Source organism: Diadema antillarum, unplaced genomic scaffold (assembly GCF_040938485.1).
Source record: "Diadema antillarum isolate AM-2024a unplaced genomic scaffold, OU_Dant_1.0 scf00000008, whole genome shotgun sequence".
Classification (NCBI taxonomy): Eukaryota; Metazoa; Echinodermata; class Echinoidea; order Diadematoida; family Diadematidae; genus Diadema; species Diadema antillarum.
Genome location: NW_027270897.1, coordinates 3873874 through 4018052, shown reverse-complemented (window position 1 = coordinate 4018052; position 144179 = coordinate 3873874). Strand labels below are relative to the sequence as shown.

The window sequence follows — 144179 nt, the reverse complement described above, 5'->3', positions numbered from 1 at the left end:
GAGCATAGCGCTAGCGCAAGCTGTACTACTGTAGCTGTGCGGGCAGCAGGATTAGGCCCTAGGCCTACCCTAAATTAGGCCCTACCTTAAGCCTACTACAGTACTAACGTTAGGCCTATAGACCTACCTGAAGTTTCTATGAGGTACTAAGTAAACGTAGATATCGGGGTAGGGCCTACTCAACGAGGTTCTACTGCACATCTGGCCATTTTCGGGTCGTTGATCCAGAGTCCTGCCGCGATTTCATACGGGCACAGGTCCAGTCCGGCTGCCTTCAACTTGGCAAAATACCGGGATCCGACCGATCGATCGACAGGATCCAGATTTTTAGAATATTGCTGGCAAGACATGATGCATGTATCTCATGAATAAATGACAAAATGAATACTAGTACATGAAAAACGGTCCCCATGTCTGCGTAGAGTTGCACATAAAACGCGTCGCACATGCAGGCACAGCATGCAGTATGCGCATTATGCAGGCTTAGCGCGTGCAAGCTGTTTGTTTTCACTCCAGTCAACCGGAAGTGACGTGTAGCCGACCGCAAGAATACTAACACTCGTATTACTGGCTGATTCCCATCACTGCTTACAATAGCCCGCATCTGCCAGATCGCACGTGGAGAGACGTCTCCTTGCTCTCCACCGAAGTGAGACATCCTACCTGTTTTTCATCAAATTTTGCGTGCTAACCACTGGACATTCCCGTTGTTGAAATGAAAAATTTCTTACTCTACTTAAGAGTGATTTCTTGTAGATTTATACCACTCCTTCACAATTGTTGTCTTTCTCCCATGAATATGAAAATGATACTTAAAAGGGAACGTCCCAGATAAGCAAAAGCTCAAGCTCATTTTACAGAGCTTGGAAAATCGTAAGCAATTGCTAGCAGGAACTAGCAAAAGGTATGTTTTATGCATACGTTTTTAAGCAAATGCTTGGTCTCTAAGCAATTGCTTGCGGACAGCAAGCAATTGCTTGTATACTAATGATGCACAGGATAGAGTGTGTTAGTGAGCCGCACCTTCACTAACGCCACGAAATAATCCTGTGCATCATTAGTTTTATAAAATGGGTCGAAAACTAACAGCATTATTCACGTACCTTTGTGGGTCAATACCAGTCAGCTACATGTAGCACTCGCTCAAAAGTCAAGATGTCCGAAGATATTCGTCCCATACCCAAACATTTACGCACGTCGCACTCGGAAATCCCGCACACTGATAAGTACTGTACGTACGCATAAGAGTATACGTACGCCACGTACTGTTATGCACAAGAAAGGCCGCCGGCTGTTGTGGCAGCCCGCGGCCCGAACTAGAAGTTGTTTACAGGATTGACAGCGCGTATAGTAGCGCGTGACGCACTTGTAACAACTGATTGAGTGCGCACTGCTAGTGTAAAACATTGTGACGTACGTCAGGCCAGGGAGGTGGAAGAGAGACTCTTCTTAGTGCTTACCTGAAGAAAATAATGCACGCACACGTGACTCATTTCAGCGCTTCCAATTGGCTACATTCTTGAACCCATTTTATAATACTTGCTAGCAAGAGCTTCTGCTCGCAAGCAATTGCTTGTTTTTATGCATACGGATTCGAGTAAAAGGCTAGCACAAGCAATTGCTAGCGTTTATGCATCCGGCCCAATATTAGTAGAACACATCAGTGAAAGTTTGAGGAAAATCGGACAATCGATGCAAAAGTTATGAATTTTTAAAATTTTGGTGTTGGAAACGCTGGACGAGGAGACTACTAGAGGTTATGACGTATGAGTAGACAACAATACAAAGAAAGTATAAAGAAAAATCAACAAAGCTCCACTTTTCTGGCATTATGAAAGAGTACTTGACTAACCGCTTTCAGAAAGCAGGGGAATAATTGCTACCCTTAACATATGTCAGTATCAAGTTGATGGAATTTGTAATTTTCATGAAAAATGAATTTTTGTGGAATTTTCTTTATATTTTCTTTATATTGTAGTCCACTCATACATCATAACCTCTAGTAGTCTCCCCATCCAGCGGTTTCAACACCAAAACTTTAAAAATGCATAACTTGCGAACGGATTGTCCGATTTTCCTCAAACTTTCACTGATATGTTCTACTAATAATGTTGCTTCCACTCAACCCACATTGTTCTTTGGGTTTACGTTCCCTTTAATAGCTCACAAGCAAAGAGATTCTTTCTACTAGAACCTCTTTGCTCACAAGAGACCTCGTGAGGGATTGGGGCAACAGATGGCGCGCTGTGGAGCTGAAGATTCATAGAGCTGCATTTGTGAAGATTCTGCTGAAGATGTGATTGCACAGAGTGTTTGTTCACGTTTGGAGAGCATCATAAGATTTTCTGAGGTCCTACGGTATACGTTTTAGAAAGCTATGCAACTAGAAAGCATCGGTTAGTATAGCACATAGATATTTTACTACCATGAAACCAATTATTGATACCTTTTAAGTTTTTTTTTTACAGTTTATATTCTAAGCAATCATACCGAAACTTGGGGCCGTCTATCATAATTGTTCTGTTGCCTAAATTAGTTATTTTCTTATCAAGGTAGCTATTTTCGTAGGTTTACTCGCCTTGTTGAGTAATCATAACGTTACTACCTTCTTCTAAGACATTGCTTTGCATACAGCAGGTGTGGCGTTTATATCTACATGAACATAAAACAACCCATTCGAAGTAAACATGAGTAGTTTGTTTTCAATTGTAAATATTGTATAAACTTTATAAGACTTGACTTCCTAACTGGCAGCATTGTCAAATATCACTTTAATCAGGAAGATGAATTATCAAGTTACTTATAATATACAATTAGGTTGTATTCTGGATTTTTTTTATTTGGGGGGGGGGGGAGGGGGTATCCCCCTCTCACACGAGGAAGATTTTGCATTTTCAGACCTTGAATTCAGCGATTTGGTGCGCACTTTTGGTGAAATTCTGGATTTTTTTCCTATCAAAAAAAACAAGTAAGAGAAGGAAATATTCATTGATAATAGAATGACTTGTAGTGGCTCGATTAGCCGCTCATTACTTTGTGTGTAGCTATACCCTGTGTTTTGGCTAGTTTAATTTGTCACTGTTTCATTATTGAATATTCCCCAGCCTTAGCGTTACATAGCTAGTGGAAATTTCCATGCATAGTTGTTTGACCTTATTACTCTCTAAAAAAATCGAGTGAAAATTTTCACTCTAAAAAGAATGAATACAAAAAAGAGTGAATTTCGAGTGAAATTGGAGTGAATTTTGAGTGAAAATGCTCATTTTCACTCATTTTGGAGTGACGTCAGGGATCACTCCAAAATCTTCGAGTGATCCCTGACGTCACTCCAAAATGAGTGAAAATGAGCATTTTCACTCAAAATTCACTCCAATCTCACTCGAAATTCACTCTTTTTTTGTATTCACTCTTTTTAGAGTGAAAATTTTCACTCGATTTTTTTTAGAGAGTCAATCTGGTTCAGACCGGTTCACTGTCATGTCGTGTCGCAATAATGTAGCACACGTTAGAACTTTTTGCATTTCGATGTTGTAAATACTGCAATTTGATGCATGTTTTTGGGCGTTTTATCGGCTTGAAACAGTCCCACTTGTTTAGCAACATATTTTGATGTCGATTATAATTGAACAATTTGGTTATAAAACAGTATCAATTAAATACACTTCTTGTAGGCCCTATATTAATTCTTACACTTAATGTCATGAACGTGACCGAACCCGAGCGAGCGAGGAGTGGGGGTGGGGGGGGGGGGGGGGTGGGTAGGGTTTCTCCCCTCCCACTGTCATCGACTGTGAGAACTTTTTGCACTTAGATGTTGGAAATGGTGCAATATTATGCATGTTTTTGCGTGTTTTATCGAGTTGAAACAGTCCCACTTGTTTATGGTGGCAGTATTATTTTGATGTCGATTCTTATCGAACATAATTATGCCTAAAATGGTATCATTTAAATAAACTTCTTGTATTAATTCTAACACTTCATGTCATGAACGCGACCGAACCCGAGCGAGTGGAGCGAGCGAGGGGGTGGGGGTGGGGGGGGGGGGGGTGGGGGTGGGAGGTGTCCCCTCCCCGTGAAAACTTTTTGCATTTTGATGTTGTTAATGGTGCAATTTTATGCATGTTTTTGCTTGTTTTATCGATTTGAAACAGTCCCACTGTTAAAGGTAGCGATATATTTTGATGTAGATTACATTGAACAATTTGTTTATAAAATGGTATCATTTAAATAAACTTATTCTATCAATTCTTACAATGAATATCATGAACGCTGTCTGTTAAGCAATCAAACAGAAAAAGCAAGCACACGAGAGTGTAGATAAGGGGCATTTCTCCTCCCACACAAGGTGATTTTGCATTTTCAGACCTGAAATTCAGCGATCTGGTGCAAACTTCTGGTGCAAAAAAAAAATAATGGAATGAATAGGGCTTTTCAGGAAAGTGTTAAAATCACGGAATTTATCTCTTATTCCGAGTGTGCATCATCTCTGTGTATGTTCAAAGTCTATAGTGAGGTAGAGCTTAGGGGAAGGATGCGTGGGGGGGGGGGATTCCCCTTCCCGCTCAACAGAGCTTTTTATAAGAATTGAAATAAAGTGATCTGAAGCACATTGTTTTTTGTTTTTTTTATGCCTCCGCAACGAAGTGGCCGGAGGCATTATGTTTTCGGGTCGTCCGTCCGTCCGTCCGTCCGTCCGTCCGTCCGTCCGTCCGTCCGTCCGTACGTCCGTACGTCTGTACGTCCGTCCGTACGTCCGTCCGTCCCGTTTTGTTTTTGTCGATATCTCAAGAACCGTGTGGTGGTTTTACATCAAACTTGGTATGAGGGTATATCCTTGGGGGATGATACTTTGTGTGGATTTTAAGGTCACAGGGTCAAAGGTCAAAGGTCACAGGTTATTTTGTGAAAAAAAATTTGAAATTTCATGTTTTTCTCCATATCTCGCAAATGGTTCAAGGTATCTTCATGGAACTTAGTATATATGCTTGTACCGATGGGCAGTGATTATCTAGGGAAGTTGGGGTCATGGGTCAAAGGTCAGGGGGTCAAAGGTCAAGGTCAACTCCTCAAAATATCACTACTTTCCTTAAAATGCAATATGCCTGAAGGGTTTTTTTTTTCAAACTTGATGTATGGCATGTATTACCCAATATATATTTTTGGGGAAGTTTCTTGCCAATAGGTCAAAGGTCAAAAGGTAAAAGGTCAAGTGAAAGTGCTAAATTGCACTTTTTCCTCCATATCTCGAAAGTAACTCAAGGTATCGTCATGAAACTTACATATTTATGCATGTTCAACCTAACAGTGATTCTCTTTGGAACTGTGAGATCAAAGGTCAAAGGCCAGGTTTAGATAATGCTATTTTCCCATTTGATACTGAAATTATGCTTTTTCTCAATACCTTGAAAATTACTCAATGCATAGACTTATAAAAGGGTCAAAAGTCAAGTAAAAATCATCAGTTCCCCAAATACCTGCACTCTGACATTTTAATCATTCATCCAATTGAACCTAGTTCTAGAAAAAGTGAACATTCAGCACATTTGTGTCAAACCTGTCATTTTAATATTTTGCCAATTGTGTGAAACTGTCATCACACATTTTCAAGACATTGTACTATAGACCTATTAGGAGAACCATGCATTATGGCGGAGGCATATCAGTAGCCGTAGCGATATATCTAGTTTAAATTCAGAAATTATCATTCCCCAAAGTGTACTAAGTCTATAGAGGGGACCAAGCAATGGGAGGGTAACAAGATACCTTTCCCACATTCGAGGGAGCTTTATTTCAGTTTTAGAACTGAAATTCAACAATCTGGTGTACACTTTTGTTGGAATATCTGTCCATTTGTCAATCAGAGAAGGTGGGAGAGGATAAACCCTATTCCCCTCTCCCATACAAGAGGGGATTATTTCTGAGTGCATTTAAACGTTTTGGTGCACACATTTTGTGGCATATTTGGAAAACTATCTATGTTCAAAGTGTACGTAGCAACAGTTTATACTTGTATGCATGGGGGGGGGGGGGGCGAGGGGCGGACGAGTCGCCAGGGAGAAGGCTATAACCACCTTTCCCCTACGAGGGAGCTTTTGCCGAGATATCTCGTGATACGCATATTTGGAGTATTTGGGAAAAAACAACAACAACTGAAGGGGGAACTGAGCGAGGACAGGGTTGATTAAAAGGGGATATTCCCCTTGTACATGAAGGAACTTTCGGGTTTTCGGAATTTAAGTGATAAGTCTTGCGCACTTAGAATTATTCAGATCAGTGGCGTAACTACGGGGGGGGGGGCACGTGCCCCCCCCCCCCCCCCCCAATCCGCTGGTTAAAAAAACAACAAAACAAAAACAAAAAATACCACAATTGTAATTCAAGGGTTAGTAAAGTGCTTTAGAAATCGACATGAGAGGGTGATCAAAAAATAAGATACTTTTCTAAGATTTCTAATAATCAAAGAGGTATATGGTGTGAAACATTGTTCAACAAGCCCGGAGCCGACAAAAGATTGTGATTCAGCGTGATTCCTGGTTGGAATTCTGAATATAAGCAGGATATGCGCAGTGTACTCAGAACATCCGAACGGCAAAAAGAGTCGCTGCAATGTTGCGCAATGTGATGGAATGTACATGCACCTTTGTACCTTACGCTTCACAAAGCTAGATCATTGATTTTGCAGTGTTGCTTTACATGCTAGTCTATATCAAAATGCCTTGCATTGCCATAATAAGACTTGACCTGGGCTATTTCCTAACTTTTCCATGTATATATAAAACACACACACACACACAAACACAAACACAAACTGTACAATATTAGGGGATGCTCTATAAAGTGCAGATTTTGGACTTCCTTCCCCCGCCTGCATGGTCACTTCGCTGGCGATACTTCCCCCAATCATGAACATAAACCGACACCCTTGACTACTAGTATGCCAGTGGCGGATGGGGGGGGGGGGGGGGAGGCACCGGGCGCCCCCCCCCCCCCCCCTCTTAATTTCCAAAGCGAAAAAATATAGCTATACAAACGGCAGTTTATGGACTGTAAAATGTCAAAATTTTCAAGCTCGCTCGCTCGCATTTAATCGTTATGCCATTCTCCTGATATGTTGCTGCCAGTAATTACCAACAGTTGCGCCCGGTGCGCCCCTCCCCCCCCCCCCAAATTCCAAAGCGAAAAAGTAAATTAAGCTATATACAAACGGCAGTTTTTGGACTGTAAAATGTCAAAATTATCATTCAAGCTCGCTCGCATTTAATCGTTATGCCATTCTCCGGATGTTACTGCCAGTAACTGCCAGTAGTTGCGCCCGGTTCCCCCCCCCCCTTTAATTTCCAAAGCGAAAAAATATAGCTACAAACGGCAGTTTCTGAACTGTAAAATGTCAAATTTTTCAAGCTCGCTCGCTTCGCTCGCTCGCATTTAATCGTTATGCAATTCTCCTGATGTTGCTGCCATTAATTGCTAGCAGTTGCGCCCGGTGCGCCCCCCTTAATTTCCAAAGCGAAAAAAAAAATGTAGCAACAAACGGCAGTTTGGGGACTGTAAATTTCAAAAGTTTCAAGCTCGCTCGCTTCTCTCGCTCGCATTTAATCGTTATGCTATTCTCCTGATGTTGCTGCCAGTAATTGCCAGCAGTTGCGCCCGGTTCCCCCCCCCCCCCCTTAATTTCCAAAGCGAAAAAATATAGCTACAAACGGCAGTTTTTGGACTGATAGTCACAATTTTCAAGCTCGCTCGCTTCTCTCGCTCGTATTTAATCGTTATGCAATTCTCCTGATGTTGCTGCCAGTAATTGCCAGCAGTTGCGCCCGGTGCCCCCCCCCCCCCCCTTTAAAGGGTGTGTACAGTTCTGGTTGAGGTGAGGATTTAGCTTTTAACATTTTGCAAGATATTCAGAAACCAATCTAAGAGCTGTCAAAGAGCATGCAATTCTAAGGGGTATCAAAAGTTTATTTGATGAAAATCGGTTTTGAAATGGCTGACATATCCGAAAACAAGGCGAAAAAAGGAGATCCTAATAAAAGGCGTGGCCTGTCGCCTTTCATTATTATCACTTTTTTGGATATCTCAGCAATTTGAAAACCAATTTTCATCAAATAAACGTTGAATCCTTCTGAAAATTACATGCTCTTTCATATTTCATAAGAGGTTTCTCATTATCTCACTTAGGAATGTTCAAAACATGAAATCCCCACCTCAACCAGTACTGTACAGTAGTCCCTTTAATTTCCAAAGCGAAAAAATATAGCTACAAACGGCAGTTTTGGAGATGTAAAATGTCAAAATTTTCAAGCTCGCTCGCATTTTGTTGTTATGCGATTCTCTTGATGTTGCTGCCACAGTAATTTGTCGTTTCACACCGTCATTCCATAATCCATGTAAGGAAAATTTACAATGTTGCTCAATGACTTATGTATTGTAGTCCCCATTAAGTTTGCAGACTGACAGCGCACGCACACACGCGCACACACACACATACACACGCACGCACACACAAGCACACCCTCAAAATTACTTTTCCACGAGATGCCCCCCCCCCCCCCATGTCTTGACCCACGGATATACGCCACTGATTCAGATTTTTTTTGTAAATCTGAAAAGTGTACTTGGGCTATAGGGAAAGGGGCACAGGGGGGAGGATTTGGGAGGGGCTATCCCCCTCCCAAGCACCAGAGATTTTGCATTTTCTTAATTGAAATTCAACGATCTGGTGCACACTTTGAGTGAAATATTGAAAAAAAAAATATGATCTTGCTTGAGGAAAGGTTGAAAGGGAGACCCGCTTCGTATTCATGCTTTTTATACATATGCGCGCATTTTTTTTCCGTCTTCCAAATCCCCGGTCCAAATCTTGGGATGGGGGGGGGGGGGGGGGGGGGGGGCGATGGGGGCGGTCGCTACGCCAGTGGGGCCTAGACATGGAAGTTATGGGGGAGGGTGTGGCTACCCCCTCCACACGACGGAGCTTTTGCATATTTAGGATTGACATAATAATGATCTGATGTGAACATTTGTGGAATATTCAAAAGATTATCAATCCACAAAGTGTGCAGAGTCTAAATCAATGGATAGGAACCGAGAGGACGGGAGCAAATTAAGAGAATGAGGGAATTGTTTAATCTTTTAGAATTGAAATGAAACATGTACATCTGATGCTCACTATTTTATATTGCTAAAACATTTGGAAATCTGTCAATCTGAATCTGTACTAAGTCTACAAGAAAAGGACCGAACGGGGGAGGGGGTAATTCCCCCCTTTTTTTTTCAGGATTGGAATTCTGCAATCTGGTGCACACTTTGGATAAGATATTTGGACAGTTTTCTGTAAAAAACGCAAGAAAATTTTCCTCATTTCGGGAGTCATCGGGGATCAAAATGATGTCCCCCCCCCCCCCGTCCTCCAGGATCGACGCCCCTGCATACGAGGATACTTTCGCATTTTTATAATTCAGATGAAAATATCTCGTAAACACATTTATGATGTAATCTAGGATAATATTGCAATCCCAGAAGTGTACCATTTTTTTTTTTTGGGGGGGGGGGACCCTCCGTTAATTGAAAGTACCTAGATATCTCCTCCCACCCACGGAACTTCTGCTTTTTTCTAAACTGAAGTAATAGATCTGGTGCACACTTTAGATGAAACATTCGGAAATCTGTCAACTAAAAGCGTATTAAGTAGAAAGGACTGAATTGGGAGGGTATGGAAGGGGTATAGGCCTATCCCCCTCAAACGCGAGGGGGATTTTATATTTTCAGAATAGAAATTCGGCCATCTTTGGGTGAAATATTTAGACAGTTTTCTATCAAAAAAGTAGGAAAATTTTCACACCTCGGGAGTTACGAGGAGGAGCAAAATGATATGTTAGTCCTCAATACTTTTATGGGGGAACCATCCCCCCCCCCCTCCCACGCCTCTGCATATGAGGGAACTTTTGTAAGTGAAAGCTCTGCTCCACATGCACTCTTTGATAAAATATTAGGAAATATATGTCAATCTCAAAAGTGTACGAAGTCTATCGAAAGGGACCCAGTAGTGGAGGTTCTGCATGTTTATGATTGCAATTCAACGATCTGGTTCATAGTTCTGGTGGTATTTGGACAAATTTCCATCGAGAAAGTTAGATTTGTCCTCATCTCTGGAATTGCTTGGGGGACAAAATGTCTGCCCCAACATTTCCGTATAGGGGCGGGGCAAATGCCCCTTTGTCCCCCCCCCCCCCCCCCCCGAGAATCGACGCCCCTGATCATCCTTGTGTATGCCCATAGATGTATCCTGACTGAGTCATCAGAGTCGTCATCGTTTCAGGAATGATTCAGGAAATGGAGGGGGGTTCAATTGTGTTGTCTAGTCTTTTTGTTATAGAACAAGTGCGCTTGTTCTATAACATACACATACACACACACACACACACACACACACAGATCAAGTGGGCGGAGCTTGCTTATTTGTGCATGACCGGCTGGCTGTATAGTTTGGGTACCGGGGGTCTCGGAGGAGAGTGTTTTGTTTCAGGGTCGGCAGGGATGAAAGCACACAGCTGAGAGAATGTCTGCCAGCAGTGGCTATCTATGTTGCACTATAGACACAGCACATGTATGCACACACTCACACACACACACACACACATGCATGCATGCAAATATACTATACATGTACATAACTGTGAGTCCAAAGAAAAAAAAAATCGACTCTCGCGAAAGTCGCATTTTCTTTTTTCTTTTTCAGTCCCTAGAGCTTCGGCTCGTGCGAGGTTTGCTGTACCCAGGTATATGCAACATTTGCCATAGCCTGTAGCTTGTCACTACAATGTATTTTCATACTCATTGTTGCCTCTCTGTACTACCCCTTTGAGGAATATTTCATTTCAATGTTGTCATGGGAACTATTATCATGTTTTCGTTGTTTGTTTGTTTTTTGTGTTTGTGTTTGTGATGTAATGTATTTTTGTAAGGCAGCTCACCACAAGCTTTGCTTTTTTGAGGTTCTGCCTTCCTGTACAATAATTTCATGCATGTGATTTCATACATGAAAAAAAGATGGAAAATAAATGTTATACAAACTTGAACTTGAACTTGAAGTGCGCTTACGATAAACGCCAGTATGAAGCGCCATATAAATGTAACTATTATTATTATTATTATTATTATGGCGGTATAGTTTTTTGTTATTGTTTGCTTGTTTGTATTCGTACATGTATAATGATTTGCAGATGGTCCCGAGTTCCTCGCGTCATAGCATATTTACATGTAAGCCTATACTATCTGACGTTGTCAACGTCTGGACCACACCTTATGTCGATATTACTTTCTTTGCGAGCGAGCGCTTGCGAAAATTATGTGTACATTTATTCTTACAAGATACTATAGAATACTAGTATACTGTTCAGCTCTGTTACCTGTCTGAAGGTGGGCGTACGAACGTCATGCATGCAATATGCCAAAATTGATATAATCACATTTCTGTTTCCTTCATTTTTTTTTCAAATTTCAAGGGGGGGGGGTGAATGTACAGGCCATCCCCCCTCCTCCATTTCAAGGGAAGATGCATACCCCCATCCCCCCCCCCCCCCCCCCCCGGGATTTACGCCCATGGACAGCCCATGAGGTCGACACTAGGTAAAAAAACAGCCCACTAAATAGTTGAACATTACAAGAGGCCATCTGTATGTGTCGGTCCCGTGGGCCTTGCTTGTATAGTGTCGAACTCATGGCTGTATGACTCTGGCTCATCTGGGTGTTGAACTCGTGTACGTGCACCCATCGTATACTGTATACGCCGTTATTTTCGCGAGGGTTTAATTTTCGTGAATTTCGCGAATTGCAGTTGGATCGCGAATTTAACAACTCGCGAAATTGTCTCCATGCGCTTTGTTGATAGAGCATTAACTTAAGCGTCGGTGTCAATTCGCGAAAACAACACCTCGCGAAAATGTCTATGACCTCGTCATTCGCGAAAATATCTGTACGCGAAAATAACGGCGTATACAGTACTTGAACAGATAGATTATAAAGTTCAATATGAGAAACAATAAAGGATCTGTTATAGAATGTATATAATGTGCTTGATAGGGACATACAATAAAGGATCTGTTATAGAATGTATATAATGAATGTTTGATAAGGACATACAATAAAGGATCTGTTATATAGAATGTATATAATGTATTTGATAAGGACATTGTCGACATCATAACCAGGTATTTATTTGTTTGTTTGTTTGTTTGTTTTATTTTGAGCTGCAGTACAATTTGATTTTGATTGTTAATCCGAAAATGAAATGAGGTTCGTAATTTCGAAAGTTTGATAGCACGAACCGTCTTCACAGGTTCGGATCAACGAATCTCATTTCATTTTCGGAATTAGGAACCTTCAGAATAACGAACCTTCGGAATAACGCCACAGAATGCTTGCTTTAAGGGATCCATTTTTTTTTTTAATTTTCGGATTAACAAACATCTAGGTATACGGAATTCTTTGTTTCCAGGAATGACGATCCGAACCTATTTCATTTTCAGATTAACGAACCTTCGGAATTACGAACATCACCGGTGGAAATGATGTTTGCAGAGAGATTGAACGTTACTTTGTATACATTTCTCTGTATTTCGTATCCTACCCGGCTCCACAGGGAGTTCAATTTCATTTTTAGGTGATCAACTTCCTACTTTGTGCAATCAATTTAGTGGACAAGATTGTGATAGATTTTTGAAGGAAGGGTTTTATGGGTGGGACGCGCGGGGGAAGTGGACGAACGTTTCTCATAAAACAAGCCCGGATGATAGGCTATAAAACTCAACCGCACACCCCTGAACACACACGCGAAAATGATTTCGTATGATATTATAATAGGCTTCTCTAAATATGAATGCACATGTTTATTTTCTGAGATTCTATATTTTCTGTGTTAATGTATTCTTGGTTTTTCATTTCAAGAAATGTTTGAATTTATGGTCCAGTCAGCCAAACAACACAGCGACAATTGGTAACACCACATGCACATGCATCAGAGGACAACGTCAAACACTACCACACAGTGCATCAATAGTCAAAGAACACTATAATCTTATATGCATATTATAGCATCGCGAGTGAAAACTAGTAAGATATCAATAAACAACAAACAAGATGTATGTAATGTTTATATGATCATTTTGAATGTATAATCAAAATTGTTGTTCTCGAAGGCATCAATAACCTACCCCCCCCCCCCCATCCTTGTTTGTACTATCATGTAGGCCTATACATAATGCGCCTATGTATCCCTCCCGCCCTCCTCCACTCAGGCGGGTGAGATCAACCAAATTTTATGCTTATTCCAGTTTCTGAGAGATCTTGCTCGAGACAGCTTTGAAAACAACCCCAAATTGATTATAAATATATATTTTATCCAGAAACAACACTAACAGAGCCCTAATTCAACGATATTCCGGGATTTTCTCCCCGAATTGAGCCCCTATGATACCGCTTATGCTCCTTTTCCCCAAAACAAATCGGGTATGCGTATGCGGTTGATCACGGAGGGGATGGGGGGTTGCATTTTCACGAATTTGAATGAACGACGAGATCCCAGCAAACACATAACGTTTTCCGAACGTTTCTGTCAGGAGAGAAATTTATCTTTGATTTTGCCAGTGAAGTGAAATTGAACGTGTCCTAGAAAGCCACTAGGTCAAACTACAAGAAAGTGACTGTCTGGAAATTCATATTAAATGAGACAAAGTAAAAGTAAAAGAATAAACTGGCATAGCAACAGCGTGTCTAGATCAGTTAAATTTAGACAAGGCAGTCACATGAAATGAGACAAAGCAAAAGTTAAAGAAATAGCATGGCAACAGTATCCCCGGTTTGCAATATTATGTATTAACTCAGACTATAGAAATTGAGTGAATAGAGGTGTTATGTAATAGCTCCCATCCAGGTGGTGGCTAGGAATGTTCTCTAGCTCAGTCGAGACTCAGCTATGTCAGTGTCACTAGGGTGGGTTGTAGTTTATTGTTCACAAGTTCATGAGTGAAGATGTTATGTAATAGTAGTCTAGACGATGGCTAGACATATTGTGTAGAGTTTCAATAGGGCTATATTTAAGCATGATGATTGGATGATCCTTTTTGTGTAGAAAAGGCATGAAAAAGCAAGTGTATGGGAGTGTAAGGGATTTTAGTGTTAATCTCTATGGTTAGGGAAGCTAATAAAAAGCTCAGTAATGTAGAGGATCGAGGAGAAATACTTTGATCAGACATCCAGCATAGATCTCCGCTTAGGCAGCAGTCGTTCTTCTGGGGGTTTTCTACGTCGGTGAGATGCGAGCTCCAGCTGCCGATAAAACTGAACTCGGACAGTCATGATCCGAACTTTGGAACGGAGCTCAATCTCCATTTGCCTGCTCGCCGTCGTTTGAGCTCGGGCATCGCAGATCAAGGCATGAGTCTGCGTGGTAGCAGGGACTAGTGAAGGCCGAGGAGCTGAGAGGACCGCCGATAGGGTAGCGTCTAGCTGAGTGGCCAAGTCAAGGGGTGCTTCCGAGAGACAAGCCAAGCGACTGTGCCGAGGTCGACGACGAGTGTATCCGGCATCGATGGCGACTGAGCCAAACTGAGGGGATCACCAGTTCAGGTCATCCAAGATAACTTAAGTTATGTATTTGTGATTTGTTTCATATTATGTTTTATGCTCAATGTATTGTTATGAACGAGAAAGCTGCAAAGATTTGAAAGATTAAACTCGAACATAACTGTATACGAACAGTTTGAATTTCCATTATTTCGATGTCAGAGTAGCAGAGAGAAAAAAAAAAAAAGTCACTCACGTGACAATTTGGAGGTCCCACCGAGACACTGCTACCTGATTAGAAAACGTTATTCAGATACTCTTTTAACATGCTTTAGGCTTAAATGCGATGTTTGTGTTTGATTCATGATTGAAGTTTCATTGCTCAATCGTACGCATTACCGTCATATATTGCATGTTATTATTGTCGATATGATAACCGTTTCGTATGTTTGATCGGAAACATTACCCCAGTGTGAATCGTACGAGTATGTCGCCTTACGTGACAGTCTGATTGAAGTTTTTCTCCCCAAGGTTATGCCCTTGGTGTTGCCTATTAGAGGCACATGTGTGATGTAGATTCGGATGTTAAATCTGCGTGGAGTGTTGCTCCGTATTACAAGGTTACGCCCTTGGTGTTGCATGTTATATGCATGGTTGACAGATTCGGGTTTGTGTGCATGAGTCTATGTGGAGTGTTACTCCTTTCCCAAGGTTATGCCCTTGTATTGCCGGTTAGAGGCAGTTTGATAGATTCGGGGTTTGCATGCATGAATGAATCTGTGTGGAGTGTTGCTCCGTATTTCAAGGTTACGCCCTTGGTGTTGCATGTTATATGCATGTTCGATTGATTCGGGTTTGTGTGCATGAGTCTATGTGGAGTGTTACTCCTTTTTCAAGGTTACGCCCTTGGTATTGCCGGTTAGAGGCAGTGTGATAGATTCGGGGTTTGCATGCATGAATGAATCTGTGCGGAGAGTTATTTTATACAAGGTTACGCCCTTGGTGTTGCCTGGTATAGGCATGTTTGGTGGATTGTAGTGTGGGGTTTGTACAGTCCCAAATCAATTGTATGCTCATTGGGAGATACAGCTCTAGTATGCTTATTGACAAGGCATGCTTGGTATGTGGAATGTTTGTTGAGTGAACTCGTGTCATTTCACATTGCCTGCATTCCAGTACGCTTTTGACAAGGTACTAGCGGTTTGGTATGTGGAATACTTGTTGAGTGAATTTCAGCTGTTTGTTATTCGCAATTGTATGCTCGCTCGGAGATACGAATTGCTGTTAAGTACGCCGGCTACAAGGTAGTACTTTTGTTGGACTTTGATAGCTAGGTGTTAGTCAGCTGTTTTGTACAATTACACGTCTGCTTAGTCTGGAATTCACATAGCCAGTATGGCTAGTGTTGAGCAAATCAGAGAGTTCTCTTCATTAGGCAGAGAAATGGGCCTTAGTGGTGGTGAATTGAGTAGCTTTGTTTCAGAGCGATGCCAGGCAATTGAAGCAGAGCTTAAAGCTGCCCGTGAAGCTGCCCGTGAAGCTGATCGTGAGAAACGCGAAGCTGAGCGTGAACGCGAAGCTCTAGAAAAGGCGCGCGAACATGAAATAAGATTAGCACAGTTGCGTATAGAGGAAGGAACAGCGAATGTTGGTAGGCCCCAGTTAGCTGGCTTAAAGCTGAAAGTAGGTCGATTTGATGACGCACATGATAGGTTTGATGCTTATGTCACAAAGTTCGAAATGTTGATGAAAAGTCAGAATATCCCGGTAGACATGTGGGTGTTGTATTTGATTTCCAATCTAACAGGCAAAGCGTTAGATGTTGTGAATCGGATGAGTGCTGATGATCGCCAGAGTTATGCTACAGTGAAGCATGAGTTGATGTCATATCATCTCACTGAAGAGGGGTATAGGCGGAGTTTTAGATCAGCAAAGCCAATGAAGTTTGAGCGCCCAAAACAGTTTGCTACTCGAGTGAAGGGGTATTTTGATCATTGGGTGGAAGAGGCTGAGATTGGGGATACTAGGAAGGATCTAGAAGATTTGATTTTGCAAGAGCAATTTCTGATAGATTGTCCCAGAGAAGTAGTTAGGTTTGTCAAGGAACGAAAATGTAAAGATTTCAACGAGGTAGTTGATTGTGCAGAAATCTATGTAGAAGCTCACGGTCCTCATGCATTTTCGGGTGTACAGAAATCGGAAAGAAACCGATCAGATTTAAAGCCGGAAAGCAAACCGCCCCAACAAAATCAGGTCAAAAGGACTAGTACGTATCAGAAACCGGCTGATGCTCAGTCAAAGGCGGGAAAGGCTATGGGAAATAGGACTTTTCAGGGCAGGGGTTGCTATATGTGTGGAAACCCAAATCACATGAAAAGAGATTGCCCCAAGTTGTCTAGGCCTGTATCAGCTCAAGGTTTGATGGGTGCTGGGGAAGGTACGGCCCCAAAAGTAGACATGAATGTGGCGAATGAGGTGTCGCGGGGTGAGCCCGAGCCGGGAGTTGTTGGTTCGACGGCAGGTTGTTTCCTCCTTGAGAGAGTGGTCAACGACTTTGAGTGTGTAAAGAATGAAGTGGTTGAAAAAGGTGGAATGACATACAATGATGTCGCTGCGAAGGCGAATCGTATGCCGGTTGTGTCTGGAAGACTGATGCCAGATAATACACCCGTGTCTGTTTTGCGTGATACAGGTTGTAGTACGTGCGTGGTGAAAGAGAAATTGGTTAGAAATGACCAATTAACAGGTCAACATCAGGCAGTGAGGTTAATTGACGGTACGGTTAGGCGTTTTCCCGTGGCTAAGGTAGCTGTTGACTCGCCATATTTTGAAGGGGAAGTTGAAGCCGTGTGCATGCCTGATTGTTTGAGTGAGGTAGTTATCGGGAATGTAGAAGGGGCTCGTGAACCGAGTGACCCCAATCTACATTGGGTCCCAAAGAGTGTTGTGTCTGACCCGGATGTAGAGGTCATAACCCCGGATATGGGTCTAGAAAGTTCAAATGATGGTGTAGAACAGGACGTCGAGGTCGCAATCCCAGGTGAGCTGGACGATACAGGGATGGCTGTTCAAACTCTTGCACAAAAGGTGAAGGATTCGAGGCCTAGTAAAGGTTTGACTGTTGCAGATCCTGTTGATAATGTGCGGTCGAGTGAATTTCTAAAGGAACAGAAAGATGATGAGTCGTTGCGCCCTCTATGGCAGAAAAGAGGACATGTTGATAATTTCAAGTACGAGTTTGACTATGACTATGTGGTCGACGTTGATGGTGTTGCCAAAACGTATCACATCAATTTGTTGAAGAGGTACTATAGTCGAGGTGAAGAGGTACCAGTGGCCAGTTGCTTTGAGGTTGAGGGGGTCGAAGGTAATGAGGAAGTTGTCGAGGTCATGGCTGACGAGGAAGATATGGCAGAGGCTGGTTCTGATTGGAATGGGGAGATGTCCAGTATGCCTAGTGTAGTGCAGATGGAGTTTGTTGACATGGTAACAGTAGATCCAGTCCAATGGGGAATCTCGTTGACGACTGAACGACCAGTGCAATCTCCGCCTCATAGGGTACCTCAGGCTATGGAAGAGGAGATTAGCAAGGAAGTTGATTCCATGTTGAAATTAGGAATAATCGAGCCTTCTAACTCTCCGTCCATTGTGATAGTCAAAAAGCCGAACGGCTGACCTCATGAGTAGATTGCTGTAACTGTTTATGTTGTTGTTGTAATGGTCCTTGCTTTTCCATTACATGTTGACGAGGTCAAGCTCAAAGAAAGAGAGGAACCTAAATGATGAAACACATATTAATTTTGTTGAATTGTCATGAACAAAATAATGCTCATGTAAGTGCAAATGCTACAAAAGCCTTTCTCTCTCTCTCTTATTTCTCTTACAGGATCAGCGAATCGCGATTACAATATAGATGTAAAGGGATTAAGAGTAGGGAATAATGCTTAAGGCTTGGTTAAATCTTACAGTGTACGTATTCAAGTATATATGAGGTATTAGAACACTAGGCGTACTAAGAGGTAGCAGGTGTTAACCAGGTAGCAAGATTACATTTCAGTAGATTTTCATCCAGATAAACATGTAAATAGCAACAATATTATTTTGTTGTAAGGTTTGTGCAACATGGAAGTATAGGGAAATGAAAGCCAAAGTACGCACAAACATATTAGGATATCTGAGCAAGAATGTGTGATAGTAGAGATGTTATTGCTAAAAGGTATCATTATAGGCAATGAAGATTTTATGTATACATGCTTGATGGTTCTATTTTAGTTTTAGAAGACTTAAAGCTTATGCATTTGAAGATGATGTATTAAGTAAGCTATAAGGCCTTTATTAGGAATACCAACAAAGCAAAAGTTGGTTGTTAAAAGGCTTGGGAGATGATTATGAAGTTGTTTCTTTTCAGAACAAGGATGGCAGAAGAGAAAAGGATAGTGTAATGCATGATGTATATATGCTGTTGATATTGATGTCTATCAGTCTCTCTTTTGAACATATGCATATTGACATACACTGTGAATAGTATGTTGGTTGATTGAATAGCGTGTACCATAAATTTCTTGTAGGATATAATTTTGATATCCCAATTATATCTTAAGGTGGGGGATATTGTCAGGAGAGAAATTTATCTTTGATTTTGCCAGTGAAGTGAAATTGAACGTGTCCTAGAAAGCCACTAGGTCAAACTACAAGAAAGTGACTGTCTGGAAATTCATATTAAATGAGACAAAGTAAAAGTAAAAGAATAAACTGGCATAGCAACAGCGTGTCTAGATCAGTTAAATTTAGACAAGGCAGTCACATGAAATGAGACAAAGCAAAAGTTAAAGAAATAGCATGGCAACAGTATCCCCGGTTTGCAATATTATGTATTAACTCAGACTATAGAAATTGAGTGAATAGAGGTGTTATGTAATAGCTCCCATCCAGGTGGTGGCTAGGAATGTTCTCTAGCTCAGTCGAGACTCAGCTATGTCAGTGTCACTAGGGTGGGTTGTAGTTTATTGTTCACAAGTTCATGAGTGAAGATGTTATGTAATAGTAGTCTAGACGATGGCTAGACATATTGTGTAGAGTTTCAATAGGGCTATATTTAAGCATGATGATTGGATGATCCTTTTTGTGTAGAAAAGGCATGAAAAAGCAAGTGTATGGGAGTGTAAGGGATTTTAGTGTTAATCTCTATGGTTAGGGAAGCTAATAAAAAGCTCAGTAATGTAGAGGATCGAGGAGAAATACTTTGATCAGACATCCAGCATAGATCTCCGCTTAGGCAGCAGTCGTTCTTCTGGGGGTTTTCTACGTCGGTGAGATGCGAGCTCCAGCTGCCGATAAAACTGAACTCGGACAGTCATGATCCGAACTTTGGAACGGAGCTCAATCTCCATTTGCCTGCTCGCCGTCGTTTGAGCTCGGGCATCGCAGATCAAGGCATGAGTCTGCGTGGTAGCAGGGACTAGTGAAGGCCGAGGAGCTGAGAGGACCGCCGATAGGGTAGCGTCTAGCTGAGTGGCCAAGTCAAGGGGTGCTTCCGAGAGACAAGCCAAGCGACTGTGCCGAGGTCGACGACGAGTGTATCCGGCATCGATGGCGACTGAGCCAAACTGAGGGGATCACCAGTTCAGGTCATCCAAGATAACTTAAGTTATGTATTTGTGATTTGTTTCATATTATGTTTTATGCTCAATGTATTGTTATGAACGAGAAAGCTGCAAAGATTTGAAAGATTAAACTCGAACATAACTGTATACGAACAGTTTGAATTTCCATTATTTCGATGTCAGAGTAGCAGAGAGAAAAAAAAAAAGTCACTCACGTGACAGTTTCCTAAACTTTTTTTTTTTTTAAGGTTCCGTACGTCTTCGTATAAAATGGACGTTTTTAAAACGTGCATACAACGTCAAAGTTCGGACTTAGCATTTACCGCAAAGCACACAACGGTTTTGTTTTTGTTTTGTTTTTTGTAAAAAGTTTTAAAAATGTCAATGGACGTTACAAAATGTTTTTATTATATCTGCTCCGTCTTCGTCCTTTATGAACGTCCACAAAACGTTTTCATTAGGTCTGCAACGTCGATTTCGTCTTTAATGAACGTTTAAAAAACGTTTCTATTTGGTCCGCTACGTGTTCTTCATTGGTTTCTTTATCATGAATATTCATGCCTATTTATGAATATTGAAATAAGAAAATATAACATTTGAAAACTAGTAGAAATAGATAAAAGACATTGAAATCTAAAGATTTATGCTGGGTTCAAACTTTATGTGTTAAAAATAAACTTGCCTACCGTACGTTATTGTTCAATTATTCACAATTTCATATTGTGTTATGAAGAGGTATTTTCATATGTTGATAGGCCTAATTGAGGTGTGTGTGTGATCTAATTTTAGAAACCATTTCCTCATGCATTACAACATTTTGCTGGTACATAAAAGAATGTGATATAGATTCACCAATTGGGAATAGGATGTAGTATAGGTATAGGTGGTAGGACATTAGGAACAGGTTAGGATAGGATTAAATGTGATTAAGATTAGGGTACATTAATCCCATATTGTGCCTGTATAATCTCATAACTGTAATTTTTTTTTTTAAAATACCCAATAAAAAATGAACATTAGACGTTCTTAAAAGGTTTTCTGGACGTTCTAGACGGACACTGAAGGTTCTATAAACGTTCTGGAAGGGGTCATAAGACTTTTTAGACATTCTTAAAACGTTTTTTGAACGTTTTACGGTTTTCAAAGGTTTTCTAGACGTCCGCAGAACGTCCACAGAACGTTTTGAATATTCTTAAAAGGTTTTACTGACGTCTGTAACGTCCAAAAGGTTTTCTGCAGGTCCCTAAAAATTCCGAAAGGTTTTTTATTGTTTTTTTAGACGTTTAAAAAACGTTTTTATAACGTCCACTTGAAACGTTTTAAATACAGTACGTCGAAAACCTTCCACAAAAAGACGTTCAAAAAAAGTTTTGACAAAACGTCCAAATAACGAACTTGGAAGGTTTCAAGAACGTTCAGAAAACGTCCAATTAATGTTAGCTGGGATTCCATCCCTGGCGGCTTGAAATAACACAATGCTGAAATATATACATGCTCCTATTTTAAATCTATATAGCACAAGGATGATGAACAATGATAGGCCCTATTGTTTGGATCGTGAATTTGAATAACCGGTGCATTGCATAATAATGCACCTCCTCGCCGCGTATTATACAGATGCTCGCGTCACTTGACAAAACTGGAGACATTGACATGCATCGTTTGAGCTGAACTGAAATGGACCCGTGATAAAGTATAGACTAGTGAATGACTGAAATATAAAATTGGCACAGAAAGCTTTTATATTACCTTCGATCATCATATTTATCTTGGTTGATTCTTCATTAGTATTTAATCTAGGTTGTCTTTATTTTTATGAGAAGTGTAATGTTGTGTGAAAGCCATCTCAACCATCTCAATTAATCATACACGTATAAATTATGTGCATATCAAAGCCATTACACTAAAGTAAATGCAGAGGAATTAGAGAGGAAGATAAACTAGTGCGTAAATGTTCAAGCGTTCACAATAATCATTCATCACATCATGATGTATAGTTGCGATTGTGTCTGATATCCGGCTTCGATAGTTGACATTATGTCAAAGCATGGGGACTCTAAATTCAAGAGATTTCTTATTTTGCTTGTCTGTTGTGTTGTCCTGTGACTTGCCTATGATCGAATATGATAAAAAAAAAACAAGAAAAAAGTTGGTGAAGCTGAGCTAATAGCCTTTGTCTATGGGAATATAACATGGGCTGATACTGCACACTTTCTTATGGAGACATTGGAGACTCAACCCATCCACTTCACTTGCTTACAAGATATTATGCAATACATCGCATAATGGTGGCAACTGCCTGTGAAAAATGAGGGAAATGATCTGTGAGCTTTCCCAGGCTTTAGTTGCCATATCAATACTCGGATGTAACATGAAGAGAAAACTCGTATCCTTCCCATCAAATTTTAGCTGTGTTGCACTTACCTATAACAACGATGACTTTTAGAGAGTGAGGAAAGGGTTGTCGCTAAATCGACCCCACCCCCCCAAAAAAAAAGTGAGTTCAAAGATATCTTTGCATATTTAACAAAAGGGAAAATTAACTGATGATATCATCTCCTCAGTTTATGCATTTTTATGCATATGTTTCAGAGAAATTTTGTGGTCCATGCTTACTCGACAAGATAAACAGATTCGTTTCACCTTCCAAGTACTCGCACGCTCTTAGCTATTAAAAACAAAAAACAAAACAAGTACAAAAAAAAATAAAAAAAAAAATCACCGGACCCAAATTCTGGAATGATCTTCCCGGAGATTTAATCAGATGATCTTCTCTGTTCATTTTCAAACAAAAACTCAAATTAATGCTACTTAATGGTTATAATTTGCCTGACTAGAACCCTTTAAAACTGTTGATCAATTTAAGTGTATGCTTGATTTACCTCTGGTTTCAGTGTTTATGCTCAAGTTATCATTACACTAGCTCTCATACCTGAATTCGTTATGAACTTGAGGGTAGATATGCTCGTATACTTGAGTACTTGTTTCTGGTTTCTGGTGTCTGGTTTCCTAAACGCTTAGTTCTTTTTATTTTTCTTGTTTTTTCTGTTACTTCTTTTGCCATTTGTAACTTGCTATTTTAGCTTTCATAAATCATGCCATCACTACTTTGTGTCCTATCTTTATTGCAAAACGTATTCTCACTGGTACTTGTGAATGAAACTCGGAGTTACTAGCTTTGCTTTTGCGGTTATTTCATATTTCACATTTCATTGAGAAATGTGGTTGCGACTGATATCACTTTTCGGTGCGAGACTTTAGAAATCTGGATCTTTTTTCTTTTACGGCCAAGGACAAGTTAAAAGGGAAATTCCGGACCAGTTAAAGGCTAGTCTTTAAAAAAAAAGAGTAAACTTCTACGATCGTAAAAGTGAAAATAATTAGATCAAAGTCCGATAGAGATTAGGGAGGTAGAAAATTTGTGAATTTTCGCTAATTTCGCAAAATACGAAACCATGCAGGTGCCCCACCAACTGTATGATATACAAACCTTTATAAAATCAGACCAGTATCTTTCATGACTAAACAATTGAATTCTAAATGTTAATGATTTGATATGTCATACTGCTGCAGCAACGTCCATTGGCAAGCGTTTATTTCAACGCTTTCTGGTACAATGTACTGTACCACTATAGTACTACTACCCGGGGAGTGATCGCTGCCATTTCACCTCAATTCACAAGGAAATTGATTTGTACAGTCATCTACCGCATCATCGTGATGTTTTCGACACAATAATGACAATACAGTATTCAACTGTAACATTCACCGTACATATACTCAGCCCACACTTATGATAATTATATTTTTGAATGTCCGTCGTGTTTAATTTGATAATCTGTTTAATGTTGCGTAGATTTTGTTTGCCACGCAACATTGCGAAATACATCCTACCATTTCTCCTTTTCTCTTGACCTCTCTCGACTCTTATTTCACTCTCCCGGCTTCATATTATCCTATATTTTCTTCTTTCTCCCTTCTCTTTGTCTTCTTCCACATTTCGTCCGTTTACCCGTCCCTGTCTTCCTCTCCCGTACCCTCCATTTCATATTCCTGTTTGTACCCTCCCACTCTATAAAACGTGTAATTGAATTTGTTTGACTGGACTTACCTGTGAAAACCATGGAGAGAACAGTTTCGTGACTCGCCCGTGATTTTCACCAGTACATCAAGTTGAACAGATTTAATTACAGACTGTACATGCTTTTATCATACTACCTGAATGAAGAAGAATCCACATCGATATACCTCCCACTCTATCTTTCCCATTACTCCTTCTCCTTCCTCTCTCACTTCACTTCTTCCTCCTTATCATTACACTCTGACTTCTTCGCTTTCCAAGCTCCATTCCGGGCCCACTTTCATCCCTCCCTCCTACTTTACGATCAATGATAAACAAATGCATGTGCAGCTCGAGTCAAATCACTCACTACACGTGTATTACGTGCATGTGCGCGCATGAGCATGTGGAAAGAGCAATGGAGAGCGAAGAGCGATTAAGTGTGTGTGCGTGTGTGTGTGCGTGTGTGTGTGTGTGCGTGTGTGTGTGTCTGTATGTGTAACTTACATTTCCTTAGATATCAATACTTGTTTTGTAAAACCACTATTGTCTATTGTAATTCTCTGTGGAATTCAGTCTCGAGACACAATTTTCTTGTTAAAAATACCATTTATCTATCTATCTATCTAGACAGTATGAATATGCAAATACTAGTAGTGAGTTGATGTCATCACCTCACAACATGCCATACTATAGTTTGTACATAAAATCTTACAATTTCTGTTTCTATTTGTTCAAACACAATTATTCCCTGGACTAAAATCTTGGTTAACGTATTTGACTGATCATTAATTTGAAATCGTTCAGTCAGAAATAACATATTACACTTTTGTGGCAGATTTTAATTTTCATCATTTTTGCACACAATGGAAAATTGCAAAGGTGATGACATCATAAGCTCACTTTTTGAAGAATTGTTTTGCAAAACTCAGCAAATCTTTAAAATACCATAACTTTCTTACTTTAAATCAAATTTTGATCAACTGTATATGCCATATACAGTATTTAGCAAGTCTAAATTTCTGTGAATATGGACTCCCGACAATTTTGCCAGTGGTTAAATTCGTGGTTGGGATGTACAGTGATGAATGGAAAAATTATTGTATGCATGCACATCCCATTCATGTCAGGATCTGAGTCAATATTTTTGTGTGTTGTTAATTTTGCGACTAGAACCAAACTTACGAAATTCGCGAAAATAAAAACCTTGCAAAATATACAGCGTGTACAGAAATTTTCACTGTTGTGCATGTAAAATTTTATGGTGTTTTCTTTTCAGACAAACTTTGAAGTGGTAAACCACTCTGCTTGATTTTTACCTCTTCTGAAAGTAAACTTGAGCATGGTATGGATTTTAATCATTGATAATACACATGCTCACAACTGACTTGAAGATATACTTAAATTGAAACAAGTGTTTTAATACATAAGGATAATTGAATAGAAGTTCCTCTCTCCCTAGAGAGCACCCTTAGATAGAAAAAAAAGTGTCAATTTGAACTTTCTCCCACCTTTGTGTCGGTGGTGACACATTACAAGAGTAATGCATTCTTAGGAACATTTGACTGTATGTTTTCTGCAGCAGCTCCATTGTGTAATCTCACCTTTATCCTTCATTTTCATCACAAGATGAAGTCAGTGCTTTTTATCAACATTCCACTCAGTCACAAATCATCTCCTTGTTACACAAATCAAATTAAGTCAGAAAACAAGTCCATCGCATGTATGGCTAGACGAATAACTTACTTTATTCTACAAATCACGTGGAAAAGTATATATATATAAATCATCTGTCTTTTTTTCTGTTTTCCTCAAGTGAAAGAACAAGTCATGACCATTTTTTTTTCTGACAGATTAAAAACAAAATTAAACCAGCAGGGATTGACAAAGGGAAGCAACCCTCCTCTTCACTACCGCACAAGAGATGACTCATAAAGATCCATCTTTTTGTGCTGTCATGCATTTTCTTCCTCATTTTAATGCAAAGTTGATCTCAAGATATTTAATGGATGAATATCAATTCTAAGGGACTGAATCAGGGCAAGTAGGCAACATGAAAGATGCATTGAAAAGTTACATCTCCTCTTCCTCTTTCGTATTCAGTCTTTCCCAGTTTCTTCCCAGAAGTGACCATAGAATTTTTTCCCATCACAATAGATGTAATAGACATAATAAAAACCTCCTCTCCATACTCTTCTTTAGATTTGTCTCCAATAATAATACACATATGACACAGACACAAAATAATGACTCAATATTTACACTTTGTATATTCACAATTTACAATACTCATAGTCATAATATTAATACAGTAAGGTGCAGTTCCAGCTTCATGGTTTACAAAATTCACGATTAAATACATTTTGGCTTTCCTTTTCTTTCCATTAAAAAAACAACAACAAATTAATAACTTCTTACCATTCTGAGATCTAAAAATGCCAAAATGAAAGCAAAATATATTACTCATAAATCTGCTCTACAAATAATGTGTGTTAAGTTGAAGTTTGAAATATTCTTCAGTGTACAATATAATACAATCACATTATTTTTCTCTTATAATTATGTTCTCTCTTAATTCAGGTGTCAAAAATAGTCTATTTCTGTGTTAAACACATCTACTATACCAATTAGAATGCTGAGTGAGAGAAAGTCTATAAAACCTCCTTAAGCAGTCCCCTTCTGGTATAGCTCTTCCCTTTGTCTCTCTTTTTTCTCAGACACAGACAGACAGACACACATGCACAGAGACACATACACACACACACACACACACACACACACACACACACTCTCTCTCTCTCTCTCTTCATATTATTATCTGGACACATTGTTCATGTCCACACACCCCTCAAAACAGCGTAAGTCAAATCCACTTTGGACAGACAACCATTGACGACCACATTTTGAGGTACGATGTCGAGTTAGAAATGCTGCATAATGCAGATTTCAATGCCGAGACTGTCTGAGTTTACATTGTGACATTTACTTGCAATAGCCTTGAAGAAATGCTCCTTGCAGACATTCCACCTCGACATCAAGCCATGCTATGCTGTTATTGTCCCTGATAATCATGTAAGTTTACAAGAGTGACAGAAATTTGTTTCCTTTTACATCCTTGTCTGAAACAGATAAAGAACACATTCCTCAGAGAGACAAAGTGCACTTAATATATACATATATCTGTATACAACATACTTCATAACATTTGTATATTAGCATATTTCAATGTGCATTACCACTCATTTTGGTTTAACTGTGGTATCCTTTATTGATGCTATGCAGTCATCATTAGTGCTGCTCCATTTGTGATTCAAACGTACTTCTTCCACCATTTTGCTTTCCTGTTTGCAAATATTTGAAGGTGAATTTTTCATGACAGCACAAGCGGAAGAGAAAAAACACAAGGGTTGATTGGAAAACAGATATTGTTATGAAAACTGGATACAAGTAAGACGAACTGACTGAAATTAAAAAGAAAAACAATGTGCTTTGGCACAGAAATGAGTGTAAATGTTACCCAGTGGCAACTACACAGCAATGCAAAAAAGGTAGGGAATGAGTGACTTTATTCGTTGATGGATACAATCAGATTATTTATGGCACCAAACAATGCCATGATACAGCCTTATACTGCACTCACATCCACCAAGGGGATTTTCCGATGCCTGAACAGGATGAGGATATATATGATAGGTGGCAATGTTGGAACAGGAAATATAGGATATATAAACACATACACACATTCACGCATTCACTCTCTCTCTCTCTCTCTCTCACACACACACATAAACAGATAAGCAGATAGTGGTATGGGATAATAAGGTGTCAATTCAAATAAAATTTGGGTACCTGGGTACCAAATACTTGTACATCTGAGTGTGTTTCTGACGACCTAGTAACTGTTTCCTATTTTCAAGTTGCTTGAACAGTTCTGACGGCAGGTTAGAGCAAACAAAAATGCAATGCTACCAGGGCTTTTTCTAAGGGTTTTGGCAAGACAAAGTCAGAATGAAATCTGATGTAGACATATTACACACTCAATCTGAAACCTTGTCAAAACCTTAATGTGGCACACTGACCCTTACATCTTTAGGCAACTTGAAAATAATTTCACGTTATGACCAAAGTCAATGAAAAAACATGCATTTAACTCATGACTGGTACATTGATGCATACTTTAGGCTGACACATGCTTTCTGAAATTAGATAAATGTATCTGGTGTGACATGACTCACACTATCCAAATTCTCTAGATTGGCATTTACACCCCAGGCAAGGTTATCGGAATTGTGAGATGGAAAACAACTTTATCTGTAAGCTCATGATAAAAGGACTATTATCATTAATTCTACAGGTCCATGTCCTAGTGTGAAGCACACTTCACTAATTAATTTGTACTGGTATACCATACTTCAAATAACTGAAATATATTCATTGAAAAGTTGGCAAAGTATCTGTAATTCAGGAGCAAGATTGTTACAAGTCAATAATGATGAAAGCAACTATCACAAATTACGCCTCATGGAGAAGAATAGGGAGAAATCATCTTATGCTCATCTTCAACTTGTCTCAATTTCAGGAAACAATTTCAATTTCAATCTCAAAAATATTCGGTTTGGGTGTGACAACACACCTTTATCAAAGTTCTGCTAAAATTACCATTGCCTCCAGCATATATATTTTTTAGACTGCTGATGGCATTCCCAAAGTTACCTTCAGAGAAAATGTTTCTCCATATCAATTGCATTATGACTGTAATATTTCTACTACATAATGTGATTACAAGCCACATGAAGTCCATTTCAAGTCTGATCTTAAACACTGCTTCCATATAAGAGTTAATTCTTTCAGAGGACCATATTCAAGAAGATATTTGTCATCAAATGTTTGATACTCATCATCTACACACTCATTACAGAATGAACAAACATATACAGCTAACAGCATAAAACTCAATTTCAGTAAATTACCACACTTATAAAGAGTTGAGAAAATGAAAACAAAATATATAACGATCTCAGCATCACATCAAAGCACACTGTCTTGACATTGCTGTAGCATTTTCAAACAGTTAGGAATTGCAATTAGAGATTTGAATTCATAATGAATCATGTTTCAGAAGTCATAACATTACCATTCATAATGGATCAAAACAGAGGTGATCATACACATTCATAATTCATTTTACTGCACCAGATTGGTTTGTGTGCATCAGAGGACACTGCTCATCAACTTATCACCTTAACAATGAATTAAAATGTGACTGTGCTTGCTAAATAATGAAGCACTTAACTTTCCAGTGGACAGATATCCAACTGTAACACTTCCAATGTGCCTGCATGATGGCTCAAAACCAGAGGCATGAAAAACAGCAGTAGTATAATATTACACAATATTTGATAACCCAGTGTGCCAACAAAAAGATTTACCATTTTGTTTAATCATTGTTATTATATTTTTCAAAGTGCTATACCTTGGGTTACCCATAAATTGGTAAAAGTAATTTTTAGTGCTTTGTCCAAGAGGAATTTGTTGTTATTGATCTGAACAGAGCATACTTAAGTTAGATCCAATAAATCTTGTGATACTCCTCTATGTGATAATGGTACCAAACAATGAACTGCTACTGCCCTGCTACTATAGTAGCAGTAAAGGCAGTGCATGCAGGTGCAGCTCAGCAGCAGCAGCGCTTAGCAGCATCACCTTCAGGACCAGTGCACTATGCATTATCAGTCAACCTAAGCAAGGACACAATCATGGGACGAGTTTGTGAATTAAAATGGTCTCTATCTGAATAACTGTCCAAACCTAAGATTTTCAACAAAAAAAAAAAAAATCAAAAATTATTACTATTGTAATTATGTTAAACACATCATAACAGGGATGAATTGGCATCACGATCATTATCACCAATATTGCTAAAATTTAGCTGCCATGATAGCACAGTGTAAGTGCATATCTTTACCCAAAAAAGACAAAAAAACCCCAAAACAAGGTTGTGCAGTATGACACCGTAACACTGGATACAGAGTGCCGAATCAAATACTCCAACTTTCACATGATTCTGAAACAAATTATATGTCAGGATTTGTGTGTTTAGAAGTATCAGTTACCTTACCTGACCTGTATATCTCCAATTTTCCAAGAAGAAAGCAAGTACAATAGAAAAGCAAATGAGTTGTTAAGTTTATATACTGTAAAAGTGGATATTTTCGCGCGACTAATTTTTCGCGATTGGCCGGGTCAGAAGAGTTTCGCGTGTTTTTAATTCCGCGGAATCAAGACAGCACGCACAGGAACATATGGCAAGCAAAAATATTCGCGGGCTTTTATTTTCGCGCTAGTTTCTGGTTGCGCGAAATGCGCGAAAATTTCAACACCGCGAAAATTTCCACTTTTACAGTAGTTGATCCAGTTTTAGAATGTAGCCTCAGATGGCCTGCAATACCATAGGCATGACTTCACCTTACACCTCATATTAACCTTTCTAATGATGCAATGAATCATATAAATAAACACATATGGCACAAATTGCAGCAACATCACTTGCATACAGAGTCCAACCTCTTTCTTTGCCAGACTTGAGATCATGGCCAGTGCAAGAAATATTTCAATCTATAAAAGATGGAAAGAACTTTCCTGACACCTTTCTCTTACTGGACAGGCTAGACAAGTACTCTGAAATATTTTGCCTTGACTATCTTTGTGCAATCTATATCCCATTTTTTTTTTTTTTTTTTTTTTTTTTTTTTTTTTTTTTTTTTTTAACAGTTGGTGAGTTGTTCCACTCTTTCTCCCTCATGTCACTGATCGTATCTGTCAACTGCCACTGACCCTGGCTATCAATACCTAATGACACATTTGTTTGTTCTTCTGACTTTGAACTTTCACCTCTGAGTGAACCAAGCTTAAAATTACCACAATGACTTCCGTGTTCAATGGCTTATTTGTAAGCAGACACACCTTCAAATATGGCTGATTTCAGAGTGTTCCCCTACCCTTGACCTAGGGCTACTCTGCCTAAAATGCAGTTGAATGTCTTGTCAGTTTCTGGATAAGTTTTGAGTGAGTTTCATTCCAATATCTCCCAAATACACTTAATAATCACATGATTTTGAAATGTCATTTTCATTTTTTATATTAATGGCATATTCCCCAAGATCACACTGGTTAAGTGTCATACAGCTAGTCTTTTCATCTCTCTTCGAGATGCCTTCATGTATTTCATAACTTGTGAATTTGATTGTCCCAAATCTCATCAAAGGCATCTTTTTAAAGACTTGCACAAATAATCCACATTTTCCTGGGATTGCGTAAGTTGTCTCAGATCGTTATGGTAAAAAAAAACAACAACCTACATGCATGTCATCCCAAACTATGCCTCTGGCAACATCATTACTCAAAATGGAATATGAAAACAGTGCACATCATATCACAGTGTAAATAGTTTTGAGAGCAGACTGCTATGACTAGATGCTTCAAATAATGCATACAAGAAACAGCAGATTATTTCAGACATGTTCAAAAAAGCGAGAGAAAAAATAAATTATTGCAAGCCACTAATGCCCATTGAAATTGAAATTATTTGCATATTTGCAGTGCATGCAGCTGATTGTGCTATGGATGCAAATATCTCAAAACAACGGATACATGTATGAGGGGTTCACATCCTTTCTTTTTTTTTATTATTGGTGGTAATGTTTTTATGTAGGTATATGTGTGGTCTTGAACTACCTGCAATGAATGAGTGTCAATGCCCTTGGTTTACTGGGCATTGTTCAACTACTAATATTATAAAATATTATAAAATATCTGCCTCTCACCAATGAGACAACTGCTTTACTGTAAAGTCAAACTACCCTCAAGCCACATCTTCCATCCTTGTATGTTGTCAAATGGAATTATCACACAATTAAATATATCACTGATACAGGAATAAGAACTACAATACAGTTAATTCCCCCAATGATACAAGCACAAATACCATGAAAAGCAATGGTCATTCTATTCTAAGAATTAGCACAAATTTTGATCCCTGAATAGTAAATGACAGAGATTGTAGATTGTTGCAATAAACAGTGGACAAAAATGACCATCAAGCAAGAGTCAGGGAGACTGCTGGTCACAGACCATTTGTAAGTTTGTAACATAGAATACAAGATCATTGAATCTCTTTTGTGGTCAGACTTTCTGCAGCTGCCATCTCAATCTTGTCTTGCAAGGAGGGCCAAGATATCTTAAACAACGGTTGAAAGGAGATACGTATAAAGGGGTTGAAATAACAGGAACATATAAACAGGCTTTATTCCAAATGTTGTGTGTCAAACCTTGCTTCTTTCCACTACAGTGACCAATTACAGGGCATCTTGACCTAGCCTGTCCAACATGTTACTGCCAAGTACAAATAGCTTTCTCAATATCTCAGAACCATCAAACTCTACTGTACCCTTAACAGTAGCTACCTCCTGCTGCATCTAGCAACAACATGGCAAGCTTTTAGCAATGTGTGCAAATACAGCTCATCTTCTGGCTTCATTAACAGTCATCCTTCAGTCTTCACTACCTCCACATGGTCCAATCACATGGATATCAACGGAAGAATCCATCATGACTTATAGCCTTCAGGGTTAGTTATCCCAATCTGTTCACAAACTGGCTAATGACTTTCAGCTATACCATCGTTCTGCTAAGTTGTACGGAGACATATATTCCTCACTGACATGTTGTGAACTGAGATACCAGCTCAATCACAAGATACAGACGAGTGTAGACAGCCAGTCAAAGGATGGACAGCACAGGGAAAAAGAGATGAAGGGCAACTGCAGGTGAAGACTTCACTGCAGAGAAGCTATGGTATTGTAGAGTTGCATCAACACAACCATGTGGACGGGCAGGCAGGAGCGACGGTCCCCACTGGCTGGGTCCACAGTAAGCCAGGACAAGCTGTTGTATGTCTCCAGCACATACCTGGACAACAATATAGGAGGCAATCACATTCAAATGGACATGTGCATACTGTCTTTGTATGTATTTTGTCTTTTATTACCCCCCATAAATTATCATCATTACTGTATTTACATTAAACACTTTACTAACAGGATGAATTGGCACGGGGATTGCTACTGCCAATCGCTAAAATTTGGCCACCAAAATATCAATGTGTAATTGTACATCGTAAGAAAATGAGATGGCGATACACAATGCTGTAATTTTTGTTCTGATCAAAACTTCATTACTTTTTAACACTATTTTTTATACAAAACTTTATTTTCTCATGTTTCCACGAGTTTCCTTACATAATTTATGTTTTTTTACCTTCAGTTTTTCCAGTTGATGCAAACTGCATGTCAGGATTTTAAATGATATTCTGTGTATAGGACAAATATATGAAGAATGGCTGAGCGTGTGTACACTCACACTATTCAACAGCCGAGTACCGGTGTGTCTTCATTCACACACACTGTACTATTCAATAACAAGTATGAGATAATGCTATTGTGTAATGTGTCTAGGATTGCAATCGCCGCTATGGCTATGCACACCAACTTGCAATTGCGCTGTGCTTTCTGTTTTTTAGACTTTTTTTTAATGTCCCCAGAATTGTGCTCATATTAAAGAAAATACAAAAGACTGCATTACTTTCTTTGAAAATGCTGACACACCAGCTATCTATCTTAGGCTTATTTGTTCAATTAATTCTGAAATGTAGTAGTGTAAATTTTCAAGTTCAGCCCAAGAGGATGAGTGAGAAGCAGCTGACCTGAGAACTTCTGCAGTGAAGCCAGCATCAAGAGGATGGGAGTGCTTGGTCTGAAGGATCTCATCTGTTGGCTGTTCTGATGGATTGTGGACATGTAATGCAGCCTGGACAAGAACAATGATGGCAAAGATGACTTTAATATGAAGGAGCATACAAATAAAACAGTGTACAGATTTCATACTATGCAGAGCTTTAAAGCTTTTCCCTTGTTGCACATATAAAGAGTTCTGTGAAGAGTCAATTATCATGTACAATAGTAGTTGTGCAGTGAACACATATGCAGGAAAGATGAATGTCAACCTGATACTTGAGTTCACAAGATGAAGAAGCCGATTTCCCCTTCCCCAATTCAGTCCTGATGATCAAGATTTTCCCATGCTAATTTCAACATACTCATGGAAACACACTGTATGCTAGGAATTTGAAAAAGTAAATAGTGGTGGGAAATTGCTAACATGGTCTCACAGTAAAATATATTTTGAACAAATAGCCATTTGTGACAACTGAGGTTGTCGCAAGTTTGGCTATTAACTTAGGTGATTAGGTATCAAAAATCCTTTGAATTTAACCAAGCTGAGTGACTCATTACCTTCACCTGATTGTGAACCAAAATGGATGAGTAGAAGCACCCACTTCTGAAATCTTCAACGTGTAAAATGCTTATAACTGGATTTATGTTTTTATTTTTGTATTATTATTATTTTTTTTTGGTAACACGTCAGAATATGACCACTGGGGGATTTTACATTGAAGTACTCTAATAGGATTGAAGTATTCTAAAATTCATAGTCATCAAACATCTAACCTACGTGGGTCATCAATATCAATGTTTATCTATAGCCACTACTCATTCTTTGTCAGACACTTTGTCAGACAGGAGGCAATTGTTGTGACTTCACAAGAGAGACTGGAATGTGTAAGACATGAGCTGGCAGGTAGGCCAAGTAATGGTGAAACTGAGCTTTAAGTAATGCTATTCTGACATTTCATTGCACTATCAACTATTTGGTTGATGTTAACAAGACATTTACTGGCCTTGCTAAAAAGCTTCAAAAAATGTGAAATAGCTGACCTTACTTTATGAAGCCAAACGGTTACAAAAACAAAAATTAGAAAGTAGAGGAAAGCAAAGATTTTACTCACCTTCAGGAAGACAGGGCAATTAGTTTCAGCCTCAGGGCATGCAGACCAGAACCACTTAGGTAAGGGGCCAGTCTTGGCAGTAGAGACAAAGTAGCCCAGGGCCAGCGGCTGCTGCAAAATGACCAGGTCTTCTGGTTCTGCAGGCAACACTGCTTCCCGTATTGTAGGTTGCTGGTAGGATTAAAATAATAAGGATGTAAATATGCTACCCAATGGCATTGAATAGGAAGGTGCATTGTGTAGTCAAAGGGCAATTCTGAACCTGGTAAAAGTCTGAAAAGAAAGAGTAAAATCTTATGAGCACACTAGTGATCAAAATCCTATAAGAAATTGGAAAATTATGAAATTGTGTGAAACTTTGCTAATTTCTGCTGAACAGTTCTCAAACAGTTGATATGAATCTGCAAATGAGTAAGCTGATGTCATCGCTTCACATATTTCTATCAATCATGCACAAAAAAGTGACAAAAATTCAGTTTTCCTGCAACAAAAGTGCAAAGCACAATGTTATTTCTGGTTGGGTAACTTCAAAATAGTAATCAGTCAGGTACACTAGGATCATAGGATGTGAGACTGGGGCATTATTAAGTTTGAACAAATAAAACTGGAAATTTAAAGTTTCTCAATGGGTACTTGAATAAACTCTGATCTACCTGGACTGAGGTGCTAGCTCCCTGATGGACAGCAGGAGCAGCAACCATTGGTTCCTGGTCCAGCTCCAGCTGCATGGAGCTAGGATCAGTTATCATGTTCACTGAGGTGTCTGGCATCATGAAGATGTTTAAGAGGTCATCATCAAAAAATGATGACTCTTCACCTTCTAGATCGAGGTCCTGGTTGAATGTCAGATCACCCTGCAGAGTAGTAGAAATAAGAAAGGCTTTGTCATATTATAAATGTCACAAGCACAGTATACTTTGCATCTTATGATCTGTCTGAAAGATTGTTGTCCTCTCTTCAGGTCTTCATAATTTCTATGAAAATCATACCCCTTGAGAAGTAACAAGGGCAAAATGTTTCAACAAAGGTTTAGGTAGCCACAATGTGGTATCTGTTGCTCCCATATCAATGGGTGTGGTCAAATACTAGTAGCTAGCCCCGGAGACCGCGCCGCAAGGCGCGGTCCTGGCGGCTACCTCGCAGCTGAGCGGGAGCAAAAATCACTGCCACATTCACGGCGACTTCACAAATAAAGCACGGCTAAATTTCTATCATAAACACAGTGACAATTAATACATTACCTTTTCGACTTGGTTTTTCTCACCCATTTATCTAGAAACTGCAAAATTTCCTACATTTTTTTAGGAGTAATAAGCGGCCTGCCCTAGTGCAACAGTGGAGAGACTTTCTGCTATATCCATTAGTACGCATTACGCATGCTGTCAATGCACTGCACTGCATGCATGCTGTACGCCTGTGCAAGTGATTGTGAGTTTCAGTGAGCATCAGTGAGCTGAAGATATTCGCGTTATAAGACAACATTTTCTGCATCATAAGCAATGAAATGCATCAAACAGTCGCCGAAATTAATCATTTAGGTTTAATCGACCCATGTAAGTATTCCTAGTAGTTTTTGTTGAAAAATTAAGGAAATATAGCGCCGAAACGGCACCCGTTTTGTACAACTCCTCGATTTGAATGCGAAAACGGCACAGCCCCAACGCTGCACGTTGGGGCTGGTCGCAGTTAGTACGTAGCTAGCCCGCGCTCGTAATTCGATTTTGGGTCGGGTTGACCCGGTTTGAAAATTGATTTTAAAACGATGATTTTCTCTCTTTTATCGAATGGTATAGACAAAGAGCAACAGGTGAGGTATGTTACTGTTATAACTTGTACTTGAAGTCATATTGGACCTGTTTTATGCAGTTTTGATTTTCGTGGGTTTGCAAATGTGGGCTAGTACCTTTAAACTGATCTGTACTTCATGTGTATCCTACACAACATCAAACAATGTACACAGATCTGTGAGAGGATAGGATATTCAGGGGCATCTAGTGGTCCTATCTGACCAATTAAACACCTGGGAGTAATGCAATTCTGATGTATTGGAATATGCAGAATATTTCCGGTGGTTCAAGAAGGCTTTATTTCCTACAAACCTACCTATTTTAGACCTACTTAACTGTGCCCAAAAGAGGCATCCACCAGGATGGACATGTCAAACATCTAATTCTTCATACTTGGATGCACACAAATCCCTATTTCCATAATAAAAACTGGATTTCCTTTCCCATCTTGATTACATCAATGTCACAAAGAGAATGCAGCTGTCACTGAGAGTAAGGACATACCTGGTCCTGGTGTTGGTTGATGGAAGCTGCCCGCTTAGTGGCGCTGGTGGGGAAGACCATGATGTGGGTGCAACTGGCATCATCTGGTGTGTGCAACTGGCAGCTGGGCTGGTCCCTCTGGCTGTTTTTGCTGCACTTGTCTGCTGCAACCATATCTGGCAATGGAATAGTCAGGATTTATATTTAACTTGGGTTTTATGGTCCTTATATTGTCAGACTGATAGACACTACATTCCATGACCTTTCTGAATGCCACAGTTCCTGAAAACTTGAATCTGCACACAAAACTTTTTCTGACTTTTCTTACAGCTGTGAATTCATTAGCACACATCTTTTCTATACTCCACAGGGTTGGCAGAACATTTCTACCACAATGATTATTCTGGACATTATGCCTGCTGTAGACATTGCTTGTAAAATGGAAACACCCACCTGCCATAATTCGTAGACCTGGTTCTGGCTCAAGTGAGACAAGGCAGGCGCTCAGAATACAAGGGAAGTCACACGTTCCTGGCACGCTGCACATGGAGCATTGGTCCTTCAGTAGACGACTGTAATTTGTGAGGTTCTTTCTACTCAGAAGTGTACTCCAATCTGAGTGAGGAAAAACATGTTGGATATGACATGTGTGCAAACTGAGAACACACACTGTCTTCGATCTTTTCTCTCAATTTAATCTTCTCATAACAGACATATGAATGTTTGGGGTAATAGCATTCCTACTGCCTGAATAAGGAGGCACATCACAAGTTCTTTTGTAATGCTAGAAAAATGAATTATATGTTGAATTCTCTCAATATCATTCCCTACTGTGACATCACTTATTTTTCTTGCCTTCTTGTCCAGCATTGGGCACATTTCTTTTTGTTTCCATTTCATTTTACTACAATTTCTACAAGTTACATTTGTATCATCACACCTACCGATCAAACAATAGTATATCAAACAAAAGTTTGAAAATCCTGTGTATACAGAATGAACGTTGAATGATAATCAGTTACAGAATGCACACAAATCAGTCTAGAGTACGTTGTATTCATACGTGAAATTACAATGTGTGGGGGTAGGTCCCTAGAAAAGAAGTTCACAAACACACTTCACAGCATAAATCCTAAAATGGTGGGGGTGGGGTTCTGCCTTGACTTTTCAAGAATTTTGACCCTAGAGTCTTGTGTATTATCTGATACCAATATGTACAAATTTGAACAAACAATTATTGTGCCGCTGGGCATTTTACAGTCATTGCACACGCTGAATATGAAATTTCCCATATTTATAACACATGAATTAGCATGGAATGAGAGGACTACTTTATACATCATAAGCACTCGTTTTATATTTGTAACTTTGTTACTTAACTATGCAATCATGTATTCCCTATGATTGAATATTTGTGCAATTCTCCAGGTCAAGGTCAGCTGGTCAAGGTCAGTGTGTTGTATACTTTTGTTTGCTTTTCATTTTTTTTTCAAAAGAAAGAGATGCATATGATAGCCGTTACTCATGTTGAACAATGTTAGACCTTGTTGTAGTAAAGTTTTTCCACCAAAAAAAAAATCTTTCCAACAGCTTACCAATTTTGTGCATAAACTTGCGTCATCAATGAATAATTACAAGGCAAGTGCCAAAATGTGTCTCGCCCATCTGTGTAGAAGAAATTAATGTTTGTCTAAATCCTGGAAGTTCATTGACCCAAACTATGACCTTTGACCTTGTGGTGACCTTCAACTCCCTAAGGAACATTTACCAGCCAAGTTTGGTCACAAACGGACATATGGATCAAAAGTTATGAGCCATAATCGAAACACGCCATAAAAACTTAACATTGGGCCCTAAAAGTTCGTTGACCCCTGTCTGTGACATTTGACCTTCTGATGACCTTCAACTCCCCAAGGGACATCTACCATCCAAGTTTGGTCACAAACAGACATATGGATCAAAAGTTTTGAGCCATAATCAAAACGCACCGTAAAAACTTAACATTGGGCCCTAAAAGTTTGTTGACCCCTGTCTGTGACCTTTGACCTTGTGGTGACCTTTAACTCCTCAAGGGACATCTACCATCCAAGTTTAGTCACAAACGGACATATACACCAAAAGTTATGAGCCATAATCAAAACGCGACGTAAAAACTTAACATTGGGCCCTAAAGTTCTTTGACCTTGAGGTAACCTTCATGTTTGGTAAATTGTGTAACTTTGTATAACCACTCTTCCCTCCAAGTTTGTTTGATTCTCATCAGTAGAGAGTTGATGTGAGGGACCCTGAATACAGCTATCCTTCGAACATGCACACATTTGCTCTGAGCATGGATCAGCCAATTTTCAATTCACCATAGTATTTGTGTATTATCTTTTGTAAGCCTGAGCTACATTTCAACAAGTGCATCATCCCTGTTCCTGCTTATGTGCACAGTGTGACGACTGTCCATTATTGCAGTTATTGTGAAGCATGCTTTTGATATTCCCCATCAAATATAATGGAACATTCTCACCTCCCCCCACCCCCCCCCCCCCCCCCCCAGCCCGCCCCATAATGAAATAAACAAACACAAATTCTGCTTTATGCTTTATATCTATTCAAATTGTGTATGGGCTGGCTCTGTCATCAACATAGTGGGTTACAGTAAGAGTCCATTTTGAAATGGTTACAAGTTGAATGCTTCACTACTAGGTACATTTAACCTCAAATGTTCAAAGAACCTACACTTTGAGGACATTCTGCAATCATCCATTGTCAAGTAGTTTTGAAGAATGCTTACCCTTGAGTTCACCGTGGCCCAGTCTGCCCAGCCGCCCAATGATAAGTCGCCAAGGGATGGAAGCCTTAGACATGATACCAATAAGGAAGTCCCACAGGCTGATGAGAGCAATGTTCCGTACAGATACCTTCTTCCGCCGCTTGCTGCATGAAGATTGCAAAATAAACAGAGGAAAAGAAGATCAATGGTCATTCAGAGTGACAATTTGTCTCTATGGGAAGTTATAATGTAGCAAGCTTAAATGTAATACCCCCTTTTACCGGCAGTTGAACACAACATTTATTGTAACAGCTCCATGAGCTCTCAAGTCTACCTGAGAAGAAATGAGTACAAGAAATTCATGCTCCATTTATACACATTCTAGTTTTGAAAATAGTACCTGCCCAGATTTTAGAAAATCTGACCTTGAGAAGATCAAAGTGTGAAGACCGGCCCCCAATTTTGGTCCGGCCCCAAGGGGGCCACTCCTAGATCTGCCACACACAAACTTGGCAAGTACACTTAGTATTGTATTTACTCAGAGCATTTCTGGTTTTGTAGATTTAAAACAAAAAAGAACAATTTAATTTGGGGGCCTTCAGGTGGGGGGGGGGGGGGGGGATGGTGCCCATCAGTAAAAATACCTATCACCCTAGTGATCATACCTGCTGAGTTTGGTTAAGACTCTCTGATTTTTTTATTTTTATTTTTTTTTATTTTTATTTTTTTATTTTATTTTATTTATTTATTATTATTATTATTATTTTTTTTTTGGGGGGGGGGGGGGGTTCTGAACCCCTTGTAGGCCCCCAAATAGGGCATGGTGCCCATTTGTATAAATATATACTCTATAACATGTAGTGATAGTATCTGCCCAGTTTCGTGACAAATTTGATTTGTTGTCAAGGAAAAGATGAAAATGTGAAAATTGGCCACCACTTTAGTCCCCACTTTGGTACCCTGTGGGGCCAAAAGAGGGCATCTCTCGATCAATAGAACTAGAAATGTCGCTACAGCGACTGGTTATACCCCCGCCAAACAACATTTCATAAGCTTTGGTCAAAACAACATTTCATAAGCTTTGGTCAAAAAACTGAGGAAGTAGTTAAATCCGCAAGATCTTTCCTTGATCTTCTGCCATTAATATGCCGTTACCATGGCAACGTACTTTCGGGTACTGTCAAAAAATGCGTCTTGCACATCTACAACCAAAGGCACACATCTGTACCAAGTTTCATGGAAATTGGGCAAAAACTGAGAAAGTAATTTGCAACACAAAATTTTCCATCATTTTGGCTCATAATATGTGAGCTGTTACCATGGCAACATACTTTTTGTCACTGTCAAGAAATGTGTCATGCTGACCTATATCCTAAGACAAACATTCAATATGAATTCCATGAGAATTGGAAGAACACTGATGAAGCAGTTTTGCCATGAAGCATTTTGCCCTATATTTTACCAATAACATGCCGTTACCATGGCAACGCACTTTTTGCCACTGCGGAAATATGTGTCTTGCACATTAACATATTCAGATGAACATCTGTACCTAATTTCATAAAAATTGATCAAAAACTGTGGGAGGAGTTCGCGACGCAAGATTTGTACCCATTTTTGCCCATAATATGCCGTTACCATGGCAACGTACTTTTGGGTACTGTCAAAAAATACGTCTTGCACATCTACAACCCAAGGCACACATCTGTGCCAAGTTTTATGGGAATCGGTTGAAAACTGAGGAAGTAGTTCGCGACACAAGATTTGCAACGGACCGACCGCCCGACCGACCGCCCGCCCGACCGACCGCCCGACTGTCCGCTGATTCCTATATACCCCCTTCAAACTTCGTTTGGCGGGGGGTATAATAAATTCTACAATAGTGTGAAATATTCTTGAGGCTTGTTAATATATATGGCTCAATTCATTTGTAGATTTATTTTTCTGTAAGATTAATTGCATACAAATCTTTTAATTTGTATAGATATCCAATGAAAACTGTGTCAAATTTAGTAAAGGTTTCTTCCTGCATAAGCAAATAAGACCAAAAAAGAAATGTTTGTGCCTTGAAAATGTTCCCATGATACTGTCTTGTAGAAGTGAAGATCCTGTTAATCTTACCCCAAATCAAACAATAGCATTTGTATATGGGTGTAATACAGTTTAAACATCTAGAGTATCAACACAATGTATGATGTATAATGTCAAGGAACTTTGGAATATGCTTGCTAGAGAGTAAAAAGAGCATCTCTACCTGTTATGAACATCAATGTTGATGACCTGAGTCTCCATCAGTTCACCCTTAGAATCTGTACAGGAGACAAGGAGCCAGCGTTGGTCATGTGAAAGGCAGTAACTGCAAAAGAGTTCCCCACAGGCTTGCCGCAGTCCACCAAAGGACTCTCCAAGCTCTGTCTGCTTGTCCTTGATGGGAGCGAGGATAAAGGGTGGCGAATACAGACGCGCTTCATTGTGCTCCGGCTAAACATGGGAGAAGAAAAGAAGGTCATGGAGTACACTCAAGCACTGGCAATCTCCAGAAGCAATGCCTTTACCACAGAGAAATAACAGAATTCTTCTGCATGACGAATCTGCATGCCTGATTGATAGATGGTCATCATTCGAATGGCCACACAGGTGCATCAATAATTCTGGGAAGTTTGCAATCATAAGAATATGGTACTGATTAAGGCTTTCCTTTTACCTTTAGGTTTTATCTGTAAGTATCTGAAAATAATATACACATTATATTCAAAGCCTGCAAAGTCTTCCCTTTAACTTGCATCACTGCACCAGACACACAATATGTAAAAGATTATGTGACATCTTGTCACACATTAATGAAACCACCATGTGAACTCTTAAAGAATGTGACATATTTGCAAACAGGTTTATCTGTTATCAATATCATACATAATTCTTTGTTTTAATTTATAAACTAGAAACATTTCTATGGCATTGGCAACAAGTATGCCTAAACTACATCGCATTATTCTCCCAATAGGTATAAAGTATATCTAGCCAATGTGGGCAACATTTTCACATGATTAGCACATAATCATTATTTAGAAGTGACGCACCAATTCTTATGAGCCACTCTAAAACTATGGAAAATATAGGGAAATGTTAGCATTTTCACACCACATTTGAACCAAATCTTTCTCTGCAGAATTATTGTGCATTAATGCACTTATAAACCAAATTTGTGGATGTCATTTACAAAGTACAGAGAAAAATGTGCAAATTCAGCATTATATAACCCCAAACTTCCAAACTGAATCATTGTCTGGAAATAACATGTATATGTACTAAGTTTCATCAAGAAACCTCGGATCATTCCCAAGAACTGGAGGAAAAATATAAAAATTTTAGCATTTTCACTTGACCTTTGACCCCATGGTATAAAACTTTCCAAAAAGAATCTTTAACTGGTAATACATGTATACACTAAGTTTCACAAAAATACCTTTTCAGGCATTGCAGAGATATGGGGTAAACAGTAAAATCTAAAATTTGACCTTGACCTTGAATATGTGCATCCACAAGTTGCTAGGCAGAGCTTTGTCCAATCATACATACATACTGTAAAAGTGGTTTCTTTCGCGGTGGTTTTATTTTCGCGCTTTTCGCGCTTTGAGGTTGAACCGCGAATTTAACATCACGTGAAAATGTTTTGAACTCGTCGCTTGTACAACGCTATCATTACCGACCGCGAATTTAAGCACACGCGAAAAAGTCTGCACCGATGGAAACCGCAAAAGTTTCTGTACGCGAAAGAAACCACTTTTACAGTAAGCCCATTTTTGTTTGAATATCTAAAATGGTTATTAACCCTAAAAGGGCCGGGGGGGGGGGGGGGGGGGGGGCTATAATTCTGTAACGCGAGAAGACCTCGTCGCGAGGCTTCTTGACTTTCTTCGTTCAAGTCTCCCGCAACTTTTGAGACCAAATTTGCAACGTCCGCGCATACTTTTGCGAAGCCACACCCATTTTTGTAACGGAATGTCACCCCAAAATGGGCACAGTTTTGTGATTTTGTGTACATTTCCTATGGAAAACAGTGCTCTGTCATGAAAGTCATAAAAACCTGATTATTTTTACAATTAATCACTTTCATTGATTAATTTTGTGCTATTTGTGGAGAAAAGTGGTCAGTGACAATTTCCAATGAAAAAACAAAGAAAAAAAAGTTGAAAAACAAAGACATACATAAGAAATTCAGAAAAACAATAAAATACATAAGAATTGAAATGAGTTTTGGAACTTTTTGTGATGTACAATTGTTGAATATGCTAAAACAGATTTACACATCAAAAATTACACTCTCAATGCTTTTAATTAGGCTAAAATATCATCTTGAACTTAATTTGCATAATGAATTAATTAAAATTAGAAATTGATTGTTTCAAAAAATCTTATGACATAATCTTGTAGATTATGACGCAGGTCTCACGCATGCAAAATTTCATCGCGATCGCACCACCGATGGCCGGAAATTCATCCCCCCCCCCCCCCCCCCCCCCCCCCCCCCCGGTCTGAGCATAGCCAAAAAAGCCCGGCCCCTTTAGGGTTAAGTTATGTCATTGGAAAGACTAATGTACATTGTAAGGACAGACGGACAACCCAAAAATATGATACCTCTGGTGATACTCTGCGGCAGAGGCATAAAAATAATCAAACACTTACAGGACTAGCCAAAACAAAAGTTTCTAGCGACAAAATTTGTGGAGAGGAACACCAAGTAGTCTCTTTACTCCTGCAGTCATTGGTGCCCCTTACCTTCTTGCTTATGATCATGCGGTCGAGGTCAGCAGCAGGACCAAAACCGGTGAGACTGCGACCAGGAATGGTGGGGCTCTGGTACCGGCGGCACTGAGAGAAGACAGAGAAGGCTACAGACTTAAGCTGGCTGAGGAAACGTGATGACACCTCGCTGTTGGCCACCTGTAGGACCTGGTGTAATGGAATGATCTGATAGGGGTAAAAGCAGAGAAAGAGACAACATTATGTGATGACCTCAGTTATTGCTTGATGTTTGCATGAAACTAAAGGGGAAAATATCATTTAAAGAAGGAACGTATTGTTCTTCATAAGATACAAGCATCAAACTTTTTAGAATATTAGGTGTTTCAGTGACATTGTAATGTAAGAATCTCATCTCCACTTCTGAACCCCAACCTTCACACATCAGCTACATACCATCTCCATGAAACTTCTTGTTATATCATATACAAGTAGAAATGTTTTTACGGCGACCAGTATGCCTCCGCTTCGTCACATTATTCTCCCAATGGGTCTACAGTAAATCTTGATAAGGTAAGAAAATCAAGAAATTGAAATGACATGTTTATAAGTTTGATGGCACAATCACAAAATGTGTCAAGTTGTTATAAATGAAAAATTGAGCAAAGAAAGAGGATTCCATCAAGATTCAATGCGAGACTTCCGGATGCTAGCTCGGTGCTCTACCCACCGAGTTATAGAAGTCCTAGTACAGTGTTCATCCTAGAAACCCTTAATTCTTAATGCTTGTGTGGTCAGAAGCTAAAGTAGTGTATGTGTGTGTACATACAAACACATTAACCTGGCATAAACCCAGAGAATGTAAATCACCTTGGGGATAAATGTGAGGGATCACCAAAGTGATGCAGCTTTTTGAATACGTAATAAATGCAAAAGAAAAAAAAAAAAAGAAAACTGACCAGAAATGCATGTAATTCATAAGTGAACTAAAAATGTCGCTATGGTGACTGGCATGCCTCCTCCATAATGCATGATTCTCCCAATAGGTCTAGAGTACATATTGACAATGTGAGACAATAGTTTCACATAATTGGTAGAGAATAAAAATGATATGTTTGTCACAAATGTGTTAAGTGTTTACTTTCCTTGAACTAGGTTTTAATTGGACGGATGGATGTTTCATTGTTTAAGAAATCAGGTCAGGTGATATTTAAATATTTTCCCTTGACCTTTGACCCCATGGCCAAAATCTTTCCCTACAGAGTCACTGTGCAGTAATGCATGTATATACATTTTACCTAGTTGTAAGTGTATACATTGAGAAATCTCAAAGGTATGAAGAAAAAGTTTAATTTCAGTATTAAGCAACAAACGCAAAAAGAAAAACTGACCAGAAATGAATATCGTTTATTTGTGGAAAATTGAGCAAAGAAAATGGGATTCCATCGGGATTTGAACCCGAGACCTCCGGATGCTAGCCCAGTGCTCTACAGACTGAGCTATAGAAAGCCCTACTTCAGTGTTCATCCCAGAAACCCTAAATTCTCAATGCTCGAAGTATTAAGTATTCAGTATTAAGTAGAAGAATTATAGCATTTTAACCTGGCCTTTAACCCATGACCTTTGTTTTAAAAAAACAAAAAACCAAGAGAATCACTATTAGGCAATACATGGATATGTACTACATTTTTGGTAGATAAGCTATTTCCAAGATATGCAGAAAAAGTGAAATTTTAGCATTTTCACTTGACCTTTGACCCCATGACCCAAAAAATTCCCAAGAGAATCACTGTCAGGCAGTACAAATAGGAGTTTTGAGCAGTGTTTTGTTTTAACCATAGCTCAAAATGAAAAATCTTGCCAATGGACAAACCCAACTATAATCCCTGCATTAACACATTGCAGAAGCTAGAAGAAAGGAAAGCAATTTCTAAAAGAGAGAAGACCCAGCCATGGAGAAAGCAAATATAACTGCAATGTACAACAATGATAAAAAAATACATTGAAACTGAGCTTTACATGGAAGGCAATGTTCCGCTGCAGCGATGCCTGTAGTTTGTCAAAGATCTCTGCAAAGCAGTGCATAAGACCAAGTGTTGCCACAGAGACCTCTCCTTCTTCCTCAGCCTCTTCTCGCCGGCTGAATGGGTCAACAATGTAAACAACAACAGCTGGAGGTTGCTCGCTTTCCCGTGGTGTTACTGTCTCCAGGCCATTGCCAACAGGAATGTTCTCCTTGTTGTCTGATGAAAGTGATGAGTTGTCTTTGGAGTCTTGGCGATTTGCTGAAGACAAGAGATGTAATCAAAGTTTCTTTACTTATTTATTAGATCATTGAAAACAATCTTATAGTAATAGTATGCACAAAACAAGTCTCTATATACATAGGCTTTTGTAAAAATTCCAAACTAACTGGCCAGTATTTGAAACTCACATGAGTCCTCTTTATCTGTGAATTGGTAGAAGCAGCATGATCAAACAAATGGGCCAACATTTTTCATTAGCTGTCACTACCAGTGTCTTTGCTTGAGCATACCTGGTCTACTTGGGGTGGAGCTTGGTGCTGGCATGCTGGCACTGCTAGAGTTGGTATCTTGGCCCTGAGAAGACTGCTCATGTAGGGACCCTCCGCCATGGCCCTGGCTTGACATCCCTGCCCCTGAGCTTGGGATGTTTGCGGCAGAGGAAGAGGAATGGTGACGATTGGATTGAAAAATGCTGGCATCCAGCTGCTCTTGGTTCAAGAACGGAGCTGCAAAGAAATGAAAGTGAAAGTAATTATCAATGCCTTGTTTTCATTCAACATTAGTTGTAGTTGAAGGTATGACTCATCATACACGGACCCATGATTGTCAAATTCCCTTTGACGTTGAACACACTGCTGAAGATGAAATCCTACATGAGTATAGATGGGAACACAGTTATGTTTGGAAATTCATCAATGACTTTAGAGCATCTTAAAGTAATATGACATAGTACAAAGTGCAATTAATTGAAGAAGATCACACAAATCATTCAACTTTGGGGCAATATATGCTTCAATTTATACAATACATTAACTTATGCAAATAAGCTCTACTGAAAAACAGCATATGAGCCACATAAATCATTCTTCAGATATTTGATGACTGACATATACTAGACTAAACCTTTCAACATTCAAACTTGAAATGTTGCTATACAATGCATATGTAACCCTACTACCAACAGGAGTTTTTAAGTGTAGCTTACAATATCTTATTATGGAGATAAAACATCAGGGGTATTACTCAAATTAGATCTACAGAGCAGCCAATCTTTGCAAGCACACATTAGTGCTCATAACCTTCAACCAGCAATCTTTGCAAACATTTAGAAATGTAATTAAATCTTATAGCATCTCTTCCAATGATTGGTTTTGTGTTCAATCCTGCTCATGCGGAAGCAGTACAGAGGAGAGCTGACTTCAACGGTTCCCTTATCAACACAGCCACATCATGAGGGGATATTTACTACAACAGCTCTGGTATATGTCAACTATCATGCCAGCGCAGAAAATCATCACATTTTTCGCAGGCAGAAAATAAAACATTACAAGTTCCAGAAGATATTTAACTATAAATTCTGATGTCATGTCATATGTAAAATCAGAGGATGGATGATATATGATACATCAAATAAAAAAAAAGGTGAATTGTCAAGTAATGCCTGAAATAAATCAAAAATCCAATGATCGGACTGCTGTTCTTTTTTGTTTGTTTGAGAGGGAGCAATGCAGGTGATCTCGTTTCAACTGTTATCCCATCAAACTTACCATACACCCTAGTTGTGATATTTACAAAGTTTTGCTGAAAGTTACTCACGACATGTAATGGCTTGTGGGTGCGTGCTGTAGTGTACATCGCAAAGGTACAGGTGTGGATCCATACAGTTACAAATCAATTTAAGGTGGGGAGCCCATGTTCATGCACAGTGTGTATAGGTGGGATATCATGCTTTGATCTTAATTGATTTATTGATCCCCCCCCCCCCCCCTTTGAATTCATACTTTTTGGCTGCGCTTTGTATTCCCTTCAGACTATCGTGACAAATACAATGTTTAGTAACGGCTGGCAGTTCTTGGTCTAGGAATTGAAACAATCAGAAGCTAGATACAGTATTTCCACTATCTCATTTAAATGAAAATTGGCAAAAATGTGGCTGACCCCAGGAAGGAATTAACCTCTGTTGACTGTTCAAGACAATCAAAGAGGGAAATGCCACCAAAATCTATAACTGTCCTTTCAAACCAATAGAACACCTCTTCAAACACCTCTTCACAAAATTTGATTGAAACACGTTTCAGTGTCACTAAAACATGTTCAATGATGTCACTTGTACAGCACATACAGGCAAACCTTCGAAAATCAATGTTAACTGTATTTTTCCATGATTCAACATATTGCCATTTTTCCAGCAACTTCACTTACCTCTTTTAGAATAACAAGAAGAACACATGTATACTTTTCATTAACAAATGGATTTAGTGTAATCTGTATATTTTCTTTTATTGTTGCCCTACTCAGATTACATCACAAATTGTTGTCACCTCCTTATCCAGTGATGACAGCACATGGATTTCACCAAAACTGTAAAAAAATTCCTATGTTTTGAAGGGATTGTCCAATTTTCCACAAACTTCACCAATGTGCACTACTAATATCACAACACTCACAGCATCTACACATATATTTGAAATAAATTACCCTTTAATCAAATTTGACATTCCCTAACAGATGAAAAAAAAAAAAACATGAAAGCTTGGCAAACAAACAAGGTATTCTCAGCATACTGATTCATTTCTTTTTCTTATCCATCCTCTGCAATATTTCTATTTTACATTGGTGTACTATTCTTTCTATTTCAGAGTATCTATGCAGGGACACACAAGGCTGATCTACATTTCATCATGACAATCTGTATCATCACAACACTCACCAACATACGCTCTGCAGACCTGTGCATAGATCTTCAGCTTGTCAACCTCAGGCAAGTGGGCAATGTCAGAGAACCAGCTATCAACAGGCTCATTGCTTAGCTTCTGGGCATACTTCTTGCCTATCCTGAAGATGCCATCTTGTACTTTCTTGGCAATGGGGGCATGTCGACCCAACCGACAACCCTGTAACAAAGAGAGAATGTGATTATTTGATAGATGAATGGATAGACAGATACATTGATAGATGAATGGATAGCAAGAGAAAGACAGAAACAAAGTATTTGAAGCCACATTTTTGTTTGAGTTTTTCATTTGCCTCTTGTTGCATTTTGGGTCTTGGGTAAAGGAATGGTTTCATCACAATATAAAAGCCTTTGTAAAGTCAATCTTCGATAAACGATATCATCTTGATATAAGAAACTATAGAAGCATTACCACAGAAGAAAAGTTTGTGGTAGGACTACAGAATTCAAAACCATCTGCTGTTCAAATATATTCTCCCTATTCTTCCTTTTTGAAGAGCCCTCTACATGTGCTGTACACAAGTACAGTTGAACCTCTCTTATCCGGCCTCCCTTTATCCGGATCTCTCTACTATACGGACGCAATCTCGCCGTGATTTTTTTAAAAATAATTATGGGAGGAAAGGGGGATTCCCAACTCCTTGAGAACTCCTACACAAACACACATGAATTACATATTACTTCCAACATGATACATTACATCAAATTTCCTTCCAAATTGCTTACCTTCAGACATTTTAACATCCCCAAACATCCCCAAATCATTGCAAGAACATGGACAGATTATGCGCTCGAGTCCTCTCATATCGCATTGCCACATATAGGTCCATACACAGCCGTCGATATGACTAGATAGACAAGCATTGTTTCGAGTCATTGGCTGAGCAACGAATGATATTGAACACTCAAAATTTTGAAGCGTAGTTTCGTCGACTCGTACTGTTTATTTTCAAGATCTACTTGATACATTTCTTAATAATTATTTAGGTAAATCATCCCATGAATTTAGAAAAAGAAAATGATTTCATTCTTGCAAACACGAACCTCTATTTTGGGGTCTGTTACTGAGTGTAACAATGAAAAGTATGCAGTATACACATTACTACATGTGGTACAGTATTCATCGCATAATCGGGACAGGTTGGGAGTAGCAAACACGGCCCCTTTAAGCGAGGTGCCCGATTTCGCGATGAGTACTCACCATACACTAACGGCATACGACATGTACATGTAGTGCACACACACACACACACATGCATACTGACGTACTGTACACGTTCATGAATACACAACACGCTACCCCTCGGCGCGACCCTCCAGCTCTCCCTGCATTCTCGCAATGATGTAGAGTACTAAGTAATCGCAACCGGGTTCGATTCTTCTGTCAAACACGCGTGTACACGTAATCAATGTCAGCTCATAGTCTAGATTCATAAAACGTTACGTATTCGCACACCCTTCTCATCTTTCACGCTCTCCCTCCCACTCTCTCCCCCATTTCACTGAATACGTAACTGTTCATAGCCCATTTCAATCACGTAACTTTTGCCCAGTCACAACTGAGGAAGATTGTGACGTACACACAGATCACAGTGTACAGCTGTATTGAAAGTTGAAACCAAAGACAGTAGATAACAAGATACGAAGGCGCGCGATAACAATGGACTTTGCCCTCAGAGTGTATGACTGAGATTAAACAACGCACACAGCCTGGGCTGTATGAGCGAGGCATGTTTTTTTATTGGATGTGAGTCGAGTAGGAATTGCAAGCGAGCACATGGCTTTGCTTATGTAGGGGAGAAGAATGTTCGCGAAGGCATGTGCTTTGCAATGGCATGGATACCTGTACACGGCGCTTTCGTGGCTATGCATGTACATGTACTGGATGGACGGAGGTCAAAACACACCAATCCGAAGCTTGCTTTGTAAGTTTGTTGTAAACGACAACTGATACGGAATCTTTGAAATATTGTTGTGGTATTTTGGTAGATTTTTTGTGTAAAATATTAACAAAATCAAAGATCGCTTGAAAAAATTTGTCCCGTTTATCAGAGGTCCCCGCCCGATTATCCAGTGAAAATAACGTGCGTTGGAAATGTTTCTGGGAAGCGTATATCATTTAAGAGAGGATCCCGATTATCAGATGCCCGATTATGCGATGAATACTGTACTACAATGGGCTACATCAGTACATGTGTATGTATATGTACATGTATAAAGCATTGGGTCTCCCGTATCCAGCCAAATTCCTTATCCCGATGAGCCCCGGTCCCGACTTGTCCTGATACGAGAGGTTCAACTGTAATTCTTGTCAGAGTTAACAATATGCTTACACCTCAGGCATATTCCAGCAAAGCTATACATTTGAAGACAAATTTACATGTAATATGCAAAAGCTACTTAGTCACATAATATGATCAAGTTTTAAAAGGATAAAGAAACTTTTACATTTCTTCTTCAGTATACCTGTGCCTAAGCAGTTTTATGTTACCCAATCATGACACCATCGAGACAGAATTGCATACTCATCCATACATCCAAAATGTGGCATGTTATGACAATCGACTGGTTGCAAGTAGTTACCTCATAGACAGCAGTGAGCTCCTTGAAGTACATGAGGGCACAGTGATGGATATACCTATTCTCAGGTACTAGGGCAATGTAGGCCACATCTCTGGGAGAGGAATATGGTTCCAACATCAATTTCTCCTGTATCAGAAAAGACCAAACACACTCATTTACAAAAGAACTACATAACTATATGTTCATTGAAATTTCTGCTTTTTAAAGACAAAAACACAACAACAAACGACAACAAGGAAAAGTAGAAATTACGCGGTGCGTAATATATGTCCCCGCCGAAAGTACATGTAGCATTTTATAGCAAAATGTACAATACAGGTCAAAAATCAAGGTCAAAGCTCAAAGAAGTCAAAGGTCAAAATTCTGTGTAGAAGTTTTGAAGCCCTCACCTAGTGCCAATACATAAAGCAAACGGAATCGAAATCGGGTTGGAAATGGCGAAGGAGTAGCATTTTGTAGCAAAATGTACAATACAGGTCAAAAATCAAGGTCAAAGGTCAAAAATCAAGGTCAAAGGTCAAAGAAGTCAAAGGTCAAAAATTCTGTGTAGATATTTTGAAGCCCTCACCTAGTGCCATCACATAAAGCAAACAGAATGGAAATCGGGTTAGAAATGGCGAAAAAGTAGCATTTTGTAGCAAAATGTACAATATAGGTCAAAAGTCAAGGTCAAAGGTCAAAGTTGTAAGATGGAGAAATAGGGAGTTTATACCTTAAAACAGAACAAACCTCATGTAATTTATAAGTGTCTTTTGATTGACCAAGTTAAGAATTTATCCCCATTTCCTGCCCCAATTATACTGTCTAAATATACGACCAGTCCAATCCAAAACCCTATGTACACTTCCCAGCTTTATAGTCTCATATCCTTTTATTAACAAGACCATCAAACCTCCTATGAAACTTCCATTCAGAACCCAACCATCTTTGTTATTACTTTGGTTAATCTCTACTCAATAGTTAATCCTTCCCTTTGTCCTCAATCAAGTTTAAGTAAATTCAGACTAACTGTGTTTACAATTCCCACCACCAGTCCCTTACACAGTACTGTTCAATGAACCTATAATCCCCACATCATAGACCCTCTCCTACTAATCTCGTAACTTCTATCCATGTCCCTATATATCTTATGCTTCTGGAGTTGAGGAATGGATCTTACTCCGGCCCCGACTCTGTTCGGTCATGTGCCAAGAAGGAGTGGAACAGTATTCTTTACATATACTACCGACAATATTCCCTCGTCAGTATTATGCACCATTCTGGAATTCCTGATCATTATATCTAATAAACTAAAGTGTATGTCTTGGAACCACCACCTTGTCTCCTGCATTAACTAATGTTCGACTGTGGCTTGACATCGTATACTATAGTTGAGAGTGCACACCACGCTACCGACACATAAAACCAGCACTCTTACAGTGGTAGCAGCGGTTTAAACTGGTGGCCATCGCAACCGCTCGGACTTTCAATTTCACTTCGCCGATAATTTGTTCCTGGCTGTCTTGGCTTGCAGCATCACCACATGACTTGATGTCGCCTCGTCCTGAGATGTCTTCATCTTCTTGACCTGTGCTTCGTTTAGCCAATGTGTATGTTTCTGCATGGAAGACTCTACAACTGAATCCTTATAGTGTGTTCCTACTGTCCTCAGACTGGATACAAGTTTCTATATTGCTTTGTGGATGCCTGCACGCGCTTTGTGGTTGCCTGCACGCTTCCTTTACCAGTTCCTCTGACATTTTTCATACATGCACTACCTCGGCCCTCTTCTTTTCCTTGGAACGTCCATCGCTGGTGGCCTGCCCAGTCATATCTGCTTTGTCATCGTATCCTGTGCTGGTGTGTGCTACCTCATCCTATCTGATGATCCTACCCTATTTCATCTTCTTCTGTCTCGCTGACGGCCTGTCTTCAGCTCATTGGCGGATCTACCTGGTCGGGATCTCCGCTATAACCTCCATATCTTTTAGCAGACGGCGTCCATGCTGGTTCCTTCTACACATGTCCTCCGGATTCTCCACATCCTTGCATAATAATTCCAGTTATTGGTGGTCGCAGCTAAGTTCACTGATTGAGTTAATTTTTTTTAAATTTGGGACTCTGAACACTATCATTCCCACCCCCCTCGTTTGCATTCAAATTGCATTGGAATTTTCTTGAACCATATCATGTTGATCCCTGAATCAATTTATTTACACAACACACTGTGTTGTAGATACACTTAATAATTGTAATTTTTTTTTCTCTTGAATTCCTCGAGGTAACGTGGCCTTATTGACATTTTTGTGTTACCATTGTGTAAATAACATTTAGATATTTTTTTTGCCATCTTATGTGTAGTTGGTGTTCTTATCTTTAGTTGGCTGTTTTTCCCCTCATTGTTACTCTAGACATTTGGTTATATTGATTCTGTACATTGATATTCCTTCTTTTCCACACACTTTTTTTCAACACAATGTATTCTTCCCGGGATCATAATTACTCTCGCGATCGATCTCACAGTTTTCGACCCCATTCACCCTCCTATCATTCCTATCGCTCCCCCTATCACTCCCGTTCTCCCTCCCCGGAGCGCCATTCATCCTACTCCCATTCTCGTTCACACTATCGCCCTTGTTCTCCTTCTCATGATTATAGTTCTTCCTATTCCCGACATCATCGCTATCACTCGCGTTCTCCTTCCCCTGATCATTACTCTAACTACTCTAACCACTCCATCTCTTCAACCAGTCGGTATGGTCACGATCATCGTTATGATGATTCAAGTCATTATCGATATGGCCCTAATACACTCTCTCCTGGGGTTTTATCTGGAACCACGGGCTCTCAGTCTCATGCATATCCCCGAGATCGTGAGCATTCCCATCGCCCTCGTACCCCATCATTTCATGACACATCATATTCTCGGGATGATTCCTTCCCTCCTCGGTCACCCCAACCAACCTCCACCAGACTTCATTCTCCACCCCCACCTCCACATGATACCCCCGGTGTGAGAAAGCTTTCTTCTCCACCCCCGCCTCCTTCTCCTGGTGGTCATTACAAAGGTGGCCATGACGATTTACCTGTATCTTCATCTTTCCCTTCAACAATAGACAGAGGTCATAATCCATCCCCTCCCTCATCTCCATCACCGGCTATACCGATTGAAGTAGCTTCACTTCCGTCATCGGCATCAGCATATGCCAATTCATCGCCAATATCATCTCCTCCCTCTCCTCCCGCACCTCCTACTAACCTGTCCTCCTTTTTTAGTGTTCTCTTAGAACATGGTGTACGCCTTCATCAGGCTCAGCACCAGAATCTAATCATCCGGCAGGTCACTGCCTGGATCCGTTCTGGACATGTACCCCCAAAATCGACCATCCCTCATTATGAGGAATGCTTGTTCAAGTTCCGGCATCAGTTTGAGCGTTTCATAATTCGTGATGGATTGTTGTATCGGCGGAAGAGACATCCGTCCGGGATAATGATAGAACAGGTTGTCATTCCCTATTCTGTGATCCCTACTGTCCTGTCTGTCATGCATGCTTCCATGTCAGCTCTTCACTTCGGTACAGCCAAGACAATTGAGCTTATCGAAGGGCTCTGCTACTGGCATGGGATGCGCAAAGACATTGCAGACCTCTGCTCTCACTGTGAGGCCTGTAATTCGTATCGCACCTCAGTTTTCCCGCCTCCCTCACTGCCACAAACATGTGCAGTGATTTCCCACCCCTCATCCCCATCTTCCCCGACTCCAATCCGATCTCTGAAAAGCACTCATCCAACCTCTAGCCCACTTTCCCCTCTTACTATTGACTGCGACATTCTTCCCCTTAACTCTGACTCAGACGCCCCTACATCATCTCCCACTGGGACTGATTCGGACAGCTCCACCCCTTTCTCTACCTCTTCTCCTCCTGATTTGCCCGACTACCAACCCCCTCTCCAAGCTCACTGTACTGTTTCCTCGCAAACCCACACATTTCAGCCCCTTCCCCCATCTCTGCCCCATACTCACTATCCTCAGCCGTCGCCCAGCCACTTCACGAATTGGGACTCTGTGGTCCCCTCTCACATGTCCATTGCCTCATCACACCTCTTTTACGATCCACACGCTGTGATCCATGCCGATAGTGTTCGGACACACGGCAGTCAGCTTCCTAATGATTATGATCCGTCATAATTTATGATCTCATTTTTTTGTGACAGGATGTAACGAAGCCCTTTTTTTCCTTTACTTCCAAATTTCAAATTTCAGAATTCTCATTAATTATTTACGCATAATCAAGCATTTATGGCAAGTCTCCTTATCCCTTCCGCTTCCTTGGCACTTAAATTCCTATTTCATATTAGTGAAACTTTGTTTTTAATGTCATCTCTATTTTATACATTCTTTTTGTACCTTCAATGATATTTTGCTCACTCCTCCCCGTCCCACATGGCTGTTCATTCATTTTTCTGCATTGTCCATACTTTCCCCCTTTTCCTTCTCACTCTCTGTCACGTTCAATTGCCCCTTTCTTGACCGTTTTATATCCCGATTTCTGCTTCTTGCTCAACAATAATGTCGGTTTAACTTCTGATGTAAATTTGTAGCATTATTTGGTATTTAGGTTTTCATTGTTAGCATGTGTATTGTGTTTTATTTCTGAAAGAATTTTTTTAACATGATTGATAAGTGTTTTTACTTTCTAGCATAAATTTCTTAGTTTAAGTATGGTTGTAACTTTTGATTTTTTTGTGAGAAATGTTGTTTTTCTGATCAACTGCTTTTGTATGAAAAAAAAAATTGTACCATTAGTAAATTTGTTGCAGTCTAGATATATATGCGCATTTTCACCACAAATAAATGTCCTGTTGTTGACCCAACTTTTTTTTCTTATACATAATATTATCGACACAATTTGAATTACTCTTGATGCCAGATATCTTTTTACATGTTGTTCATCAACATCATTATTTACAAGTTTCTTGCATGGTGCATTTCAAAGACACCAACTCTGTATAATTTAGGTCATTTAATCTAATTGCTTCATTCTCCTTTCTCCTCTGTCTGTTCCTCTTCTTAAGTTTTTTTTAATGATTATACTATTCATTTTTCAACATATTTGCTGAGCACAAGACTAGATGTATGCAGTCAGTGTATTCTTCTAGTTTGTAGTTTTGTCATTTATGTTAAGTGTTTTTTTTAACGTATGGTAATATAATTTTTGTCAATTCTTGGACCTCTGATTGTTCTTTGAGTTCTACATACAGTTTGTGGATTACTATGATATCTCTTATTTCCTATCCCTTCTATTTCCATTCTAAATTTAATGTATGTTGTTACCTCGGTATGTATTGATTACTATGCTATGTGCAGGCCATGCTGTTTTTCCTACACCTCTCAAGACAATGATATGTCCCCTGGAAAATAGGTTTCTTTGGTGATTTTTTTTTAATATACCTCATCTGCAAGATTTATGTACACATCAATCTTCTTTTTAATTATTTCACTAATTTGTTAATTATGAATATGCTACTCAATTTGATTATGTTTTGTGTAGCAATCATTTCTATTATGTTTACATGTCAACAGTGTTTTCTTATAATTTTTTTTCTCTCCGTAAATGTATTAGAATTTCTTCATTTGTCAATCGTTTGAACTCTTTAGATATTGCAGTATATGATTATGAAACGAGGACGTTTCTTTTTGAAAGATTGGACGAATGTAAGATGGAGAAATAGGGAGTTTATACCTTAAAACAGAACAAACCTCATGTAATTTATAAGTGTCTTTTGATTGACCAAGTTAAGAATTTATCCCCATTTCCTGCCCTAATTATACTGTCTAAATATACGACCAGTCCAATCCAAAACCCTATGTACACTTCCCAGCTTTATAGTCTCATATCCTTTTATTAACAAGACCATCAAACCTCCTATGAAACTTCCATTCAGAACCCAACCATCTTTGTTATTACTTTGGTTAATCTCTACTCAATAGTTAATCCTTCCCTTTGTCCTCAATCAAGTTTAAGTAAATTCAGACTAACTGTGTTTACAATTCCCACCACCAGTCCCCTACACAGTACTGTTCAATGAACCTATAATCCCCACATCATAGACCCTCTCCTACTAATCTCTTAACTTCTATCCATGTCCCTATATATCTTATGCTTCTGGAGTTGAGGAATGGATCTTACTCCGGCCCCGACTCTGTTCGGTCATGTGCCAAGAAGGAGTGGAACAGTATTCTTTACATATACTACCGACAATATTCCCTCGTCAGTATTATGCACCATTCTGGAATTCCTGATCATTATATCTAATAAACTAAAGTGTATGTCTTGGAACCACCACCTTGTCTCCTGCATTAACTAATGTTCGACTGTGGCTTGACATCGTATACTATAGTTGAGAGTGCACACCACGCTACCGACACATAAAACCAGCACTCTTACAAAGTCAAAGGTCAAAATTCTGTGTAGAAGTTTTGACACCCTCACCTAGTGCCATCACATAAAGCAAACGGAATCGAAATTGGATTAGAAATGGCGAAGGAGTAGCATTTTGTAGCAAAATGTACAATACAGGTCAAAAAATCAAGGTCAAAAGTCAAAATTCTGTGTAGAAGTTTTGAAGCCCTCAACTAGTGCCATCACATAAAGCAAACGGAATCGAAATCGGATTAGAAATGGCGAAGGAGTAGCATTTTGTAGCAAAATGTACAATATAGGTCAAAAGTCAAGGTCAAAGGCCAAAGAAGTCAAAGGTCAAAATTCTGTGTAGAAGTTTTGAAGCCCTCACCTAGTGCCATCACATAAAGCCAACGGAATCGAAATCGGGTTAGAAATGGCGGAGTAGCATTTTGTAGCCAATGTATATTATAGGTAAAAAATCAAGGTCAAAGGTCAAAGAAGTCAAAGGTCAAACTTCCGTATAGAAGTTTTGACATCCTCACCTAGTGCCATCACATAAAGCAAACGGAATCGAAATCGGATTAGAAATGGCGAAGGAGTAGCATTTTGTAGCAAAATGTACAATACAGGTCAAAAAATCGAGGTCAAAAGTCAAAATTCTGTGTAGAAGTTTTGAAGCCCTCAACTAGTGCCATCACATAAAGCAAATGGAATCGAAATCGGATTAGAAATGGCGAAGGAGTAGCATTTTGTAGCAAAATGTACAATATAGGTCAAAGGTCAAGGTCAAAGGTCACAACTGAAATTCTGTGTAGAAGTTTCAAAGCTCCCATGTAGTGCTATCATATAAAGCAAACAGAATCAAAAATTGGCTCATAAATGACAGAGAAGTAGCAAATTTAAGATTTTGATCACACACGGACGCACAGACAGACAGACAGACGGACGGACGGACGGACACACACACATACGGAGCCCGTTTCATAGTCCCCTGCTCGAACTCATTCGGCGGGGACAAATATTTGAAATTGAGAGAGTGATATCAATCTAACTTGGAATGATCACATATCAATCACATATACATGTAAATGTGACCGATTCAAACATTGCCTTTCACTGAGAAGCTTAAAAGATCAACTTACGAAAGTAAACATGATTTGGCTCAAAACTAAGAATTGGTGTTGAACAGCACACACAAGAAGACAGTGATCCACGCAAATGACAAGACAAGGACCTACCCAGTAGTAGAGGGTGAAGGGAGATGAAGACAACCAGTCCTTGTCATGCCCGATGAGAAGACGAGGTATGGGGAGGGGTTCTGGGGTCTCTGCTGCACCTGCAGGAAAATTGGGATAGCAGCTTTGCATTGATAGAAGAGGAACTACATGACACAGCACTGGGCAGTATTCCACCCTTTAATTGCCACCTACATTTAGACAACTTGCCATTCCCACTTATTTGAATTTGTCCATATAAAACAAGCAAACACGTGAGACAATTACTATACTTTCTAACATAATATATTTCACAAAAGATATCACTCAAGCATTGAATATGAGATGTGCATGTTTGGCACGTGCACAATATTAACACAGTATATCTCAAACTGCTGAGCTTACAGGGATGATACAGTTTTGGTTTAGATGGGGCTGCAGGTTTCCAACTTTTTTTGTATGTGTGTGTTTGTGAGATAATGAGAAACCACTTATGAAATATGAAAGAACATGTAATTCTTAGAGGAATTCACAATTTACTTGATTGGTCTTGAAATGGCTGAGATATCTAGAAAAACGATCCTAATAAAATGCAACAGGCCACAACTTTTGTCAGGATCTCTTTGTTTTACTTTGTTTTTGGATATCTCAGTCATTTCAAAACCAATTTTCATTAGATAAAATTCAAATTCCCCTAAGAATTGTATGCTCTTCAAGATTTCATAAGAGTGGTTTCTAAATATCTTGCAAAACACTGAAAGCTGAATCCTCACCTCAGCCAATACTATAACATCCCTTTAAAGTTGATTTTGGCTTTGCATCCCATGTAATGAGTACAGTTAACAGGATCTTTCAAAAGAGAACACTTGCAACACATGCATGAATCAGAACTTAACCTGAATCTTGAAAATGAGCTGTCATGCATGAATACTGTTGTTCTCTCAGTTTTTAATCACGTAAACATACATACTCACTTCTTTCTCCCTCTCCATTTTTAAAGGACAAGTTCACCTTCATAGACATGTGGATTGAGTAAATGCAGCAATATTAGTAGAACACATCAGTGAGAGTTTGAAAAAAATCAGACAATCTATTCAAAAGTTATGAATTTTTGAAGTTTCTGCTCAGTCAAGGCTGGATGATAAGACTACTATAGCTTGTGATGTCACACGTGTACAACGATATACAGAAAGAATAAAGAAAATTCAACATATTTTCACTTTTCTCACATCACAAAAGAACACTTGACTTCTCTCTTTCAGAAGACAGGGGGAATAATATTACCCTTATCATATGTCAGTAATAAGTCGAAGAAATGTGCACTTTATTCAAAAAGTGAAGTTTTGTGAAATTTTAAAAAAATTTTCTTTACATCGTTGTACGCATGACATCATACACTGTAGTAGTCTTCTCATCCAGCAGTGACTGCACAGATACTTTAAAAATTCAAAACTTTTGAACGGATTGCCTGATTTTCCCCAAACTTTCACTGATGTGTTCTACTAATATTGTTGCATTCACTCAATTCACATGTACATATATGAAGGTGGACTTGTCCTTTAATGAACTGCATGGAGAAAAATAACAGCTCATAACTGTCTATTGAATATAACAAAACAAGAAAATGAAACAGTATCACAATTTCACCTTTCACGTAGTCACTAATCTAAATTACACACAGCTCTACCAAAATTTGACCAGGCATTCTCAAGTAGAAGATGAACATGTACAATTAGGGCCCAAATTTAGACACCCCCCCCCCCCCCCACACCACCTCATAGTATCAAATTTAGCTCAATCACTTCTTGGTTCTAGAGAAGAACACTTTTTTTAAGATTCCTTAATTTTGGGGGATGGGGGGGGGGGGGGGCAGGAGCATGGTGCCCATTAGCCTGGTGCCCATTTTAACAAATTGAGATCCAAACCTGCCAAGTTTGGTGAACATCCATCATGAGGTTTTCAAGAAGAAGATGTAAAGGTACAATTTAGGCCCCACCCCTTCCCCTGCCCAAAAGGGGGGCACCCCTGGATCTGCTTTCAAATAAACTTGAAACTACAGTCATTAATGTACTACCTCATAGTATTAACTTAGCTCTATCACTTCTGATTCTAGAGAAGATTTTAAAGATTCCTTAATTTTTGGGAGGTTTGGGTCCCTTGGGGCCCTCCAGGTGGGACACAGTGCCCATTTGAACAAGTTGAGATCCTACACCCCTCGGGATGCTACCTGCCAAGTTTGGTGAAAATGGGTCATGGGGTTCTCAGAAAATGTACAACTTAGGCCCCATTAGGACCCCTCCCCACCCCTCCCCTGGGTCCCAAGGAGGGCACCCCTGATTTTGCCATGAACAAACTTGAAACTACAGTCATCAATATACTACTCACAGTATTAACTTAGCTCTATTACTTCTGGTTCTAGAGAAGAAGATTTTTAAAGATACCTTAATTTTTATTTCATTTATTTATTTATTTATTTATTTATTTATTTATTTATTTTATTTTTTTTTATTTTTTATTTTTTTTTTTTGGGGGGGGGGGGGGTTTGGGCCCCCTGGGGCCCCCTAGGAGGTGCATGGTGCCCATTTGAACAAATTGATGTCCTAACCCCCTAGGGATGCTACCTGCCAAGTTTGGTGAAAATCCATCATGAGGTTTTCAAGAAGTTGACGAAAATTCAGGCCCCAATCGGATCTCCCCCCGCCCAAAGGGGGGCACCCCTGGATCTGCCATTAACAAACGTGGAACTACAGTCATTAATGTACTAACTCATAGTATTAACTGAGCTCTATAACTTCTGGTTCTAGAGAAGAAGATTTTTAAAAGATTCCTTAATTTTGGGGGGTTTGGGGCCCCCTAGGGATGCTACCTGCCAAGTTTGGCGAAAATCGGTCTTGGGGTTTTCAAGAAGAAGATGAAAATGTAAAAAGTTTACGCACGACGAAAAGCGATCGCAATAGCTCACTTGAGCCTTCGGGTCAGGTGAGCTAAAAAGAGATAGGCACAAGGAAACGGAAAGGGACCAAGAGAGGGAGAGAGTAGGGGATTGAAAGAAAAACTAACAAATACTACCGACTGACCTCTCACACCAATGTTGAAGAAAACCTGCCAAGTGAGAGGGCCCTGTACTGTGTATGGCTTCTCCCATAACCTAGTAGTGCGTTTCTTTTGAATGGCATCCTGCAACAACGGCTGCAGGGAGCTGAGAGTCCGCACAATGTCCTGGGATGACATCGTACTTTGAGCAAGAGCTGCCACAAGTTAGAAAAACAAAAATCATTTCAATATGGAAGAGATAAAGAACAAGTGAGTCAGCAGCACAATTTAGCTGAGATTCTCTTTCCTGTTGAGTGTACTCGACATGTAATACAACTTACAAGGATTGGCAGTTTTGACAGTAAGGCATAAATATTAGTGTTCCTGGCATACTGCAACTTCTAGTAATAAAGTGGGTGAGAACCATATCATCATCTACGATACATCCACAGTATCAAAATAGGCATTTGAAGTTGAAATCGTGGTTGGAAATGATACTTTCAGCAAAAGTACAGTGACCTTTGACTTTCATTCATGTAAGTAACTGTCTGATCATGTTATCCTTCCTCCTTAAAATATATTACATGTCTTATTGAAAACTTCCAGCAGGGTTAATACTTTAAAATATCATTCTTAGTCGATGTTAAGAAAAGTGATCTTTAGCCATCAAGGAATTTGTCCAAAATCTACACTGTATCAGGGCACTTACACTTTTTGTAGCATATCTTGCCAAGTACAAAGGAAATATACCAATTCAGGTTTCTTGTTTAAATTGTAATTACAAAGTGTGGAGAGGAGGGACAGCTAAGAAATCATGACAAAGGATGGACCATAAGATTTACAAATATAGCACAGATGAAGTACAGAAATTTACAATCCCATCTCTCAACTCATGACATGTGGTCTTGGCTGCCAGAAGAAACCTTTTGGAGTATACTATCATGGGTCTCTATAGATATACCTGAACTAACTGCACCAATGGTCACTCATGCAGGGCAAGGTGGAAGCATGAGATAGATGTTATCAAATCTTTTCATTCTTAATCAGTTCTCCATGATTAGACTTCGACATAATAGTGCAAGAGTGGTAATTTTTGCGGTGTGGAAATTTTCACGTATTTCATGAGACCAGAAACCAGAAAATAAAAACATGCAAACATTGTTGCACGTCATATGGTCCATTAGTAATTGTCTTGATTCCGCTGAATGAAAAAAATACATGAAATTCATCTTACCCAGCCGAGCGTGAAAAATTATTCATGCAAAATAACCACTTTTAAAGTATCAGTATGCTGTCCATATGATTGTATTTAAGTGCCATAGACTGTCAACATCATCGAGTGTCATTGGGCTAAAGCTAACAGTTGGCACTTATAATGTTCATTCTAACAATGAAATACTGTATACGCCATATATTTCGCAAGTTTAAATTTTCGCAATTCAGGAATTCCCGACAATTTCACGAGTGGTTTATTCGCAATCGTGGAGTCCTGTACTGAACGGAGAATGGAGAAATGTACACGCGTACGTCACATCCACATCGGGATCAGAGTCAATATTTTCGCATGTCTTTAATTTTGCAAATAGCACCCAACTCGCGAAATTTGCGGAAAAAAAAAACAGCGCGAAATATTTAGCGTATACAGTAATCACTGCTGAAGAACTGTGTATTGTTATCTCTTTATGAGGCTTTGTCTGAAATCACGTATTGAGTACCATCAAAACTTGTTTTCCCTCCACACCAGCTAGGTGATCAATTCAGCCACTGCTGTAAGTGTATCAATATGGCATTACACACTGTATATGCTTGAGAACTAGAAATTATGACTACCATAAGTAAACATCATGGAAAAGAAATGTAGGGAACAAAAATACATGTACAAACTAGAAATGTCGCTATGGCGACTGGTATGCCTCCGCCATAATGCATGATTCTCCCAATAGGTGTATAGTACAATGTCTTCACAATGTGTGATGACAGTTTCACATAACTGGCAAAATACTGAAATGACAGGTTTGTCAGAAATATCTTGAATGTTCACTTTCCTTGAACTAGGTTTGCTACAATTGTCTATTACAGAATGCAGGTACATGTATTTGGGGAATTGAGGATTTTACTTGACTTTTGACCGACCCTTTTATAAGTTTATGCATTGAGTAATTTTCAAGGTATGAAGAAAAAGTTTAATTACAGTATAAAATGTATATATATATATATTTTTTGTTTTTTTTTTTTTTTTTGTTTTTTTTTTTTTTTTTTTTTTTTTTTTTTTTGGGGGGGGCATTTTAGCCTGGCCTTTGACCCTTAACCCTTAACCTTCGACCTTCTGGCAGGAAATTTCCCAGAGAATCTCCATTAGGCAATACATGTATATATGAAGTTTTAAAAATAATCCTGGAAGCATTGCAAATAGTATATGAGGGAAATAGTGAAATTTTGAGGAGTTAACCTTGACCTTTGACCCCCTGACTATTGATCCATGACCCCCAAATTCCCTAGATAATCCCTGCCAGTCAGTACATGCATATGTACCAAGTTCCATGAAGATACATTGAACCATTTGCAAGGAAAGTGAAATTGTAACATTTTCACCTGACCTTTGACTTTTTACCTTATGACATGAAACTCTCTGGAAAAATCTTCATGCAGTAGTACATGTCTACACTAAGTTTCAAGAAAATACCTTTGGGCATTGCATAGATATGGGGGAAATAGCAACATTCTTGATCCTTGACATTTGACCTTGACCTTTTGACCGTTGACCTCTTGCCAATTTCACTAAAAATCTACTCAACTAATTGACCCATCATACGTCATCCTTGGACCAAGTTTGGTGAAAGTTGCTTCATCCAGTTTTGAGTTATCACATAAACAGATAAATTCTAGGATTTGACCTTGATCTTACCTTTGACCTCTGTCCGATTTCACTCAAAAACTGCTGAAGTAATTGTCTTATCATACATCATCCTCGGACAAAGTTTGGTGAAATTCGCTTGATCCAGTCTTGAGTTATCACGTAAACGGATACAATTGACCTTTAGCCTTTAGCTGATTTCACCCAAAATCTAATCAAGTAATTACCCCATGATACTTTATACTTGGACAAAGTTTGGTAAAATTCCAGTCAATATTATTCAATTTATCGCGTAAACGAATGCGGACGGACGGACGGACAACCCGAAAACATAATGCCTCTGGCATTACTTCGTGGCGGAGGCATAAAAAGCGTAGACAATGTGACTAATGAGCTGCAAAGCTCATGAAGTGCATCAACCAATGTAGGGAAGGACTCTCCCTACACTCACCTGGTATGTAAGGCCAGCTATGAAGACAAGAGCTTTTGAGAAGGGCATCATCGATTTTGTTGCCAATGGCGCCATCCATGAGAAGTCTGCCCTGCTCTAGAGCAGCAAAACATGCATCACACCCATCTATGACCAAAGAAAGAGAACAAGTTAATTGCCAGGTTGTATCTCAGCCATATGGAACAATTTGAGGTGCTTATCTAAATGTAAAATAAAAATGTAGAAAAAAATAATGCCTCCGGCACCACTTCGTGGCGGAGGCACAAAAATCACGGGCAGAATGTAGAAGCAAACAGAGGAATCTGTGGTTCATTGCATAGTTTCCAACTTCATAATAAAAAGAAAGGAGTGCTGGAATGGGGTAGGGAGAAATGCAATGTGTATAGCAAGAATAAGAATATATAATAAGAAAAATTTCCCTTCAGTGATCTGAGGCTTGCTATCTAATAAGGCTCTAGATGAAATTTAACAATGAAGCTTACAACCTATTTCAATGGGAAGGTAACAACATGCACAGTGGTCCAAATGAATGACTGAAATGAGGACATCATGATGTTGAATTAATATAGACTATCTAAAACAATGTCTGTTCTAGAAGAAGTTGTACATGTAAAAAGTTTGTGTGCGCTGGATGATGCACGCCTGACGGCAAACAATGAATGATTGTAATAAGCTCACCTCATCAATAATTAGAATGATGAGGATGGACAATTTGATTTTATATGGCTGACAGACTTCGTCACAACATGAGTGAATAGTCACCTGTTGTGCCAGTCATAGATTCCTGGTGCACAAAATGAAAAGACCCAGAGAATAAGAGGAGAAGACATTCAAAAGACAAGCACAACTCACCATTTATTTCAATCTGGCTCCTGGCCAGAGGACCCGTGCTATTGATCCCTCGTTTGTGCACACACCCAGCAAGCCTCGCCAGCGTGGCGTACGGACTGTTACACTGTTCCTGAATCAATCTCAGCACACACTTTGCTGTGTGTGACACCTCTTTCCCACCAGCTGCCACCTCCTTCTCACTGCTGCTCTCAACAGAAAGCAATGGTTTGCGGTTCAGTTCTGGCATTCCTGCAAGTAAGGGATTGTCTTTGTGAAATGCCCAGAGTGCTGCATCTGCTGGCTGCCCAGTTATTTCAGATTCATCCTCAGCAAAGAGTCCACTGCCTACAGCATAGCGCCGATTCATAACACCACTGAAACCACACTTGCACTCTCCTGGGAAGTCCAGCATGTTGCTAACGCCCACTCCGACACCTTTAATGTTCATGTTACACACACACATGACACTACTATCAAAGTTTCTGTCCTTGTGGATATTGAGCAGCGAGTCAGACAGCACCAGATTCACATACAGACTGTGTGCCTCTGGGATATTATTAGCTGGCGTTGGTGCCTCAATCGAGTTCAGGTTACGCACATATGAGGAGGCCTCTGATGCAGGTGACTGGAGGTCTATATTGATCGTGCTGCGTGGCTCCTGACTGCCAGGGCAAGCTGCTGGTGATTGCAAGAGGGCAGCACCCCCCATCCCAAATGCAGATGATTGGCTGATGGATAGGTCGATGTCAGCTGATGTCATTCTGGACAAATCACTTTACACACAAAGAAAGGGCATGGACAGGGTGAATACATTCATCTTCTTGGCATGACAGTCAAGTAGAAGGAACCAAAGGGCTTTAGTTTTCACAATGATATTAAACTAAACATTTCAGTTCATCTATCAGAGAAAATGTTTTCCATTAGTAGATCTGAAATCTTTTTTCTTCTAAACTCTTACTACATATCAGTATACAAATTTAATGCATCACGCAAAAGTCTTTATGCCTTTCATTTCAAAAGAAAGTTGTTTATATTTTCTTATATTATGCATTTTCACTGACTCGACTCTTACAGTATCATGCTGAGAACCAGATTTGTTACAATTGCCTTGAAATGGGGGAAAACAAATGTTCTCAGCTCTCTGGACCTGAATATAGCATACAACAATGAAAATGTAAAGAAAGAATAAAATGGAAGATACCAACCTTTCTTTTCCCACAGGCACAAGTTCTGGCTTGGGTGACAATGGCAACTGATGTACATGTATGAATGGAAAAAAAAAACAATGACAGCCAAAGGACTCTTTAAAACATAACATAACATTACAGAAATTAATTAACCCTTGCCGTCTCCACAGTACCATCTTGGACAGGACGTACCACCTGCAAGAAGTTGCAAAATTCAAACTGATGTCAATGTTAAGAATCTCCAATCCATTGTCATTTCTAGTTCTTGACAGCCTTAGGTTAAGCACTGCATGTTCTGCCACTGCTGCATTCAAACCCCCTGTCATCCTTTTACAGATAACAATAAAATCACATAACCAGAATGTTCTTTTTGCCACCATCAAATAGTGGTATCAGATATTCTAAATGAGTAGTCTCATCAAAGTATAAAATTAAAAGTTTAATAGGAGCCCTCGACACGATCCCAACGAAACTATTTATTACATATACAACCTGTCCAGTCTTACTTACATGATTGTATGTGAGTGCATCAAACATGATTGAATTTTGCTAGATTTTCGGAAGTGATCGCATGACATTTGAAACATCAGATTCCCCTTTAACTAGTGACCAATGAAACCTATGAACAAGAACCATCATCAAAATACTATCTGTACTCAAGTTAAGACAAATACATGAGAACGCCAGAACAAGGTATCTGCAGCATCTTATGGAAAAAGCAAAAGCTTTGTCTCATGCGCTATTGCTCTTCTTTGTTGTGTCTTTTCTGCAAAGTGATATTTTTCTGTCAAATCACTTGGTTTTTTTTTCACCTAACGAAGAGGGCTCTTCTACCTAAGTGCACTCATTTTTTTTTCATTTACACAAGAAAAAATACCCTTCAAAGTGTTTAAAATTAAGAACATAAAATATTTGCCTGAAAACAAGGCAGTATATCAGCTGACCTTTTTTGGAAAAGGTACCTGCAGCCTCTTATGAAAAAAAGCAGCAACTTTTAAAAAATGAGACAAGTTATAACACGATGTAAAGAACAATTTAGCAAGTTTTAAAAAAAACCCCAAAAGTCTTGAGATCACTCTCTTTGTCAGAAGAATATAATACACTTTCATGGAATTCCTCTTTGTCTTCTACCAAAAGTTAAAATAAACACACACAGATGTAAACATGTAAATAAAGTAAGAAATAACACGTATTAAACTTAATAAACATATAAGATTCTTCAATTTGTATCAAGACATTTGATGAACCCACCTTAGATGTAAAAGTGAATATTAATGCAATACTTTTCCATGGGGTGCTTTCTCTTGGATGGATATGGCTTCCATTCATGAATTGAAGTGCATCCATATCAAGGGATGCTTATAACAATGTCTAACACAACTCACCTGCCAAGAAGGCCGGTAATGGCATGCATCTGGTGTCTTCAGAGGAGGTAGCTTGCTGCTTGGTAGAGACTTCAAGGGTGCATACATACTGGGACCAACAAATCTTTCAGTTGGAGGGATCTTGTACACAAAACTCCAATCCTGCAAATATGTTGAAGGGGGAGAATATAGCACATTATGCACTCATGAAGTCCTAAAAGATTAAAATAACAGATTTATTGGCACTATAACAAATGACTTTGTCATTCCTTCTCCATTACCGAGATCTGGGCCCTGTTGCATAAGAATTAAACTTATTACTGCAGCAATTTTCATGGGAACATTTCTTAAAGGTGATGATATTATCAGTAAGACTCACACCATTCATCAACTCTTGCTATATTCTAAAAAAAACAAACAAACAAAAAGCAAAACAACCGAAATCACACACTCTAGTACCAATAGCTGGAAGTGGAAATTTTCGCGGTGTTGAAATTTTCACGCATTTCGCGCAACCGAAACTAGCGCGAAAATAAAAGCACGCGAACATTTTTGTTTGCCATATGTTCCAGCAGTTGATGACTTGATTCCGCGGAATGAAAAACCTGCAAAACTCTTCTTACCCTGCCGAGCGTGAAAAATTAGTCGCGCGAAAATATCCACTTTTACAGTATCACATGGACATTGTGCAGATGTGTGTAGCAAGTAATAACCATGAGCAGTACTCATTAATTGTTCTGATGATATTTTAACCTTAGAACAAAGTAATGAAAATATAAAACACAATAACTGAAAAGTATACCATCAGAAAAAACAAATATACCTGAATTGGCTCTGGTTTCGGGCTGCCCATGTTCTCATCTGCCTCAATCTCTGTGAAGTCACCTACAGCACCGTGATCAATTGGCGGGACACCCTGTACTGAACCATGGTTGATGTAATCAGGGCAGGGCTGGTTGCCAGGAGAAAATGCTGAATTCTGCTGTTGTTCCAGTGAAGGAGGTGTAGGGTACATACGGGCTAGGTCAGACGCCGAGGCACTGGTACCTGCAGAGGCATAATTGCATCCAGTTACATTGCGCCTCCAACAATGTCAAACTAACTCAACACAACACCATGGATAGTCATGAAAGCACTGTAAAGCAAGAATAACAAAAACATGGAAAACATACCCTTGTAGTGTGATAGGGATGAAATAGGGATGACATAGACTTACCTTTACCAATGCAAAACAGGAAAGCTACAACACAGAGCACTGACTGCCCATATCAGCATAGTTGAACCGAGCCTTGTTATGGGTAGCGTCCGGGTAACTTTTTTTTTTATCCTGCCTGTTTAAATGGTCACAGCAAAATGTTCCTCGGATGTTGTCATGATTAACTTTTGCCAATTCTACCCGAGCTAGCAAGGGTAATTGCCGCGACATCACCCTGACATTACCTGGGTAACCCTTCTTTTAGAACACAACTGCGGTAACATTCCTTTGAGACACTAAACAAGCACATACAACATTGCAGACAGAGAATGATTGACATACTGTAAGGTGACCACGTGCATGGATTGTAACCACTGATCTGTATGTAGTTGAGATTAGTGACTGTAACCTTGCTTTGTTTACAGACACACGGCACTGGCTGGTGGACAGGGTAGTGGATACACCCCTTCTAGAAATCTACCTGGAGAAAGTTTTCAGTGTGCGCGTTTACACTGAAATGAAGGCGGGCTCGGCCGCGGCCGAGCCTCACACTGTAAACGGGGTCTTAGAGTTCCAAGAGGCAGCAGGTGCACATTCCTGGAATGCCAGCACTGTATACAGGTGTACATACACACACATACGTGTCTATGGTGGAAACCGAGGACCTGTTTTACCCATAAAAATTTTACCATGTAACCGAGGACCTGTGTGTCGGTAGGACTCTTGTCAACCGAGGACTCATTCGTATATTACCATCCAACCGAGGACTTATTACAATAATGCTAATTGAGGACCTACAAACATGTACCCCTACATGCAAAAGCATGCAAAAGCACACCGTTTGGAATGGTCTGCGTACTGAGGACATTCTCGGTTCTCCGTATGTCCTCTATTTAAATGTAAAGTTCGTATGTGGTCCTCGTTTTACACCGTGGGTAAGTGCGCGCTCACACACACACACACACAAGGAACAATCAACAACAAAAGCACAAAACAATCACTGAAAACAAAAAAATCCACCTACCAGTCAAACCAGTGGAACTATGCAGTGAGTTGCCAAAGGTGGGTTTGTTGCTGTCCTCAATGGTGTATGCAGTCACCTGAGAAACCATATCTTCAAGCATACCCTGCAACATTAACACAACAATAAAACATACCAGGTATTTCTTTTACCCTTACTTCATTTCAAGTTGTACAACAAGAATAAGAGTTCCAGTTGTTAAAACAAGCATGATATATATGCATCTAATATTTCATTCTACTTAAGACTTAGACTTTTAATGCTTCATGTAGCAATGCACTGTCTTTCTTCTTTCATACATGTTTCATTATTTAACATATCAATGTATGTTATTTGTGGTAGTCAACATTTTTTCAGCAAGTAGAGGCTAATTTTCTATGCATCTTTATAATGGACAGATAAATGAAATGGAATGAAATTAAATACCAACTAGAAATGTTGCTATGGCGACTGGTATGCCTCTGCCATATTGCATGGATCTCCCAATAGAGTACGTCTTGATGATGTGAGAAGACAGTTTCACATAATGGGTAATAAAATAAATGAAATGACATGTTTGTCACAAATGTGTGGGGTGTTTATTTTCCTTGAACTAGGATTCATTTGGATGGATGGCTGAATTATTTAGAAAGCAAGTATTTGGGAATTTAAGCATTTTCCTAGCCCTTTGACCCTATGGCCAAAATCTTTCCTTACAGAAACATTGTGCAGTCATGTATATGTATGTAATTGGTTTACGTTTATGCATTGAGCAATCTCCAAGGTATGGATGGAGAGTGAAATTTCAGCATTAAAGGGACTGTACAGTCCCGATTGAGGTGAAGATTTAGGTTTATAACATTTTTGTGTGTGTGAGATAATGAGAAAACTCTTATGAAATACGAAAGAGCATGTAATTTCTAGGATTCAACATTTGATGAAAACTGGCCTTGAAATGGCTGAGATATCCAAAAAAGCTATCCCAACGAAATTGACAGGCCACAACTTTTCTTAGGATCTCTTTGTTTTTCCTTGTTTTTAGATATCTCAGTCATTTCAAAACTGATTTTCATCAAATAAACTTTTGATTCCCCTTAGAATTGTATGCTCTTTGACATTTCATCAAGTGGTTTCTAAATATCTCGCAAAACGCTACAAGCTGAATCCTCACCTCAACCAGTCCCTTTGAATAGTAATATTTTAGCATTCAAACCTGACCTTTTGACCCTTGACCCCATTAACCCAAATTCCCAAGAGAACTATTGTCAGAGAGTACTGTTAGTGTACTAAGTTTCATGATGATACCTTGAGCCATTTCCGAGATATGGCGAAGAAAGTGAAATTTTAGCTGTTTCACTTTACCTTTTATCTCTGACTCCATGGCTCAAAACTTTCCCTACAGAATCTTTATCTGGTAATACTATCTATAAACAAAGTTTTAAGAAAATACCTTAGGCATTGCACAGATATGGGGAAAATAGTGACATTTTAAGAATCTGATCTTGACTTTTGACCTTCAGCATGAGCAGCCAAAAGATGACAGGTACAACTTTGTCTACTTGTACATATTATTTATATATATGCCAAGTTTCATTAGGATAACTCAAACGGTTTTTAACATTCGCTGTCAACAAAATTGATTACAGACGGAAAGACAGACAGACAACCCAAAAACATAATGTCTTCAGTGACATTTCGTGGCAGAGGCATTTAAATAATTTTAAAAAAGGCAAAATAAAGATCAAAAATAAGAAAATCCCTCATAGAGTCAAGACACACAAAATGGAAAACCAAAATACAATACAAATACAACAAATTTGGATAATCAAGGAAAGAAAAGACAGATTCAAAGGAATGAATAAAAGAAATGTAGGGGAAAAAATGAAGAGAAAAATAAGGGGATGATAGAGGGACATAGAAGAAAACCAGAAAATACAGACAATGGGGCAGACAGAGAGAGAGAGAGAGAAAGAGAGGGGGGGGGAGAGAGTGGAGGGAGAGAGAAGAGAGAGAGAAGAGAGAGAGAGAGACAGAGTGTGTGTGCGCGTGCGCGCATGTGTGTGTGTGTGTGTGTGAGTGCATGTTGAGAGCGAGCTTATCATTTCCGGCCCTTGTGTGGTTGAGCACAAAATATTTAGTGCTGGTGTCTGCAAGCAGGAAGCTGGGAGCCTCAGGGGAGAGGTATACATCATCAGCATATGTGGACCATGATAACAAGACAGCCCTTGCCATCCACCAGGCTCACAGTGTACACACATTTAACCCTAAAAGGGCTATCCGCCCCCCCCCCCCTCGACGTTTCGCGCTATAATTCTGTAACGCGAGAAGGCCTCATCGCAAGGCTTCTTGACTTTCTTCATTCAAGTCTCGCGCAACTTTTGAGACCAAATTTGCAACGTCCGCGCATACTTTTGCGAAGCCACGCCCATTTTTGTAATGGAATGTCGCCCTAAAATGGGCACATTTTTGTGATTTTGTGTACATTTCGTATAGAAAACAGTGCTCTGTCATGAAAGTCATAAAAACCTGATTATTTTTACAATTAATCACTTTCATTGATTAATTTTGTGCTAATTATGGTAGAAAAGTGGCCTGTGACAATTTCCAATGAAAAAACAAAAAAAAAAAAAACAAAAACAAAAGTTGAAAAACAGAGAAATACATGTAGAAATTCTGAAAACAATAAAATACATAAGAATTGAAATGAGTTTTGGAAGTTTTTGTGATGTACAATTGTTGAATATGCTCAAACAGATTTGCAAATCAAAAGTAGACTCTCATTGCTTTTAATTAGGTTAAAATATCATCTTGAGCTTAATTTGCATAATTAATTAATTGAAATTAGAAATTGATTGTTTCAAAAAATCTTATGACCTTGTAATAATCTTGTAGATTATGACGCGGGTCTCACGCATGCAAATTTCATCGCGATCGCACCACCGATGGCCGAGATCTCGGGGGGGGGGGGGGGGGGGGGGGGGGGGGCGGAATCCATCCCCCCCCCTCCCAGTCTGAGCATAGCCAAAAAGCCCGGCCCCTTTAGGGTTAAAGGCTGCCATTGAAAAAAAGAAAAAAGAAAAAAAAGGAGCAAACTTTTGTTACCACTGCATCCATAAACCACTTGACGCCCGTCTGGAACAGTGGGCAGAGATACTGAAACTTAATATGTGGTTTAACCAAGGAGGTATGAGAGAACCACTACGACAAGAAAACTGCAGTAAACAAGGCATTACAAAATCACTCTAAAAACAAAGGGCAAGTCATGAAAACAATGAAAAAAAAAACGGTAATATACATATATCTTGTACCAATAAAAAAAAGGGCATTAATCGCAAATATAAATCAAGGTACAACACAAACCTGTGACCATCTTATGACCACAGCTTATTGTTTCCTTTTTGACCTTCTAAAGAAAGCATCTAAACTCACACACACTATTTAGGGAAATTGCAATATAACTGCAATCAGATTAATTTGCTCTATGAACAACTCTCATTTCAGGCGCTCACTTTTGTAATGTATTATCAGCATCAACATGCCTGACACATGAACTTCCAGCAAGTTCTTGGCTCTCAGCCAACAGTCTGCAGCGCATGAGTTCTTCTCTATGGCACATGCAGACAATCAGGCTTTCTTGCCTAGAAGGCACCTAAGTTGACTGAACAACAAACTCAAAATTGACATGAAATGTTTGTACCTTCATGACCCTCATTTTGACCAAAACCCAGTACACTACTTCAAACATGGTATATTTTGTCGTGTTTTCATATCTGCAAAATTTACACGCTGACTTGATTTGTGAAATTAACAACTTATAAACATATTGCCTCCAGTATCACAAATTGCTGTATATTGTCTCCAAAGTGAGAAATCACTGCTTTTTTTTCCCTGTAAAGTTCACCAAATTGAGGCCGAGGCCCCCCCCCCCCCGACGTTCCACGCGATGTATAATACATCGCTATCGCGAAAAGCTATCGCCACAACGTTTCATGACTTTTTTCTTTTGAGTCTCTCGCATCTTTTGACACCAAATTTGCAATGCCCGGGCGCGCAGTTCCGAAGTTGCGCATAAATATGTGCGTGCATGTCAGACCAGAAATTGCTCAAAAATGTGAATTCCTGTACAATTTCACTGCAAACTGTGCTTACAAAAAGTTTCATAAAAGCATGATTATTTTGGGGTTTTATTGATTAAAATAAATTAATAACATAATTTCTTGTCTGGAACAATGTCGCGGACTAATTTCATCGAAAAACAATGAAAAATATAAAGTCGAAAAACAAAAACATACATAAAAAAATTAAAAAAACAATAAAATACTTGAGAAATTTTTTCTGATAGCACAATTTTTTTCTCTTACATTTGCTAAGGACACTAAAAAGAATATTTACACACAAAAATGAGCCTGTTTTGAGCTTTTAGTGACTTATACCAAATTGTTTGATTTCATGCATTGTTATGCATAAATTAGCATAATTTTAATAGCATAAATGATATTATTTTAAAAAATTACAACTTCATGGTACTTTAGATTACATCATAGGCAATGTGTGTGCCAATTTTTGTCGCGATCGCGCGGTCGACAGCCGAGATCTGGAGAGGGGGCCTGCAGGGGCCTGGGAGCCCCCCCCCCCCCCCCCCCCCCAGCTCTATCATCTACCTAAATAGCCCGGCCTAGTTAGGGTTAAAGCATTGACTTGAATGTTTCTGGTTCCAGAGAAAGAGATTTTGTTCAGAGAGTCTCTAATTTGGGGGCTTTGGGGCACCCAGGCTTCCCCAGGATAGGTAGAGCTACTCTGTATTAAAGTTGTATGGTGCCTGTTTGACTACACTATATTCATTATATCACCCAAGCAGAGAGATGGACAAACAGTAATTTGACTGTTTAGTGATGCAACACACTTTAATTTCATTTCAGCAACTTTCCAACACTTAGGTGAAGATGCCCCTAATGCAAAGCAACACCAACATGAGATCGAACCAAGTTTGTTACTCGAGTGTGCTTACAAGTTTTGTAAGCATGTGAATGAAAGTGTGCTGTTCATGCAAGTGATTAAATGTTTTATCAAGCCCTTTATTTACAAGTGATTTCTGTATCATTTTCTTATATTTTTGGATTTTCTTTTGGGCAAGTAAAATTCATGTTGAGGCAAGTGTTCTGCAACAATTTGAAAATCTGCTTTCCCGACAAAGCAATTGGTAAACTAGAAATGTCGCTATGGCGACTGGACTGATGCCTCCGCCATAATGCATGATTCTCCCAATAGGTGTATAGTACAATGTCTTCACAATGTATGATGGCAGTTTCACATAACTGGCAAAATATTGATATGACAGGTTTGTCAGAAATGTCTTGAATGTTCACTTTCTTCAAACTGGGTTTGCTATAATTGTCTAAGAGTGCAGGTACACATATTTGGGGAATTGAGGATTTTTACTTGACTTCTGACCGACCCTGTTATGAGTTTATGCATTGAGTAATTTTCAAGGTATGAAGAAGGAATGTAATTACAGTACAAAATATATATTTTTTTCATTTAAGCCTGACCTTTGACCCTTAACCTTTGACCTTTGACCTTCTGGCTGGAAATTTCCCAGAGAATCTCCATTAGGTAACACATGTATATATTAAGTTTTAAAACTAATAATGCAAGCATTGCATTATATACTAGTATATGAGGGAAACAAAATTTTGAGGAGTTGACCTTGACCTTTGACCCCTGACTATTGACCCATGACCCCTAAATTCCCTTATAATCCCTGCCAGTCAGTACATGGATATGTACCAAGTTCCATGAAGATGCATTGAACCACTTGCGAGAAAAGTGAAATTGCAACATTTTCACCTCACCTTTGACCTTTTGACCTTTGACCTTATGACATGAAACTCTCTCTGGAGAATCTTTACGCAGTAGTAGATGTCTACACTAAGTTTCAATAAAATACCTTTGGGCATTGCATAGATATGGGGGAAATAGCAATATTTTTAGCAATTGACCTTGACCTTTAGACCTTTGACCTCTTGCCAATGTCACTAAAATCTACTCAACTAATTGCCCCATCATCCATCATCCTTGGACAAGTTTGGTGAAAGCTGCTTCATCCAGTTTTGAGTTATCACCAGGGATGCCAGTGGCAAATTGCTCTTGGGCCGGAATTTTTTTTTTGTGAACGAAACTGATGTGCGCCGAGCGCGAAGTCCCTTCGGCCGGGGTCCAGGGCCCGCTCAAGGGCCCTGGAAGCTCTGGGGTTCTTAGATGCTCTCTGGTGCAATCCGAGCATTTCTGAGGGCTCTTCTTCCCTCAAATCTAATCCAGAGAAATGAATTTGTAGCAAAAATAAAGAAGTCCTAGTGCCGTAAACTCCGTAGTTTTGCTTCGTTCAGCTGACTCGATCGACTCACCACACTCTCTCAGCGCTGTAGCTATAGCGAGAGCGCAGCATGATCCATGCACCGCACATATAGTACATCGCCTAGAAACACCACACGTTGTTCGATCGCGATCACACGTGCTGGTATAACGCTTTCCAGACAATAATGTGGTCGTATTCTAGAAAAAAAAAGGAATTTGTAGCAAAAATAAAGAAGTCCTAGTGCCATAAAATCCGTAGTTTTGCTTCGTTCAGCTGACTCAATCGACTCACCACACCGTCTCAGCGCTGTACAGATGTAGCTATAGCGAGAGCGCAGTATTCATGCACCGCGACCGCACATCATTACATCGCATAGAAACACCACACACTGTTCGATCGCTATCATCGCACGTGTTGCATGTCCCAGCTAGCAGCAGCAACATCACGCTAGTTTTGCATGACAGTCATTTTGTGATATTCTTATGCCCAAGTATATGCGAAACATACTACAGAAATCGTGAAAGTGAATGTCCCGTAAGTTTAAATGATCATATTTTTTCGTTTTTCTTTCTTTCTTTCTTTGTTTCTTTCTCGTGTTTTCCGGCTTTCCCACACAGACGGAAATAATATCACGAAGCCGGAAATTTGACACCAAAATATGAAAAAGCCGGAATTCCGGCTATTGCCGGAAAACTGGCATCCCTGTATCACGTAAACAGATAAATTTTAGGATTTGACCTTGATCTTTGACCTCTGTCCAATTTCCCTAAAAAAGTAATCATGTAATTGTCCCATCATACATCATCCTCAGACAAAGTTTGGTGAAATTTGCTCGACCCAGTCTTGAGTTATCGCGTAAACGGATACAATTTCATGATTTGACCTTGACCTTTGGCCAATTTCACCCCAAATCTAAGCAAGTAATTGCCCCATCATACTTTATACTTGGACCAAGTTTGGTAAAATTCCAGTTAACATTTCTCAAGTTATCGCGTAAACGAATGGACGTACAGACGTACGGATGGACGGAGGGACAACCCGAAAACATAATGCCTCCGGCACCACTTCGTGGCGGAGGCATAAAAAAGTTATGTAGCACCCTGCTGTTTCATTAAACAGGCTCTCATACTGTAAAAGTGGATATTTTTGTGCAAGTAATTTTTCGCCCTCAGTCACCTAAGATGATTTTTTTTTATAATTTAGCAGAATCAGGACATTAACTACTGGAACATATGGCATGCAAAAACGTTCGCCTGCCTTTATTTCCGCACTAGCTTCGGGTTGCGCAAAAATTCCACAACGCAAATTCTTCAATACTCATGGGAGAAATGTCTCCAAGGAGAGATGATAGCTGTCTTGCGTTGAAGTTTTTCTCTTTCCTGTATTTTTCCTTTCTTTCCCTTTCATTTCTCCGTTGTGTGTGCGGATAATTTTCCAGAGGACCTACCTCACAAGCATTTGATTTTTTGCAGGTTCTGCCACACACTATATTAATTTTCAAATATAATTTGGGCGTACTTTCGAGTCATTTTGCATGTATTTTGCAATTTTTTTTTAAAATATCAAACATTTTGTTCTCTTTACTGGGGTTTTTTTTTTTTTTTTACTACATTTGTTTGATGTGTGGGTGTATGCTACAATTTTGATTTCTACAAAACATAAAGCTTTAAAGAGGTCATACATCAAGGGTACGGATTTGCCCCCAAACATGCACCAAACGTTCCTGAGAATGTCTCAAAAGGTACACAGTTTGTAGTTATGTCGTATAATGATCGGAAGAACTTCAAGGATGTCGTGAAACATACAAGACATTCTCCAAAGTTTCAATGTCTGTTTGGGGTTTCATGAAGTTTTTGCGTACATTGGGCACATTTTGAGGATGATTTTGTGCATATGACGAGGCTATAAAGACATTTTTGAGAACAAATCACAAGCAAATCACGACCCAGTGTGTGGAAAGGGTTCACAAAAAATTTCAATTTTTGAAATTCTCGCTGAAGTAAAAACGACATCCCCGCATTTGTTTGGTGATCTTTTGCAGACTAAAATATGAATGTTGGATTTTGCCATTCGTATCCTTCGCAAATTGTATGCGTCAGCCATAAAACACTCTGCCTTTGGCACACAGAGTTGACATGAGAAACTAGAAATATATCCTGCTATGGAAAGTAGTGTATCCCCCACTCAATAATGATATAGGTGAAGATTATTACATTGATGGACCAGCATACCATGGAAAACTAGAATTATCACTGAAGGTGATTAACCCTATCTCTGTCACATAGACGAAGCAAGAATGCTCAGACATTTTGCAGTGCGCAGACATGGGATCGTTGTTGGCCAGTTCTGGTTGTTATTATTGACATTGATGTGTCATGTTTTATACATCATTTGAAAGCTTATGGTCTATACTTTCATGATAATAATCTGAGTGAGGGGGCCCTCTTATGTCACATAATTATCTTTGCAGACTTACTTGTACATGTTACCACCTCATTTTCTCACACAACATGCTCTTATATCCCAAAAGGGTCTATACAAATGTTGTAGAGAATTTATTCAGCTTTAAGATGATGTGATTTTTTTCGTCAGTAGCATTAGTACTTTTCATTTTATGAACAAAAGTGTGTGGCAAGTACAACCTACATTTTACACACTTCGCACAATTTCTGATTTTATGAATGAAATGTTGGCATGTAAGTAGATAAAGCGTGCTAACATCTGGTCAGGATGAAAATATTAATTGATTATACGGCTTTTACTTGTAGTTTAGATTATTTGTGTCCTATAATATTGCCATTAATGATGAGATAATCTAAGGGTAAAAATTGTCACTGAAAATATTCAGTCTTCAGAATGTCCATTCCTGTTGAGTATGCTAGACTCCTCTGCACTCTCCTCATTGAAACAGAATTGAATTATCACTGCAGTTATTTGCTTTATGATAAACCTACATTGAACATAAGTTTCATAAAGTAACAGTTTATTAGATAATAATGATCGACAGTCAAACATACCTCAGCTTCTACAGCTTCGGGTAGGAGGCTACTGTACCATTATTGCTCCTAGCACCCTGCCCCGCTAGCCCCGGCTAACTAGAGACCCATTGCACCGCTGTTAGTGCTGAGTAAACAGCTACAACTGCTGCACTGAATGTGCAGTGTTCATTTATTCTACACTTCATTTATGAGGCCGATATCACTGAAACTATACCCCTTCACAGAATTCAAAGATGTTGAAATCCCTATCCTGAATGTTTTCACTTCATATTCTACTATATTGACTTAGATAAAATGGATGAAAATTGACCCATGTGTACGATCTTTTCATCGCACACGGCAATCCTCTTACAGTCCCACATATACAGATTCGTGTAGGTTCTCCACACAAGAAACCTATAGCAAAACTGTACACAATACATTGCAGTCTGAATGCAAGTAAACATGGGCGGGGCCACCACAATTTCTTTGACTTTGAGAAGGCTTTCCTGATTGGTTGAAGGTGGGGAAGCTTTTTTTCACACTGGATAGCGTTTCCTTACACTGTCAGCCAATCACAAATGAGTTTATAGAGTGGTAGTGTCATAGCCTTTGAAGTAATCTGTCAATCAAAATAGGGCCGATGAGATCAGCCGTAGCATTTACATGGCAGGTTTTTGGGCCGATTAAATACACGTAGGCCCGTGACACAGATAGGGTTAATACCCCCGCCCCTAGTGTTGCTTTATAGTATGTGATGTCATGAGGGCAATCATACAAACAAAATGTGACCACAGTTGCTTGAGTGCTATGGTAACAGTTGGTTCCACAAGGTTTGGATAAAAAGTGTGGTTACCATGGCAATGCATTGTCTGATACAAACACAAGGGACATTTTGCATAACTACACTTAAAGACCATCATACACACCAAATTTGATCTTTATAGCTTGAATGGTTTATTTTGATACAAAAATGAGTGGTTACCATGGCAACACATTTTCCTTATACTAACACATTGGTGTCTTGCAAAACTACACTTCTAGATCATGATACATACTAAATTTGACTTTAATTGCTTGAATGATGGAAAAGCTATTCGATCTGCAAGGTTTTGGTAAAAATGTGGTTACCATGGCAACGGTTTGTGTGACAAACACGAAAATTATGTGTTCCACATCTATACCTCAGGGCCATAATGCATACCAAATTTGGTTTCAATTGCTTAAAAACTGTGGAAGAAGTTCACTCCACAGGATCTAAAAAAAACATGCGGTTACCATGGCAACGCATTGTCCGATACAAATACAAAGGACATTCTGCAAAACTGCACTTAAAGAGCATCATACACACCAAATTTCACCTTCATAGATTAAATGGTTCAATTTGATACAAAAATGAGTGGTTACCATGGCAAAACATTTTTCTTATATTAACACATTGGTGTCTTGCATAACTACACCTCCCGATCATCATACATACTAAATTTGACTTTAATTGCTTGAATGATGTGGAAGTTATTCAATCCACAAGGTTTTGGTAAAATTGTGGTTACCATGGCAACGCATTGCCCGACAAACATAAAAAACATGTCTTGCACATCTATACCTCAATATCACCATTTACCCTAAGTTTCATTTAAATTGCTTCAAAACTGTAGAAGGAGTTCCCGACGCAAGATTTTGCAACAGACCGACCGCCCGCCCAACCGCCCGCCCGACCGCCCGCCTGCCCTTCACACTAACTGTGGCGGGGGTATAAAAAAGTCAAAGGTGTTGCCAGCAGTGTACATGTATCAAATGTGTCAACAACCTCAATATAACCATTGACATTATAAAAGACAAAACACTGAGGGCAGCATCACCAAACACAAGAGGAGTCTAGATTTGACCATCATACACCAAAATTTTAAACATTATGCATAACAAAATGCAAACAGTATAGTGCACACAAAACACCCACCAAAGCATGACCTTTGACCCTATAAAAGGTGGAACACTAAGAGTAGCTTTACCTTGGAGGTGTTTCATCAAGTTAGTCAGCGTCTCTGACAATAACCATAGTAACAGTCAGTGACCAGAGCATCTCAACCAATCAAAACCAAGGATTTTGCTGAAATTGTCAGACTGACAACTTGTCAGCGCTGACTAAATTGATGAAACACCCCCCAGAAATAGTTTAAATTGTACAATGATGCAGGTCCATATGAGTCTTGAATTAATTCATCCAGATATGTGGCTAGTAAAGTACACACAAGCAAACTCTAAAAACCTTTTTGTGTATCAGGAGAACCAGAAAGAGTGCTATTACCAAAAGTTACAGGCAGCTAGATTTTTTAATCACACACTTCCATATCAAATCTGAATAAAATATGTCATAAAAACGAAGCCCAAAGGCCACACACAAGACAACAACCAAGATACGACTTCTGACTCAATAAAAGGCAGGACACCTGGACAAATATCTCCAAAAACAACTAGAACTATCACTGAAGGGGATTAATACCCCTGCCCAAGCAGCTCAGACTCCTATGAAAAAGAATTGAACCAGGGTTTGATAAAAGGTTCTGTTGGTGTGTGTGTGAGTTTGATCAGGTCTGCCGTGCTCTTTCTTGTACATCCCAAGTTTATGTAGATATCTCCAAATGTCACATGGTTTTGGTAAAATTGTGTTTACCATGGCAACACTTTGTCTGGCAAACACAAAAATTGGGTCTCCACATCTATACCTCAATGCCATAATGTCTACCAAATTTGATTTCAATTGCTTCAATATTGTGGGAGTACTCAGTAGTTGATTCCACAAGATTTTCCAGAAAATATGCAGTTACCAGGGCAACGCCTTGTCGGGTACAAACATAAAGTGTGTCTTGCCTAACCACACCCATATATCATTATACATACCAAATCTGAAATAAATTGCTTAAATACAGTTGAACCTCTCGTATCCGGACAAGTCGGGACCGGGGCTCATCCGGATAAGGGATTTGGCCGGATACGGGAGACTCAACGCTTTATACATGTACATATACACACACATGTACTGATGTAGCCCATTGTAGTACCACATGTAGTAATGTGTATACTGCAACCTTTTCATTGTTACATTTGGGGATGTTTGGGGATGTTAAAATGTCTGAAGGTAAGCAATTTGGAAGGAAATTTGATGTAATGTATGTTAATCATGTTGGAAGTAATATGTAATTCATGTGTGTTTGTGTAGGAGTTCTCAAGGAGTTGGGAATTCCCCTTTTTTTGATTATTAAAAAAAAAAAAATCACGGCGAGATTGCGTCCGTATAATAGAGAGATCCGGATAAAGGGAGGCCGGATAAGAGAGGTTCAACTGTACTGTGGAAGTAGTTTGCTCCACAAGGTTTTGGTAAGATTGTGGTTACCATGGCAACACTGTCTGGCAAACAAAAAAAATTAGGTCTCCACATGATCTATACCTCAATGCCATAATGTCCACTAAATTTGATTTCCATTGCTTCAAAATTGTGGAAGTAGTTTACTCCATAAGATTTTCAAGAAAATATGCAGTTACCACGGCAATGCCTTGCTGGGTACAAACACACAGTGTTTTGCAGAACTACACCTAAAGATCATTATACTTAACAAATTTGAAATAATTTGCTTAAATACTGTGAAAGCAGTTTGTTCCACAAGGTTTGGAGAAAATTGTGGTTACCATGGCAACACTTTCTTCGACAAACACAAAAAGCATGTCTTGCACAACTACACCTCATTGTCATCATGTCCCCTAAGTTTCATCTAAATTCCTTAAAAACTGTAGAAAGAGTTCGCGACACAAGATTTGCAACGCACTGCCCGAAAAAAGATCCATGACAGGTAATAAATGACAGTACTCCATCAAAATGAGAAAGTCTCAAAAGGGCTTTCAGGGAGATATTTCTATGCTACATAAATCTCAATGGGCAATCATTCTATCATCACAGAGAATTTCATATTCCTTTGTTGGGATGTTATGAAATAAAGTCAACATTTCAGGGAGTGTCCCAAAAATTTGGGAGACATTGTAACTAAGTCAGGCTCACTCACCCCATCATCATCATCAGAGGAAGACTCAAAGAGCCTCTCCAGGTCACTGACCCCTGTAACCTTGATATCCTCTGCCTGAGTAAGAGACCTCGTCTCAGCTTTTGGTTGCAAGGGCTTGGCAACTGATGAAGCTGCAAAATAAACACAATTTAAATACCACAAAATACGAATTGCATATAGGACTCTTTTTTGACACCATTTCGATGATACCACTCTTTACTGACATTCCTCCTTCATTTCCATGTAATGTCAGGATTTCTGCATGGAGCACTTCACATGTTCTAAATTTCTGCTTCAACATTTCAAAACGACAGTGACATGTTTGGAACATTGTCTCCTTCATTGCTCACATGCCATATATTATGAGTAATTCACCATGACGATATCCATACTGCAAGTATTTATTACATTGCGGGTATGTACAATTTAGCAAAGGTGACTGAAAGCATTCAGAATGTATTGTGCTATATTGCTAAAAAATGTTCTTTAGAGATTTCCTTTTTTCCTTTTTTTTTTGGGGGGGGGGGAGAAAATAAATGTACATCTGGAGGAATAAATGAATCAAGAAGTGTCTTACATAGTGTCTTGGAAGGGTCTGTGCCATACATGGCAGACTGCGAATCTGAGTTCACATTGTCCAGTCTGGGCCGATCCTCCTCTGCTCTCCTCTGTGCTTCATCCTCCTGTACAATAAAGGAGACATGTAAAATCAGCATGTACACGGTTACTGTCAGAGAACAAAAAAGTAATGTTCATCATTTCATTGACAGTCGACTTGCACTTGTCTACAGGATTATACCAGGTATGCCGTGACCAAAGAAAGAAAGACACAAACACCTGAACAAGTAATTCGACCAAGACACCTCGGCTCTCTTGACATGGTCCTCATTTACTTTTTGATGAAGTTCTCTGATTTTGCTTTTCGCCCGTTTACACACAGGAAATATTTTAATATAACATGCTTTTGGCCATTAACCAAAATACATTATCACTGGACTTACCTGGGAGAAGTTAAAGTTGGAAAATCTTTAATTTTTGCTACATATGGGTAACCTTTGACCTCTCACCTAATCAGTTAAGTAGCTCATTATCATTTCCATCCTTTTTACCAGATGATATTGATATTCTCTGTACAAAACTTCAACAAAATCTGTAAAGAAATCTGGCTCATACAGTACACACGAGCACACCCTCAGGAATCATTTTTTTTTCTGTGTAAAGACAGCACAAGCAAGGACACTACCACCAGAAGGTATAAGTGGCTAGATTTCATTAATGATCCACTGTGATACCTAATTTGAATAGTATCAGCCAAGAAACTGGGACAGTCTTCTATACACAAGTGTGTTGCAGCTGTGCCGTAACAGTATCCTCTGGTACATTTACTGGGATAAAAAACAAAAATAAAGTAAGCTTTGACCTTCATCTCTGACCTCATTTCTATGTCAGTAACTACATTTTTATTTCTACCATTCCAACCAAACTATATTACCATTTGACATTCTTAAATGTAGAGACATGATATTTTAGCTGAAGTTTAGTGACCTTTGACCTTGAAGAATTTGATTTAGTGCATCTACACCTGCAGCATACTGGGGCCAAGTACTATGAAACTCCAATGAACCTTTCCTTTTTCCTTAAAAGTAACGACTCTTCTCTCTGATGCTTTCAGTACATTTTGACACATTTGTGAGAGTTGGACATACATTGCATACAGTTCATGTGTCACTGATAGCTCATTACATGTCCATAAAAATTTGCATGTTAGCTACTTGTTTGTGTCATCAAACTGGAAAGCAAGGCTTATTTCCAAATATCATTGCTATTTCTATTACTTGATCACACTTTCAGTAACACACATGATGTGATACCATTTGGCAAGAAAAGAAAAAAAAAATCAGATGTGAAATTAGATGTTTAAAAAGATATACAAAGTGAAATAGTGCCACAAATGCATACATAAACTACTGTATACGCTATAATTTTCGCGTACATAAATTTCGCGAATTGTCATTGTCACACATTTTCGCGAGTGGTTAAATTCGCGATTGGGGGACCAGAGAAAATATGAAGTGGCAAAGAAAGTGTGAATTTTCAACTTACTAGCAAATAAGAATGACACTAGTTATACACTGCATGAAAAATGACTATTAGACGCCCAATCAGTGACCAGGCAATTCCTTTATTTGTATATCCGTGTGTGTTTGTTTCTACTGCTCCAGCAGGCAACCCTGTTCCAATCAGTCATACACTTGGGCCCCCACCGCCAGGCTACCTGGCCGCAGAGCCCTTACCCGGACCAGTGCTACCCCCGCACCATCCTGCCTTAGTCCCACCCATTCACGAGGGACAGCCCCTGCCCCTCACGGCTCCATCTTCCATGCTTGGACCCCCGCTGATCAGCCAGGAAATGCCACCTGCGGCTGATGAAAGGTGAGCTGCCTTATCCTCGCTTTGCAGAAGTGCCACAAGTAGACACTTGCGGATGTGGAAGGAAAATGTAACAAGGTCTTGTTCCAGTCCACAACTTAAGTCAATATTGACTCTGGAAAGCTGGAAGGTCATAACTCTGTACAGCAAAGCATGCTACTCGTACATATATATATAAAATGTGACATATAGCCCTTGGCTTGCTTGCTACACAACACACTTGTGGTAAAGCAATGTAGCATGGAGGAAAATGAAGATTGATAATGGCATGATATGATTACCTCAAGGTTAGGCGGTGGAAAAGAAACTTAATTGTTCCATAAATTCCTTCTGTTGAGTGACAAAAAGCATCTTTCCTGTTGATAGAAATCAAAATCTTTGTTGACATTCCTTCATTATGGCATTGCAATTAAGGGACGTGACATAAAAGTGGAGCCTTGTGCATGTTGAATTTTGTTGCACTGGGATCAGGAAGTTAATGCCAATTCCCTATGTTGTGATGGACAAGAGTGGTTCTGTAAAAAAAAAAAAAAAAAAGATGTGGTGTTTTATTTTTTGCAGTATAGAGTAAAATTTGTAAATCTGAAATTTGAACTGACCAATGAAATGTTTAAGTTGACTAAAAGTTATGTGTAGTAATACCGGTCACAGACTGCTTCGTCCGTGTAACTTGACTTTAACTTTGCAGAAGCAGTCTAACAAACTTTAAATGTATCATTGAGTGTTGGCTTTAGCATGAAATGGCGTCAGAACTCATTGGCTGTCCAATCCTCCGTCACATTTTTCGTCTGGCAGTGCAATCGGGACCCAGCGTCCCCCCATCGTTCCGCCCCCTCCCGACATCCAGCCAATCATCGACAAGCTGGCCAAGTACGTGGCCAAGAACGGGGAGGAGTTTGAGGCCAGCGTGCGGGACAAGCACGACCCCCGCTTTGAGTTCCTGGTGCCCTGGCACAACTACAACGCCTACTACCTCGCCAAGAAGGACATGTTTCTTCAGGAGTTTCGCCAGCGGGAGGAGGGAGCAGATGCGGCTGACGCTGAGAACAGGAATGCTGCTGAAAAGCAGAAGAAAGGTTGGGGGAAAATCTGCTCAGTTACATCACAGTAGAATTATCACATTTTCCTCCTTACTGTACTTCGTACTTCATTCCCCATACAAAGTGTGATAGCAAATATATGACCTCGCTACAAATTCATTTCAGTTCACCACTTTTGGTCCATATGATGTTTTATCATTTTCTTTTTTTTTGTGTTGTAATTTTTGTGATAAATAGTGAATGCGAGGAGCAGCATGTGATTTCAATAATCAGAATGCACAGTCTGGATACATGCTGCGTGCATGAGTCATGAAGACACTGAAGCTGCATACTGTTGTATACATAGTTATTAGTTGTTGGCTTGTAAGTGATACTGTAAATGTATGACTGCACTGGAAAATTCATATTGAAGTAAATTGATATTTGTTGTTGGGAATGCACAGAATATTCTGACCTCATGGGATTTGAAATGCTATTTTAGGGAGGTTAAGAATCCCCTGACTTTATCTAGAGACCTATAACATCCCTCAGTATCATTCAAACACTCAAGATGGAACATTCTAGACATTTCTCTCTGTGCCAGTTCTCATCTGCATCATGTGGCTGACTTTATTTCTCCCCAGTGCCTGTGAGGTTTCCCATTAAGCCAAAGAGAGCAGAGGAGCGGACCCTAGAGAGACGGAGCGCCCTTCCACTGGAGAGCAGCAGTGACTCCGAGGAAGAGGGCGAAGGGGATGAATCTACCTCAGGAAGCCATCGACGCACCACAGCCCGTGCAGGGGACTTTCCAGCAGGGGCACAGCGGGGATTCCCCCCTGAGATGCAGAGGGGATTTCCCCCTGAGCTGCAGAGGGGATTTCCCCCCAGGCAACAAATGGACTGGCCCATGGAGGAGGGCAGGGTGGGGGGAGGTGGGGAGGGGAGAGAATGGACTGCCATGGGGCAGGAGGGGGGCATGGATCCGTCGTACATCAGGGCCATGGAGGCTCAGGGGAGACTCGGCGTCCAGCAATTCATGGGGGAAGAGGACGCCACACAAAGCAGACGGTGCGGCAGTGCTTACAGCGAGGATCAGGGAAACGGCAGTGAGGGCAGATTTGCAGATGACGGCAGGGAATCTACAAGGACTGCTGGTAAGTCTTCCTCGACGTTACATCTTCCTCACTGCAAAAATGTCACTCATTCTGCGTGGTCTCATGAGGAATGTGATTATTTTTAGGGAAACTGCTTGTGTCATGTTAAGGATGATAGTTTCCATATCCACGATATCTTAAAAATACACATTAGTTTTTACCCAAATTTAAGTGAAATCTGTGGTTGAAATTGTATTAATGTTTAAAATGTAAAGTGTAGTTTGATGGAGACAGAATGGTGACATGATCGAGAGTGCCCAACTGAATTCTTTGTTGTATCTGCTACGAAATGGCCCGGGGTTCCAATGCCAGTTTCTTAAACTTGCAGTGACATGTGGCTTGTAACACTGTATCATGGTGTATATTATATGCCCATATGTAAATGGTGCAAGACTGTCTAATCCAAGTGTATTTAATGGTTGTAACTTCGCAATGATGGAGTGATCTCATCCTTGTCGTTGCCACTCATTCTGGTCCGTGGTCCTTGCCAAATTTTTATGCCAACATTTTTCTATAAAACCTCAAGATTCAATAAGACGGCGCAAACTTTTGCAGTGCACTGAATCAATCGTGGAAATCCTTCCTCTCTTCCTCTTTCCTTTGCATTTGATGTTGCCCCACCCTCATTGTTCTGTCTTCTGTCCTCCTCTTCCTTTCTACTGTTACATCCCTGCTCCTTGTCTCTCCCTCACCTTTGTTCCCTTTGTGCACCATCCATTTACCCTTCACTTTACCCTTTACATTACCCCTTCTCTTCATCCCTACCTTCCTTTGCCCTCACCTTGTCCCCATCGCTACCCTTTACCCTTTATTTCTCCCTCCCATCTCGTTCACCTTTCCCCTCCCTCTGCACCTGCCTTACCACCTTGCACCTCCCTGTTCTCCTTTGCATTGCTTTTAAATTTCCCCCTCTTTACATATCTCCTTCCTCTTTCCATGACCTTTCTGTCACCCCTCTCCCTTCATCTGGCCTTTCCCCTATCCCACCCCCTCCCCTATCTTTCTTTCTACCTTACCCACTGCTCTTCCCGTTTTTACTCTTTATCTATTCTTATGCCCCTCCAAACCCTGGCCCTTCCACCCGTTGCTTTTTCTCTTTACCCCTTCCTCTCCTTTCTATCACACCTATCCACCCCCATGCCCCTGCCCCTCCCCTCCCCTCCCCTACCCTACCCTACCTCTCCCCTACCCTACCCTACCTTACCCTACCATGGTGGTCCCAGGGAGCCAACCTCGTCTGGAGGACCGGCTGGCAGCGGCTGCCAGGAAGAAGCTGGCTAGCGCCTCTCAGGAGCGCAGCCTGCAGGTGGAGAGGCGCAAGAAGCTGGCCCTCTTCCTCAATCAGGTGAAGGATCGGCCGCAGGCGGCTGCAGCAGCTCAAGAGAGTGGAGTGACAGGTACGTCCATCTCACTGCACTAGTCTGTCCTACATCCACACTTACCTAAATATTTATTGCACTAACATAGATGGTAACTGTGACTTCTTTACCAAAAAAAAAAAAAAGAAAAGAAAGAAAAATGAAAAAAAGAAAGAAATCTGCAGGTTTGATTGAAAGTACCCTCAAATTGTATTAATGTCTATTGAAGGAAAGCTAAAAATATTGTTTTTAAACCAATGATACTCCTTTTCAGCTCTCAAAATACTGCAAAGGTTTCAATACAAAGTTGGCTTCCCGGACACTAAACATCACAATCTTCTAACCAGAATTTTGTCTGATCATAGCACTGAGATAACTGTCTGTGGATCAAGGTTTGATGGCTCCAAGTTCTCTGCTTCTGAAATGGCTGCATAAAGAGTGGAATTTTTCGGTCTTATCTTTGACTGTAAATCCTGGCCTTATGAGATCTTTCCAAATCATATTTGGGATTCAACCTTCCATTGTTTGTGATTTGCCAAATTTAATTTGATTTTGTCAGATATTTCTCCATATTCTAAGATTTTTAGCATGTTAGTATCTTCTTAAATGGATCCTTCCGAAGATTAATCACTTTTTCCAGATATTACATCAGTTTGCACTATAATCATGAAATGTCAGACTTAACCTTGATCTCTTGACTTTAAATGCATTCATTCTATTCAGACCACTATAACAACCAACCCCTAAAAAGAAAAAAAAAGAAAAGAAGTTTCAAATTTGTAAAACATCTTAAGGACATAGCTGGAGAAAGTAAGATATCAGAATTCAATTTCTCTACATTTTTTTTTAATTATTTTTTTTTTCTAGTTTGTTTCTAACCAAATCATTTGTTTGGCAGATTTCTGGACTTAAATGTCTAGCAGACTAATGTGGTATTGGGCCATAAACTTAGCTTAGTTGTGTAAGAAACATGCAAGGCAGTGTATTGACTGCGTGGAAGAATCATGGCACATTTTCATTTGGATTTACCAGCAGCAAGAGCAGACAATTGCAAGAAATGAAATGACCCGTGGAAGACAGGAAAAGAGAATGGGAAAGAGAAAGGAAAGGGAAGGAAACTTTGCTTTTGATATTAAGGGTGGGGGGGGGGGGGGGGTCACAAACTCATGCTCCAAGAGAGCCCTCCTTCTCTCTCCCATTGTTTATATGTAGGGCAGGGGTTACACTCCTTTTCATGCCATGATGTGGTCAGGTCTTTCGTAGTTGTAATCTCTACATACTTCGCATAGGGCCTGCATAGTTAAAAGCGAAGTAAATGTAAATGTCACAGGATTATTAGCCCAACATGCATATTATGAATTCTAAGCTGTTATGTTTGCGGTCAGTTGTGAAATGAAGAGAAAGTAGCTCCTGTGAAATGTGTGTATATATATGTGTATATGTGTTTGTTTGTTTGTGTATACGTATGTTTTTTCCCAAAAAAACTTAGTGTATGCCCTCAGATCTCTTTCATATGCTGTTAAGATTTGAAGTAAGATTTATGAAGCAAAATTTTGATTTTTTTTTTTTAAATTCGTTTTTTTGTGTGTGTGCAATAGATGTTATGAAAATATGTCACTGTTGTCATGTGAAACAATATGACAGTATGTGTGTACTTTGTGTATTCTTTAAGATCCTGGTTTTTCTAAGATTCAGATCCTATTGTTAATGAGCAGACTATAGCTAAATTGGGGTGTATTTCATTGAATTATGGCTTGCTTTGTTTTGAGTCCTGCTTTCAGACTTGATAATCTCACTGACATTTTTTGACAGACTCTGAGCGAGATGAGTTTGAGAGAGGCAGGCTGCTGGGAAGACCAAGGTCACCGCAGGTGTCAAACCGAGGCGAGCAGGCTCAGAGTGCTGGTGTATCGCGTAGCGCCATGTACGGCGACAGCCGTGGCGGCAAGAGGGTGCCCCCAGTGCCCAAGTCTTACCAGACAGCAGTCAATCGAGGGGTGGTAGAGAGGTGAGGGTTGACCAGCTCGGTGTATATCTCTACACATGATGTGTACTAGTCTTTAAACAAGAATGTAGGAGATAAGTGCTTTCTATTACTGTGGTACAGTCTGTAATGTGGACATTTTCAAAAATGTTGTGCTCTACTAAACTTGCCCCCAGAATGACAGCATGCAAATGTTTAAAAAAAATGTTATTATGATGTTATGACGGACTAATCTTGTCTGCAGACTTGAAAACAAGTTAAGGTCACCGAAGTAAATTGGATGAAAGCATTCATATGAGTATAATTTACCAGCCACAATTGTTACTGTAGCGTGGTAATATAGTTTGAAAGGAAGGAAAAAATGAATATCAGAATTTTTGCTACATTCAGAGAGGATTAAAGGTCAGTCAACTAAGTCAAAGGTCTGGATGAATGAACTGTGTAAATAACAGGTCATACTAAGTCGTGATTGGTGGAGAAGGCTGAGGCCTTTGCACGCATGTGTAGATGAAAAGTTTGTGAGATATCAGTTTGGCTCTTTGTGTCATTGTGCAGACGTAGGAAGAGACGCTCAAGATCTCGCTCACCGTCGCCAAGGAGATCCAGAAAGATGTCCCCTGCTCCCATCTCCACCATTGTCCCCAGCACCTCAGCAATAATGGGCAGAGCAAGGTGAGCTTGCCAGATTCACTCTCTTGCAGAAGATTGATGGATACTGCTATGGCATGATTTGTAATCCATTATAAAACATTATTTACCAACAAAGTTCAGATGATGGTCTCAGAGTGCAACACTGTTGCCATGCCTAAAGTGTATTATCCAGCTGAAATCATTTTATCGTCGTTATTTCACACACTTAATATGCCTATGTGTCCATTTCAGAGCAAAAATTAACAGTTTCTGTGGGGCGCATAGAAACTACATTTTACCTTTGATAATACTACTAGTTCACTTTAAGATCTGTGTGATCAGGAGAGAACAGGACATTTATTCTTTTATATGTGTTATTATGTCTTATTTTTTTATTTATTTATTTATTTTTTTATTTTTTTGAAGCTTTGATGAAAAGGGCAAAACCTAATGCTTGCTGTTTTGGATGTCATTTCCTGAAATGCAAATTACTTAAAAATGTATTTTGTTTTCCTGAATTTGCTGACACCTGGCTGTGTAGCTCTGCCTCACCCCCTATGATGGAGGTATACCAGGAGAGGGAGGTGTCTGTCTCATCACCAAGCAGTGAGCCAGGAGTAAGGCTCGGAAGGTGAGCTCCAAAGCAAATATCTTCTCTTGTCACAGACTATGTTTCCCTTTGTCGTCAGACCCCTTTTTTGCTTTTCATGCTTTTTTTATCTCATATATGGGTCATACTTGTTTTATGGAAGCTGCATGGTCTTTGTGGTTTGATATGATTAATGGTCCAGTTTACCTTTGGGACCAGTGATTTGAAAATTTTTCAAGATATCACATTTGATGCCTATGTGTAGGTCTGTTGTATCACAAAACATCCTACCATATAAAATTTTCGCAATAAAGCCTAAAATATAAGGAGATATCAGTATTTTTATGCCTCCGCCACGAAGTGGTGCCGGAGGCATTATGTTTTTGGGTTGTCCATCCGTACGTCCATCCGCATTCGTTTACGCGATAACTTGAGAAATATTGACTGGAATTTTACCAAACTTGGTCCAAGTATAAAGTATGATGGGGCAATTACTTACTTAGATTTTGGGTGAAATCGGGCAAAGGTCAAAGGTCAAGGTCAAATCATGAAATTGTAACCGTTTACGCGATAACTCAAGACTGGATCGAGCAAATTTCACCAAACTTTGTCCGAGGATGATGTATGATGGGACAATTACATGATTAGTTTTTTAGTGAAATTGGACGAGGTCAAAGGTCAAAGATCAAGGTCAAATCCTAAAATATATCTGTTTACGTGATAACTCAAAACCAGATGAAGCAGCTTTCACCAAACTTGGTCCAAGGATGATGTATGATGGGGCAATTAGTTGAGGAGATTTTAGTGACATTGGTAAGAGGTCAAAGGTCAAAAGGTCAAGGTCAAATGCTAAAAATGTTGCTATTTCCCCCATATCTATGCATTGCCCAAAGGTATTTTATTGAAACTTAGTGTAGACATGTACTACTGTGTAAAGATTCTCCAGAGAGAGTTTCATGTCATAAGGTCAAAGGTCAAAAGGTCAAAGGTTAGGTGAAAATGTTGCAATTTCACTTTTCTTGCAAATGGTTCAATATATCTTCATGGAACTTGGTACATATGCATGTACTGACCGGCAGGGATTATCTGTGGAATTTAGGGGTCATGGGTCAAAGGTCAAGGTCAACTCCTCAATATTTTACTGTTTCCCTCGTATACTAGTATATGCAATGCTTGCATTATTAGTTTTAAAACTTAATATATACATGTATTACCTAATGGAGATTCTCTGGGAATTTCCAGCCAGAAGGTCAAAGGTCAAAGGTTAAGGATCAAAGGTCAGGTTTAAATGAAAAAAAAAAAAATCTATTTTGTACTGTAATTACACTCTTTCTTCATGCCTTGAAAATTACTCAATGCACAAACTTATAACAGGGTCGGTCAGAAGTCAAGCACAAAATCCTCAATTCCCCAAATATATGTACCTGCACTCTTAGACAATTATAGCAAACCCAGTTTGAGGAAAGTGAACACTCAAGACATTTCTGACAAACCTGTCATATCAATATTTTGCCAGTTATGTGAAACTGTCATCACACATTGTGAAGACATTGTACTATACACCTATTGGGAGAATCATGCATTATGGCGGAGGCATCAGTCACCACAGCGACATTTCTAGTTCTTAATAAACCATAACTGTAGACGGTTAAGTCTGGAAACATTTGTATTATAAATATTGTTCACATTTTGTATATTTAACAATACTTAACATTGATAATGCGGATTCAAATTTTATACAGTGGTTGTTTCTATCCCCAACTCACATTTTAGAACTATTTTAAAGCACTAATGCTGGGTTTTTGTTTCATCTGCAAATGGTAAATTATGCCTTTAAAATGTTAGTACAAATCCTAAGATTCCTTTTTGAGTCCATGTCAGTGTCTCAGTTACATGCTTTCTATTTTTTTTTTTCTGATTTGTACATTAGTATTCAACCAAGTGGACTGGAAGTGAAGACTGAGTCCAAGACAAGCACCAGTGTGAGTATCTACATAGCTTTTTATGTGCCGCATTTGTGCGCCTGACTCAAAACGCACAAGCCTGCCCAATCCGATCAATAAATCGCCAATTGCCAGAGTGTCTTTCGCTGTTTTGTGTGTTAAAGTCATGCCTGTACAATAATGTAGCTGCTGATCATTTGAAAGAAAACAAAAATTTAAATTTGTCATACAATTTATGTCAAAGCAACTTAGCTTGGCATTTTCTCTACAACTAGTGAAGGCGTAGTGATGCCTAGTGAAATAATAATAATAATAATAATAATAGTAGACATTTATAGAGCGCCTTTTCCACTGGATGCAAAGCGCTATGACATGTCATCCCTGGTCGCTATAGGAGATAAAATATATACAAAATACCAGGCAGTGACAGTATAAGTCCAGTGCACATAGAGGGACATCAAAATAAATAAGTCTTCAAGTTTTGTTTGAAATGATCAGTGTCTGGTTAATGTGAGCTTTGGCATCTATAGCCAAGGTATTTTCTGACCGTATGTCATGTCAATTGTGGCTCTCCTTCCCCAATGTGACTGCAGGACTTACGGGCAAAGATACGGGCCATGCTAGCCGCCACCAGGGGAATGCCCAGCGAGGGTTCCGGATGAAAGGCTGTGGCGTCGCTGCGAAAACCGAAGCAGCTTGCACTGAGAGTGAAAGACGGGAGCCCTCAAAGGACCAAAATCATGGCATCGCCAAAAAAGAGAAATATTACGGAGTAAAAGCGAAATACCAAACCTACGAGAGGAGATGTGATGCATGCCTGAAGGAAAACGGTAGAAGAGACGCAGTGTTTCATGAGAGATGATTGCCCATGTCAGCCAGAGAGTCTTTGGGGTCATGTATCCAGGCCAGTCACCCCACTCTACTATTCGACTTGTGCCGCCACAGCAGAAATGGACAGTAAAAGACGGACCGTCTGTTTGCGGCCACTGTGAAACTCATGTGACGCTTTCTCACTGGAAGAGAAAGCAGTGAACTTTTAACAGCCATCAAGATATCTTCATATCTATATATATTGAGATGAAATTGAAGCAGCCAAAGTGCTGCCCGTATCCCTAGTTGACATTCTTTTTATTTTTCTTTCATTGATCTTCCTTCTCTCCGTTCAGTCAATCACTTCAGATAAGAGAGATTAAAAAAAAAAAAGAGAAGAAAATTAAGAAAGAGTATTACTCAGGGATAATATTGGATTATTCTCTTAAAAAAACGTGTGTGAACATGCAGTGAATTGATTATGAGATGACCCCCAGTAACAAACAGATGAAGTCTGGAGCATTGGCGCAGTGAAGACAGTAGATGTGTGTCTATGTGGTCCTCTGTGTGTGTGTGTGTGTATGTGTGTGTGTGCATGTGTGTGTGTATGTATGGCTGTGTGAATTGGCCTGTTTGCAAAGATGCAGAACAGAGTAGCACAGAGCGAGTGCTCTGTGTGTTGCCAATGTATTTTTTAACAAGAGATGGAGTGACATGTGGTATTATCTCCATTAGTAAAAAAACCTCAGATGCAACTGTGACATATACGAGTAATACAAAATTGAAAAAAAAGAGAAAAAAAGGATATATTTATAACTTGTGAATACCTTATAACTACCTATTATGCACGCAGTGTATCATTTGTGTAGAAGTATCTAGTGTGTAACTGTGTGAGGGATTTGTTGTTCTTTGCATGTTTGCGGGCAAAAGATGAGAGTGATTTAACTGTCACGCACTAGGGTGGGATTTCATTGAACTATCAGGGATGTGCTAATAGCCGCGTTTGTAAATTGGCAAGGTACGTGTACTCATCACATTCCGTGAATGTAAGATGTGTTTGTAGATACGTTTCATTTGTTTTCTTGACATGTTTTCTGTTTTCGTGATGCATTGTTGTATCATATCGTGTAGAGAAAAGAAAACAAAGGTCTATCAGGAAATGGCATTTACACAGATTGTCGGTCTCAATGGGATATGTTGATGCTAATTGAGGCATATATTTTTACCTGCTGACACGGTATTTCAATGGTATATGTAACTGTGAGAGATAGTTATCATTATGGAATTCTAGAAAACATTGTGAATAGGCTCTGTATGCCAGTGTGCATGTATTATAGATTTCAATGAAGATATGTCAAGATGTGTAGAAGTATGCTGAAGTCAAACGATGTGAGAATGTGGGGACTTGCACTGACAAAGTCACCACCATAAATATGTTTGCAAGGACATTTTTCTCTTCTGTGGCAGAAGCATTATTGTCAGCCATTTGAATTAGTGGAGAACAATGCCTCAGATTTATGTATGTGCTTGCAAGATTTATTGGTATGATTAATTTTCTCCCTTCTTTTCTTGGTGGTTGTATGTTGGGGGAGAATAAATGTTTTGCTGTATTGTGTTTTCTGTAGCTGTGTTGTGGAGAAGTCTGAAAAAGCTGTTGCTTTCATCTGTATTGCAAGTGATTAGTCCAAAGGTTATAGGAAAATGCGTTGGAATGAGCTGATGTCGACCATGATTACCCTATTGCGCTATCAGGTGTCGGTGTAACACATGTAGAGCGTAGAATATTTGTTAAACTTTAGTTTTGCATTATTATACCCCCGCCAAACGAAGTTTGAAGGGGGTATATAGGAATCAGCGGACGGTCGGTCGGGCGGTCGGTCGGGCGGTCGGGCGGTCGGGCGGTCGGTCGGGCGGTCGGTCCGTTGCAAATCTTGCGTCGCGAACTACTTCCTCAGTTTTCAACCGATTCCCATAAAACTTGGCACAGATGTGTGCCTTGGGTTGTAGATGTGCAAGACGTATTTTTTGACAGTACCCAAAAGTACGTTGCCATGGTAACGGCATATTATGGGCAAAAATGGGTACAAATCTTGCGTCGCGAACTCCTCCCACAGTTTTTGATCAATTTTTATGAAATTAGGTACAGATGTTCATCTGAATATGTTAATGTGCAAGACACATATTTCTGCAGTGGCAAAAAGTGCGTTGCCATGGTAACGGCATGTTATTGGTAAAATATAGGGCAAAATGCTTCATGGCAAAACTGCTTCATCAGTGTTCTTCCAATTCTCATGGAATTCATATTGAATGTTTGTCTTAGGATATAGGTCAGCATGACACATTTCTTGACAGTGACAAAAAGTATGTTGCCATGGTAACAGCTCACATATTATGAGCCAAAATGATGGAAAATTTTGTGTTGCAAACTACTTCCTCAGTTTTTGCCCAATTTCCATGAAACTTGGTACAGATGTGTGCCTTTGGTTGTAGATGTGCAAGACACATTTTTTGACAGTACCCGAAAGTACGTTGCCATGGTAACGGCATATTAATGGCAGAAGATCAAGGAAAGATCTTGCGGATTTAACTACTTCCTCAGTTTTTTGACCAAAGCTTATGAAATGTGGCACACACCTTGATCTTGGTGGGAAGATGTGGAAGACATATTTTTCGGACGTGTCGGAAGCTGCGTTGCCATGGTAACGGCATATAAATGGCAGAAGATCAAGGAAAGATCTTGCGGATTGAACTACTTCCTCTGTATTCGACTGAAGCTCATGAAATGTGGCACACACATTGGTCTTGGTGGGAAGATGTGCAAGACATATTTTTTGGACGTGTCGGAAGCTGCGTTGCCATGGTAACGGCATATTAATGGCGGAAGATCAAGGAAAGATCTTGTGGATTGAACTACTTCCTCAGTTTTTGACAAAAGCTTATGAAATGTGGCACACACAATAGTCTTGGTGGGAAGATGTGCAAGACATATTTTTCAGACGTGTCGGAAGCTGCGTTGCCATGGTAACGGCATTTAAATGGCAGAAGATCAAGGAAAGATCATTCCTTGGGTAAGACTGTCGTCACGGGGCGGGGGTATTAATCACCTTAAGTGATATTTCTAGTTTGCATTGCATACAGGGTCTGCTTTTCCGTTAAATGTATGGTAATACGTGTGTTGTTCCCCGCAGAGTTGATTAGAAAGAGCAAAATTTGGCATTTTAAGCGTGTCACGAAAGCAGGCTACACTCTCCTCATGGCCACCTTGAGCTTCCATTTTAGCCTGACTGATGATAGGGAGTCACTGTCAAAGTAAATTCAATGCAGTTCTACTGATTTGGTAGATGGATAGATGGTTATAATCATGTCTCCTGGAGTCTTTCACAGGAGAGAATGTGAAGTCTAGCTCCCTAGTAGGAATTGCAAGGACAAAAAAACACAGAGCGATTCTGGAAAGGTTTGGAAGAGTCATGAGATTGGAAAGAGAGGGATCGACCACTTTACCACTCCATGATAATGAGTGTGAAGTTCAGGGCATCTTGCTGGCAGGCGTAAGGGTGTTTTTTCTCACAACATGCGTTTCCTTACCCCTGCAACTGATGAGCACCCTTTGAGCTGCAATGCAAGAGAAATATGTCAACGTTTTCTGAAGAGATGTGATGCATAAGATATTGTAGACAAGGGTGCCACTTAATAGCCTCATGCTTGCCTGGGTCATTTGCATTCTTCTGTCGAGATTGAAGTCTGCATGAGGTCTTGAACCAGTGGTCACTTCCCTCTTTTGTTTTTTTTTTTCTCTCTCTCTCAGGAAGGGCCGAGCGTCATGGCACGGAAATTTCTGGACATCATTGAGAAATGCACATGCTCTGCATGCTGTAGTGATGTGGCAGGAACATGGTGGAAGAAAATGAAAGGATTAATAATGTTAGCATTTGGAATGAGGATGGTGGAGGGACCCAAGACTTCAGTTTATTGTTGAAAATTTTGTCATGAACCGTCATGCTGTGTTAGAGCATGATAAAGTATAAGTGCAATATTGTCTCTTTTGGTGCACCTGTATTTTTCTTTCTTTGTTTTTTTGGTTTTGTTTAGAGCATATAATGAAACTTGGGTGATTCATGAATCTTTTAGAATATAATGAAAGGGGGAATGGATGTATTGTAGAATTGCAATGACATTTTTTTTCCCCTAACGATAGGGGTGGGGAGGAGAGGCATCAATGCAGAAGTCATGGAAATTCATTCTTTACTGTCGGCAGGGGGATCTGATTCACAAAGCAAGCTAATTAGAAGTGAATACAGGGATGTGTAGAGGGATAGAATGGAATGGCATGTGGTCAGTGTGTAGTGATGTAGGATTTACTGCCCATGTTCAGTGTGTGTGTGTCCACTGGAAGACAGTCGTGTTTAGTCTTGGTATTCAGGCCCGATCCTAGATGGCAGGAATGTCATTTGTCTCACAGAGGATGAATCCTTGTTGTTTTCTTCATACCACATTCATTCATTCACCCCTCTCATAAGCATGGGCAGAGGGCTGAAGACGAGACTAGCACTGGATTCTGTGCAAGAAAGTGATGGAACACCAGAAATGATGGAACGACCCTCTACGTTAGAGGAGGATGAAATCAGGCTAAATATCATGTATGTCCTTCAGTAATAATGATATTATATATCAGTGTCATTGTTTTGTGTGATTGAATTGAAGGAAATGAGAGCCTGAAGCAGACAGTATCCTACTGAAGTGTATTTTGTACAGACCATTGTCTCCATGACAACACACGGCTGTAGTAACCAATCCGACTCCAGCTTTATCTCTTGCTGCTTGCCTATGGACACGCCTTTCCTACCTTTCTTTTCCATAGAGCCAAACCTGGGCATGTGTCCTAGAGGGTAGTGTAGAGTTTTGCCGCTGAAAAGCAGGAAAAAAACTAACAAAGTGTCTTTCTGTCAAACATTCCCTCCTGCGGAGCAAAGACTTGTTGACAATTGTGATGTCATTTGTTTGGTTACTTGCTGCCCAAATAGCAGAAAGTCATCTCCCTGCACCCCCTTCCAGTTTGCGGCTGAAATAAACGGCCGAATATCGTGACCAACCAAATGCCCAATGTGTTTCAACTTTTGGCCAGCAGAGCGCTGAACTTTGCATGCATGTCCAGAGGCACATTCAAAAGTTAAGGAAGTTGTAATCTGTGTATGTTTGTGTGTGTGTGCGTATGTGTTCGTGTTAAAAAATATGCTATCTTAGTCTTTTGGCAGGCTCTGTGTGTCATCACACAGAACAGCATGCGTAGATAGTGAGTTGTTCATGCAATAGTTGACTGTCTGAGTACGCGCAAAGAAAAGAAATCCTGTTTTGCTGCTTTCTGTGCTTTGTTTTGTGTAATATATTTTGGAAAATTGGACTAACACCTATAGACTTTACGAGAGTGGTTTATACCATTGCCTCTGATATTCTGGCATATGGGAGTTTGTGATCATTGGTGATTTCTCTTGTGCTCTAACTTTAATGTTGTATACGTGATATTTATTTTGTTGTGGTTTGTTCACATTTTTTTTTTGTTTTTGCTTCTGCACCAGAGTTTTTGAGGCATTGTATTTTTTGGAGTATAGATTATGCCTTGTACAATGTAACAGAGTGTGTAATGTGTACTAGTACTGGAGCATGGAATTCTTAAGACCAGCTCAAACTTAAACGTGGTAGTATTCAGATGCAAATTGTTACTGTCGTGTCTGCGACATGAAAAATTCTGAGACAGAGTAATCATCATTGCACTTTGTGTACTCACTGTAAGATTCTTATCAGGACCTTTCTCCTCATGTGTGTATTTAATCGGAACAAAAACGCAGGTAGCCGATCAGTAACTGGTAGTTGTGCTAGTAAGATGTTGTGTTTATGATATTTTTGTGGTCAAAATTGCATGTAATCTCCTCTGTAATGATGTGAATTAGTCACGCAGCATGATGGTAGTGCTGTGGATTCCTCACAAGGTTCAGATGAAAGCGGCTGTAGAGCATGCTTATGCTTCCGTGTGTAGATGTACCATGGTATGTTTCTTTTAATACTGACGTAGGCACATCCTTGTAAAGATGATACATTTGTGCCAGATTTGATGCAGATCTCGTGCAGTTTGGACTTAAACCTGTGAAAACATAAAACAGAGATCTGAGGTGAAGTCCCCTATTTGTTTGTTTGCTTGTTTGTTCTCTGGCAAAGGTTGACACTCCAGTCAGACATGATTTTTGTCTCATGTGCGCATATTTTTAGTGAGTGTAATGTGAGAGGGGAATTCCCACAGTGGTTAAAGACGCCGCATATTGATATTTATTGAGACTGTGTATGCATACTGATATGCAAACACCAAATTATTGCGTGACTGTGTTTACGATTTTTTTTTTTATATTTCCTTTTTTTTAACTGAATTGTAGTGTCAGTAAAGAGGATGATTTGCCGTTTGGATGTCCTATGGACTGAGTGAGGATTACGTCTCCTGGCTGAGAGAGGCCGCCAATGACGTTCAGGGGATGTACAATCTATTAGAGTTTTACTTATATCATTATTATTTATTTTTTATTGATGGCCAAATTGACCAATCCATTTGATGCCTGTCAAGGTCAATTGATTAAATGACATCAAAATTAGGAAGGAGAAAGTGGGAGGAATGTGTCTCATGAGTTTGTGTAGAGCCTGTTGTAAAATCCAGTCTAAAAGTGTGAAGGACTTAGCTTACCTAGAGGTTGTTGTTTTTTTTTTGATAATGCATGGAGTTGAGTCACATTTCTCTCTGCCTTCCAGTGGAGAATTCACTCCTAGACTGTCTGGGAGTGATTATTTTGTTGGGTGTTTTTTCCAACTCCTTTCTCTCCTTTTTTTTTTCTCCAAAAACATTCAAGAGTGCTAACTTTGCCAAAGCTTTGTTAAGTCTTTGAATCTCAGCGACCTGCCAATGTGAGAGTATGGAGCGAAGTCACTGTCCTGTACAAAGAATATTATGCAAATGTGTTGCAGCTTTCAGTGTATCATAATGTGAATGCAACAGACGACGCTCCAAGTGAAGATTATGATAACGATATGATGATGATGCTTGAAATTAATAAGATGTCTGTGTGGATATGGAGTGTTTGTTTTATTTTTTATTATTATCATCATCACTATGAAATATTTCTCAATTATATGTATAATGTATGAGTGCATTAAGGTTAACAGTGGTTTGTTTGTTTGTTTTTCTTGTGTAAAATTTGTTTTGCAAGTTGATATGTGGAGGCAGTTAGCTTCCACACACCAGTGTGAAACAGGTGCGTAGGGCTGTGGGTCCCGCACCAACACATTTGTATCCTCCACATGTCCTGTGTAACGGCATGCTCTCTTGAGCCCCCTGTATATAGAGTCTGTGTGTACAAACTGAAGAGAGAAAGAGAGAGTAAACCGTTTTATCATTCTTTTCAAAACACATTTGCCCCCGCGTCTGTCTTTTGCGTGCCGTAGAAAGAGATTTGGTCGGAGTGAGAGATTGGCGAGTGATGTAGATATATCTAATGTGGATGGGGGGGGGGGGGGGGGGGGTGAGGATGTAAAAACGAACTTGCAATGGAATGCTTCATATGAATCAATGCAATTTAGAATAGAAATAGTTATTTTTCAAGGATATTGCAATTACGAATAAGGGCACATTTTACACACACACACACACATTCACAAGTAGAAACACATATCATGCAAGGGAGATTAAAGTTTGATCTCAGAGATGTTGGGTAGTGAATAATAATTTGGTTCATCTCTTTTTTTTTCGATATATTTCTGCGTGATCTAGGTCTAATCCATATCAGTGAAACCACATTTAGCCTTGTATCGACAGAGGTACATGTAGCACGTCTCGCCTCATTGTGCAGTACCCATGTTATTTGTTTATGGGGGAAAAATGGCTACTCCTTGTGCCGGGTTTTGCAACCTGCTTTTCCCATTTTCACAATGTCGTGTACATTTCCACCTAAATGTGCATATTCTTTAAAATACAAAAAAAAAGAAGAAAAAACTACAGTTTTAGTGTGAGCTCACAAAATCATATCTCCACAACAAAGCAGCGGCACATGACCTACCACAACACACACACACACACACACACACACACACACACACACACACACATACATGCACACACACGCACAAACACATACACATTCACACAAGCTGATACGTAGTAACCCAGAATAGTAACATGCCACACTTAAAGATATATCAACATGAAACCTGGGACATCCAGATAGTATGCAAAAACATTTATTGCACATTTCCAGCATTAATCCACACACACACTCCATCATTAGACACTAAAAGTACAACAGCTAGCAATATAAACAGTTACAAGATACCTACATTATCCCTTTTTTATTCTCTGACAGCACATACATGTGTATACTGAAAAAAACAAACAAACAACTAAATTAGAAAAGACAGTTAGGGATTGCTTACATTTTTATACCAATTTGTTAGATCATGTACACAGCAAAATTGGTGTACATAATTGTTTTTCAGGAAAATTAAGAGACACTGAATGTTTTCTTTCTTGCTGATAAAATCATAAAATATAGGTAAGTGATATTGATTTTTATTCCAAGTGAAGTAACAATGTTCTGTAAAACACAATGTTCAGACATTGCACATTCCGATAACCTGGATATAGCACACCAGAAGTTGCCCAGCTTCCAATTTCAAAACTTCAGAGTTCTCTTCATATTTTCTTACCCTGAGAGGTTGACGGTACAAAAATTAGTAGTGACACACAATGCACAATAATAGTGCATGATTACGCTATGAAAATAACTACTAGTAAATTAATGACTGACTGAATGAATAACAAGAAGACTGAAGATTTTATTTGTGTCCAAAGGCAGCGACACAATGTGAACCTCAAGTCTGAATGAGTGGAATTGCAGTCTTTAAAATTTTTCTGTGTGATAAGACCAAATAGCAAATAATTTATCCTGCAGCATGCATTGCTATACTAGATATATCATCTATTGCACAAATACCACTACAAGTAAGATGTATGCTGACTGTATAATTCCTTCTGTACAGCACACTTCCTATACCCGTCATATGTGTGCTAATTGGCATACCACCGTATACTCCATCCATTTAGCAGGTTTTTACTGTCACAAATTTCACCAGTCGGGTGCTATTCGTGAATTTCACACCATGCGAAATACTAAGTCTGATCCCAACATGAATGCAAAGTGCACACGTACATGTACGTATTGGTAAGCAGTACAGTGGACTCCCGTTATAACGAGTCCTTGGGACCGCCAGTTTTCTTTCATTATATCGTAATTTTTATATAACCGAACAAGTGAACAGTAAACAATAAAAAACACAGAGCCGATAATGTTGCGGCCTGAATTTCTATTTCGTTATAGCAGGAGTGCATTGTACAAATTACAAGAACAAGGTGCATGATATCACAGTTTAGTAGTATTGTAAGCCTAAATCTTGGCACGCTTTATAGCTACTGGGTGAATCAATGCGTGCACTTTCTGATTTTTCCATCCACTGCTGGACCCCATGATCACAAATTTAACCACTCTCAAAATTGTCAGGAAGTCTCAATTCACAGAATATTCGACTCACTAAAATATATGGCATATACAGTAGATGCCCGATGAATACAAGAACGCGTCCTCCACAGTCCACATGCTAATCCTATTCTACACTGCTCACACAAAAATTGAGATTGACATCCAAGATTGCAGACATCCCTGTCTATGTGGCAGAGATGTTGACATCATAAGCACGAAAATAACTAAACTGTATTCCTCATTTCACAACTATTGTGACTTACATAAATCAAGTCTGTATGAAATGTATTTGAATGTGACAGTGTCAATCATGATTTGTCATAATAATGAAATCAAATTGTAACCCAGTCATGATTGATGGACATAGCTAGGATAGGAGGGGTATGCACTGGCTTAACACAGGGTCAGAGTTACTGGAAAAACTAAGGCAGAAACTGTACAAAACAAAATACATGAGTTTCTGCAATGTGCCTTGGTGCTTGCCGACAAAAAAAAAAAAAAAAAAAAACATTTGTAAGACTAAAAGATTATCAACAGCTTGCGATACTTGTAGAAATCTTTGTCTCTGCACAATGGCTGTTATTTGCAATGCTAGAAAATACAAGTACATTAAATTCGCATTTGATCTAACATGAACCAGGGGTTGCACTTCAATTCATTTTACACTGTATCAATATTATATTAGATAGATTGTGTCACGACTCTAGATTAAAAAATTGAGCATATCTATCGTCATTAGTATTATAGATGTGATATCATGCGTCCCTGATAAACATAACTCTGCAACAGAGAGATGGAGTAAAAATACATAACAACTTAATACAGCCTTACATGAGAACAGAAAATATACATTCAGTTCATCATCCTGTAAGACTTGAGCCTAATTGACGTGCAAAATAGATAGATAGATAGATAGATAGATAGATAGATAGATAAATAGATAAATGAATATACAAATAAATAAATAAATACAAAAACAAAACAAAACAAAATACATCCAATGATGGAATGTTACAGGATTGAATCTTTCATTCCCAATTCCACTTTTGATAAGCCACATTTACCTTTTCAACTACTCCAGTTGTAAGGATCATATAAAAATTTTTTTTAAAAATAAACAAAACAAAGGTGGTAAAAATGAGGATTGCAATGGTGGTGGTGGCAATGTTTGTGAATACTGTTAAGCTGAGAAATCACCCATATTGTAGATTGCGGACAACAACAAAAAAGAACCTTGGGTCAGAACTCCTGGAAGCCTTTTTGCCAATAGTGGCTCCATATCTTGGTGGTGGACTAAAACCTTGGTGGGGGATTATTCATGGCCATTTGTTAACAATGTCTGTAATTCAGCCTCCGGGCTGTGATAGATATTGATAAATAAAACACCTTAATTTCAATTTCAATTTCAAACTGATTCCTGCATCAGCACTCCTAGCCACATCTAAGAGAGTTGAAAGAACCACACTTTGTGAAAACAATGGACTCGCTTAATTTCACCAATGTCCGTTCATTACCTGAAGCAAACATGGCCCGCACCAAGCAAATGGTTCACAAGTCGACTGGAGGCAAGGCTCCTCACAAGCAACTGGCTATGAAGGCTGCTCACACGAGTGCTCCTGCCACCAGAGTGAAGAAGCCTCATCGCAATATAATACGGGACATAAACAAACCTGTCCCTAAATAGTGTAAGCCCGATCTGAGTTTTCAGATGACCATTTGGCATAAATAGGCAGTACTGTTTTCTAAAAAGTTTGTGCACCAAACACACAAAAAAACTTACAATCATGCTTTCGAGAATAATGGACATGATTAGCATCCTGGCCGCAAACGACGAAAGCACCCTAGCCGCAAATGACAAAGCACCCTAAATCAATTTGTGTAAGTAGTACTGATGTTGCTGCAGTTTGAGTATCACAATAATAAAATGAATCATCAACACAATGTACATAACATTGGGGTAGCAATAACCATACCCTGCACACATGCCATGTTTAAAGGGGATGGCTAGTAACTGATCAGTGGGAATCAGTGGGATTGCTGAGAAATGATTGTTCCAATTCTTGTGGGATTCATTTAAGAGTACATTACATATCTATTGTTGTGTGAAAATTATTTGCTTCAAAACGGTTTCATATTCAAGTAATGTGCAGTTTAATGCCCCGTCACTGTACAGGCATGCTAACCTGGAAACATTAAACTGCACATTACTTGAATTTGAGACCATTCTGAAGAAAATAATTTTCACACAACAATAAGTATATAATGTACTCTTGAATGAATCCCCCAAGAATTGGATCAGTCATCCCTCAGCATTCCCACTGATTCCCACTGATCAGTTACTAGCCATCCCCTTTAAAATAGGGAAATGAATTCAGTTGATAAAAAGTTATTGTCCTTCCACTGGTCACTGAGATTCAAGTAAGTGTTTCTGCTCAAAGGGGGACAAGTGAAAGGTCATTTTAGTCAGCACCGTGAAAAACATTACTAACAATGGGGCCTTTACTGTAAAACAAGGAATGTTTGCATGCATTTTAATTTCATGAATTTCGCGAGAGTGAAGATTCACGAAATCAAAATGCATACAGAAGTTCTTGTCTGCACTATATATATGCTGGAATGCCAGCAACAATACACAAAAATATCATGCTGCCAATATATTGTGTTTTACAGTATCTTTATATGGAGCAAAATATCCTTGTAGCAGTCATAGCATCACCTCCAATTTTGTCGTGGTATTAACCACATCTGTGTATCATCTGCCCTCCCACTGCCTGGACATTTACTAGGCTTACAAAAAAGTGTATATATGTGTTGGTACTTGTGATACCTGCAGGTACATCTGAAGGTCTAGCTGTTATTACATGCAAGGTTAGTTCAGTGTAAGTCATAAAGGTGAGTGTATTGTTGCCGTAGGCAAGTACACCACACAGTGCTCAGAATCTTGGTGAGAGCTGGAAAGTGGCTTGCTATCATACATTGTAGGCCTCTAATATTCAGGGATATCACTTGATATAACAGCTTACATGCTACCAGAATACTGTTTTTGCACTTGTCCTACCTGAATACAATATTTGGATGATCTCCTGCACACTAAGACTGTTTTTTGTCGGAACAAATTTTGCTAATACCATGTGTTCACCATTCCCCCTATTTTGAGGGTCTTCAGGGTGACTATGGTACATGAATAGTGCACTATTATAAAATTCACACAAATTTCATTTGGAGCAAATCATTCAGCCACTAATCTTACCAAAAGACTATTAAAACAAAACAAAATATGTACAAGGCAAGAACTGGAATACATGCATACACACAGCGCAGCATACACACACAATCTCTGTTTGGAAGTCGACTGAATATGACAGACTATCATGACGACTTAAGATGAGTTAGGGTACTGGATGTCATCATCCATGTATCAAGAATTATGTGATAATACCACCTGTGCATGATGAAAGTCTGGACTCTATGAGAGATTCAGCACATGAGAAAACAGTGTGTACGAGATCTCTTTAGTATCAAGTGTGTTTCAACCAAACAGCCTATTTAAGCAGGTCACATACACAGAATTGGAAGTTCAATACATGCCTGTGACTATTAAAACAGCCCGTCTCTAGAACAGACCACGGACTGATTTCATAGTATATTTTCAGCTAGGTTCTTACTCATATCACTCTTGAGTTCAGTCTATTTTTAACAGATACAACAGACACAGGATGCATTAAGGCCATCTCACACTATACCACTTTCGGTCACATGACTGACCGACTTTGGATCTGAAATAAACAAGCATGTTTAATCTGAGGCTATAGTGATTTATTTCGGATCCAAAGTCAGTCAGTCGTGTGACCGAAAGTGGTATAGTAAGAGGTGGGCTTTAGTTGAGATTAGTCTCAGTCCTTTTCCTGCGCTGATGTACATGAGGTATGGACAAGAAACAGCTGCCACAGGCTAGCAACTTGAGGATGCACTGTGATATGAACCAAATACACAATTCCTATCACAGATGAGATGAAACTTCACTACAGCGCACAAAGATTGTACAAAACTCCATACCGACCAATAAAACACATTATTAATATTCAATTTCTTACCAAAGCTTTCAATGATGACATTAGGAAGAATATGTGACGAGATGCTACATACAGATACACACACACATACACATACAGAGACATTGGTTGTCATAGAAACCGCTGGAAGAACCTCCGGGCGATGCCTGCCTCCTGGTACATGATGCTCCCGAGGAGGATGAAGCCGATACCAAAGATGCTCAAAGTGGACACCTCATTCTGGAAGATGACCAGCGATATCCCCACGGTCAGGACAATGCTGACGTTGCCCAGCACCTGGTTCAAGAGGAGCAAACGGTCATACCACTCTTTACCAAATGTGTATTTGTATTCTTTATCGCGATGTTTTTTGTGAAGAAGATATGATGCTTTTTTCTTCTTTGTGTTGACCCATAACAATCACAAAAGTACATTACCTGAAAAAGTGATTTTCCAAATTTTTATTAGTTGTCTAATGGTAGAGTAATTCTCCAAGTATATTGACTTTAATGAGTACAACAATATTAAAAAAATAGTAAAATTTTAACAAACTGGGTGAGGGTAATCAGAACCATGGAATATCAAACTTTCAAATGTTTTCAGGAAATATTGATATCTGTCACATATAATTCAGATAAAATGAAAGGATGATGAATGTCACTGCTTCACATTTTTTTGCATTGCTTCATACTTTTGCCAAAGTTTTTGTCAATGATGTTGCAATTAAAAGGAAAAAAAAAAAAACATTTGTTAAAAATCACCCTTGTTATCAAAACAGCAACAACTTTAAAATCATGTGATGCAAATTAATTATTAACTTCTGTTTAAATTTATCTAAAATATTGCAGTGAAAATTGGTGTGGAAGCCAATTTCACACTTTTGAGGCGATGACATCATCACCTACAGTGATTGTGATCAACACTCCTGTTTCATAAAACCATATGAAACTTAAAATTCTTATACCTTCTTATTCCTGTCAAAATGTAATGAAACTATTTTTTTCTTCTGATTTTCAAGTCACTTTTAACTGAGCAAAATTTCTTTTATCTTTAAAAGAAAACATATCATCCATGTATTTCTACAGGCAACACAGAACTGGAATTCAAAACTTCAAGTTGAAACTAACCTGTAGTGTTACTGGTGAGGTGTAGTAGGTGACCAGGAATGCCAGGATGTTGTAGCCCACGGCGCAGGCACAGCTGAGCGAGATGATGCCCCAGAGGAAGGCACTAGATCTCAGCCGCTCGTCCCACAGCGCCCCCTCCTCAAAGAGGAGCGACGCCACTCCCAGCTGCAGGAAGCTGGGAATGCAGATGTGATAGAGGAGACGCACCGAGTCTATGCGCTCCTCCTTCAGCAGGACTCCTGTACAATATCAAACAAAATTCCAGGTAAAAGTGCACCGTTTAAAGTTTTCACACTTTCCACTTCTTTGATAAGTGATTGAGAAAGAGTACTGTATACGCTATATATTTCGCGAGGGTTTTATTTTCGCGAATTTCGCGAGTCGGGAGCTATTCGCGAAATTAACAACACGCGAAAATATTACCTTCCAAAATGAATCCCTTGCCTTGATGATACGAACATTTCAGTACTAGTATACCATGTCACGGTTTACCGAACAGACCATACTGGCTAAGCTTGTTTACGCACGTCCACGTCTACTTGCGAATACTGTAGAGAGCCAATCCATTATCGCAAGGGGACCACTCGTCAGAAATCTAGCGCGATGGACTTAACCACTTCAAAAATGTTGAATCCTAACTTACTAGTTCGCAGAGTTTGATAAGTTTTTTTTCATGCAGTGTATAACTAGTATCATTCTTATTTGCTAGTAAGTTGAAAATTCACACTTTCTTTGCCACTTCATATTTTCTCTGGTCCCCCAATCGCGAATTTAACCACTCGCGAAAATGTGTGACAGCGGCAATTCGCGAAAATTTATGTACGCGAAAATTATAGCGTATACAGTAGTAGGCATGTAGGAAATAGAACTGAGAGTTGCAAAGTTAATGCAAAGTTGGCAAAGCTAATGAGAAATTATCCACTATCCCTTACAATTACTACCTTACCAGATAGGGTAAAACAATAAATTTTCGTGTGCATCTTAATATCGCGAATTTTGCGGGAGCCAAGATTCCAAAATTAAAATGCATATGAAAGTTCTTGTCTACACTATCTGCATTGAACGGCAGTGGCAATTCGCGAAAAATCTCATGCGCGAAAAAGGTTGTCAGCTCCTATTTGCGAAAATTTCATGCTAAGAAAATTTTTTGCTTTACAGTTTGTCCCTCCAGACATTTGTACTGAAATATGCATTGAAATGGCTTTCAATTCACATGAAGAAATTAAACAAAACTTCTGTATTATGATATATATGAAATTTGCACGTAATTTACAGTGTAGGACTGGTGTGGGGAAAAATTACAGCTGCTACCTTTGATGAACTCTACATTGAGGCTTCCAACACTCCTTACCCTGCAGGACACATCTGCCTGCCCGCAGCAGCGTGGCCGTGAAGGCTGCAACGAATCCAAAGATGCTGAAGTTCACCTCGCCAACGGTGCACAAGAAGGACCCGAAGCAAAGCGGCAGCATGGAGAGGTACGTGAAGATATCAAACTGCCTTCCCAGCAGCACTTTGGAGATCACCACCGTTGCAAGCGGCGTCATGGCCAGTATCATCTTGACAAAGGACACGTAGAGGTGCTTCAGGGCGATATTGCCGCACGCAATGCTGACTGTTGACACTACGCTTAGGATGAGAATCTTGGGCGTGAGGTGCGGGGGCAGTTTGAGCCGCTCATTGCCCTCGCCGTACACAGCCCCAAGAGGGGTGAAGCGGATGACGATGAAGCCAAATGCTGCCGTGCACAGCATGTGTAAGGACGTGATGAAAAGCGGATACGGGAAGCCGTAGCTCATAAACAGCCATTTGTTGACATTGGTCAGACAAATGTTCATGGTCACCCAACTAACCATGGACAGGTAAGTCCACAAGTTGATTCTCCCTGACAAATCAACAATGATCTGTTCCATTTTGGTTATTTTGATTAAAACCCTAACACATTAAAAAGAAAAGAATCAGCCGATTTCACTTATATGTTGAATTTAGATGAATGTGTCCTCTCCAGTCATAGCTTGTTTCCTGGCAGATTACCAAAGTTCTACTAAGACGAACCATTACAGTCTTATTTTCCTTCAGTAATCAGTATTGATTTCATTTCATGATAAATAGAGGCTTCAGCGAAGAGCTTTCAGATTTTTTTTTCGTCGTCTCCTATCCACAATGTTGAGATAGGCTCATCAAAAAAGCAGTGCAAGGCTGGTGATATGGGTGTACATGATCCCATCATGTGCTGGTCAGCCAGTTTATTCCATGACTGCAGAAGAACTTGCATACAGTACGGTACCCATCATTCTCTGAATCTCCATGAATCAAACTCCACTTTCACCAACTGAGCTCTCTGCTGTTCCTCCCGATAGCAAGCAAAACTATAGTTTGCCTTGAAGTTGTCCTTTCATTGCTGGTGCTGGGTAAAAAAATGGAATAGAATGACAGAATTACATATTATGATTTATGCAGTCACACTTTTGGTGTCATGGGGAAGTGGGGTGAAAGAAAGAAACCAGCATAAAAATATAGCAGACTTTATTTCACAATCCCTTTTTCTTTACTTTTTTTTTTGAGAGAGAGAGAGAATAGACATCAGCACCCTTCTACTTCGCTACACACATACAAAGTTTCCAAGTGATGTCTATTTTCCTTTTTTTTTTTCATTCCTTTACTCATCTATTAACCCATTGAGGACGGTTTGATTTTGCTACAACATGCATTTCACATAGACGCTTGCCCGAGTATACTCGGACTCGTCCTCAACGGGTTAAAAAGAAACATGTAAGAGCACAGCAATGAATAAACAGATGACACTTTCATGTCATATCCACTCTGTTGGAATGACGTGTTTGAATTGCTCCGTGTGGAAATATAGAGTTGCATAACAATACCTAACCCCGAGGCGCTCCTTGTACACAAACCAACACGAAGCATTGCCAGTGGGGCTGGTCACAGTTAAACAATACCCAGATCAATGTAGTATTCAAACAAACAATACATCTTGCCAGTTTACGAACATGCTACTTGGGAACCCAACATTTGGCAAGTGGTGCGGTGGGATATGAGTTGGGCGGGGCTGGGGGGGGGGGGGAGGGGAAGGAGGGAGGGAACATAAAGAAGTCTTAATTGCCCTACATGGCTATGTGCATATGTGACAACATTGCTGTAAACCTTGATCACATATGAATTCAATGCCCATCTACTACCCCAGGGATGCCAAGTTCAAAAAAATTTGATGAGTGAGATTTTCATGACTCGGCATCTCGGCGAGCGAATGTGCGCGCGAGCGAGGGCGTGGGAGGAGTTTTTTCCCCAGTGGCCTCCCTCGGCCTCGGTAGGGAGTTTTTTCAATTCTTAAATTAATCTTAGCTCTTAATGGTGCGATCAGGTGCATGACTATTTTTTACTTATTTTGAAAGACACATGGAAAATATACCTTCAATTGCAACTATCACTTTAATCTTTTGAGCTTTGCTCATTATTATAGACCCAAGTTGCAGACTTTGCCCGCTGCTTGAGAAAAATGGGTGCCATGCGTGAGATTGTGAGACGGCCCCTAAAAATGCTCGAGTCTCACGCAGAGTCTCACGCAGAATGCGTGAGACTTGGTAGCTCTGCTACCCATACATTATATATTCAATCATTTACATTCACAACATTGGAACAGACTTGTCAATGAATAGGGCCCAAGTCTCTCTTTTTTTTACTACCACCTGCATATTCTTGCAGGCGCAGGCGCCACCAGTACAGTAGGCCATGTTGTAACACTTTATTTACATGCATTTCCCTATTTACGGTATTTGTTACTGTAGTGTAACGTTACATAACTAAACGCAAAACGAAAAATAAACTGGGATCATCAGTCGGAGATGGGCGGGGCGATTTTGTATAAATGCACAATATAGTCTGCTTTATTTATTTTTTAAAATGTAAAGTAGAACCTAACCTGTTTCAGCAGCTATCAGATAGTAAAAGTCACCAAAACTATTGATTGCTGGTGTGGTCAAGAAAAGTCTACCTTCAGTCACGGGAGAGTTGTCGTCAGCTTGCCTTTTACTAGTTGCAGTCGCCGCTTTAGTTCATGAGATGTACAGCGGTATATTGTACGCGGTACACGGTACGCCCTACTTTCTACCCCGCAGTGCGTCCCTCGCAATCCCCGTTCGATCCCGGTGTGGAAGTCGAAACTGCTCTCTTCATATTCAGCCAACAGCGCAACAGTATGTGCTCCTTCTGCTACGCTACAAATTGCTGTCACTATTCATAACCCCTATCACGGCCTGACGTGCACAGAGTACTCACGGTAGATCTATGCCATTTGGCAGGTGGATTGACGGAGATAAGTGATCGTGTTTCTCCTACCGTCATAAAAGTGGCTTCACTGAGCTATGGAAAGCGAAGGTTTCCAAAATGTATATTACAGGAGACCATGATTATGATGTCAAAACCGCACGTATAGCTTAATTGGTGCAAATAAAGGGAAATTCCAGACGATTTTCATACTGTCACATTACAGGGGCGGATCCAGGAATTCTGTAAAGGGGGGGGGGGGGGCGTGACTAAAATTTCTGGTGCCACTTCCGGGTTTCATTTCATTTTTTTTTCTGTTTATCTCTTTTGTTTTTAACGAAAAATAAAGGGGGGGGGGGCGTGCGCCGGTTGCGCCCCCCTCTGGATCCGCCACTGCATTATGCAGTACTTAAATCGATAGTGCCATGTATCTAGATTTGTGGAATTTATTGTGGTCCTTGTGCAGATAAACCAATACTCTGAAAATCCCCGAACCCTTCTGGTGAACATGCTAGGCTGCGGCAATGACAGAGGAAGCTCATGAAATTATATTCTCACTGATCTCTAAATAAATATCCATCACATTGTTCCATACCACTTGCTTAACATGCTTTCTTTTAGTTTGTTCTGCTTCCTTGACATCCAATCATACATTTTTACATAAAACTGCTCATCTCATTATCCTCGTTCATTAATTGTGACTTTTTAAAAATGTAATTCCGAAAACATTCTTATTCTCATCGCAATTAGGGCTGTACTATAAATTCTCAAATTCTGTAGCCAGTGTATGGAAAGAAACTTTTTTTCTTTAACTTGATAATCAGAAACACTTTTAGTAATTAGTTTTGGGAATGCTTTCTTCATGCATTATTGGGGTTCGGTCAATGCTTCATGTCTGTATGTAGAAGCAAGATATAAATGAACTTCACCTAATGGTTGATTTGATATTAGAGGAATGTTAAGCCCTAGTGGAGTGCTGTTCAATCATTCTTATTGAGTACTGTACTAAGTGATAGCTAGGCCTTAATGCAAAATACAAGAAATTATTTGCACATTTCTAATTTTACCAAATTATACAGGGTCACCGTCTGCACAATTATTTCAGCGCTCATTGTTATTTCGTCTATATTTAAAAAAAATGCAAAGCTCCATCAAAATTGATATTCTGACATTCAATTTTGAGTGTAAGATGGATAGCACAGATCAGAGGGCCAGGAAAAGTTTTTGATGAGGATGGGAAAGGCTTTACAAGACTGAAGGGATTGGTTTGATTGATACTTTAGACAGATTGATTATCATTTCGATGATATGAGGCATCATTGGAGTAGGTACAAAAGGGACACCGTTATATATGCAGTTGCTGTTTTTCATCTATAAGTATTAATGAAGAGATAGACGCTCTCTCCCTCCTCCCCCCCCCCCCCCTCTCTCTCTCTCTTTCTCTCTCTCTCTCTTGAAGCATTTGGCGTTCCATAAAATTCACCTGTCATGATAGTCTAGCTATTTTAGACCCATTGATTAACGTCAGCTACTGGAACACTATCTATGCAGGGGTGTATCCAGGATTTTTTCTGGGGGGGTCGTAATAAAAATTTTTGGACCTTTGCCTTTGCGAGGGAGCGGAGCGACCGAGCGGGGGGAGGGTGTGGGAGGGGGGTGTCCCCCCTCCCACGGTAGGGAGTTTTTGAATTTTGTATCTTAAAATGGGGCCATTTGGTGCATACAAAAGTGACTTTTTCGGCATGGCAGTGCGGCTTAGAAATAAGGTAAATTATGGCATATTAAAACTAAGTTACGAAATTTACGAGGTTTTTGACAATTTGCTGAACACCGGTCACTTTTTTTCCCTGTTGTAGGCCTATATAGAGTAAAAAGCCCTCAAAAAACAAAAATGTCTTTTACAAAAAGTGGACCTTTTGAAAATTTGGGGGGGTCGTACGACCCTCCCGACCCCCCCTTGCATACACCCATGATCTATGGCTCTAAAAAGGGATACTTTTGTACTCATAAATATTTTGATTACATGTAATTTGTGTCCTATGGGTATAATGACCGAGTTTTTTAACTCAAAACACCTGATAATATAAAAATTAAGGAGTCATTCACCGATTCTGGTCTGTATGCATGACTAGCGGAAAAGTAATACGCATAAACATGGCAGCGCACATGTGATGGCAGCGCACATGAGGAGGAAAAAACAAGAAACGAGTTCTTCATCGGAGGACGAAGCCGAAAGTGAACGGCTGTCTTCGGCTGTTTGGAACCATGATTCATTCAGTAAGACCAAGAGAACAAGCCCTTAAATGTATCGATGTTAACTTTTTTTGCCTTGTCAGTTCTGCAGAAACCCAGCCAAATTGACCAAACTAAGTGCTGGGGACATTGACCAAATGCAAGGCCTAAGCCCCGTATGTTCAGATTTGTGTCAGTAGCAGTTTTGTATAGAATCTCTGTCTAGCGCTTGCGTAGAAGCGTATAAGATCACCGAAGATGCTCCCATCCGCCATAGTATAACTGTGTACAAGGAGCGCCCCGGCCCGGGGTTAGGTAGACATTCATTAATAAAGCAGTCTGATATGTTGCAGTAAAATGGATTCAGTTTCCTGGATATGGAGGAATTCATGGTCATTCCTCTATTATTAAAGCCTTTAATAAAGGATTATTCTGCCCCAGGGCCAGGGAGAGCTAGAGTAGGCCTAGCTACACGCAGCCGCTGTAGGGACAGCGGCTGCACCTCCATTCCTTCGCAGACGTTGTCATTTTTCAGTGTGGTTGTGCGACTCCTTCATGAATATCTTTATTAATCGTGGAAAACTAAAATACAAGGAATTATCGTAATCTATGATAATCATTCAATAATCGGTATGCGATTTTTTGTTTAATTACGTCAAAAACTCACCGAAATCTGTGGCTGAAATCAGGTCTGTAAACGTCCTTATTGCTTCACTCCTCATCTGCGTGTTATTTGAATGGCATTCACTCTCGTATACTACAACGTACAACGTAGGTAGTCGGAGAGGCGCCCTCTAGCTCTCCGACTACCTACGTTGTACGTTGTAGTATACGAGAGTGAATGCCATTCAAATAACACGCAGATGAGGAGTGAAGCAATAAGGACGTTTACAGACCTGATTTCAGCCACAGATTTCGGTGAGTTTTTGACGTAATTAAACAAAAAATCGCGTACCGATTATTGAATGATTATCATAGATTACGATAATTCCTTGTATTTTAGTTTTCCACGATTAATAAAGATATTCATGAAGGAGTCGCACAACCACACTGAAAAATGACAACGTCTGCGAGGGAATAGAGGTGCAGCCGCGTCGCTTCGCGACAGCGGCTGCGTGTAGTTAGAGTAGGCCTAGATCTAAGCAAACAATGAATGATATTTGTGATATTGATACAGTTAATTCGCATTCGTACGTACGTGCACGAGTTATGATTAAAATGAGACAGTCGATGAATATAAGCGTGATACCAATTTCTAAATTCTGTAAAGTTTACTAGCTAGACCACATTTTATAGAGATCTACATACTTTTGTAGATGTTCTCGTGGAGATGCAGAAATTCCACATATTTACATTAATTTTCAAGTATTTTGCACTACTTCTGGCTAGCACACATTCTGAAATGTGCGAGTGATTTTAATGTGATAATATCTTCACAATTTTTTGAGCAGGTTGAATCATGTGCTTTGTCCCTGTGGTATGAGTGTGTCTGTGTGTGTGTGTGAGCATGTGCCAAAGTACGGTATTGGTGGTATTTGTTTCAGTGCATGCTTGTATGCAGTACAAATCATGAAATGCAGTTTTGTGTGTGGGCCGTGGCCGTACATTAGAATGGATTGGGCAGTGTTTCCCGTCAAATTTCGTGCAGGGTGATGTCAAATCATACTCTGTCATTTTTGTGAATTAGATGAAAACATACACGATTAAGTAAGCAATTGCTTGGTGCGAATATGTTTTTGAGCCGCTCAGTGCAAAAAAAAAAGAATGAATTGTGTGAAAATATGAACATTTACAGTAGTCTAATTGAATATTACCATGTCTTTTTTTTATTATTATTATTTTCTCTTTTTTTTTACAGTGCCGAGTTTATTCGCTTCTTGCATTTGGTATGCATCTGTGCTGTGTGTAAATTGTAATTCTTTGATACCTTTTGAATATCATTTTCATCTCTTTGTTTCTAATTTTCTTGATTTTAAAATGTGTGATATTACAACTTTGTAAATGTCTCCTTCCTTTTGAGTGACTGCAGTCAAGTGAAGTTGATTGTTATGTCACTTTCAAGGAGGTCGGCATAGCACATTTTATTAATTAATGATTTTAAGTTCAATTAGCTTGTGTCATTGAGGGTAAATGAGTGAATAAAACCAATATCTACACAAATATTGAAATAAAACCAATATCTAAACAAATGAATAAAATAAATGTCTTGAACCTGTGAAATTTCATAAAGAGGAGAATTTTTACTGGCTACAAAACCACAGTCCGAGTACAGACTTTAACTTTTAGTCAAAGAAATAATTGATTAAATTGATTTTATGTAGGCATTCAGTCATTTTGATGAAGGCATACCCTTCTTATGTCCATTCCAAGATGGAGAAACATTCTTCACCCTGAATGTTGGAAGCTTTTTAAGATTTCATTCTGGAGACACACCACAAATGATGCATATATTTATGTACTATCAGCAGTGTGCAGTTCTATCTCACCTTCAATACATTTTGACTTTCAGGTCAAAATAGGCGGGCCCAGCAAAAATCCACACTACTCTCATCCGGACAAAATGCCTGTGTTAAAACGAAGTCTGTTGTCACTGATAAGCCCAGCATCAGGTAATGACTTGTGATACTGTAATGTTTCATGAAGTGAAGTCAAGACCAGCCACAGTTTGATATCCATTGTCTACAGCAAAGATATTACCTTAAAGTACTGTAGATGCCAAATATTTTGCTTGCATAACATTTCATGAATTGGGAGTGTCAAGACAATGTCCATGGTGTTTAAATTTGCAATTGGGCAGGTGAATATCGTACTGGTAGCATGCACTCGGGATACAGGCGTGCATGTGCACGTACTAGGCTGGGCATGTGTGCAGCTGCTGCCTGCCCATCTTACTGTCACATGTACATACACTGCTTTCATACTCAGTACTGTAACCAGAGGGTGATATTTTGGTGGGTTGTTAAATTGGCAATTATTATTTTTTTAACTTGCAAAATTCACAAAAAAGAATCCCCTGCAAATATCCACTATCTACAGTATGTTATGCCATATTTTTGTCATTTTTTAAAAAAGTCAATACAGATGCGGTAGTTTTTCATTGAGAAAGCAGCCATTCTACTAAACTTTGTTTATTCTGTTTATAACATGCATTGCATTACCATTAAGTGTCATCTATTGTTTCTCTTGGGGGATAATGCAGATGATGATAATGGAATGGCCTCTCTCATATACCTTGCCATTGGCAGCACAAATCATATAAAATGCTTGTTAGATAATCAAAGTTTGTTGACTTGCCATGACCTCTCTGCAGGAAGCAAATAGCAGAAGACTATCATGACCAATTCAATGAAGATCACAAGAATGTCATAGCAACACCAGAAATGAGGAGCTTTGTGGCCAAGAAACTCTCATCATTCTTGGATAGGTGAGTTGATATGCCTGATACCAAATCATATCTGTAATTAATTCACTCTGAAGAATCTTCAATACTGATGTCACACATCTGATTGTTTGTTTTTATGGTTTTCCAGTAACTTTGTCTGCCTCATTGCAGTGTGTGTGTAGGCCCTACATGGCTTGATTTTTGTATTGATGTGATATGGTAAATGTGTTCGAAAAATTGATAGTGTATGAGAGCATCATATTATATTTACAAGTGTGCAGAAGGAATTAAATTTGTTTATTATTTTTTTCCTATCCGGAGCACAATCTAAAAGGATGCTGCCATCACTCTTTTCGTACCTCTTTTTTTTTCTTCATAAAAATTTGGGTCTCATTAATCATTTTTCTTGTGGAACCAGATATGACATGGTTTTTAAATCAATTTGATAGACTTTGGAAGCTTTGCAAAGAACAGAGAGGATGTCTAATTTTATTAAAAGATAGTCATGTGTATTTTATCTATATTATTTATTTATTTTATTTATTATTATTATTATTATTTATGAGGGGGGGGGGGTTGTTGCCTGACAACTTATTGTGATGTATGCAGGAGCTTTTCAGGTATTCAGCCCATATCAAAAGTATATAAGTCTGCAGAGAACTGATGTAAATTGTACAAGTAGCATGTTATCACACCATCGTGTCTTTACAGATCCTTTGAAACCGTGGATCCAAAGGACACAAAGGGACAAGTACAAATTGGTGCAACCCTGCAGGACCACCATGATGGTGAGTATTTCATGCTTTGGATGAGTTGTTGTAAAAATGTTTGTGTTTTTCAGGCATTTACGAGATTGGGCATATCTTCCGTGCAATTTATTTCTGCTTTTGTGAGCAAGGTGTTATTGACGAGGAACATATATCTGTGTGCAGCTATCTGCGAATGGTACGACAAACCTTGAGCTTGGATCTTGGGATTACCACTGTAATGAAGGCCAGGATCTGTAGTACTATATGGGCTTACTAAGGCCTTGCAAGTTTTTCCACAAGATGTACTCATCATGATTATGACTCTTGTATATGAACTACCTCTCTGCTAGTCCCATGCATGGTACTCAGAAGAATATGACGTGTGATGCTTGTGGCAGTTATTTCATCTTTCCATTTTAATCGTTGCATTTTATGTTTATTGCAAGCTGCATATTTGGCTTTATGATATTATGCATATTTTTACCTAGTGTTCTGTGTGCATACATTCACATTTCTAAACCACATTTCTCTGTTTGTACTATTTTATTGTGCTGTTGATGTGCTTTTCCACATTTTATTATGATGTATGCAATGTAGTGTTAAATTTGAGACCATACATTGATACAGTTGAGAGTATTGCAGGGACTGTGTAATATATTATATGGAAGGGGTAACATTACATGAAAGGACCCAGCCATAATATTTATTGCCCTTTTCTGTGCATTTGCTAGGTGCTTTTTACATCAAATTTGCCATCATTGAACCTGAAACCAGTAATAAACCTGATACCCAGCAATCTCTTGATAAGTTGTTTTAAAATGTGGATGTTAATGTCCCTCAAAATGATGCAATGAAAGCTGTGCTGTTTCCTGTGAATATTCAGATGCATTCAAGCTGCTCTCCACTTCCTGTTGTGCTCCCGACACATCCAGCCCTCCTCCACCAGTGAGGCAGAAGAGGCCTTATATTGGGCGCAAGAGGAGGAGGAAGCTCCCGACTGAAGACCCAGAGGACAGGTGAGTTGGAGGGAGAGACGAATAGATAGAAAGTGTATTTTTGGTATTGAAAGAATTGACCTTTTTGGAGAACATGAACAATTCCAGCAATAATTCTTTAACTCTTTCTGTGCCTCAGTGTAAACCCGCTGTGTGCCGCATTATTCTGAGACCACGAGGCATGAGTGCTGTTTAAAAGCATCCTGTTTTTCAAAGCCACACAACTTTTTGTGGAAGCATTTATGCTAGCATTGCAGCATAGCAAAGTTGAAGAGAAATTGTGCAAGCTTTGCTGAGGTGTAAATTTTATGACAAAAATATGGTTATGGTGCTTTCAATGATCTGTGGAATATTGCGATTCATTGATTGGCTTCTTGTGCACTAGTGTGTGCTTGAGTAAAATATGTAAAGCTAGCAAGCCATTGACTGAGTGGGGCTTGCCAACTAACACACAAAGGGTTAGATATTCAGATATGTTTTGGAGGAATATTAAAATTGGAATTCCAAATTATGAGTTCCAGTCAACACTGGTATCTCTCTTTTCATCTTTTCTATTATGATACTGATCAAATAGTATGTGACCCTGTATCTCAAAACGCGTACACTGTTGCACGATTTCACAAATGGCTCTTTTGAAATTTGCAAAATTAAAATGCTTCAAACATTTCTGTCAGCTCAGTCAGCTCTGTAGCTTTGAAACTTTGCAATAATCATGAATGAAGTTTCAGATTGATCTAATAGTCTCTTTAATACAGTGGTTGTCATGACCTTTTAAATCCCTGTTTTGTTCTAAACACAATAAAGAGTGACTCGATGCACTTGATTTTGCTCTTATTTCCACTGATTGTTTTTCCTTTTCATGTGTTACTCTGATACAAATAACATCCTTGTAGGATTAGTTGATCTTACATATGAGTAGACTAGTCTAGTCCCTGAACCAGTCAACCACGACTCAGATTTACAAAAAAAAAGGCGCATGTTTACTGCATTGCAGACCATTAAGCAGTTTAGATATGCAAGTACATATGTAACTCAAGCACAAAGTTGTGTGGGAATGTTAAAACCTGCAGTAGAGGATTACTACTTGTCATAGAGAAAGTATTAATAAGCCTTTGTCATCCCAAGTTGAGAAATACACAGTGTAATGGTTTGTTCATTCCTGTAAGTGTTATATTGTTTCAGGGATTTCTTTCAAGTTCAAATTTTTCCCTCTCTGCTTTTCAAACAGCAGTGATTCTGAGGTTGAGAACAAGCGACTTGCGGAGGCAGCCATCTCAGGTGAGCAGATCTTGATCTCGTCTGTCAGGTTGGCGGAGATTTCAGGTGAAAGGACCGCCCAGGTGAATGGCAGTCAAAGCAGTGAAGAAGATGATAGTTTTGGGGACTCTGAACATGGATCTGACCACACCCATAGGAAGCGGGGTGCTCCAGAGATAGAGCAGAACGGAAGCATAATCAGGGACAGAGGTAAATCTGAGGTGGTTGACAAGTCATGTTTGAGTGAAGCAGAGCACTCCCAGGCCCAGCCAACAAAGAAGAAGAAGAAGAAGAAGAAGAAAAAGAGGAAAGATGTCCAGGGTCAGGAGAGACTCAGCTGTGAATCAGGTGACATGGTGGATGCAGAAAGGAGAGAGTCAGTGGAGGCACAAGATAAACTGAAAGTAGTCACTATGATGAATGGTGATAGCATTACAAACACAATGAATAGGAAGAAAAAGAAAGCAAAGAAGAAGTCCAAACCTGGCAGTGAATGTAATGAAGTTTTGAGGGAAGACTCTGAGAAAACAGATATTTTTGACACAACCACAAATAGTCAAGAAGTCATTGTCAAAAAAAGAAAAAAGAAGAAGAAATGTAAGAATTGGATAGAAATTTAGATTCTTTGTAAAGATGTGTCATATTTCTGCAGGAAATTTAATAGACGGATGGCTGGATCAGCCCATTTTCAGCTGCTCTAGCTAGTCTTCCATGGTGTCCAGTTGTATGCACTTGGACAGACCACTTCACCGGGTTATGCACTCTGCTCTTTGAATGAATGAAGCGAGACCTTATGCATGCATTGGTTGTGACTCTCTCACACATAGGATCTCCATAGTATGTCCCATCTGAGGCACAGAGTGTTTTGCCTCTGCTGTAGAAGACAGCATACCGATATTATATCACACAACTTTTCTCACTATTACTGTTACCTGGTTCTTGGGTAACTGAGTTGAATTCACAATCCAATTACTTTGATCTGTAAGAAGAGAAAAATAACATATCCAGTCACGATGGATGCGGGGATGAAAGTGTGAAGCTCAAAACCACATCCATCCTAGTAATGTCATTTAACTCAGAATTTGAAGTAACTTGGTTAGCTTCACTCAAATACCAGAGGTGGATGAGTTAAACTTGTGAGAGCAAGTTCTTCTGTTTAGATCATTGCATTTATCCAGAAATTCCAAAAGTTTTAGAGAGGGACAGGATGGAAATGGGGTAGAAATATTGTGGTATTGCATACCTAACACAGGTAGATTGTTTTAGGCTTGGGCACTTTTTGCTGTTGGGCCAATCCCTGGGTGGTACCTGTGTGGAGAGGTCCCATTTGAGCTCACTGCCATACAAGTTGGTCATTTTCTGTCTCACTAATCTCTGCAGCCTCTTGATTTTCTACCTCATGTGCTCTCACTACATCATCATTGGGATTGCTGGGTCTAGTTACTTTGTTCATGGGAGGTGACTGGGTATTATTCTGTTTGGCAACACATCTGTTGAGTTCCATCGTGTACTCTATCTGAACATGTGTCATGGTCGGAATGCACTCAGGAGTATCTGTGTGGCATTGAAGTTTCAAGGGTGCCTGCAGGGCAGGGTTTTTTTTTATGCTTTTGTAATTTAAGGGTGGCATCCTTTTCCTTGCTAAGAGGAACAATGGACATGAGGAACTATGGGCATGGATATTACAAATTATCGCCTGTATGGTCAACATAGAGAAGTCATGTTAAAAACATCACAGGCATTACCAGAAATCCACTGGTCTTCAACTGAATGTGGTCATCAACTAGAATCAGCGAGTCTGAACGTCTGAAAAATAGAAGAGACGTGAACATGCAAATGACAGTGATTAGGTGAAAAATGTGATTAATATCAAATTATTAGCCCAACAAAAAATTGAGTGCTGGATCAACTGACATAAACCTCTTTTGTTTGAATTCAGAAATACAATACTTAACTCTATAACACAAATTCAAATCATGCAAAGCAACGGGTGTCAGCAGCCAATGACTGGCTATTTATTCAGTGTGTGTGTTCATGTAAGCCATGTCATATGGGGTTCTGAGAAGAATATAAGACACAATGATGGCCTTTAGTCCAGTTTCTGTATTTGGCCCCACAGGTGAAATGGAGTAAAGGTCATTATTGTATCATTATTGTGTTGGTGTCCCCCCTGTTATGGTAGGGCGCTTTTTCAATTTTTAGCTCTTAATGGTGCGATCTGGTGCATACTTATGTGACTATTTTTTACTTCTTTTGAAAGACAAAAAGGAAATATACCTTCAATTACAACTATCACTTTAATCCTTTGAGCTATGCTCATTATTATAGGTCCAAATTGCAGACTTCGCCACATGATATTGTCCTGTTGCATATTGTGCAATGGAATGAATGAACATTGTCTCCTTTTACTATAAAAGAGCCAACTGTCTTCATCCATTCAGAAGAAAACTTGCACTTGTTCGTGGCAGCACCCTTAAATTTTTCAGAGAGGGAGGAACATTCCTATATGGAATGATGGCACTGGACATGATTTCCAGTAAATAACGGTTTGGTGGAAGAGTTGGTGGGGCGGAATTCATGCTTAAAAGGATCGTATACATGTAGTTTTGGTTAAAGGGATCGTACAGTTTTGGTTGAGACCTAATCTCGGGTTTCTAACATTTTTTGGTGAAATAATGAGAAACCTCTTATGAAATATGAAAGAGCATGTAATTCTATGAGGAATTCAACGTTTATTTGATGGAAATTGGTTTTGAAATGGCTGAGATATCCAAAAAAGAGCGATTCTAATACAGTGTGGGACCCACACTTAATTACGATTGCTTTGTTTTACTTTGTTTTTGGATGTTTTAGCCATTCCAAACCCGATTTTCATCAAATGGGCAATTCCATGGGAATGTGGACATGGCACTGAAATTTCAACTTTATCATATTGCAAAAGAATTACTCATTATGTATTACCCATATATTGAAGTTAAAGAAACTCAAAGAATTATATCAATCGGTCAAATATTTCCCGAGAAACAGCTACAAATGTTGAAGACAATTTTTCAGTCATCCGAATTGCTAAAATGCATGCTTAACTTGATATAATTTTTTTTTAATAGAAAAATTCTACTAGCACTTCAATTAATTTATTTTAAAGAAGCAAATTGGTTCTACTTCAGTCTCCCATGAGGAAATTTTTATGCCACCTTCAGAAAATTCTAATCACCACATGTGAAAGTTCAGCCCTTGAGCCATGTAACGCGAGTTACCGAAACAAGAAATATTTTTCATTCTGAAGGAAGCAGTGGAGGTAATTTGTTGGGAATCGTAATTTTCTAAATTCATCACACCCTGATACTGTACACAGGATGTTGACTTGAATAAACACTGTTATCACATTAAAAAATGTCAATGAAAAGTGTAACGCGAGTTACCATGTAACGCGAGTTACCGGCATGTAACGCGAGTTACCAACTATAAACACAAGTTTCCCCCAACATAAGCAAATTTTAGCACTTAATTGAGCTAGATTGTGGTGAAAACAATCAAATGCAGTGCTATACACACTATGCTGGACTGAAACAAAGGAGGGCAGCCTAATAAACTGTGATTAGCATCAAGGCCACTGATCACATGCCACATTGAAGAGTCTAGCCTGGCTTTCACTGCATACTGTACATGTATCCAGCAGTGAATGAGACCATTAGATTTATCTTTTGAATTGCCTGCATCAGTATTACAGAATTTTTATTACAGAATGCTATAAAGCACAGCAAGTGTTGGTTCTAATCCTTGTTCGGTGGTCTACTGAAGATGACACCTGTCCGGAGATCAGGAGGTTGTGGGTTCGAATCCTGCTCAAGTATGTATGCCCATGATTTTTTTATCATGGCTACTAATAAAACACTGATCAATTCAGTGAGCTTATTAACGTTGATGTAGGGCAATTTGTCAATCAGTTGCAATGAAAACATCTCAACGGAAGAATTTCATGAATTTGAATAATTACGCAGTACCCACTGCATGTTATAAGGATTAGAACCAGCACTTGCTGTCGGGCGAAAGCACGGTGGTCTAGTGGAGATGACACCTGTCCGGTGATCAGGAGGTCGTAAGTTTGAATACTGCTTGAGTATGTATGTACGCCCATGACTTTTTTATCATGGCTACTACTAAAACACTGATCAATTCAGTGCTTATTTACGTCGATGTAGGGTAATAAGCCAGTTCGTATACACTGTAGCTCATGTACACATTGGTACAAATGACCTTTCTTTTTTCTCAGTTGGTTCGGCACTTCACTTGTTTTCAAAGCAGCATAATGCATAAGCTTGCATGACATAACAATTCATGGAACTTCTGTTCAAAAAAAGAATGAACTTGCATTTTGTAGATCAGGGGATCAGAATACTCCCATCAGTTTATAATTTAGCAGGCATCCATTTCATTGTTTTGTATTGAATGCAGTAACAGCTTATTTCCGTTTATATTGCAAAATACCATTCTTGCTGTCAGGTGGATGTGCTGGCAAGCATCATTTAGATAAGGATCGCATGAATAATCATCGCATCACAGATGCTTATGTCAGTGAATTTACAAACCAAAATGCCTGTTCGTACAAATGATCTTTTTTTGTTCATGCACAAAGTGGAATTACGAACTGGTCTTTTTGTCAATCAGTTGCAAAGAAATGTACTAGTTTTCACTCCTCACAAAGATAGGATTTGAATTTTTGAAAGATTGTAAGCTGTTTCGTAAACTTGTATATAGGGTTTGATACTTTTATGTTTTGTTTTAAAAAGACTTTCAACATTTTTCATCTTTACACTCTGAAACTTACAATGTGATAATACACCTATATCATCTAGTATATATTCAAACATATTCAAGGTCTCTATGAGGAGTGAAGCTCTTATTAGTCTTAAACACACTCTTCTATTGGGTTTATTAGTAAAACATTTGTTTAACATATTCGTTTTACTATCTACACAAATAAGCATCTCTCAGATTATTCAACACAAGATTCAGTGCCATCAGAACAATTGTATGTCATCAATTTGTGTCACCCTGTGTTAGTGGACATAATGTAACGCGAGTTACCGTAACGCGAGTTACCGACATAAAGGCTCCCTACATTTTTCCAGGTCATTGTTACTCAACTCTGATATTGTTAATTTATGAGTCCTAACCCACTATCAATTCAAGGTAGGAAAACTTTTATCAAGATTGTCTAGTATGAGGAGACTTTCCAAAAAGAGGTCTTCATAGAATTGACCATGTCCTTTTTGTGTAACGCGAGTTACCGAAATTAAATGATTCAAGAATCCCAACATGTTTGTCCTTTATTTTTCTTTTTGGATTCATTTAGTTGGTGTATGTCTACTTAACCCATGATGAAAAAAGTAACTTGTAGATCCTACCAATTACAAAGATATTGGCACATTATCCCCAAAATGTACCCATTATTTGTAACGCGAGTTACCGTGGAATTGCCCAAATAAACTTTGAATTCCTCTTAAAATGGTATGCTCTGTACTATATCATAAGTGTTTTCTTGGTATCTCACAAAAAGTTAAAAGCCCAATTCTCATCTCCACCAATACTGTACCATCCCTTTAAGACCTAATTTCAGGTTTCTAACATTTTTTGGTGAGATAGTGAGAAACCTCTCATGAAAGAGCTGATATTGTATACAATACATAACAAAGCACGGGGAGACACACCACGGACCACGTCCACCTCTGTGGAGAGTCAGCTAACAACTGCTCGCTCACACTGCCCAAGCAAGAGTAAACCCACATGCGACCCGTGCCCCCCACTACAACTTTTAAGGTCACGGGGTCACCGCACGCCACGTACGTCCTACTAGACGTACCAGAGACACCTACTTCCAGTGCTCTAAACTCATTTCATTACACAGCCCCTCCCTAAGACTAGTCAGTCCCTTGACGAGAGCATGTCTTCTCATACATTATGAAATGACCAAAACCGGATTCTAAAATTCTGTATCTCTTACAATTAGAAACATAAACAATAACGCAATATCGACCTGCTTATTTGAACCTCTCCAATTAGCATAGCAACCTTACCTCTCCTTCTAAGCTCACTAAAACAAGCTAAAACAACAAGTATCTTGCGTGAAAACATGAAAGACTTTCTTGCAACTTTGCATGAACATGTACTTATATAACTTAAGTCATCACCATAGTAAAAGCTGAATCATTACTTCACGTTTGAGTTATTTATAGATAGTTTGGTCTTCCACCATTTTTATGACGTAGATTTAAAAGATCACCTTGTGTATGCATTACCATTCTTGAGGTGATTTGTACTTTTCCTGTGGTAACTCTTACGGTAGATGAAATTATATTTATACTTAAAGGACAAGTTCCCCTTCATAAACATAAGGATTGAGAGAATGTAGCAATATTAGTAGAACACATCATTGAAAGTTTGAGGAAAATCAGACAATCCGTTCAAAAGTTATGAATTTTTGAAGTTTTTGTGCAGTACCCGCTGGATGAGAAGACTACTGCAGTGTATGAATAACTTAGATGTCACATGCGTACAACAATATAAGGAACATATAAAGAGAATTTCACAAAATTCCATCTTTTGAAAAAAAGTACACATTCCCCTGACTCGTTACCAATAAATGTTATGGGTAATATTATTCCCCCTGCCTTTAGAAAGAGGCAAGTCAATTGCTCTTTTATTATGCGAAAAAAGTGAAAATATGTTGAATTTTCTTTTATATTTTCTTTATACTGTTGTACGCATATGACTCACAAGCTGTAGTAGTCTCCTCATCCAGCGGTTCCAACACAAAAATTTAAAAAATTCATAACTTTTGCATCGATTGTCCAATTTTCCTCAAACTTTCACTGATGTGTTCAACTAATATTGTTGCATTTTCTCAATCCTTATGTTTATGAAGGTGAACTTGTCCTTTAAGTACATGAATAAACAAAGCTCTCTTGATAGCAGTCCACATTATCTTAAACACATATATAAAAACACATAAAACACTGGAGCGTCACTAGTCGTTGCACCTCTTTGCTAGGTCTGAACTCCCACCACAGCGTCAACAACGAATTCCTTGCGTCGTTCCAGCTTGTTGAACAAGACTCTGTCCTTGTACGTCATCTCGCAGACGGTCTCTGTGATCTTGTGTACCCAGCCAAGGAGAACCTTGGGTAGGGCAAAACACTGGAGCGTCACTATTCGTTGCACCTCTTTGCTAGGTCTGAACTCCCACCACAGCGTCAACAAAGAATTCCTTGCATCGTTCCAGCTTGTTGAACAAGACTCCATCTTTGTACGTCATCTCGCAGACGGTCTCTGTGATCTTGTGTACCAGGCCAACGAGAACCTTGGCCAATTCCCTCTCCATCATACAGTAGGTTGACCTGGTGTCCCAGCCTCCACATGGTGCAACTTTGTTAGCCATTGAGGTGCGTTCTTGCTCCCCGCTCGGAGGAACACCACTTCATACTGCCTGTTTTGTTGCTGCATACCGTCTACAATCCAGCTCAAACTCATCCGTCTGGGCATCAGAAATCACATGCTTGGCAAAGTCAGTCAGCTTCAGCAGGTAGCGAAGTGTCTCTGAATGTCCCCTCAGCACCTCTGTTGGGTCTATAGCAGATACACATTTCAAAAATGGATTATTGAGGGGCATTTTCTTTTGCAGTCGTTCTGTACATGGTGTGTACGCTTGTTGCACATTGTCCAAGAATTTAAAATCAAGTCGCTGCATCATCAGTTATCAAGTCCTTTGCAGCTTTCCCCACAAACATCTTCTTCTTGGGTAGCAAGTTCGTCTTACTTCTAACATCAAGATCACCAAGGACTTCTGCTTTTGTCAGCACTTGTGGTCTGATGAAACAAACTAGAAAATCATTCAGGAGTTCCGCTTGGTAGTCATTCAGTTTAAAGATAAGAGGTTCTGTCATCTTGAATGTTTTCGCATACTTTTGTAACAATGGCAATACCGACATAAAGAAGGAAAGTTGGAGTTCCGTTGTCTTCCTGCAGATGAATACTCGTAGCTTGTTCACTGTTCTTCTCTTCCTTTCTGTCCCTTCTTTTGTCATTCCTGACTTGTTTAAGCAGCGTTTTCTTTCTTGTACCACCTGCTGACGTGCCTCTTTACTCAACTTATGTTTCGTGTATATCCCGGTCACAGCTCTTCCTCTGACAAAAAGCCAAAATAGAATAAGGTGAGAGCATCAAACATGCGGCGGAGGTCACTGCCTGTGTTATACACACTGAGCCGACAATGTGCATTGTAGTTAAGTGGTTGCATGTATTTGATACTCAAAATTTGGCATATTTCTTGATGGGATTCTGCTGACCACATGAAATCTGTGTGAAAGTCTTTGATGAGGCCCTCCAAATGATATCCAAACGGCTCACAAAGTGTCTTGGCTGCATTATGGGCGTGATGGCATGAATCCCCGTCAACATCCAGCAGATGAGGTGCTTTGTTGGCACGGATTCGTGTTTCAAGGCCTGACTTCGATCCTCGCGTGACTGCACAGCTGTCCATCAGAATCAATAGCAAGTTTGTCCAAGGTAAATTGAACTCTTCAAACATGTCTACAAGAGCTTCATACATGGATTCAGCATTGATACGTACTAAGCTGATTGACTTCAAATGACATGTGATTACTTCTTTCTGAGAAGGTTTGTAATACCTAACTAACACTGGCAAAACTCTAATTGTGTTGTTGCTAGTTGCTTCATCGATATTGAAGGCTGAAATGTGTTTAAGTCCTAAATAAGTTCATCGTGAAATGTCTTCGCCAACCCATGCTGCATCTTGTATGATGCTGCTGTTCTCAAAAGAGAAACTGTTTCCAGTGTTTTCTTGTCTTTAGCAAGCTCTTGTGAAAGTTTGATTAGTTTTGGAGCAGTAGCATAAGGTAAGTTTTCCTCAGCAATAAAGCCAAGGACAGTAGCTTCTTGGTTTGTTGACCTTTGTCTGGCTGGTGTGTAAGGATGAGGAACATTTTAGGGACCAGCTATGGGATGAAGCCCGTAAGGTGAACCGGCATTGACACTTGAGCTCGAACTTGAAGTTGAAGGTTTATCTGTAATTAGAGTTAGTGGTTCACATCAAGCAAGCTCTTGTGAAAGTTTGATAAGTTTTGGAGCAATAGCATAAGGTAACTTTTCCTCAGCAATAAAACCAAGGACAGTATCATTTTAGCATCTGATTTGGTTATACAACTTACAAAACGTACACATAAACTGATAGAGGGCCTACAGTTTTAAGGCTAAATCATCTCTATTTTCAAATCCAATAACTGGACTTCTAAAGATATTAATGTTACTGGGCAACAAAATTCACATCAGTAGTCCCACACAGAGCTACAGTTTTTGTTCTTAAAATTTCATCATTTGGGATAATTTTTTTCTCTCAAGTTTCATGTTTATAGCTTTTAAGTACTTCTAGATCAGTTTGGGATAGTTTTTATGATCGGATTGCCTTTCAAAAATGGAAGATTACGAGGATTTTTCTTCGCATGTGCACAACACAATTTAAGAATTCAGCCCATTAAAGCTTGTTCATGCAGCTTAAAGAATAAGTATGTCGAGTTAAAGGACTTATTAAATGATGACAACATTGATGTTTATTAGTGCTGTGGCAGAAACTTGACTAGATGAAACTGCCAGATGCTGAATTCACTCATGATAGATATATATGTTTTATATATGTTTTATTATTTTTATATTATCTATTTATTTATATATAGTGCAGGAGTGAGTGATACATTCATCATGAGTAATCATTGTATGTGTCATATCACTTCAGCAGTTCCAGTTCCAAGAATAAGTTATGCACCTCAAAAGGTATGGCTGTATTCCAAGGGAGACTATGACAGCTTTAATTCTAAGATCCAATATACAGACTGGAAGACCAATTTTGACAAGAAAACTGTTCATCAAAAGTGGGATTTTCTGAAGAAGAAATATTTTGTTTGCCTTGAAAAATTTGTTCAATACAAACTGGTGAAGGTCAACCAGAGACACCAGCCACTGTAGACTAATTTTAAATCCATCAAAAAAGTCAAGAGGAAAAGATGAGCAGGTAGAGTTCATGTCAAAGTTCATACTCTATATGCACATCGATTGCAAGGTGATCTTTTGGATTCTGAAGTAAAGCAAAAAGTACATGAAGCCAAACAAAACTACAAAAGTAACTTGGTGCAGCAGATTCAGAGCAAACCCCCAAAAATTCTTCAATTACCATAGACATTTCATGATATCATCATCTACTATCAAGGATGGTGTTAAGATATTTGATGGTGAAAATAAAGCCAATGTATGGAATGACTTATTCTGTAGTGTTCAATACACAGGAGATCATGAACGAAGAACCTAGGATAATCTGGTAATAAAATATCCTAGATCTACATCAATTACATTCCTTCAACTGGATTTATACTATTGTCTTGATCATGTAAATTTTTACAAATATTTATGTTGCTCACCTCCTTTCGGTTGACAATCAAGTCTGTAGTTAGACTTCATCAACTTTAGTTGGCTCTGGTGGTTCTTGCCCCAACAGTGATCCTGTAGGGCGGGAAGACCTCATGTTGAATACTTGATTTCTGCATCACATATAACAGTGTTTCCACACACACCTCCCTCATGTTTGGATGATTATCCCTCAGGAATGCTACCATTACCAAAAACCAAAAAGTCAAGAATCCTAAGTTTACCTTTTATTTCATAACTCTGATAAAGATGACACACAATTGTGACTGTTCTGGTTTATAAAAAAACTAAAAACAAAACAAAACAAAAAGACTGGTCATACACCAATATTTGACGGAATGACTTTTTCCGGGAGAGTCTAACTTGCGTATCACCGCGGATCCACAGAAAATTTTCATGTCTGGTTGTAACTTCTTATAAATCATTTTTAATTGGGCAGTTACCCATTCAAGTTACTGAAACTTTTTTTTCGCGTAATCAAAGTACATTTTACGCTTTGGAGTTACTGGTCCGCAGGTTTTTTTCTCTTTTTTTTTGTATGAGTTGTTTTAAAATATGTGGGATTGTTTTGTCTTCGCTGCTATCTCACACCAGCACACAACTGATAATCAGACAGATGTAACAAAAAAAAGTATAATGATTTGTATGAATCGCCCTAACAATGATGTCATGTTTTGTGTTTATGTGTGGTTTATGTAGTGTTGGTATATTAAATATTATCGATATCACATTCGCGCATCCGCTTTCTATCTAACACACACGCACAGATACATTCACACTTTCGGATTCAGGCAAATTTTGATGCACTCTTTTTGACCAATACTGATATTGTAATAATCCCCTTTCTATCTCTCAACAAATCAAGAAATGAGACAAGACCCGTAATATATCATTGGAAGAACATGTATTTCTTGGTATAAACACAAATAACTAGACCAGATGCCAAGACATGTCAGTATAGTACAGTCCAATATCAGCAGCTGTGAACCTTCAGCTGGCAGTGTTTGACACCGGTATCTCTTAATACTGGCAAATGCGCAGCAACAACTTTCTAGGTGAGAACGATGTAGTATCAACTCCTGTGAACCTTCAGCTGCTGGTCGTTGACATCTGTCTTGCTGATGAAGATGTACAGTAGCTGCATCCATCGCAGGTGCACCAACCAAGACCCTTCTCCTGGAACAGGGGCATATGCTGGCATGGTGGTACGCAAAGTGCTTGAAGAGCTTCCACAAATGTGACAAAGAGTCCCAGTGATGCTGTAGATGGTGATGGTGATGAAAATCCCCTGAAGATGCGTAGGTCGTTGGCATTGAGTGAAGGAGGGTGTTGTGTGCAGTGGTCGCAGCTGTCACACTTTGTGAAGATGATACATCCGATGCGTCTGTCCATGTGCTGGAGGATGAAGGTGTACTCCTCGTCAGTGGTGCTTCCTCGCAGTGTCCTGGCTGATCCCCCGATGGTGGCTTTGATATAGTTGTAGTCTGCTTCTTATAGCTGTTGCTCTCCACTGCTGGGCTCTATGCCGACCAGCATTTGCTTGCCTGAAAACGAAAGGTGCCGCCAGCGAATGTCCTTGATGTCCATCATTGGAGCATTTAAGACGGCGAGTTCTTTCTGCTTCTTCTCTGGTTTTGTGAAGCCCTGGTGACATGGGGGCTGATCCTTGTCACAGAGGGTGGACGGCAAGTACACGTTGGTCAGGGCCTTGGTACAGGGGCCCCAGAGATGCTCCATGGGGTTTATCGCTGAATCACTGGGACAGTACACAGAAACCACCATGGCGTCGAGGCACATGGCTCTGAAGATTCGGCTGTTGTAGAAAGCTTTCACAGCATGGTTTGAGTTGGAGTTTAGGCCTCTGCCAACAATGAGAAACAGTGTAGAAACTCCATTCCGGATCCTCACATGAACATCCAGGTGCTGAGTCAGATCTTTGAGGTGTGCAGTGATGTTTGATGCCGAGTTAGGGCTATGGAGAATGACGGTCCTAGCAAGATCCTTCTGCAGAGGCCTGCAATCAGAGGAACATAGAAAACAATACACATTCATGCATGTTATATCAAAAATTGTCAAATTTGCTGCAAAACACTTGCCCAAACATTAATTTTGCTTGCCTCAAAAAACGTCCAAAATATAAGGAAATAATAAAGAAAATCATCTGTTAGTCAAGGGCTTTATAAAACACAATCATTTGAATAAACAGCACACATCAATTTGCATGTTTAATCACAATGGAGTAAGAAACTTGGTCCGATGAAGTGTTGCTGTTACGTTGCACTGGGGCTTCTTCACATAAGTGTTGGAAAGTTGCTGAAATGACATATAAAGTGTCTTGCATCACTAAAGAGCCATTATCTTGGGCTTCTGTATGGTTGACTTTGTGGGTTTGTGGGGGGGGGGGGGGAATAAGTGAAAAAAGGGTGGCTCCATTACTTTGCTTGCCCAATTCGGGCAAGCATTAGTTCTCATTGTTCAAAAACACTTGCCCGAATTTGATTTTCACTTGCCCTGGGCAATCGGGCAAGTGCTTATGTAGCACCCTGCAATTGGACAATTCTCTGTACTGGGGAACCTTGTTCCATGTTTAAGGACTACATCTGGCCTTCATGATGTGTCCCATAGCCTTCACCCAGTTCCTGGTTTAGTCACAGATGGCACCCATGGGAAAAGTGGTTGTCAGCTCCACACCGATCGCAGTGTCAGCAGCTGTTACCTTGGTCACGTGGTAGACATGCATGTCATAGTATGATATTGGCAATCGTTCTGTCTGCAAATTAAGATGTAACTCATGTAATTATATTACAGATGTAGTGTGTAATTGATGAAAACGATGATGATTGTTGAAAGTGTACTACCGTATATAATGTTAATGAAATTGCAGAAAGTTGGTGTATTTGAAAAAAATAGCATGCAGAGAATGAATCAAATCAAATCAAATCAAATCAAATCAAATTGACTTTTATGACAACTCTGACATGCTGCTTGTTGTCATACAGAACTTTGACCCACTCTTACTGTCTGTATGTGGCAGTTTTAGGGTTTACAATCTCTTTGTCCACCACAGCTAGTGGAACAATCTTTTGTGTAAGGAATGAAAATTCTGCATTGTCACATCAACTGACACGGTCTGGCAGCCGATGATGTATTGCTCCACTTCCTTGAAGTAGTGGCTCTTCATGGTCCCAGGAATGGACTGGATTTTCCTGTCCTCCTTATTCCTGGCTCTGTCCGAATAGGACTTGGCGGTTTCATTTTCTTCTTTTGAGAAGTTTGGGGATCAACTCTTTGAGCGTTGGCCTTCTCTTGAACTCTACACTTGCAGGTCCCTCTTAAGCAATCAACCTCTCCCTTGCCATGGGACGTTGCATTGAAATTCCACTCAGCATCCCCATCCATCTAAGTCATTGAACAGAGCGTGAACCCCTGCTTGAAATGTTGGGCTGCACCATCACTCTGAAATATCTTGTGTCCAATCCGCAGTTCAGTGTGACTCCTCTCTTCGAAAGTGATTCAAAAACTTTATTCAAGAAGACATGAACAGCATATTTATTGTGATGCATGTAGTCAGAGACGATAGTAGTTGGCTCACTCCTGATGTCATGGCTGTGAATGTTCTAAAAGTGAAGAGGGAACGAGACGGTTGATTCCAATACCCACTCTGTACTTCATCCTGTGGGACAAATTGGTAATTGTCACTGAAGTCAAAGTGGAATATTGTGTTTGCAGATAGGTTGGCTTTCTTGTTTGAAGGATGAAGACTGAGCTCATTTTACAAAGATGTGGCCCAGGAAGAATACAAGTTTGAGGTTGATGATATCAGAAAGATGCCCAGACAGTTTAAGATGAGAAAGAGGCCCCTCTTTCTTGATTCTCTCAGGATTCTCTCAGGATTCTCGCTACCCATTCTATAATTATCTATTGTTATACATTATTGCATTTGATAACTCACTTTCCTTTTACTAGTAGCTCATCCAATGAAAGTCTCAACTTACAATTTTGGCATGATGACAAAACAACCCAAAAAATCCAAAGTGGTTGACTTAGCAGCATTCATTCTTCATTGCATCAGTTCTAACAATTCAGTTTCGACAAAGACAAAAGAAGAATTAAAAAAAAAGTAGGTGGAGATCGAGCTTAGGATGCTTCAATTAGCTGTGAAGGTGAAATTTACTTACAGTGATGGTTTGAGCTACCCCTCAAAATCATTTCACCTGTTGGTGCCTCTTTCCTTCTGTTGCAAATGGACCTTGATCCCCCTCATAAAAGTCTTTGTTGCTACCCCCTTTTCCTTGTGCAGCTTGTAGGCTTCTTTCACTAGGACTACACGACGGGCTTTCCTCACGGGTGGTAGGTCAGTTCAAATGGTGATACGCGGCTGGGCGTAGCCGGGCTCGGTTTGCTCCTTCATTTGCTTTTTCTACTGGTCTTCAAAGGCTGCCTGAATCCTTTTCCTGTTGTGCATGGAGGGGAGCCATGCTATGACGGGGAGAGGTGCTTGTCCAGCTGCTTGGGCTTCCTCCTCTTGCTGTGGAAGCCTATGGGCGTTGGCTATCGCAATCTGGGAAGCAGCAGCGTCGCCAAGACCCAGAGCTGCAAATGCTTCTTGAAGTACCTCATAAACGTCTTCTTCTTTCTGTGGCACACCATAAAACAGTAGATTTGATTTCCTGTTGTGGAGTTCCATGAAAATGATTTTTTTTTTCTCAAAAGTTGAAATCTTTTCTTTAAGAGACTATTCAAATCTGGCAAAATTTTTCTTTCAATATCTGAAGTTTTGTCAAAGTTGAAATGAACAGTGGTTTTCAGTTCATCAAACCGTAGATTGATACCAGTCATTTCAGCCGATAGTTTGTACAATTTGGTGGTTAGGAAGCTCTTTAAGTCAAGAATGCCCCTTTACAGGACTCCAGTGGTGGGCTCGGGTGGTTGGCTGGGTAGGGCCTCACATTCCTTGATGGAGTCCTCAACCACCGATGCAGAGGTGCCCTGTGAAGAGCCACCCTGTGGAGTGGCTCCCACTGGCTTACTTTAGCGAATGTGGCTTTGGTATGAGACATTATGGCTACATCTCACTCCGAATCAGGTTGAGTTGTTATGCCTCTTGTTTGTCCCCGCCGAACGAGTTCGAGCAGGGGACTATGAAACAGGCTCCGTACGTGTGTGTGTCCGTGTGTCCGTCCGTCCGTGTGTCGTAGCGTGTGTCCGTCCGTCCGTGTGTCCGTCCGTGTGTGCGTCCGTGTGTGATCAAAATGTTCAAAATGCTACTCCTTCGCCATTTCTAACCCGATTTTGATTCTGTTTACTTTATATGATAGCACTACATGGGAGCTTTGAACCTTCTGTACAGAATTTCAGTTGTGACCTTTGACCTTGACCTTTGACCTATATTGTACATTTTGCTTCAAAATGCTACTCCTTCGCCATTTCTAACCCGATTTTGATTCCGTTTGCTTTATATGATGGCACTAGGTGAGGGCTTCAAAACTTCTACACAGAATTTTGACCTTTGACCTTGATTTTTGACCTATATTGTACATTTTGCTACAAAATGCTACTCCTTCACCATTTCTAACCCGATTTTGATTCCGTTTGCTTTATGTGATGGCACTAGGTGAGGGCTTCAAAACTTCTACACAGAATTTTGACCTTTGACTTCTTTGACCTTTGACCTTGATTTTTGACCTGTATTGTACATTTTGCTACCAAATGCTACTCCTTCGCCATTTCTAACCTGATTTCGATTCCGTTTGCTTTATGTGATGGCACTAGGTGAGGGCTTCAAAACTTGTACACAGAATTTTGACCTTTGACTTCTTTGACCTTTGACCTTGATTTTTTTACCTATATTGTACATTGGCTACAAAATGCTACTCCTTCGCCATTTCTAACCCGATTTCGATTCCGTATGCTTTATGTGATGGCACTAGGTGAGGGCTTTAAAACTTCTACATAGAATTTTGACCTTTGACTTCTTTGACCTTTGACCTTCATCTTTTTACCTATATTGTACATTTTGCTACTAAATGCTACTTTCGGCGGGGACATATATTACGCACCGCGTAATTTCTACTTTTCCTTGTTCTAATTGTGAAAATGGTGTACAAGAAACATGATTAACTATACATGTAGTTTAAAAATACTACCATGACCTGTAACTACACAGAAGTCTATGAATCTGAATCAGATGAATATAGTAAATGTCCTCAGAGATCAGTATCTTTTTCATGAGGCACATCATCTTCATGTTCAATAGGTGTGTCGTCAAGTATTTCTTGACTTTCCTGAATCACTTCAGCAGAAGGAGGTCTGACAGTGGCAACGATAATTTCCCACAAGACAGCTGTGTCGATAAAATAGCTATATACCTCGTCTGAAGAATTTCACTACTCCCAATGTAGTCTATTTCTTCAACAATGTTGTCTATCACCTCAAATGACAGGGCACTGGTGATAGCTCTCCCAGAATAAAGAGAGCACTCTTGATGCAGAGTACATTCTCTCAGCGAAACAAGGTTGGCATGGAGACGACTCCTATCTTCCTTGGATGTTTCTCTGCACTTTACTCTCCCTGATGTTCTTTTTTCAGTAATTTAAAGGGATCCATATGATGGCAGCTTCTCTTTCCTCTGTTCCTGGATCCTCTTTGAAAAATCATCGGAGACAAACATCTTCGAGGTAACCGCTCCATGGGTGTAGGACTTTGCTTTGAACGCTTCAAGAAGAGATTTTCTCGCAGCTTCCTTCTGCAGGAAAGATCCAAAGCACACCTGGATGGGTCTCCGTCTGGGCGGGGGACGATTGCTGGTCGCAGCCCGTCTGGCCTGCGGCCCACTTCAATGTGCTCTCTGTATAGCTTCTCCCTTCTCAGACTCTCCAGTCAACGATGACACAAAACTGACACAATCATGCCCTTCAATTCCCTCAGATACACCCCAGATGATATTGTTCCAACGACTGTGGTTCTCTAAGTTGTCAATCTTATTCTGACCTCCATCTAGTAAACTGCAAACACACGTCGCGGAACGCCGCGAAGAGCGCCTGGAGGACCTTCGGGCGAGAGTGCTACACAATATTTCTCAGAGTTTGCAATCCGGATTTATCCCTATACGGTACTAACATATATATTAATTTTGAGCAAGCTTACATCCCAAAATTTCTTATCTTGATCTCAAATGTTTGTTTCTCTCTGTTTTCTTTTTTTTTTCTATTCATGCATGAAATATCTCTATTAGATGTAAAATATGGGTAATCAGAAGCGGATCTAGGGGGGGGGGGGGTTAGGGGGGTTGTAACCCCCCCCCCCCCAAAAAAAAAAAAAAAAAAAAAAAAATCTGGCGACTTTCTTTTTTAAATCTTATCTTTTTTTATAAACTTGTAATTTTTTATTTGGCAATGACCTCTATACCAAAAATAGTGGTGTTTTAGATGCAAGAAAACGCCATTTTCACACACAGATTTTCAAAAATTCTCCCTACTGTGGGAGGGGGGACACCCCCCTCCCACATCCTCCCCCCCCCCTTCACTCGCTCCGCTTGCTCGGGCTCGGTCGCTACACTCCCTCGCATACCCCCCCCCCCCCCCCCTTTATAAAAAGCTAGATCCGCCCCTGGTAATGAACAGATGAACTGAAGTCAAACATTTCTCTGACTTCATTCTTTGTACCATATATCAACATTTCTAAAGATAGGAAATATACTCTATAGCCTCAAACTGCTTAATTCTATTTCTGTCTGTAGTTATTCATTTTCATCTACATATTTGTATGCATCTATTCTTACCTTCTCGTATCCATCAAATACTTGTTTTTAATACAGTCTACAAGTTGTACATATGCAACAAGTTGTAAGCAGTTGTGCAGGTGTGTAGGGGAAATAATTGCATGATTGAATTCTTTATCATCTTGTCTTGTAAGAAACATGCTGGAAGTAAAAAGCATACTTATGATTAAGCCTTCCACATTAAAAAAAAGAAGAAGAAAGAAATCTAATATTTGTGCTCGCGTTGCTACCTTTACTTCTGCAGCTGCCAGCTCCTTGATGATAGTGTCAGACATTAAATAAAGCCAACACCACTGGGCTTCGTCAGCGGAATCAATCTTTTTGTGAAGGCGCGAATATTTTGCTTCCACTTCTTTGCCTTTTCCCTCGTCTTCTTCTGCTTCACCTTCTTTATCTTCATCACCATCATCTCCAAACACTTCTTCTACGATGTCAATGCGCTCAGTTGATTAGGCTTGTGCTCTAATAGAATGATGTGAAAGACAAATACACCAATTCTCATAAGTAAATAACATCCATTCCTATATAGAAAGTGAGTATTCTGCAATCTCCAATTATGAACATAGGACACTTTCATACTTATACTGCATGCTGTTGATTATAACATTTTGTGAAATTTGAATTGTATTTTGAAGACATTGTCTTGCTTTATGATGCAAAAACAACCTTACATCATGGCTTCTCAGCTGAACAGCCTCTTGCAGAATATTATCCACTGTTAACTTTTCCTACAAATAATTTGGGCATTTACACCTTGAGTGATGTGCACCTGTAGTAAGGACTTTACAATGGTTAACAATATCTTGAGTGTTTGCACAGATGACAAAACACCAGCAGATGAACACACAACTCCTAAAAAAGACTTATGTCTGCTATTACAGAAGTGTGAGAGAGTCTCAATTCATGCACATGAATGATCCAGCTTCATTTGTTCATCGGAAAGAGCAGGGTGTATTTAACCCGGTGAAGTGGCCCCGCC

General features: G+C 39.5%; 4 protein-coding genes and 1 long non-coding RNA gene across 5 annotated transcripts; 3 read left to right on the top strand and 2 right to left on the bottom strand.

Moving 5' to 3' along the window:
* Positions 1–30969: 30969 nt before the first annotated feature.
* Positions 30970–86572, bottom strand: LOC139718886 (mediator of RNA polymerase II transcription subunit 13-like). Its single transcript, XM_071630331.1, has 23 exons — positions 85946–86572; positions 85369–85499; positions 72002–72104; positions 70606–70829; positions 69804–69944; positions 68437–68483; positions 67253–68004; positions 66401–66526; positions 63140–63310; positions 60087–60184; positions 52463–52588; positions 49856–50039; positions 47436–47651; positions 46919–47184; positions 44936–45127; positions 42411–42637; positions 40178–40320; positions 37849–38010; positions 37417–37571; positions 35779–35979; positions 35126–35296; positions 33983–34086; positions 30970–33189 (listed from the first exon to the last, which is right to left on the bottom strand). Exons 1-23 carry the CDS (start codon positions 86082–86084, stop codon positions 33057–33059), a joined length of 4212 nt encoding a protein of 1403 aa, XP_071486432.1. The 5' UTR covers positions 86085–86572; the 3' UTR covers positions 30970–33056.
* LOC139718666 (uncharacterized) lies at positions 86413–93989 on the top strand. The gene is made up of 7 exons (XM_071630126.1): positions 86413–86416; positions 87594–87801; positions 88594–88874; positions 89462–89971; positions 91195–91368; positions 93142–93337; positions 93869–93989. The coding sequence occupies exons 1-7, from the start codon at positions 86413–86415 to the stop codon at positions 93987–93989; spliced, it is 1494 nt and encodes a 497-aa protein (XP_071486227.1).
* Positions 93990–94530: 541 nt separating this feature from the next.
* On the top strand, positions 94531–99022 carry LOC139718107 (uncharacterized). The gene is made up of 3 exons (XR_011710024.1): positions 94531–94574; positions 96463–96514; positions 97069–99022. It is a non-coding gene; the product is annotated as an uncharacterized lncRNA (long non-coding RNA).
* A 12013-nt stretch (positions 99023–111035) lies between these two features.
* LOC139718095 (uncharacterized) lies at positions 111036–114136 on the bottom strand. Its single transcript, XM_071629589.1, has 3 exons — positions 113382–114136; positions 112031–112269; positions 111036–111200 (listed from the first exon to the last, which is right to left on the bottom strand). The coding sequence occupies exons 1-3, from the start codon at positions 113941–113943 to the stop codon at positions 111036–111038; spliced, it is 966 nt and encodes a 321-aa protein (XP_071485690.1). The 5' UTR covers positions 113944–114136.
* Positions 114137–118482: 4346 nt separating this feature from the next.
* LOC139718655 (uncharacterized) lies at positions 118483–125696 on the top strand. Its single transcript, XM_071630116.1, has 6 exons — positions 118483–118588; positions 121053–121152; positions 121854–121967; positions 122637–122713; positions 123558–123690; positions 124898–125696. Exons 1-6 carry the CDS (start codon positions 118483–118485, stop codon positions 125544–125546), a joined length of 1179 nt encoding a protein of 392 aa, XP_071486217.1. The 3' UTR covers positions 125547–125696.
* The last annotated feature ends 18483 nt before the right edge of the window (positions 125697–144179 follow it).

Bases quoted from the DNA above. Each gene is read 5' to 3' on its own strand.
- LOC139718886 (XM_071630331.1), bottom strand. From the start codon at position 86,084: ATGCTGATTTTACATGTCTCCTTTATTGTACAGGAGGATGAAGCACAG. The intron at 47,185-47,435 runs GTATGCTCAAGC...TCTTGTCTTCAG, and splicing joins CTCCACCCCAAGTAGACCAG to CAAATCGCCAAGACTCCAAA. The intron at 34,087-35,125 runs GTGAGTAAAATC...GTTCTTGTCCAG, and splicing joins ATTGCCCTGTCTTCCTGAAG to GCTGCATTACATGTCCACAA.
- LOC139718666 (XM_071630126.1), top strand. The intron at 89,972-91,194 runs GTAAGTCTTCCT...TGGTGGTCCCAG, and splicing joins GGAATCTACAAGGACTGCTG to GGAGCCAACCTCGTCTGGAG. The intron at 91,369-93,141 runs GTACGTCCATCT...ATTTTTTGACAG, and splicing joins TCAAGAGAGTGGAGTGACAG to ACTCTGAGCGAGATGAGTTT.
- LOC139718095 (XM_071629589.1), bottom strand. From the start codon at position 113,943: ATGGAACAGATCATTGTTGATTTGTCAGGGAGAATCAACTTGTGGACT. The intron at 112,270-113,381 runs GTAAGGAGTGTT...GATATTGTACAG, and splicing joins AGGCAGATGTGTCCTGCAGG to GAGTCCTGCTGAAGGAGGAG. The intron at 111,201-112,030 runs GTTAGTTTCAAC...CTCTTGAACCAG, and splicing joins CCTCACCAGTAACACTACAG to GTGCTGGGCAACGTCAGCAT.
- LOC139718655 (XM_071630116.1), top strand. From the start codon at position 118,483: ATGGCAGCGCACATGAGGAGGAAAAAACAAGAAACGAGTTCTTCATCG. The intron at 121,153-121,853 runs GTAATGACTTGT...ACCTCTCTGCAG, and splicing joins ACTGATAAGCCCAGCATCAG to GAAGCAAATAGCAGAAGACT. The intron at 121,968-122,636 runs GTGAGTTGATAT...GTGTCTTTACAG, and splicing joins CTCTCATCATTCTTGGATAG to ATCCTTTGAAACCGTGGATC.